Genomic DNA, 103,799 nt, shown 5'->3' with positions numbered 1-103,799 from the left:
CCTTGGTCCCATTACAGCAAAAAATGTTCAAACTACAATTGTCACTGGGGCCAAAATTTTTTTTGTCTGGATCTACAATTATAAAATATACAGTTTCAATGTTTTCGAACTTAAGAACAAACCTCCGGACCCTATCTTGTACTTAACCCGGGTACTGCCTGTATACACTATTAAAAATTGGGGGGGGGGGGGGGGGGGGGATAGGACTGGGGAAATGTAATAAAGATTCTGTATGAAATGTTTCCTATTTTTTATAATTATATTAACATTTTAAGGCTGTAGCACTTTTCCGTGTTTTACTCCCCATATTCCGTATTTTTCCATCTGCAGGATAAAATATATTTCCTGGTATTTGTATTTATTATATAGGACTAGCTGACATTTTGGAAATGTACATACTTTTGACCAATCTGAATTCAATTGTTTACGGGTGCCAAAGTGTCAAAATAGCAGGAATTCCGACATTTCATTTTTTGTTGCAGCATTTACTGCATTGGGAAATTATTCTTTGTATTATATATTTATTATTATATCATAGATTGGACATTTTGTGACTCACGGATACCTCACATGTTTATGATATTATGTATTTAAGCATTACAGGGAAAAGAGGTTGTTTTGAGGATTTATTTATGTTTTTAGGCCCCCTGGGTTACTTGAACCCTAGGGGGTCTGATTGCTCATCCAATATACTGCAATACAATTGTTGCTGATATAGAGATCATTAAGGTTGAGTTCAAATTGACCGAATATAGATGAAAATTGGTCAACTAATTTGCACATCTGAATGGTTATACAGACGTGTACAGAAAAAGGCCTCCTGCACAAAACCATGTGCTCACCTGGAGGCCAGAACCTGGGCATAGCACATGGCCCCGGTGCAAAAGGGAGGGGGGGGGGAAATACACCTCACCCCTCCACTCTCCATAGAAAGCAGAGCAACTGTGCCGCACAAAGGTCCAAATATAGGACCTGCTCTATATTTTGCGGTGCAGCCACCCAGCTCTTTCACAATGTGGTGAGAAACTGCGAAAACCTCTATGGGGGCCATGATCTGGGTGCATTTTGAATGGCCAGATCACAGCCCCCATTACAGTTATGTACATGGGCCCTAAGTGTGTGAAGGAGGCCACCATATGTCTAGTATGGGACAATACACATCTGCTCAACCAGACTGAGGGATCAAAGGGAGGTGAGGAAACCTGGTCTACCCCCTAACACCTCATTGTTTATTCAGCAAACAAGATGTAGGGAGACCTGGTGGGTGCTTTTAGAAATCTGACCCTAGGGCTCAGGATTCTTGCACACAATGGAATAATTTTTATGGTTCAGCACCAGACCGGTCCAAGAGGAAAATGGGGAAAGAAAAACTCCATGCTAAGATAGAACATGTGCGGCTGTGTCTAGGAGGAGGGCAAAATCAGCGACAATAGAGTATTGGATGAAAATTTCTATATGTTCCCATAGCAAGCCACACAACTGGGATATCAATAATACAAGTCACCTTATGTATGATCAACAGAAGTCCAACAACATGGACCCCCACCTATCACGAGGCTGGGGGGGGGGGGGGGGGGGTCTTGTGCCTCTATGGCAGAGCAGTTTGAATAGATCCATTGGACTCAATTTTTATGGAATTTTGTACAAAGCAAATAAAAAGGTGCATAGAAATTTCACACTTTCATAGTGTTAACACTGACATATCTAAAAGGTGAAAGTATTTAACAAATTAAGCTCACAAGATAGCAAAAAGTAAAATACACCAAAAATATTGATGTTAGAGTCCCAATGTCTATCGGATTGATGGAGATGGTTGTGCACTGCACTTCTATAGGTTGGAGCTTATGTGATGTAAACAGTCCATAGGTCTCCCTCCTAGGGTCACCCTATGTGCGTGCTGGGAAATCTGTACGTGCACTGGGTTATCAGCTCTGACCTCTGTAGGTGGAGGCTGCAGGTTGTTTATCCGAGGTGAAGAATGTGTCGGGGTGGGAATTATGTGCAATTTTCAACCTCAGTTGAAGGTGACTGCTCGACTGAAAATAGATGAAAGGGGTTTTATGATTCTAGGAAAAAACGTATAAGGCAGCCGGATTAGATAGAAATAGAAAATGAAAAACTTACCTCTCTGGGGGATGCTCACAGCTTCAGCGGTGGGTTCATTCTGCATGTGACTACAGAACCCATTGCTGGACTCATGAGCATTGAGGCCAGTGATTGGCTCAGCGTCCACATGCACAATTTATGTGCATCTGAAAGGGACCTTAAAACCCAGAATCGGAACTCCACCAATGTAATATCGATAACCTATCAATATCTCAAACATGGAAAACCTATATAAAGGGATCCTGTCACCAGATTCTACCCCCATTACACTACCACCCCCCTCAGGTTGGATATGGAATGTCCTTTCTAGAATTTCATCTTCAATATGAAATCTCACCCTTAGTTCTATAAACAATCTCCTCTAAAATAGTTTGCAAATGTGCCGAGAAAGGTTACATTTTGCCTGAGATGAGTCAAATTTAGAGGCTACAGGTGGAGTCACTTCAGAAGCCCCTATCTTTGGTTCTTTAGTACCTACTAACATGCTTTAGACATCTTCTCTCAATCACAGCGATCAGTCAGGCGTCAGAAGAATCAGTGGCGTCGATCACTGGCCAAGCTACATGATAAAATGGTTTGCCTTCAGCAACCAATCACAGCGCGGCTTTCATTTTACGAAGCAGTTTGAAAATTGGGTGCATTGAATAATGACTAAGGCTGAAACTTTTACGATGTTCAGAAACTCCAAAAAAATTCTGAAAATGTTCAACTTTTATTAAACGCTTTACACAATTCTTGGTCGTGTGGGATTCGGTCACCACAACCCGCAAAAATTAAAAGAACCAGTTATTAGATAACATCCAGAATAAAACACAATAAACTTCACATTCAAGCAGAAAAATAAAACATCAGCTCAAGGCCAAGGAGTCAGATTTACAGGCCTCAGAGGCGATAAGGCCTCGTCACCATAGCAACCACCCAGAGGCCATGGTTATTTTAAGAGCCTCCAGACCAAATAAGCAAAATTTTGGCGTCTACGGGTGACAGGGCCAATTTTTGTTCCCTCAGGAGCTGTAATTTCTTTCCATCCAACTGCAATACAATCTAATCTACCCCCCTGTTACGTATCTGCCTTGTACAAAGAAAACTTTATTAGATAAACAAGTATAGACATTTACTGCCAGAGATTGAGGAGTGTTCCAGTTCCATTATTTGTGTATTGAAACGTCTAATATTCTTTATGTATCAGTCACAGAATAGTTTACAGTTTACTTCCATGGGGGATCTAGTAGGATTTTGGACATTTTTTTGGTATTTGTACAGTCTGCATTTACCCGAACAAGAGCAGTTTTGTATCACAAGGAAGATCTTGAAAACCATAACCATAACTTATAGTGAGACTATATTAGTAATTGTACGATTCCCAGCATGCTGGAAGATGTAAGAAGCCAAAAAACTATCAACCATGACCCTAACATTCCCTACCTGCTGGGAGTTATAGTCCTACAGCCACCAGGTAGCGGTCACATCTTCACCGTCATCAAATTAGTGATATTAATTATGACTCTGTAAAATTATAACGTCTTATTAGCAGCTCATTAGTATGACCATTAACCTCCCACTTTGCATATAATAAATACTCTTTGTACATAGCTAAAGCTGTGCACAATCTCTTTGGGATTTTCCATTTATTACTTTTTCCCCTTAAAGGGGTTTACTACTTCGTGTGTAATTTGTTGAATTGCCAGGAAGGATGAATATATAAAATTGACAAATTTTAACCTTTTAGAAACTTTGCGCTGTTTTCTGTGTTTTTTTTTTGATCAAATAAAGTTTTTATGCCGTTTTCGGTTTTATTGAAGCCACGCCTCCCGATCACAAGACACGCCCTATCGGCCCTATCTTTGTAATGCACGACTCCTTTTCTTCCCTAGGTCACTTAGCCATACAAAAAAAGCATGATAAAATGATCCAGGTCCAGGAACCAGCATAGGTGTGCTACTCATTAAAAATAGATTGTGGGGAGATCAGCACAGACGACGTGGCGTAGTAATAAGGGCGTGGCTTTACCAACTGAGTAAATTTTGCAGAACGTGGACATATTTATCTTTCCCACCAAGATGATAAGACATGTAGTAGTTGTAAACATTGATTGTTCTTACTGCAGTTAGTTATTGGTGTAAACAAGGAGGTCGGGGGGCAGCAGTAAAGGGGTGTAAGAAGTTGGGTTTTTATCCCTTATCCTGTGGTATAATCTGATTTGTGGGGGTCTGCACAAAATCACACCAATCACAAACACCTGGGTTCCGTTCTCACTAATAGAGCAGCAGGATGAGCATGCTTACTGTCACACCATGCTGAGCACAGCGCCTGGGTATCTCTGGCACTCTCATAGACAGTGAAAGGGAGCGCTGGGGATACAGACTGCTGTGTTCAGCAATTTCTGGCACTTCCATGGTACTGAACGAAGCAGCAGTATGCATACTCAACCAGCTGCGCCACCAACAAGTAAAAACTGGACCTTGTTCTTGTGCAGTCGATTGTTATAAGAATCAAACTTGCTACAACCCCTTTAACATGTGAAAAAAAATTTGCGACCACTTCTAATGGTTATAACACGATAACCACTGGAACTCAAAATCAGACATGAGAAGAAGAGGGAGAGTTAGTAATCCGATATTTGGTCATGAAGAGTAAGGTCAACAGGACGCGTCCAATCATAGGAAGTTCTTAGGGCTCATTCACATTCGAGGTATATAGTGTGCCAGGAGGATTTACTGATGTATATACCTCTATCAAGAGCCTACTATGTGTTGTTGAATAGAAGTCTATTGCCATATCCCTCAGTTTACTGACCTGTAATATCCAGTCGGACAGCAGAGGTCAAGGATAAATATGTCTAAGGTAAACACCATGAGTTCCCCGAATAGTAAATGTACCCTAAATGTGGTTTAGCAGAACAGCATAAAAGCCATCTTCTTATCATTACCAGATTGGTGGGGGTCTTAAACCCAGGAATCCCCCCACAGCGGTAGTGGACAGTACACAGAGTAGCACAGCCCCAATACACCGAGGCCATGACTATGACACATAATTTGCACTAGTCTATACACAGTCTGCCCATTGTGCTCCGTATCACACTAGACCTTATGATGGGGAGAACTCTCAGTATTTTATAACTTATCTTTGGAATATTTTACATAAAATATAACTACATCCTGATTTGTATATCTTCCTACAGGAGGATTCAATCCTATAAATAAATATACATGAATATATTTATCTGTTTCCTATTCACATTCCTCCTGTATATTGGGGGCAGTATAGATGTATCACATGATCATTGACTCGACATGCTCTCCAGGAAGTCAGCTTCCACGTTTTCCTCCAGATCCCTCAGGACCCTCGTAGTGTCTTCTACTGGATATTCCACGGAGATGTCCAGGTTAGGAGAAGGGACCGATCCTTTTCCCTTTGCTTTGAATACGAAGCTCAGTGTCCGGAAGAACGGCATGAGCTGCGTGATTTTCGATATAGAACGGAGATTGAGAAGTGGGAATTCACTCCGCTTCAGACTTGAGTTTTCTGTTGCGATTTCCTAAAAAAAAAAAAATTTAAGTATTAAAAACTTTTCCTTAGTGAATGATGACGAGGTTTGCTATTGAATTGAATCTGCCCCAAGGGTGCACACATCCAAAAACGGAACCTGTCATCGGGTTTTCAAAATTAAACCTAATGACATTTACTAGCAGAAGTGTACATACTTCACAGGGGGCATGCTTTCTCTTCACTCAGCTCAGCTCCCTCATTCCCCCCTCCCTCAGAAATGAGACATTGGCTGTGTGTGACTGAAGAGAAATCAGCTCCCTCAGGAATATGAAGTTGGCTGCGTGTTACTGGCTATCGAGAAATCAGCTCCCTCGATCCAATGAGAGTCATTGGTTGTGTGTGATTAATTTAAGAGAAATCAGTTCCCTCATTCTCCCTCCCTCAGGAATGAGAGAGACATTGGCTGTGTGTGACTGGCTGAAGAGAAATAAGCTCCCTCATTCCCTCTCCCTCAGGAATGATAGTGACATTGTTTGGGTGTGGCTCGCTGAAAATAAATCAGCTACCTCATTCCCCCCTCAATCAAGAATGAGAGAGACATTGCCTGTGTGTGATTTGCTAAAGAGAAATCAGCTACCTCATTCCCCCTTCCTTAGGAATGAAAGACACATTAGCTGTGTGTGACTGGCTGAAGAGAAATCAGCTCCCTTATTGCCTCTCCCTCAGGAATGAGAATGACATTGGTTGGGTGTGACCCGCTGAAAATAAATCAGCTCCCTCATTCCCCCCTCACTCAGAAATGAGAAATTGGCTGTGTGTCACTGGCTGAAGAGATATCAGCTCCCTCATTCCCGCTCCCTCAGGAATATGAAGTTGGCTGTGTGTTACTGGCTATAGAGAAATCAGCTCCCTCGATCCCTCAGGAATGAGTGTGACATTGGTTGGGTGCGACTCACTGAAAAGAAATCAGCTCCATCATATCCCCCTCCCTCAGGAATGAGAGAGACCTTGGCTGTGTGTGATTTGCTGAAGAGAATTCAGCTCCCTCATCCCCCCTCCCTCACATGGCTGTGGAGGAGACTTATGAATATGCAGTGAGGAAGATGCAGATCTGACTCACTGAGGGTGATTTAACTTGGGGAACAAAAGGTTAAAGTTAATTGGTATAAGTATAAGTTTAATGACAGGTTCCCTTTAAAGGGGTTTTCTGGGGTAAAACTATTGATGACACATCCATAGAATAGCTCCTCAATATCAGATTGACGGGGGTCCTACACTCAGCACCCCCACAGCTGATACGCAGAGAATGGAACAGGAGAAAGACAGCACCGTTCTTAGTGTAGTGGTCAGACCAGGTTACTGCAGATCAGATTGTCAATCATTTGGATAGGAAAGCTTACATAATAGAAACTAAAATACATACCCCAAACCTCAACCTCATAAGTTCTAGGATACGGACAACATGTGGTTTACATTGATGATGATTTTCTACCATATCTGCTGCCGGGACAGCACAGGACTCCGTGTCCACTTCTGGAACAAAAGCCCATCTGTACCTGAAATAGGAGAAGAGGAGAAACCAGGGTGAACCCGGACAGACTGCTGACCTATAATCATAGTCAGGAGTAGATATAGACGTATCAGACATTGCAAAATTGATGACTTTTCCTCTGAATGGCATCTATGGGATAGGGGATGAGTATCCTATAACATCCTGCACTTCTTTGATTCCTATAGAACTTCTTCGGCCGCTTTTCCATCCCGGAAATCCCCGTCTGTATAGGGCGGCTCAGCTGGACTTGTGGTCCGAAGTTCTAGCAAACTGAAGGCAGTAACTAGCAAGTACCTAAAAGTAAGACAAGACATTTGGGGACCTACATCTGAAACAGAGGCATCTTATCAGGAGGGAATGACAGCGCTGTGTCCAGGAACTTAGAAGCGGATAAGTACAGGTCCAGGCTGTTCTGTTGGATCTCCACATACACCGGGCCGTTACTCTCAGCCGCTGCCGCCTTCTGCTTACTGGCTTTACTATTCCTGCAAGACACAATGTGATGACAATGTATCTGCTGCAAAATGTTAGGAATGGCTGCTGGGCACTGTTCACATTACTACTGGAGGAGGACCAGAGATATATACAGTCACCTTATTATATTATACAGTGATAGCAATCAGATCTTACTTTGCCGTGGTCTCTTCTTCCATCAGATCATCTTGTAGTTGGACAAAGGTGTGTATCTGGAGACAGAGAGACAGAAAGTAGAATAAGGCTGACTATGTCATGTGAATAGAAGACATTGGGGCACATTTACTTACCCATCCCGTCGCGATCCCCGAGGTGCGTTGTCTGACGAGGATTCGGAGCTTCCGCGATTCACTAAGATTGTGCGTCCAATATCCTGCATGTGACGCTTCCCCGCTCAGGTCCGCCGAAGTTCACCTTCTTCTTCATGGTGCATGTTAGTGCATGGCATGCGACACAATTTTGAATGTTAAATGACTGTGGTCAGTATGAATCAGTTGGGTTCTCCGACGGCCATGCCACCCGATTTGTGTCGTATGAAAGTCGGCACCAAAATCCGGATCGCGTGAGACAAAAAACCCCAGTTAAATGCGGCGCAAAACGGAAAAAGTCGGGAAACCCGACGAAAATGCGGTCCACGGACCCTTCGTAAATGTGCCCCATTGCTTGCTTTTGTCTACCCCCAAGAGGTTCCTGCTGTGACAGGGGGTGAAATGACCTGCTCCTGGTCCTGATGTATTAACCTGTCAGCAGGAATGTAATTTTTAGCTGGTGATAGGTACCAATAGCCTGTACTATGCCAATTTTAAAAATGCCTTTGTTACCATTCTGATTACTGCCACTACTTAATAAAACTTTTTTTCACATTACCTGGCTCCCTGCCTGCAGTATGTAGTGAGTCCCTAATGGAGGAGACACATGCACACAGAGGCTGCAGCTGCGTCAAATATCAACACGGTGCTAAAGCAGTTATCATCCTGTGAAATAACTAAAGACATGAGTGTGAATAAGGCCTCATGATAAATCCTGAATACCTTCTTCTCAGGTCACAAAGGGAATGAGTCAGACATCTCTTCATAGCAGAGACATCCTTGGGGGAACATAAATGTGTAATGCATCGATACATCGCCCTGAAATACAAATCCCTCCATGTGGGGCATGTGAATGCTCTAGGGTAATGTCCATGGTATTCTGGTTATGGCTACAGATTGTACAGCACCGGGTATACTGATGAATCTTCTATAGATGATGTCTGTACATCAGTTCTACTCACCAGCTCGGTCACCATGATCGGCCACAATGAGGTAAGATGTTGCGGGGAAATCCTCAGTAACAAGACGCGGAAAAACAAGAACATCTGTGCCGCCATTATAGGTGTCTGTCCTACACGGATATTTTCTGTCAGGCGCTCTGCAAAATAAGCCAAGTAAATCTTATCTGCAAATCTGCAACCTCAAAGTATATACCCATAGGGGTCCTATAGTGGGAGAGGACCACTATAGGTGGGGGGGGGGGGGGGGGGGGTTCATGATGTGAGTGTGCACAGGGCTCCTTCAATTCAAATCCAGCACAATGGGGACCAATAAGAGAAAGGAACGGAGCACTTGAGAGTGAGATATTGCCTTAACAGCCAATCACTACTTCTAATAAAGGAAACCTACCATTTGCAGTGATGCAGTATGAATCAAACATACCCTGAGAATGCTGTAGCTACACTGATGCAGGATCATATCTTGGTTAATCCCTGAGCTGAGAGGTTTTGATGATAAAACAGATATAACATTATGATAATTAAGTTCTGTCGCTTCTAAGGCTCCTTCAGTGCTTCTCCTAGCAGGTGAGTTTTTCCTCTGGAGGAGAGGATGATGTAATCCCTGGGTTGTGCCTGAAGGCAGAATAATCAATTGCTGCACCATCCCCCAGCTGCTGTGTATGAGTGATCCAGCTCAGGTTGATTAGTCATGTCTTGACTAACCTCTATTTGTAATTCCAAGCTTCCGAGTGTAATGTGTTTATGTCAGCCAGGCTGACCCAGCTTTCCCAAGGTCCTCAATGTTATAATTGTATTTTCAACAAAACCACTCAGCTCAGGGATTAAATAAGATATGAACCATGCATCAGTGTAGCCACAGCATTCTCAAGGTATGTTTGCTTCATAATGCATCAAATCACATGGTAGGTTTCCTTTAAAGGGATATTTCAGCATAAGGATAGGTGAGTGATATCAGTTCGTGAAGGTCCGGCACCCAGGGACGTCACAAATCATCTCCTTGACGTGGCCAGTGATGTCACATTCATCCATCACGTGGTCTGTTTGCAGCTCAGTCTTATTCAGACCAATGGGGCTGAGCTGCAATACCGAGAACGGCCACTAAACAATGTACAGAGCTGTACAAGGCCACAGTGTCACAGTTACATGGCAGAGAACATTCACTGCTTAAGAATATCAGTACAGAAACAAATCTGGAACAGACATTAGGGTGTTAGACAATTGGTTTTCTATAGTGACCTTGTATCAGGGGCAGGTACAGATGGTACTGATCCAGTTCTCCGCTGAAGACGGCAAAGCCCTGGCGCTTTAATAACATGGCCTTCTGCTCGCTGCTGGGGTACAGCTTCAGGGAACTGCTCGGCATGTCTGACAGAGGAAGGAGAACACAGAGAATGGATGTGATGCTGATTGCAATAACATAACATCATTTTTTGTGTGATGGAGGATTACAAAGAATGTCAAACTTTTTCTTTATTTTTTTTGTTGTTGTACGGGATCGATCCCATTATAGTTTTGGGTTGGTACGGGACTGATCCTATTATAGTTTTGGGTTGGTACGGGACTGATCCCATTATAGTTTTGGGTTGGTACGGGACCAATCCCATTATGGTTTTGGGTTGGTACGGGACCAATCCCATTATGGTCTTTGGTTGGTACAGGACTGATCCCATTATAGTTTTGGGTTGGTACGGGACTGATCCTATTATAGTTTTGGGTTGGTACGGGACTGATCCTATTATAGTTTTGGGTTGGTACGGGACTGATCCCATTATAGTTTTGGGTTGGTACGGGACCAATCCCATTATGGTTTTGGGTTGGTACGGGACCAATCCCATTATGGTCTTTGGTTGGTACAGGACTGATCCCATTATGGTTTTGGGTTGGTAAGGGACTATTCCCATTATGGCTTTGGGTTGATACGGGACTAATCCCATTATAGTTTTGGGTTTGTACGGGACTAATCCCATTATAGTTTTGGGTTGGTACGGGACTAATCCCATTATAGTTTTGGGTTTGTACGGGACTAATCCCATTATAGTTTTGGGTTGGTACGGGACTAATCCCATTATAGTTTTGGGTTGGTACGGGACTAATCCCATTATAGTTTTGGGTTTGTACGGGACTAATCCCATTATAGTTTTGGGTTGATACGGGACTAATCCCATTATGGTCTTTGGTTGGTACGGGACTGATCCCATTATGGTTTTTGGTTGGTACGGGACTGATCCCATTATGGTTTTGGGTTGGCACGGGATCGATTCCATTATGGTTTTGGGTTGGCACGGGATCGATCACATTATGGTTTTGGGTTGGTACAGGACTAATCCCATTATAGTTTTGGGTTTGTACGGGACTACTCCTATCATGGTTTTGGGTTGGCACGGGACCAATCCCATTATAGTTTTGGGTTGGTACGGGATCGATCCCATTATGGTTTTGGGTTGGTACGGGACTAATCCTATCATAGTTTTGGGTTGGCACGGGAGTGAGTGATTTTACCCACCTCTTTATTTGAGAGAGTTCGGACCCCTTCCCACATAAAGAAGTTCAGGGTCTTACATGAAATTGACTTACTCATGAGATCTTTGAACATGGTCTTCTCATGGGTTAACAGGTGATCGACAATGGATTTCCAGCTGTGTAACAAGAGCAAAGAGAGGGAATACGATTAGTAGGAAAAGCGGATTCTCTGTCCTGCCAATCTGCAGTAAATTCCAATTCCCTGACAACAAGCAGAGAGGGAATTAAACACAACCTATACAATGAGACAGAAAGCAATCACAGATATCTCCTCCATTCACTGACATACAGCACTGGTAAGGATGGACTAAACACAACACTGACAGCAGGTTCTTACTGAATGCAGGAGGTGTCCATCTGAAAGAACCCGGGATCCATGTACAAGTCCAAAACCTCTTTCTTCCAGGCTCGCTTGGTGTAGGCGTACCCGCTGAGACTGCCGAGGAGCTGGGCCCCGGCACGAAAACTCGGAGCATTATATGTGCTGCAAATGGAGGGGAACATGAGGTGTGAGGCATCTCCATGTACACTGATACTAATGGATTACACATTTTGGGACTACTGTAAATGGTGGATACTGGTGTCATCCTATCCGGGCTGATAACGACATCACTGCTGAAAAGTGATCTCTATAGAGCAGGAGGCAATGCAGGATTTCAAGATTTACAAGGATCATCTTTGAAATCACAGACAATGCAGGAAAATTTTGTGACACTTTGCAGATATACAAGACAGAGAAATATACTGCAAACACTTTCCTATGATATTGTCGTTATTTTGCAGTCTCATGTATACTACAACTTTATTAGAGCTTTTCCAAGGTGGACATACTTGTGATTTCGCAGATATGGGAAGACGAAGTAGAGGAGCCTGGATATTAAAGGGATGGCTTTCTCCTTCTCGTCACTTCTATAGACCATGTCCAAGAGGGTGGCCAGGACCTTAAAATAATGAAAAGTGGTAACACCCATGATACATTGTATTAGAAAAGACAAATACTATGACAGTAAGGAATATTGGAACTGCACAAAGATGTCTTCAAGGTCACATAATCATTGTAGACCTGCTGCCATAACAAAGGAGCAAGTGCCAAAGTTATTGATATGAAGAAATCTCAGCAGTAATAATTATGGTAACACTCACCTCTGCAAGTAATGACAAGGCATGGACGCTGTAGACTGATGGGGCGGATGAGGAGACCATAGACGACTGAGCGGCTGCATTATCATCTGTACAAAGAACACCATAATATGACACATTACAGAGCGGTTTTGTATCAGTGCTAGAATTTACATCTAACTCTGAAAATGTGTCTCAATATTAGAATAGTACATGGTAAGTAATGTCATGGATGTACACATTGACTGCACCACCAGAAGAATAGTGAGTGGATAAGTAATGTCATGTATGTATACATTGACTGCACCAGCAGCAGAATAGTGAGAGCAGCTCTAGGGTATAATACAGGATGTAACTCAGGATCAGTACAGGGTAAGTAATGTCATGTATGTACACAGTGACTGCACCAGCAGCAGAATAGTGAGTGCAGCTCTGGTGTATAATACAGGGTGTAACTCAGGATCAGTACAGGATAAGTAATGTCATGTATGTACACAGTGACTGCACCAGCAGCAGAATAGTGAGTGCAGCTCTGGTGTATAATACAGGATGTAACTCAGGATCAGTACAGGATAAGTAATGTCATGTATGTAAACAGTGACTGCACCAGCAACAGAATAGTGAGTGCAGCTCTGGAGTATAATACAGGATGTAACTCAGGATCAGTACAGGATGAGTAATGTCATGTATGTACACAGTGACTGCACCAGCAGAATAGTGAGTGCTGCTCTGGGGTATAATACAGGGTGTAACTCAGGATCAGTACAGGATAAGTAATGTCATGTATGTACACAGTGACTGCACCAGCTTGCAGAATAGTGAGTGCAGCTCTGGTGTATAATACAGGATGTAACTCAGGATCAGTACAGGATAAGTAATGTCATGTATGTACACAGTGACTGCACCAGCAGCAGAATAGTGAGTACAGCTCTGGTGTATAATACAGGATGTAACTCAGGATCAGTACAGGATAAGTAATGTCATGTATGTACACAGTGACTGCACCAGCAGCAGAATAGTGAGTGCAGCTCTGGAGTATAAAACAGCCCAATTCTTACCATACATCTCCCCATCAGCATCTTCTTCATCAAGAGACACCTGTGGTTGCGCCTTCACCTCTAGGTTTCTGCTCAGCCAGCTAGTCTGCTCCAGAGACGATCCTGCCACATTGCCCACGGCCTCCAGGATCTTCTGAGCCACTTCCTGTAATGTAAGTAGACGGTTATTTGGGAGAAGTCTTGCTTAATTTGGCTGTAGACACACATCAATTTTTATTATTTACTCTATGCCTATAAAGTAATATAAGAGAGGTGCACATATACATATATCTGATCTATGCTTAGACAAGGTCAGCCTTTTTAAAAGATAGATGACCCCTTTAAATCCCCCCAAAGGTCATAGGGGTTCAAAGTTGCCGACTAAACACTTTGGATAGTGACTGCTCCATACACATGCACACTTGGCTAAGTGCATGGGAAAAGGGCATGACTTATGGCAAAGGGCATGGGGGTCTAGCCTGGGGGTCCTCAGACACATAAGCCCCACCTTATACTGTTATTACATATTAGATTAGATTAGGAAGGTGACATTTACCTGCAGATCTCTTTGTTCTTTCTTGTTCTCCAAGTTTGGCGTCCTGGTCACAAAGTCATTGAGTATACTGCCAGGAATCAGGGACATAGCAATGCTTTATTATACGGAATATAAAACAATACATAACTAGAGGTAGGAGATCATCATGTCTGTCCTTAAAGGGGTGCATCCAGAGGATCTGCCAGGAAAGTGGTGGAGCCCTGCCTATTGGGAGAACTGTCTTCGCATAAAACATTGGGGCACATTTACTTACCCGGTGCAGTCGCGATCCAGCGGCGGGTTCTCTGACGCTGATTCGGGTCCGGACGGGATTCACTAAGGTCCGTGCGCCGATATCCTCTAGGTGTCACTGCTGCGCCGAGGTCCGCTGGAGTTTACCGGAGTTCACCTTCTATTTCTTAGTGCAGGTAAGTGCGTGTCAAGCGACACATATTTATTTTTTTAAATACAGAGGTTTTTCCGAATCAGTCGGGTTTTTCGGCGGCCAGGCCCTTGATTTCTGACGCATGCAACCCGGCGCGACTGCGCCGCAAAATCCGATCGCAATTCAGGGAAAAACAGCGCAAATCGGAAATATACGGGAAACCCAACGAAAATGCGCGAATTGGACCCTTCGTAAATGACCCCCATTGTCTGTGGTCTCCATAGAAGTCAATAGGAGTCAGCAGAAGGGACAGAGTAAAAAACGTTTTCCATAAATCCACAGACTTCAGCCGCCATCTTTCAATGGTGATGCTGATTGGTTTACTACATACTGCAGTACCAGTCACTGCCACTATCCAGTGTATGGCGCTATGCCTTCCCATCTCTGTTCTGCAGTGCAGATGTGGGGATGTCACTACCCACTATTCTGATATGAATGACCCGTTCTAAGGAAAGGCTATAAATAAATGTTAATTACAATTTCCAAGATACTTTCCCAGCTCCGGTATGGGATTGCGCCTATAGATGCTCCAATATTGTTATATATATATTCTTGATATATATATTTTTTTATGCTGACATAAGCAACTTCTGACCCAAGGGCAAGCATCTTTGCTTAAAGGAAACCTGTCATACCTAAGTTAACTAAACATATCTATGAAATCTGCCATAATAAGCAGTACAACTATCCTTATATTGTTCCTCCCCCATGCCTTAAAAGTCCATTTGTAAAGGCGATTCGCCATTTATGCAAATTTCACCATGTGAGATCAATTATCGTCATTTCTCAGAGCTGTATCCAGTATATTTATGTTGATCCTGTTCAGCCGTACCTACCCCATCATACTCACTAAAGAGAATTCTTGAGGGAGAGGTGAGCTGATTTCTCTTCAGCCAATCATACAACCAGTGTCTCTTTTAACCCCCTCATTCACCTCTCCTCCAGGAATTCTCTCAGCAGTCACACAGCCAGCATGGGAATGATGTAGCAGAGGGGAGTTTACTCGGCTGAAGAGAAAGCCTGCCACTTGTCAATCAGGAAGCTGGAGGCGTGGCTGTGCTAGAAGAACATGAATATGCATAGATAGGGAGTCAACTTTACAAATGAACTTTTCAGGCATGGGGAGGAACAATATAAGGATAGTTATGCTACTGTATAATAGCAGTTTTCAAAGATATATTTAGTAAGTGTGGGTTAGTTTATCTGACAGGTTCCATTTAAAGGAAACCTACCATATAAATCCATCATGATAAACCAGAGACATTACTCACAGATCCAGGCTCAGTGACTGTGGGAATCTTCTTATATTTGTTATCCATGGCCTCCACCTTTGAAAATTATGCTAATCAGTCTGAAGAGCTCCTGGGGTTGTTACCAGTGCCTCTCTGCTGTGCTGTAGCTTTACAGGTTGCTACACTGTCTCCCCCTTCGCTCCCTCAGCACTTACCTCCCTTCCCCTGCCTGATGTAAGCTCACTTCAGCAGAGGAAGTTTCAGCAAACAGTGGGAGGGGACAAGTGCCCGCACAGTGTAACAGCCCGTGCATCTACAGGGCTATGGTTTCACCCCCAGGAACCCTCCAGACTCATTAGCATAATTATAGTAGTAGATTTTAGAAGTTAGGAGGCCATGGATAACAAATATAAGAAGATTACCGCAGTCACGGTGCAATGTATGGGATAGGCTTGCTTGCTCTATATCCATTGGAGCCACATGAGAAATTGGAATGGTTTTAGAGGGCCGGACTACTTATTCTATACTTAAATACTGTATTCAGTATATTTCATATCCCTACATAAAAAAAGATAAATAAAACATTACAATGATTCAATGAAAATATGGAGGACCTCGTTACATCATTATTTAAAGGGGTTTTCCCACAAAGAAAAGTTAGGCCCTATCCACGGGATAACTTGCTGATCAGTGGGGGACTCAGTGCTGACACCCCCCACAGATTGTGAAAACGAGGGATCCGTTGGACCCCGCAGTGCTCGGCAGTTTCCGTCAGATCCATAAAGATTAATGGAGTAGAGCGGTCATGCACAGTCATCTGCTCCATTAGTCTGAAGGAGTGATGAGGGGTCCGATGGAGATACATGGGACCCCATCCAACTCATGGGATAGGGCCTAACTTTTCTTCGTGGGAAAACCCCTTTAATGATGGGGAGGGGAGCTCAAAGTTTTCAATGATCTCGCGTGGGCCGTACAACGCCCAGGTCTGCTCCATCTCATCTAGATCTTATTACTCACAATCCCCTGGGAATATCTGCACAGGAAAAGTCGGAGCAGATGTAAACTCCAGTAGAGAATTCGCTGTGAACCCACAAGTCAGACATGCAGATTCAGTGTGGATTTGGCAGTGGATATCCACTCAGCAGGGTTCACCATGACAGGGAGGCGACACATTAGCGTCAAAATCACGCACCATAGGACGCCCGTAGGGTGGAGGGGAATAAGGCGGCATGTGGGCGCCATACCTCTGGCCGTCGTTCTCTGTATAACTTAGCGTCATGAATTTATTTAGGAAATAAGGGTTACTCCAATGTCAGGCATTCATGGCACACCCTTAGGATATGTACTTACCTCAACAGTAAGAAGAAGCCGGGAGGAGCCAGATTTAAAGGGACAGACTCCTTCAGAAGGGTCAGCAATGGCTGGAAGTTTTCTTGCATTTCGGATGGGGAGAGTCTGCAAAATAAATCACAAGACATAGTATGGGTCAGTTCTTGTTATGTTTGAGCCTTATTGTTGGCAAATAATAATGCAAAAATTTTGGCAAATAATGTAAACAAAAATGATCTGATCCATTCACTCCATGGTTTTCAATTGGGCTCCATCCTACTGTAACATTACAGATGGCTATAGGTGAGTGTAATCCTACGAGTCAGGGTCCCGCAGTGTGTGCACATGGACCGAACCTCAGAGGATCCAGAATCTATAAATCCGCTCCCCTTTAAAACACAGCATCTGCGTCACATATAATGGTGCTATGGACCTACCTTTGTATAAAAGCGAAGCTGAACTGCAGCATCGGGATGTCGACGAGTGACGCCTTCTAGAGAAATCAGAGGAAAATCAATGATTGGAAATGATGGGAGTCGTCATACAAGTACCGGGAGCAGCGATGTCCATCCAATACCTCGTCTCCTTTTATCTGAGGAGGCTTCTTCACCACCTCCTTCACCAGATGCAATATGGTGTCAGTCTTCAGTGTCTTCAGGGCGCACATTAGGTCTACCAGGGTCAGCTGAGCCTCGCTGGGCACCGGTACAATCTACGGGAGGAACCAGGAGACAATCTCAATGCATCTGCTAGTCTGGGTGCCAGTAATGGACGTGCCCTATTGCATCTTGGCTCCCAGTTAAATTACAGGGGTCTTCCAGATATCAGAGTAAACCCCCCCAGGGGGGACAGACAGGTGGTCCATGGTTCTTCACCACAAGTGTCGTCACCAGTCCCGTAACCCCAGCACTTCCAGTACACCCCAAAGATCCCAAGACCACCGTGACGCTGGAACCAGGAGACTGAGAAGGGACCAGACCAGGGTTCAATTTTCCAGGATTTTTGGAGAATCCCTATAAACTGTCTAAGGAACATTCTAGTTATGGCTCCAGGAATACAGCTATAGCCAATATAGCCAAAAATCCAGGGGGTGTCAGTTGGGAGACCCCAAGTGATATAATATTCATAACTTAATCTACTGAAAAACTTGAAAAGTTACTTTAATATTTTTTAGGTAGGATTCCATCTTTTAAGTGAGGGGAAAAAATATAAAAGAACTCCCCAAAAAGTCAAGCAAATATGACTCTTATCAAGTCATTTTCACATGAGACGAGTCAAGTTTATTGGTTGCAGAGGTAATGTCACTTCAGAAGTCCCAATCTTTGCTTCTATAGCACCTAAAATTCTTATCCTGTTCTTGTATTAAGGATAAGAATCTTATCTTTCTGATTGCATCAGGCTTATGGTTCTATGGGCTACAGAACTGGACATACAGGCAGTTAAAAAGTGGTGGGAACTGGATCTTTATCTGCAGTTGCATTTCCAACTAGGTCTCAAGCTTCTTGCATCTGAAGCTCACAAAGCCTGATGTGATCTAAAAGATCACATCTGTAATATAACACTAAAATCATGTTTCCCTGTACTATAGAACAGAAGACGGGCGCTTCTCAAGTGACACTATCCCTGGATCTTCTAAAAGTGACCCATCTCTGGTGAAATCATTTTTGCCTGACTTTGGAGGAAGTAAACAGGTTTATAGGTAAACGGGTGGGATGTCACATACAAGAGGGAATTTTAGAAAGGAGTTCTCATACTCCTAGTTTGGGGAGGTAAAACTTTGTGACAGGTTCTCTTCATCTCCTATGCTCTAGTGTTTTCATCACGTCCCGTTACGCGGGGCCTCACCTTGGCTTTACTCTGAGCCTTGTTGAATCTCTTCCTCTTCCATACGGCGGCCACGGCCGCGGTCAGCTGCACCCCCAGAGGTGCTGTCAGTGGGTTGAGAAATTCTAAGATTTTTTGCTTCAGCGTCTGTAACACAGATCAAGATAAAGCTTCTTAGTTCATATTCACACCGGGCGGCAGTGACATTATGGGGCAGATTTACTTACATGGCCCATTCGCGATCCAGCGGCGCGTTCTCTGAACAGGATTCGGGTCCGGAAGGGATTTATGAAGGCAGTTCCTCCGCCGTCCACCAGGTGGCGCTGCTGTGCTGAAAATCATCTGAACGCGGTGGAATACACCGAGCTGGACCAGGTGAAGGTAAGAGCTTCCCAAGCGACACATTTTCGGTTTTTAAATGCGGCGGTTTTTCCGAATACGTCGGGTTTTCGTTCGGCCACGCCCCCCGATTTCCGTCGCGTGCATGCCAGCGCCGATGCGCCACAATCCGATCGCGTGCGCCAAAATCCCGGGGCAATTCAGGTACAATCGGCGCAAATCGGAAATATTCGGGTAACACGTCGGGAAAACGCGAATCGGGTCCTTAGTAAATGACCCCCTATATGTACAATTGTACAATGATGTCACATGACCCTCGGGACTCCCCGGTCCTTCTCAGAATCACCCTTGTTCCTTACCTTTGTGCTTTTGAAATAGACTGAAGATGAGCCCTTTATTGTCCCCAGGAGGTCGGAGGGTCTCCGCTCCCTCTCTTGCCTGGTGATGACGCTCCACAGTAGGGTCAGGCTGTTGACGATGCGCGGTAATTCTTCCAGAAGAGCGTTGCGAGCGTTCTTAAGATTGGCCGGATCTGATGAAGATGACTGAGCGGGGGGAAAAAAAAAAAAATAATCAAAGGAAGCCGATCACTTGGATTGTACATTATATCTATCAGGGGCGAGGGTGTAGGATAAAAAGACATCGCCGGGAGATGAGCGAGCTTTGGGTCGGTACGATTAAGGGGAATACAATATTTGTATAGGTTTTATAATGTTCTTCATACATTTACAAAAATTAAAACCTCCTGTACCTCCTTTTTTAATGTATCCTCCATTTTCTGGCGCTAATAACTTTTTCATACTTCGGTGTACGGAGCTTTGGGAGGTGTCTTTTTTTTGCAACTTTTGATCAACTTTTCAATGCTACCATTTTCAGGGCTGTCCGACCTTCTGATCACTTTTCATAAATTTTTTTATATTTTTCCAAATGGCAAAAAGTGCGATTTTCGTCTTTGGGCACTATTTTCCGTTATGGGGTTAAACGGCGTGAAAAAAAAGTTATTATATGTTGATAGATCGGGCATTTTCGGAAGCAGCGATACTTAATGTGTTTATGATTTTTACTGTTTATTTATATCAGTTCTAGGAAAAGGGGGCGTGTTTCGCATTTTTGGGGGTTTTTATTATTATTTTTTTTAATTTTTTTTTACTTTTACTATTTTTCAGACCCCCTAAGGTACTTTAACCCTTGGTTGTCTGATTGATCCTACCATATACTGCCATGCTACAGTACGGCAGTATATGGGGATTTTCATTCTCATACATTACAATGTGCAATTAGCGCATAGTAATGAATGGGTTAAATCCAACCCAAGGCTGTCATGACAACTGATCGCCGCTTCCCGATGACGTCACGGAGAGCGACAATCTCCACCAAGATTGGGCCATCGCCCATGCGCCACCATCTTTTTGATGCTGCGGGTTGACACCCCAATCGTGGGTGTTACCGATAAGCCTTTGCTGCGATATACAGCAAAGACTTACAGGCTATGGAGAGGGCTCAGCCCGTGAACCCTCTCCATGCACCCGCAGCCGACCTGTGATGTGCTCTTACATCACGGGTCATTAAATGGTTAAGCCAGGGCAGAACAACACATGTTGTCATACAGCTCAACTTTAAGGGTCCACCAGTAACCAGCACCTCTGATACAGGATTTTAAATGCGATGAATGTGACTGCACTTTATGTACATGCTCAGTAGTGAAGCTCCTCTGCTACAGATAAGAGGAAGAAGCAGCTGGAAAGCAATGACTGCATTTATCTCAGCGCTGCTAGATGGACCAGGAAATCAATACTGTTGAAATTGATGAATGGTTTATTCACTCCACATCGCTGGGAGGCAGTGACCTGTACATTATCCTAGAGAGGACAGAAGCAAGATTATCAGGTGACAAAGTGATGGCGGTAACATGGAACAGGCAGATTCCTTCAGTAACAGAGGGTCAATGGCGTCACAGGCATCTATAGGCAAAGATCTGAGACTTTCCAGCAAAACAACATAAAGTTTGTCTGAAACGACGAGACATGCGATGATAGAAAATACCTTCTTTGACTGAGTGGGATGATCCAAGAGGCAAAAATGACCGATCGTGGTGAGTCCCTCCAGGAGGGTGAGCGGGTAATCCGGGGAGACGTTCTCTCTTTTGGAAGCCGAGCTGCTGGAAGAAATACAGGGTAAGATTCTCATTCTCAAAAATGTGTGTATATATATATATATAATGTAACAGCAGGTTTATTAGATCACGTTAGTCTGTCTGCTTTACTTTGTGTACTTCTATAAACCGAGCATGTGCATAGGTGTCACCTAATCCCCCATCTATTCATCATTCACCCATCTAGGCACGTCTTTCACACACTTAAGTCCATACATCCACTTACTCATCCATCAAAATACGCCATTCACACACTCACTGGGCTATCTGCAGGGAAGATCCTGGGAATCTGCAGGGAAGATGTTCCACGACTTCCCGATTATACCGGAAAAGCTATTCTGTAGATACTATGGGGCAGATTTACTTACCCGGTCCATTCGCGATCCAGCGGCGCGTTCTCTGCGCTGGATCCGGGTCCGGCCGGGATTTATGATGGTAGTTCCTCCGCCGTCCACCAGGTGGCGCTGCTGCGCTGAAGTGCGCTGGAATGCCTCCAAATACACCGGCCTATCGTGGATGAAGACGAGTGAAATTTTCGCGACAATTTTTTTTTAAATGCGGCGGTTTTTCCGAATCCGTCGGGTTTTCGTTCGGCCACGCCCCTCTGATTTCTGTCGGGTCAGAATCCGATCGCGTGCGTCAAAATCCCGGGGCAATTCAGGTACAATTGGCGCAAATCGGAAATATTCGCGTCGGGAAAACGTGAATCGGGCCCTTAGTAAATAACCCCCTATGTCTCCCCTATTGCCTCTATACAAAGTTCGAGAACACCTAATCAATGTGGGGGCCTGGGTCAGGCCCAAATGATCTTAAATTAATCAACTTTTCTGAAGATAGATCAGTGATAAAGTCTAAGATGGAGAGGGAAAGTCAACAAATCTGTGAATATCTTGGACTTCTTCTACATCCACTCACCAACCATGACTCCAACTGCACATGCGTCCATCCACTCACCCGACTATCTATTGCGTTTCTCCAAAAATAAGATCTACCCTAAAAATAAGCCCTAGTTATAAACAGCTATATCATCTGTACAATGACATCTAGAAACCAGTTCTGGGGTCATTTAAAAAGAGGAGAATCTTTTACTTAATTTGTGTTTCTAGGTGCCAAACAACCAGAGAGATCCTTTGTTAAAGTTACAGTCCAAAATGTGATTTTCATATACAGACCCCACTCTGGACTGTAAGATTAACAGTAGGTATCTCCATATCGGTGGCAATTAGAAACACAATCCTGGTGCAATATTAAAAGGGAGATTATCCTCTTTAAAATGACACCAGAACATGGTACAGAAGATATGGTTGTCATATATATTGTGATTTTTATATACAGACCGCACTCTGGACTGTAAGATTAACAGTGGGTATCTCCATATCGGTGGCAATTAGAAACACAATCCTGGTGCAATATTAAAGGGGAGATTATACTCTTTAAAATGACACCAGAACACGGAACAGAAGATTATAAGAATTCTGTCCTCTTCCGGCCTGTAAGTTAGAAGCACCTTGGAGAAGGAGGAGGAAAGAGCTGCAGGGAAGAGGGAGCTGACAGGTGCAATGTACAAGCAGCTTCAGGGACAAAAAGGGGCTCATTTAAGGAAAGTGCAATTACTAAACATGAGAAATTGGGGCCAATGATTCTAAAGGCAAAAGAATCACAAGAAATCCACAATGGAATTCAGGAGAGTATTGGAGGGTAATGATGAAGTTCCAAAAAATGAAGACATCCCTCGAAAATGAGCCTTTATGCATTTTTTGGATCAAAAAAATAAAATTAATTAATTTCAGAGACACTGGGTATCAGGCTTCTTCTTGTCTGTGAAGAGTCAAATCACATTATACCAGGGCCTAATTTCTTATTCATCTCACCTTATTTTAACCGTTTCATTTTCATACTGCTTCACCAGCTCATCCAAATTCTTACATATCTGCGCAACGAAAGGTGCTACAGTCAATCCCAAAGATTTGCCGAAAAACGGCAGCGATGATGTCACCAGAGCCACCCACGGAGGGTGCATCCCATATCCATACTCGGGACGTAACGCCCTCACAACGGCGGACACAAACAACCCCTGTGAGGTTATGGCGTGTGACTGCACATACTGCATAGCGTTAATGGACTGCTGAAAGTTCAATCCCCGGAGCCATTCCTTGGAGAGGTCTACTGGAGAATCCTGGTCTTCTTGCAGTTGCCTCAAGTGATGCTCCAGGACAATCAAAACCTGAAGAAGCTTCAAAAGCTCGATCTGAAGGGGATGTTCACTCCAGATCTGGTCTTGACCAAAATTGATGACGCTCTCTTCAAACAAGCCTTCGTCTGCCATGTCCTTGTTGCCACCATGAGACACCAGCTCGTACTTCTTCTGACTGGTGTACATGGAAGCGGACAAGGAGAGAAGAACAAATTCTTGAACTTTGCATCTTTCCAGTAAGTTATGGATAAAGTCGACGTTCTTTCCTTCCGAGTTCTTGGCAACGGTGGCCAACTGGGACATGACCCTGATGAGAACTTCTACGCTCTTCACTTGGACGTCTCGATTGCCGAGCACGTCTTTATGACTCACCTTCAGGTAGCACGGGTAGTAGGAACGTAAAAAGCCAAGGCAAAGGTAAGTAAGAAGTTCTATCAAAAGAGAATGAGGACACATGGAAGGAGACTGAGTCTGGAGCTTCCCATAGAAACTTTGTCCAACCAAAGCTTCTTGGTGACGTGCAAGAAGGTTGTATATCAAGTTGAGGTGGGCGGTGGAGCTGGTGTCCATACTGGTGCTGGCTACGGCTTCGATGAACTCTTTAGGGTTGGTTTTTAGGACGGCCTCCAATACTGAGAACGCGTATAACACCCTCTTGGAGTCGTAAGGTTGTAAGTATAAGAGGATGTGCTTGAAAAGGGCTTCAATTAGTTCCTCCTTCTCCTTCTGCTGCTTAAGAAGCTTGGTGGTCCTGATGGCCTGAAGCTCCAGTTCTGCTTCGTCGTCACTGGAAAGAGACTCCGAGGTCTGTGTGACATCGGACTCGGTCCGTACCAAATTCAGTAAGGCGCTAGGCCTGGGCACGTCCATGCAGGACATATTCGGCTGGCAAAAAGGCCTAGAAGACCCCTGGCCATCGATGTTGTCCCCATTACTCCAACGATGCTCAGTGCTGGAGTCTACAGAACTGGGATTAAAGGAAGACGTGTTTTCGCTGGCGCTTTGCCCGACGCTCGTGTCGGCGGATTCTGTGTGCTCGCTGTCCTCCTCCTGGCCCTCATCTTCATAGGATGGAGGTTCGGAGCTCTCCGAAATATGGTGATCGGTCATCTCGTTTTTCATCTTTTCGGGATCCTTCTCCACCTCTGCCCAGATGGCCTCCCTGTCCACTGTGGTGAACTGAGGGAGAATCTCCTCCGAATTACTCTCTGGATATTCGTGGCCTCCTCCTGGGTCTTTTAGGGAAGATCTTTTCCGTCTGCACCAGTAGCTGATTTCTTCTACATGGAAAATAAGAAAGGATAGATTGGATATCATGCAAATGACCCTGTATATAAAGTGAGGAACCGCTGGAAATTATATAATATATTCAGGATTGTAGCTCCCCCAGGTTCAGGTGTGAGATGCCCTCACACTGCTGTGCTCTCCGCTCTCTGTAACTTCTGATTTAATACGAAAGTCACTCAGGGCAGACCAAAGGGTCTGTAGGTGAGAGCTAAGAGAAAACAGCAGTGTCAGGAAAAGAGAAGAATAAATCCTGGATTATTATGGATCTTATTTTTCACAGTCCTGCTGCTACTAACGACATACACAAATGTATGATGGATAGTCTATAGTTCTGCAACGTCAAACCTTCAGACAAATTCCCTAATGACCTCTGGGACTGCCATGACCTGCAAACGAAAGGGTCATAACACTAATTTAGTTCTGCACCCCCTTCCAAGTTCTTTTTGAGTAAGGAAATCACTTTATAAAATGAGAACAGAACCTGGCAGCAGCATTTACCCCAGTAAACTAGCAGCACCCCCCTCAGGTTGAGAATGAAATGTCCTTTTAAGAATTCCCTTTTTTTTATGTGACATCTCACCCTACGGAGAAGAGTCATATTGTTCCTATGATGAGTCAAGTTTAGAGGCTGATGCTGAAGAGTCATTGTAGACCCCATTATCTTCAGTTCTACAATATCTAGTAACATACAAATTCATATTAAAGACAAGAATCTCATCAGTTTTGATCTAAAAAACTGGACATACAGATACATATTAGATCTTCATCTGCTTGAATTTCCAACTATGTCTTTAACGCCCTGCATCTCTGGTTCTGTAGAACCATAAGCCTGATGGGGTCTAAAAGATGGAATTCTTATCTTTAATAAGACAGAAAAAAAATGTATGTTTCTAGTTGCTACAGAACTGAAGATAAGAGTATCTGAAGTGACACTGCCCCTACAGCCTCTAAACTTGACCCATCTCGGGTACAATCTGACTCTTTTCTGCACATGACTTGAAGAAGATTTTTTTTAGATTTCACATAAAACAGAGAATCCTATTATGGACATTCCATGCCCTAAGGGGGCTACTAGTTTAGTGTGGTAACTCTTGATGACAGGTTCCCTTTAAGATCACAATGAAGCTCAGTCTGTGATACCTGAGGAATTCTTCTGCTTAATGCACTGAATGGACGTCCTCTGGGTCTTAGGGTGTAACAGGAGTAACAGGACAGGCTCCAAGATTCGGGCGACGTCATTTAAAGACAGAGCCCGCACCAGCCAGCCCTGAGCAGCGGCGCTGATGGCCCCGTCCGTACAGTTCAGACTGTCCAGAACCACGAAGAGAGATCTGAAAAGACCCAGAGATCAGTAATGCGGCAGAACCAGCAGAAGACAACGCGATCCGGAAGAATTCTATCACCTGTCAAAGGATCTGTTATGTGACGTCACCCGGCTGCCTTGTATCTCCCTGGTCAGATGCCAGATCACAGAGAACCGGAACAGCGCCTCCAATCTGATCACCTGCAATGAGAGAAAATACGTGTCTCTATGGTAACAGACAACAAATGAAGTCGGTGTAGTCTGATCCGCCTCATATTTTCATTTACTGTATTATGAGTTTTAACAAGAAAAAAAAAAAAAAATCACACTCAACAGTGGCTGCATCTTATAGCTCGGAGGTCAGGAGGATCCAGCACTGCCAGACTCTCCTGCCCGCTATCCTGGAGATCAGGGGAAGCGCTAACAAAGCACTTCACTTCATCTTTGAGAGAGAATCGCCTCGGCACCGCTCTCTCCCTCTGCTTGCTCGTCCTGACAGTAGTATTACTGCAGGACCTAGAGTGATGTCAGGAGCATGTGACTGCAAGGACCCAATGCAGTAATATGAAAGGCCTGAGCCAGGGCTTAGGACCTGAGAGCTGTGCGTGTGGGTATGGATGTAGCAGTGCTGAGTGTGTTTATGTCAGTGATTGTATGTAGCAAAGCTGTACTTGAGTGTAGCAGAGTTGTGTGTATGTGAGGAAATTGATGTAGCAGAGCAGTTTGTATGTGAAAGCTGTACTTGAGTGTATGGATTTAGCACAGCTGTGTGAGTTAGTGAGTGGATGTAGCATGCTTTGTGTTAGCACAGCTACCTCCACCCACTACCAACATCCACTTACTAACACACTCAGCCATGCTAAATCCATACACTGTAATAGAGCTCTGCTACATCCATCCATCCTTCCCCCACACCCCTGCTACATTCATTCACTCACCCTGCACAACATACACTCAAACACAGCTCTGGTACATCCATACATTCAGATATAGCTTTGCTGCATCCATTCCCTCACACATAGCACTGCTACATCCACTTACCATGGGTGAGGGAATGGATGTAGCAGAGATGTACTTGAGGGTATGGTTGGAGCAGAGCTGTACTTGAGGGTATTGATGTAGCAAAGTTATGTTTGACTGTAAGGCTTTAATAGAGCTGTGTGTTTTAGTGAATGGATGTAGCAGTGCTGTGCGTTAGCACTGCTACATCCACTCACTAACACACAACACACAGCTATGCCAAATCCATACACTCAGGTACAGCCCTACTACATCCATTACCTCACACATAGCAATTCTATAACCACTCACTGTGTGAGGGAATGGATGTAGTAAAGCTGTACTTCTGTGTATGGATGTTTGAGTCTATGTTAGATGGATGGATGTAGCAGGGCTGTACTTGATTGTATGGATTTAGCAGTGTTGTGTAGTCAGTAGATGTAGCAGTATTGTGTGTGTTAGTGAGTGGATGCAGCAGTACTGTGTGTGTTAGTGAGTGGATGTAGCAGTACTGTGTGTGTTAGTGAGTGCATGTAGCAGTACTGTGTGTGTTAGTGAGTGCATGTAGCAGTTGTGTGCTTGTATGTGACCACCACAGAATTTTTAATTGGTATCAAATATATTTTTCCTTTTTGTGGATGACAATCTTATAGTAAGGTGCATCTTAGTACCAAAAATATGGTATACATCCTGTAAGTAGGGGTCCATTCGATGGAAGGACTACTTAGACTACACAGAATTTGTTTGTTGTCTGTTACCATAGAGACGCATAATCCTGCAAGGAGCTGTGAAGGCAGGACCACGGGTCTTCCTTACCTTATCGTGGTCCAGCAGGGTCTGGCAGATGATCTCTTCGCAGATATTAGCAGAAGGCGCCAAGCAGTGCAGTCTATAGAAGAGCTCCACGCAGGTGATATGATGCTCTCTGGTCTCCATGTTCAGCTGGTTCCACAGCACGTGAGCCACTCTCTACCGAAAAAGAGGAGTCATTACCACCCCCTACCAACAGACCCCATGTGTAGTGTCACCCGCAGCCACGTGTCACCAACTTCTATCTATCTGCAGTTCAGAAAGCAGGGACAACACACGACTGCAAGATCAGACTACGCAGGGTTCGTTTGTAGTCTGTTGCCGAGGAAACACACAAAAACTTTAGCCAACTCAATGAATAGGTGTGAAATGAATGACGTTGCTGATCCAATAATACGAGTAGATGATATTACTAAGAACACTTACTGGGTAGAAGTCTGTCTTTTCGGCGATGACTTTGAGGACTCCGGGAGAGACTGGTGGGACGGTGACCATCTGCAGCTTCCCGAAGACTGCGCTGTAGCCGGCCATTTTTGAGCGCTTCATTCTGTCTTCCATGACCAGCGAGAGGGACTGTGAATGGTTAACCACTTCCAGGAGAGTGGAGATGGCCACGTTCTGTATGTAACAATCCTTCACGCAGCAGCACACCGTCATCAGGGACTTAAACCACAGAGGGAACCCCGCGTCACCAGACCCTGGAGGGAGATACAGGGTTAACCAAAAATCGCCCAGTAACACGAGGAGAACGCTGGAAAATATCCGTGGTGCGAAGGCAGAGGCTTTTTCATGTTTTTTTAAATGCAAATATGGATGCAGCCATATGGGTGGCCATTATGTTTAGATCTAAAGGGAACCTGTCAGCAAAGTTTACCCCATTAAAAGTTAAGTGAGAAAAGTCATATTTACCTGAAACAAAGAATCAAATTTTGCAGTATGCACCACAAGTATATGACCCAATAAAGCTATTTCAGTGACACTGTGATCTCACTTGAATTGTATATTTAATTAAACATTGCACAGTATTAGAAGATACACATTTACTAAGGGTCCGCACACCGCATTTCCGTGGGGTTTCCCGACTATTTCCGATTTGCGCAGCATTTTACATGGGTTTTTGGCGCACACGACAATGCACGAACATGCACCGGGAAGAAGAAGGTGAACTCCAGCGAACCTGAGCGGGGAAGCGACACATGCTGGATATCGGGTGCAAGATCTTAGTGATTTGCACCGGACTTCATCCTCGTCGGACAACGCACCTCGGGGATCGCGACAGGACTGGGTAAGTAAATGTGCCCCACAGAACTTCAAATGTGGAAACAAAAGAATAACGATGTTACAATGTAACGATATGTTTTAGATGTTACAATAGTAGATAGTGCTGGGCCCATTCCTTTAGAATCCTAGCATTCCTAAAATACATTCTTTAGAGCATCAACAACATATTAAAAAAAACATAAGAAGCATACAAAAAAGGATGCTCTAAAGAATGTTTTTTTAATATCTTTTTATGCTTTTTTGATATGTTGTTGATGCTCTAAAGAATGTATTTTAGGAATTCTAGAATTCTAAAGGAATGGGCCCAGCACTATATACTATTGTAACATTTAAAGGAAACCTACCATTTCAAATGGTAGGTTTAAGCTGTAAACACCGAGCACCAGCTCAGGGTGAGCTGGTGCCGGTGCTTAGTTTCATTAGTGTTAAAACCGCGGTATCGCGGTTTTAACACTTTTTAAACTTTATAGCAGAAACTGCTTCGGCGCTGCGTGCGCACGATCGTGCACGCGCCTACATAGGAAATGCCGCAGGCGTTCCGCGCGCAGCGCCGAAGCGGCTTCTGCTATAAAGTTTAAAAAGTGTTAAAACCGCGATACCGCGGTTTTAACACTAACGAAACTAAGCACCGGCACCAGCTCACCCTGAGCTGGTGCTCGGTGTTTACAGCTTAAACCTACCATTTGAAATGGTAGGTTTCCTTTAAAACATTTCGTTACATTAACGTTAACTTGTTATTCTTTTGTTTCCACATTTTAAATACTGTGTACACAGCACCGATCATGGCTGTTACTGCTGCACTATGCAGCAAACACCCTGACAGTATAAGAAGGGCTCAAGCCCAGTGAGCCCTCCTCATACAGCCTCAGTGGCCATGTGACCTATCTGTATGTCACATGTCAGTAAGATGTTAACATGACATCATCTGTTGCTATTTCATATGAAGATCTGTGTTTTAAAGGAATATTTATTTTCATTTATGGAAATAAAGATTGCTAAAAAAATGACACCAGCAGCATCTTTCTAGGTGCCATAGAACAGAAGATAAAATATGACTCATCTTAGGTAAAATATGACACTTCTCAGCTCATTATCATCTGACTTTGGAATAGTTTTTTTTTTAAAATAGGTAAATTTATAGGGAACTCTCAGAAAGGACATTTCATACCCTACATAAGGGGGTGGTAGTTTAAAGGAAACCTACCATTTCAGATCGTTGGTGTAAGCTGTAAACACCGAGCACCAGCTCAAGGTGAGCTGGTGCCGGTGCTTAGTTTCGTTAGTGTTAAAACCGCGGTATCGCGGTTTTAACACTTTTTAAACTTTATAGCAGAAACTGCTTCGGCGCTGCGTGCGTGCGCGCGCCTACATAGGAAATGCCGCAGGCGCTAGCGGCTTCTGCTATAAAGATTAAAAAGTGTTAAAACCGCGATACCGCGGTTTATAACACTAACGAAACTAAGCACTGGCACCAGCTCACCCTGAGCTGGTGCTCGGTGTTTACAGCTTACACCGACGATCTGAAATGGTAGGTTTCCTTTAATGGAGTAAAATATGGTCATAGGTTCCCTTTTAAGGCTGAGTGGGAGCTGCGAAGAGTTGGTGCACCGTACATTGTAGCCACACCCATGGTGCACCGTACATTGTAGCCACACCCATGGTGCACCGTATATTGTAGCCACACCCATGGTGCACCGTACATTGTAGCCACGCCCATGGTGCACCTAAAAGCTTATTTTGCTTATAAATTAAAATGAAGATTTCTCTGCGCTCCGGTGACAGATCTTCTGTCCTTATGATCCCGGACACTTCCCCTACGTGTGACCTTTATACGCTGTCCCTTTCCCCCCTCTCACCTGGCACTTGGAATAGAGCGGAGTGTAGCTGTTCCATCTCCTCCTCTGACAGATAGACTGGGAATGTGGCACAGTCCAGCAGGAAGTGACAGGCCGCGGCAAACGCCTCCCTGCAGTCCTCGGACATCTGCCCCATGTTCTGGATGTAGCGGTCGATGTCCCACTCCTCATCCGACCCCTTGTTCCCCTTTTTACTCGCGCTGCGGGACGGAGAATGTTCAATCCTATTGTTTTTCTGTTTCGCCATCGGAGGCCGCTGAGTAAAGAAATCGCTCAGCATCTGCTTGAACTGGGGCACGGTGATGGTTTTGGGCTCCCAGTGCCCCTTTCTCTTTACCGGCTCATCGCTGCCCCCATCGCTCTGTGGCTGAAGCTGCAAACCAAACAGGTGCTTGCTGGCAAAATTGGCCACCAGGTCCTGTATACAGAGCAGCGTCTTCTGGACGCTGCCGCCCTTCTTCCAGACGTCTCCCTTTTCTGGGCACACTTTGGGAATACGCAGGTATCCGGACAGCTCCGGGGTGGAAGCGCTCAAGCCGATTCCGCTGTCTTCCGATTTTAATGGAGGGTATAAGGCATCTTCTCCCACTTCCACTTCAGTTTCGCTGCCGCTTTGTACCTTAAGAGACTCCTTTGAAGGGCTCTGCAATGAAATAGGAATTGTTTTAGGAATTTTACCCCATTAAACTCCCAGCCCCATCAGTTCGGAGATGAAAAGTCCCTTCTAGAATTCCCTCTTTAATGTGAAATCTTATCCGTTTGTCTATAAAAAAAAATCTCCCCCAAATTCATGTGACAATGAGCAGAGAAGAGGCAGATTCTACCTTCAGAGGGCTCCATCTTCTGTTTTAACCGACATAGAAACCAGATTCTGGTGTCATTTTAGCATCAGGCTTGTGGTTCTGGGATTTCCAGAACCGGAGATACGGACAATTAAAGACACACTTGAAAATGTGAGCTGCAGGTAAAGATCTAATTCCCTCCTTTTTTTCTGTCTGTATCTCTGGTTCTGTAGGTCACAGAAACACAATCCTGGTGTGTTCAGAAAGATAAGAGTCTTATCTTTTATATGACACCAGCAGCACGATTTTATGTACTATAGAACCGAAAATAGGGGCGCAAGTATGACTGTTCTCTTCAAGTTTTCACATGAATTTGGAAGCCGTGTCCAGGGGAGGAGGAAAAGAGCCTGATACGGGGTGAAAGAAACAATTTTCTCTCATAGAATGTATTCCAAAGTTTCTTATTTTAGCTTGTACTACTGATGCATGCGGTTTGTTGAAAGGTTGAGGGCCCCCATGTTGACTACTTACACTGTCGGGGCTCCCAGATTCCAGGTCAAGGTAGGCCGGAGGCATCTGCACTTTACTGAGGACTTTGAAACAAGTCTTCAGCGCCTGGGTCAGCTCCGGCAGGCTGAGAGAGTCCATGTTCTCAGACAGAGACTGGGCCATGTAGCTGAGCATCTGAGGTAGGTACTGAGTCTGCACTTCAGAGTAAAGCTCCTGACGGGGGCACAGAAATAAAAAAATAATATATAAAAAATATTTAACCATGACCTATTGTAAGGCACTGTTATGCTTTTGATTCCATAAAATCTTGTTGAAACTAAAAAATATGTAGAAAATTGTTAGGTTAATAATAATAAGAGAAGTAATAAATGAATAATATAAAAAATAATAAGATACATAATAAAAAGATAAGTAATACATAAATAATGTTAAAAAAATTTGATGAATACCAATAAGAAATAATATTAAAAAAATTAATGACATGTAAATGGAAAAACAATAAGATAAATAAGATAAGTTATATATAAGTAATATATAAAAAAAATAATAAAAAGTAGGATAAGCAATAAATAAATAATGTTAAAAATTAGATGAATAATTGTAACAATATAAAAAAGACAAATATTATATAAGTAATATAAATAGATAATAAGATAAATAATATATAAATAATACAAATAATAAGATAAATCGTTTATATATACATTTTTTTGCATTTTATTCCAATCTCAGGTAGCCGGGTTTTTACCTATAAAGTAAGATGATACTACGGTGATTTCAAGCTACCTTTTGGTGGGGGTCTGATTGCAGGGACCACCACTGATCACAATAATGGGGGTCCCTTGATTCCACAAATGAATGGAGCAGTTATACAATACAAGAGACCCCCATTCTGGTTATCAGCCGTGATAAACCCACCATTAAGTAAGTTACCCGGAGGAATAAGGATAACTTACTTTGTGGTTGGCCCCTGCTCAATCTTGCACTGTCCAATCAGAGCAAGGGATAAGGTAACACCCACTTGTCGGTTTATTCATACATTTTCCAGAAGGAATAACAGAAGAACGTAGCAATCAAGGGCTATGAGAAGAGATGTCAGGAGAGGCCCTCAAAATACTCTATTTACCCATGGCCCTTACCAGAGGAATGACATCAAGAAGGAAGACCAGGAGAGTGCAGACCTCAGACACACAAGGAGCTCGTCCCACGTACTTGGGGTCACTGCCGTCCCCACTTTTTCTGCAAAAAAATGAAGAGACATCTGCTCCATTTCACAGCCTCCTCCATATGATATAATGGTGGTACTACAAGTCCCAGCAGGAATGTTTGGGTTACAGAGGCAAATACCTGAAGCTGTGCTCGAAGCACAAGGTCATGTAATCCCACAGGAAGTCCGAGCTGAGGGACGTGATGAGGAGATTCACCGTTTTCACGATTTCTGAGGCATTTTTGTTTTCTTTAATTGCACTGGAAAGCAGGAGACGAGAGTGAGATCATCTGCAGCTTGTACTATAGTGCGGGGTATGACATAGGACAAGGGGGAGATCATCTGCAGCTTGTACTATAGTGCAGGGTATGACATAGGACAAGGAGGAGATCATCTGCAGCTTGTACTATAGTGCAGGGTATGACATAGGACAAGGAGGAGATCATCTGCAGCTTGTACTATAGTGCGGGGTATGACAGGACAAGGAGGAGATCATCTGCAGCTTGTACTATAGTGCAGGGTATGACATAGGACAAGGAGGAGATCATCTGCAGCTTGTACTATAGTGCGGGGTATGACAGGACAAGGGGGAGATCATCTGCAGCTTGTACTATAGTGCAGGGTATGACATAGGACAAGGAGGAGATCATCTGCAGCTTGTACTATAGTGCGGGGTATGACATAGGACAAGGAGGAGATCATCTGCAGCTTGTACTATAGTGCGGGGTATGACATAGGACAAGGAGGAGATCATCTGCAGCTTGTACTATAGTGCAGGGTATGACATAGGACAAGGAGGAGATCATCTGCAGCTTGTACTATAGTGCAGGGTATAACATAGGACAAGGGGGAGATCATCTGCAGCTTGTACTATAGTGCAGGGTATGACAGGACAATGGGGAGATCATCTGCAGCTTGTACTATAGTGCAGGGTGTGACATAGGACAAGGGGGAGATCATCTGCAGCTTGTACTATAGTGCAGGGTATGACATAGGACAAGGGGGAGATCATCTGCAGCTTGTACTATAGTGCGGGGTATAACATAGGACAAGGAGGAGATCATCTGCAGCTTGTACTATAGTGCGGGGTATGACATAGGACAAGAAGGAGATCATCTGCAGCTTGTACTATAGTGCGGGGTATGACATAGGACAAGGAGGAGATCATCTGCAGCTTGTACTATAGTGCAGGGTATAACATAGGACAAGGAGGAGATCATCTGCAGCTTGTACTATAATGCAGGGTATGACATAGGACAAGGAGGAGATCATCTGCAGCTTGTACTATAGTGCGGGGTATGACATAGGACAAGGAGGAGATCATCTGCAGCTTGTACTATAGTGCAGGGTATGACATAGGACAAGGGGGAGATCATCTGCAGCTTGTACTATAGTGCGGGGTATGACATAGGACAAGAAGGAGATCATCTGCAGCTTGTACTATAGTGCAGGGTATGACATAGGACAAGGAGGAGATCATCTGCAGCTAGTACTATAGTGCAGGGTATGACATAGGACAAGGGGGAGATCATCTGCAGCTTGTACTATAGTGCAGGGTATGACATAGGACAAGGGGGAGATCATCTGCAGCTTGTACTATAGTGTGGGGTATGACATAGGACAAGGGGGAGATCATCTGCAGCTTGTACTATAGTGCGGGGTATGACATAGGACAAGGTGGAGATCATCTGCAGCTTGTACTATAGTGCGGGGTGTGACATAGGACAAGGAGGAGATCATCTGCAGCTTGTACTATAGTGCAGGGTATGACATAGGACAATGGGGAGATCATCTGCAGCTTGTACTATAGTGCAGGGTATGACATAGGACAAGGAGGAGATCATCTGCAGCTTGTACTATAGTGCAGGGTATGACATAGGACAAGGAGGAGATCATCTGCAGCTTGTACTATAGTGCGGGGTATGACATAGGACAAGGAGGAGATCATCTGCAGCTTGTACTATAGTGCAGGGTATGGCATAGGACAAGGGGGAGATCATCTGCAGCTTGTACTATAGTGCAGGGTATGACATAGGACAAGGAGGAGATCATCTGCAGCTTGTACTATAGTGCGGGGTGTGACATAGGACAAGGAGGAGATCATCTGCAGCTTGTACTATAGTGCAGGGTATGACATAGGACAAGGAGGAGATCATCTGCAGCTTGTACTATAGTGCAGGGTATGACATAGGACAAGGAAGAGATCATCTGCAGCTTGTACTATAGTGCAGGGTATGACATAGGACAAGGAGGAGATCATCTGCAGCTTGTACTATAGTGCGGGGTATGACATAGGACAAGGAGGAGATCATCTGCAGCTTGTACTATAGTGCGGGGTATGACATAGGACAAGGAGGAGATCATCTGCAGCTTGTACTATAGTGCGGGGTGTGACATAGGACAAGGAGGAGATCATCTGCAGCTTGTACTATAGTGCAGGGTATGACATAGGACAAGGAGTGAGATCATCTGCAGCTTGTACTATAGTGCGGGGTATGACATAGGACAAGGAGGAGATCATCTGCAGCTTGTACTATAGTGCAGGGTATGACATAGGACAATGGGGAGATCATCTGCAGCTTGTACTATAGTGCAGGGTATGACATAGGACATGGGGGAGATCATCTGCAGCTTGTACTATAGTGCGGGGTATGACATAGGACAAGGGGGAGATCATCTGCAGCTTGTACTATAATGCAGGGTATGACATAGGACAAGGAGGAGATCATCTGCAGCTTGTACTATAGTGCAGGGTATGACATAGGACAAGGAGGAGATCATCTGCAGCTTGTACTATAGTGCGGGGCATGACATAGGACAAGGGGGAGATCATCTGCAGCTTGTACTATAGTGCAGGGTATGACATAGGACAAGGAGGAGATCATCTGCAGCTTGTACTATAGTGCAGGGTATGACATAGGACAAGGAGTGAGATCATCTGCAGCTTGTACTATAGTGCAGGGTATGACATAGGACATGGGGGAGATCATCTGCAGCTTGTACTATAGTGCGGGGTATGACATAGGACAAGGAGGAGATCATCTGCAGCTTGTACTATAGTGCAGGGTATGACATAGGACAAGGGGGAGATCATCTGCAGCTTGTACTATAGTGCAGGGTATGACATAGGACAAGGAGGAGATCATCTGCAGCTTGTACTATAGTGCAGGGTATGACATAGGACAAGGAGGAGATCATCTGCAGCTTGTACTATAGTGCAGGGTATGACATAGGACAAGGGGGAGATCATCTGCAGCTTGTACTATAGTGCAGGGTATGACATAGGACAAGGAGGAGATCATCTGCAGCTTGTACTATAGTGCAGGGTATGACATAGGACAAGGGGGAGATCATCTGCAGCTTGTACTATAGTGCAGGGTATGACATAGGACAAGGAGGAGATCATCTGCAGCTTGTACTATAGTGCAGGGTATGACATAGGACAAGGAGGAGATCATCTGCAGCTTGTACTATAGTGCAGGGTATGACATAGGACAAGGAGGAGATCATCTGCAGCTTGTACTATAGTGCAGGGTATAACATAGGACAAGCAGGAGATCATCTGCAGCTTGTACTATAGTGCGGGGTATGACATAGGACAAGGAGGAGATCATCTGCAGCTTGTACTATAGTGCGGGGCATGACATAGGACAAGGAGGAGATCATCTGCAGCTTGTACTATAGTGCAGGGTATGACATAGGACAAGGAAGAGATCATCTGCAGCTTGTACTATAGTGCGGGGTATGACATAGGACAAGAAGGAGATCATCTGCAGCTTGTACTATAGTGCGGGGCATGACATAGGACAAGAAGGAGATCATCTGCAGCTTGTACTATAGTGCAGGGTATGACATAGGACAAGGAGGAGATCATCTGCAGCTTGTACTATAGTGCGGGGTATGACATAGGACAAGGGGGAGATCATCTGCAGCTTGTACTATAGTGCAGGGTATGACATAGGACAAGGAGGAGATCATCTGCAGCTTGTACTATAGTGCGGGGTATAACATAGGACATGGGGGAGATCATCTGCAGCTTGTACTATAGTGCGGGGTATAACATAGGACAAGGAGGAGATCATCTGCAGCTTGTACTATAGTGCGGGGTATGACATAGGACAAGAAGGAGATCATCTGCAGCTTGTACTATAGTGCGGGGTATAACATAGGACATGGGGGAGATCATCTGCAGCTTGTACTATAGTGCGGGGTATGACATAGGACAAGGAGGAGATCATCTGCAGCTTGTACTATAGTGCGGGGTATAACATAGGACATGGGGGAGATCATCTGCAGCTTGTACTATAGTGCGGGGTATAACATAGGACAAGGAGGAGATCATCTGCAGCTTGTACTATAGTGTGGGGTATGACATAGGACAAGGGGGAGATCATCTGCAGCTTGTACTATAGTGCAGGGTATGACATAGGACATGGGGGAGATCATCTGCAGCTTGTACTATAGTGCAGGGTATGACATAGGACAAGGAGGAGATCATCTGCAGCTTGTACTATAGTGCAGGGTATGACATAGGACAAGGAGGAGATCATCTGCAGCTTGTACTATAGTGCGGGGTATAACATAGGACAAGGAGGAGATCATCTGCAGCTTGTACTATAGTGCAGGGTATGACATAGGACAAGGAGGAGATCATCTGCAGCTTGTACTATAGTGCAGGGTATGACATAGGACAAGGGGGAGATCATCTGCAGCTTGTACTATAGTGCGGGGTATGACATAGGACAAGGGGGAGATCATCTGCAGCTTGTACTATAGTGCAGGGTATGACATAGGACAAGGAGGAGATCATCTGCAGCTTGTACTATAGTGCAGGGTATGACATAAGACAAGGGGGAGATCATCTGCAGCTTGTACTATAGTGCAGGGTATGACATAGGACAAGGAGGAGATCATCTGCAGCTTGTACTATAGTGCGGGGTATGACATAGGACAAGGGGGAGATCATCTGCAGCTTGTACTATAGTGCGGGGTATGACATAGGACAAGGAGGAGATCATCTGCAGCTTGTACTATAGTGCGGGGTATGACATAGGACAAGGAGGAGATCATCTGCAGCTTGTACTATAGTGCGGGGTATGACATAGGACAAGGAGGAGATCATCTGCAGCTTGTACTATAGTGCGGGGTATGACATAGGACAAGGGGGAGATCATCTGCAGCTTGTACTATAGTGCGGGGTATAACATAGGACAAGGAGGAGATCATCTGCAGCTTGTACTATAGTGTGGGGTATGACATAGGACAAGGGGGAGATCATCTGCAGCTTGTACTATAGTGCAGGGTATGACATAGGACATGGGGGAGATCATCTGCAGCTTGTACTATAGTGCAGGGTATGACATAGGACAAGGAGGAGATCATCTGCAGCTTGTACTATAGTGCAGGGTATGACATAGGACAAGGAGGAGATCATCTGCAGCTTGTACTATAGTGCGGGGTATAACATAGGACAAGGAGGAGATCATCTGCAGCTTGTACTATAGTGCAGGGTATGACATAGGACAAGGAGGAGATCATCTGCAGCTTGTACTATAGTGCAGGGTATGACATAGGACAAGGGGGAGATCATCTGCAGCTTGTACTATAGTGCGGGGTATGACATAGGACAAGGGGGAGATCATCTGCAGCTTGTACTATAGTGCAGGGTATGACATAGGACAAGGAGGAGATCATCTGCAGCTTGTACTATAGTGCAGGGTATGACATAGGACAAGGAGGAGATCATCTGCAGCTTGTACTATAGTGCGGGGTATGACATAGGACAAGGATGGAAGAAAAAACATAGCACTCATCTGTTGCTTTTTTTTTAATAGGACAAGGAGGGATCACACACATTTACTGCCACCTCCAAATTTCATGCACCCTATAACAGACGCTGCGTCATCGATTCCGACGCAGTTGGAATTTTTTCTCTAGCCCCCTCTGTTCCCGAGCAACCAGCGTTTTGCCATACAATATGCTGATGGACCTCTCAACTGTCGGGTGGGAGGTGCCTGACTCTCTGCTCTAAACAAGTCCCGCCCACCAGCACTAGAGCACCTAATTAGTACTCTGGGTGCTAAAATTTCTAACACTGATGGCTCGGGAGCGGCGGGGGCTAGAGGAAAAATTCCAACTGTGCCGGAATCAGTGGAGCGACGCCTATACAATGCAATTGTCGGTAGAAAGGGGAAAAAAAACCTTTAAAAAAAGTGTTATAATCTAAAAATAGTTACAATCTTATCTATATTCTGATTCAGAGAATCACTGCAATCAGTCATTTTGGTATAACATATGTGTGATGTTCATGGTGTTGGTTTGGATGGGTGTCGGCCCTTTTATTTTTTAAATGTATTTTACTTAGTAGTTTTTTTTTTTATTACAAACTATCTATCCCGCAAAGACATATGAGACAGTTACATGTTATAATGTGTTTATTAAGCCTCAGTTACAGGAAAACACCGTCCCCTGTGATGTCACAGCTATAATAATAGGGGTAATAGCCCATTATATAGGTCTTCTATCTTGTCATCGGGGTCCCTGGCTTTCTCTAGTTAGCAGAAGTTGATTGTGATTGGCTTATAGAGACTGACATAGGGGTAACGAGTGGGAATATAGCGGCTCTGAGGTCACACAATACACAGATCTCTGCATGGCTGTGAATACCTTATGAGCCGGCTGCCGCTCTGGCCATAGCTCAGCTTTATATCTGTCCCCAGGGCATCTCTGCAGTAGGCATAAAAAGCTCGGATCACTTCCAGGAACAAATCTCCCACCAGCGGAGGACCTGCGGGGATACAACACATCACTCCATCATACATTATGTGCTGACATCAACAACCACAGGCAACAAAGACACCAGGACGGGACTTTTTTCTCGCAAAAAGCTTCTTTTTTAATACATGGTTTTCCCATTTTATGGGAATAAATCTTAAAGGGGTCCCTACTAAATTGAAGGGGTCCATACACCGATTACTAATGGACTTCTGTTTGGACCCCCAGTAATTAGACAAAATCTTTAAGATAAAGGGGGTCATTTACTAAGGGCCTGAATTTACGGCGATTTACCCAAATTTTTCAGCTTTGCGCCGATTTTCCCTGAATTGCCCCGGGTTTTTGTGGCCATAGGCGCAGGCATGCACGTTACGGAAATCGGGGGGCGTGGCCGTACGAAAACCGACGGATTCAGAAAAACCGCCGCATCTAAAAAAAAAAAAAAGTGTCGCTGAACACACGCTTACCTGCACCCGGCCTGGCTCGGTGAACTTCAGTGCTTTCGGATGAACTTCAGCGCAACTGCGCCACCTGGTGGACGTCGGAGGAACTGCCTTAGTGAATCCCGGCAGAACCCGAATCCTCCGCAGAGAACGCGCCGCTGGATCGCGAATGGACTGGGTAAGTAAATGTGCCCCAAAGTTTATAGTAAGTGCACAATGTCCCTGCACTCCCCCCGCAGGAGACAGTAGGTATTACACAGTGCTCCTTAAAATCAGTACAGGACAGGTCCTCCAGAGCAGGCGACGCTCTTTGTAAACACTTCAGACTAAAAATCCTGCAAACAAGACTCCATCCACCGACTCTGGACACGATGGGATTCATTTCTCTTAATTAAACACCTCCATTAACTAATATACAACTAGTTAATTCAAATTCATAAATATTTTTTATATATATCCCTGATTGCATCGGGGGACTGGATACAAGTATAATCCATACCTAATACCTCACACAATAAGGGGTTGTCCAGGATTAATAATTATTCTTCTATTTTTTTTATTTAATCCTGGACAATCCCTTTAAATACAGAAGCTCCCTCCAGTAATGAAAGGCTTCCTTGTGGTTTTATTAAAGGGCTATTGCAATATTTAAGAAAATTAATGACATAGAAATTAGAAGTGGAAGAAGAGATAAAAAGGGGATAGGAGGGTGTAATATTGGGAAACAGCGCCCCCCGCAGGAATGTTATTATACAGCCCTATATATTACCGATCTCTGGCTTGTCCAGAAGACTGACGAGGATCCGGAAAGGCTTCAGATAGACCAGCAGACCTTGTTCTGTGTCGGAATAGAGGATATTCTGGTGTAAAATTTGCATGAGGGCCTGCGGAGAAAGATGAGCAGCAATGATATGTGGTTGTTGGGACATGGCCTGATAGGTTCTGTTCAATTTCCCTGCGGTGCCTCCACAGGAGATGCTGGGTATTACCATATTTTTTGGACTATAAGGCGCACCGGATTATAAGGCGCACCATCAATAAATGCCTGCTTAAATGTCCGAGTTCATATATAAGGCGCACCGGATTATAAGGCGCACCTGATTATAAGGATGAATGACCAGCAGGTGGCAGACCTGTGCACAGTTCAAAGCAGCTGTTGTCTGTAAATACGGTTCATACACAAGGCACACTGGACTATAAGGCGCACCTTAATATTTTGTGCACCTTATAGTACGAAAAATACGGTACACCATTCACCTTTCTATGTAATACATATTTGCATTGGGTCCTCCAGAGCGAGACGCTTTGTAGACAGATTGGGGCTCAGCCAATACAGCAGAGACCTCCCAATGGCATGACTGGCACATATCAGCATTCCCACACATGGAGGGCACAATGGGAAGCACCTACCTGGACTAATAAATCTTTGGAGTATTTTGCAAAAAAGCAGGAGCCGTAATCTTCTTCACCCGATGTGGATTTCAGCTCCGGAGCAACAACGCCGCCTTTTATATCAGACCCTGCACAAGATAAAATAAAGTTTAAGGTTCTGTTCCTAATATAAGGGGGTTATGCAGTCTCTCTCCCCTCTTTATAAGTTTAACTCTTTTAGCTCCCCCTAGTGGTAGCATCAGGTAGACACATTTTTGCAATTTGTTAGTGCTGACTATTCAATCTCTGTAACCCATCAATGTCTGGGTGTGTTGAGCTATAGTCACCTCTGCACTGCAGTGCCTATAACTTTTTGGTCTTATGCACACAACCACATGGGGGCCCGTGATACGGCCGCACAATATGCCCTATAGCGGTCCATGGCATCTGGCCACTGTGCTGGTGTCACTGCATTGTCACCCAGACAAGCAGCTGCACCAGAAAATATAGGAGTTGACATATATACATCGATATATGTTTTTATTTATTTTTTTATTTATTTAATTATTTAATGCACACTTCGGTAGAGGCATGAGGAGGAGAGAACTGCCTGTGGAGCTCAGAGACAAAAAAAAAGAAGAGAACTGCATGAAGAGTTCAAAGGCATGAACAGAAAAGAACTGCCCATAGATAACAATGGAATAAGAAGGGAAGAACTGCCTGTAGAGCTCAGAGACAGGGGCGTAACTTGAGGGGGTGCAGAGGTTGTGATCGCACCCGGGCCCAAGAGGTTTAGGGGGCCCTTATGGTGTCACTTTCCCATATGAGAAGACTATTACTATAAACCATACATTATAGTCGGGGGGCCTGGGACAAACTTTGCACTGGGGCCCATCAGCTTCTAGTTACGCCACTGCTCAGAGACATGATGAGGAGAGAACTGCCTGTAGAGCTCAGAGACATGAGAAAGAGGGAACTGCCTGTAAAGAACAGAGACACGGGGGGAGAGAACTGTCTGTAGAGCCCAGAAACATGAGGGGGAGAGAACTGTCTGTAGAGCACTAACACACAAGGAGTAGAGAACTGCCTGTGGAGCACTAAGACACGGGGAGGAGAGAATTACTTGTAGAGCACAGAGACATGAAGAGGAAAGAACTGCCAGTGAAGCTCAGAGACATGAGGAGAGAACTGCCTGTAGAGCACAAAGAGACGGGAAGGAAATAACTGCATGTAGAGCTCATAGACATAAGGAAAGAACTGCATGTAGAGCACAGAGACATAAGGAGAGAACTGCATGTAGAGCACAGAGACATAAGGAGAGAACTGCATGTAGAGCACAGAGACTTAAGGAGAGAACTGCATGTAGAGCACTGAGACAAGAGGAGAAAAGAACTTTCAAGCTTTGTCTGGTATTGCAGCTGTCAGCTCACCACATCGCAGTACCAGAAAGAGTCTATGGACCCTTTATAAATAATCAGATGCCGGGTTAATAGAATTCCACATTATATGTTGTCACATAAACCTATTATCAGCCTGTGAGTGTTATCAGTGCGGCCGCCTCTCTATATACTTTCCTTTACTTTGGAGGGGTGGGGCAGGCTTGGGTCAGGACGTTTGGGGGTTGGGATGTTTGTATTCAGGGAGGGGGAAGTAAATTTCCAGTTCACCAAGTGAAGTAAAAGCTTTGGCAGAAACGGAATTGTATTAAACAGCCAAACCCTGTAATGGTGACCTCACTAATAGTGCAGACTACTGACCTGTATAGATGTCACACTCCGTGCCGCTACATCATCACTAAGTGTCACTATGTATCTGCATCTTACCCAAACTCACCCAGCAGCCAGGCAAATAACCTTCTATTCAGGGACATGTCGCGTCTCAGCACCGTCTGGATGGCGCAGGAGAGGATGTGAGTGACATCCCTTCTATTCAGAGACATCGGGCAATCACCAGAATCCTGCACAGACACAGCACAAAGCTCAATGTAATAACACAAACACCAAGTAACAGTGTACAGCCTGTATTATACTGCAGAGCTGCACTCACTATTCTGCTGCTGGTGCAGTCACTGTGTACATACATGACATTACTTATCCTGTACTTATCCTGAGTTACATCCTGTATTATACTCCAGAGCTGCACTCACTATTCTGCTGCTGGTGCAGTCACTGTGTACATACATGACATTACTTATCCTGTACTGATCCTGAGTTACATCCTGTATTATACTCCAGAGCTGCACTCACTATTCTGCTGCTTGTGCAGTCACTGTGTACATACATGACATTACTTATCCTGAGTTACATCCTGTATTGTACACCAGAGCTGTGCTCACTATTCTGCTGGTGCAGTCACTGTGTACATACATGACATTACTTATCCTGTACTGATCCTGAGTTACATCCTGTATTATACCCCAGAGCTGTTCTCACTATTCTGCTGGTGCAGTCACTGTGTACATACATGACATTACTTATCCTGTACTGATCCTGAGTTACATCCTGTATTATACCCCAGAGCTGCACTCACTATTCTGCTGCTGGTGCAGTCACTGTGTACATACATGACATTACTTATCCTGTACTTATCCTGAGTTACATCCTGTATTATACTCCAGAGCTGCACTCACTATTCTGCTGCTGGTGCAGTCACTGTGTACATACATGACATTACTTATCCTGTACTGATCCTGAGTTACATCCTGTATTATACCCCAGAGCTGCACTCACTATTCTGCTGCTGGTGCAGTCACTGTGTACATACATGACATTACTTATCCTGTACTGATCCTGAGTTACATCCTGTATTATACCCCAGAGCTGCACTCACTATTCTGCTGCTGGTGCAGTCACTGTGTACATACTTGACATTACTTATCCTGTGCTGATCCTGAGTTACATCCTGTATTATACCCCAGAGCTGCACTCACTATTCTGCTGGTGCAGTCACTGTGTACATACATGACATTACTTATCCTGTACTGATCCTGAGTTACATCCTGTATTATACCCCAGAGCTGTTCTCACTATTCTGCTGGTGCAGTCACTGTGTACATACATGACATTACTTATCCTGTACTGATCCTGAGTTACATCCTGTATTATACCCCAGAGCTGCACTCACTATTCTGCTGCTGGTGCAGTCACTGTGTACATACATGACATTACTTATCCTGTACTTATCCTGAGTTACATCCTGTATTATACTCCAGAGCTGCACTCACTATTCTGCTGCTGGTAAGTCACTGTGTACATACATGACATTACTTATCCTGTACTGATCCTGAGTTACATCCTGTATTATACCCCAGAGCTGCACTCACTATTCTGCTGGTGCAGTCACTGTGTACATACATGACATTACTTATCCTGTGCTGATCCTGAGTTACATCCTGTATTATAGCCCAGAGCTGCACTCACTATTCTGCTGCTGGAGCAGTCACTGTGTACATACTTGACATTACTTATCTTGTACTGATCCTGAGTTACATCCTGTATTATACTCCAGAGCTGCACTCACTATTCTGCTGCTGGTGCAGTCACTGTGTACATACATGACATTACTTATCCTGTACTGATCCTGAGTTACATCCTGTATTATACCCCAGAGCTGTATTCACTATTCTGCTGCTGGTGCTGTCACTGTGTACATGCATGACGTTACTTATCCTGTACTGATCCTGAGTTACATCCTGTATTATACTCCAGAGCTGCACTCACTATTCTGCTGCTGGTGCAGTCACTGTGTACATACATGACATTACTTATCCTGTATTGTTTCTCGCTAGCTATTTAGAACCATATTATGCGGTAGTATTACACTTTTAGATTATTTATATTGTTTCATTAGAATTTATTGACTCTCTTTTTACCGCATCCTTTACCACTAGAAACATCTTACCAAACAAGTGTGGAAGGGGAAGAAGAAAACCAGAATCTCCAGTGTGTTCCTCTGAACCAGAACATTAGAATCCATCACCGAGACGCAGAGAGATTTTATCTGTAGGGAACAGAAAACGCCACGTGATGCAGTCAGTGAATACTGGTGGCAGCGAGGTCACAAGAATCCAATGACGGCTTACTGACTTTCACACACGCTGTCACCAGCACATTTAAAGGGGTTGTCTAAGATTAGAAAAAACATAGCTCCTTTCTTTCAAAATAGCGCCACCTCTGTCCACAGGTCATCTGTGGAACTGCAACTGAGCCCCGTATTGTTCTTTAGCACAGATATACTTGCAGTTCTTTGTAGAACTCATAAGTAGTAACAATATCATGTAACGATCTGCAACCTTTGGCATCATGTCACAGGTGACATCATTCATACTCACAGCCAGCTGCCTGTCGTTCCCCAGCATGTAGCTCTGAGCATTAGCGGAAAGGTCTCGGTTGATGTGATTGACTACAAACAGAGATGCTGGGAGTCGGATGGAGCTGCTGACCAGGACGCTGCCCCATAGAGAGCTGTAAAAGACTTCCGGCCCGATCACCACTGACAACTTCTGAAGTAAAACATCCGTCCTGTGGAGAAAAAAAAAAAAAGAATAATTACAATAATTCAAGCACTTATTACCTTTCCCATGGATTAAAAATTAAACAAAATAGAAACATTTTACTACCATCAGAATCCATCCTGATAAATCAGGGACATTACTCATAGATCCAGGCACCAGGACTGTGGGATCTTCTTATATGTGTTATCCATGATCTCCTTCCTTCTCAAATCAACTTTTATAATTATGCTAATGAGCCCAGTGGGCTCTAGTGGGTGTATCCAGAGCCCCTCAGTGTTGCAGCATCACAGACTGTTACTCTGTCCAGAACATGCTTCTATTTGCTTGTGTAATCTAGAAGCAGCAGTAAGTGCAGGGGTAGGGGAGATCTGCTCTGCTAAGTGTAACAGCAAGTGAGAAGACCTCACTGAGCCCCTAAGGCTCATTAGCATAATTTTTAAAGTTGATTTTAGAAGGATTGATTACAACAGTCACAGTGCCTGGATCTATGAGTGGCCCTGGCTTATCAAGATGGATTTTCACAGTAGATTTTCTTAAAGTGGCGCCTGTTGGAAGGATGCACTTCTATGAGTCAACGCCCGACCCTTTAAAGGGGCCTTTCAACCTCCAGTAGATGACGCATAAACAATATGCAGCCAACGGTTTCACACTTATTACATCTTCTTTGTAACATTTGCTGGCGGTACTGTTGGGCTTATAAGACTCCTTACACCTTCACTAAAGTGAATGACTACCCCCCTCTTACCTGTCGTAAATCTCAGAGCCTTCCTCTAGGCCCGGCAGTAGTCCGGTGATGAACGCCTGGAGACTGGGCAGCAGCGACCTCTGAAGAGGGAGGAAGTAGGTCTCGTACAGGCCTAGGAGGAGAGGCTTCACAGACATGGCCGCATGCGACAACAGCGGAAACAGACCCGAGCTGTACAGACAAGAGCATACACGTAATGTATATAGAGAGATCACTAGTAGATGACAAGTCCCATTGTACAATAGCAAGCAATTCCATATTCCATATTTACATATAGAACCATATAATAATAATTCTTTATTTATATAGCGCACACAGATTATGCAGCGCTGTACAGAACTTGCCAAATTGGACCCTGTCCCTATGTGACTCACAATCTAATCAACTTACCAGTATGTTTTGGAGTGTGGGAGGAAACCGGAGGACCCGGAGGAAATCCACACAAACACGGAGAGAACATACAAACTCTTTGCAAATGTTGACCTGGGTTGGACTTGAACCCAGGACTCCAGCGCTGCAAGGCAGAAGTGCTAACCACTCAGCCACTGTGTTGCCCAATTACCCTACGGGTATATAATGGGTATGGATATCCCTAATGGACCGGTAAATAAGGGGTGCACCAGCCATGAGGCGAGTTGAGCCTCTTGCCTCAGAAGTTGTCGGCAGATATAGAACAAGGGATCATGACCACCGACACATCACGGGGTCCTGCTGAGGCCACTGATTTGCCACTAGAGGACCCCTTTAAGAAACTTTTAAAAATGGGTGTGGCGTCGCTGGAAGTGGGCATGGGTAAAATTTTGCGCAGCAACTTAGATCACACCCATTTCTGATATGCCACACCCCGTATTCTTTACAAATCATGAAAGTCTCTAAAACACTTGCAAAAAACGTGGCAAAAAGAAGGGTTACACTTTTTTGGGCACAAACTACACCATAATAGAGCATTTTGCTTAATCTGTCCCATTTTGCCTAATTTAAAGGGGTGGGTGTAATGACATCCTGCTTCCTGTTTCAGGAGGGATCATGCTGGTCCGTAGCACAGCGGTGAAGTTCTGGTGTTCTTACTCCATATAACAGAAGGGATTTAGGCTACAGAGGCTACAGAGAAGGGATTGCATGACCTGTATCCCAACCAGAGGAAGCCCTTGTGGCCTAAAAACACAGGTGCTGCACAGAACTTCGCAAATTAGTAAAAAATAAAGACAATCGGGCTCATTTACTAAGGGCTCCGCGGCTGCATTTCCGTCGGGTTACCCGAATTTTTCCGCTTTGCGCCAAATTCCGCTCCGCGCCGGCTTTCATGCGACATAAAATGGGGGGCAGAGCCATCGGAACAACCCGACAGATTCGAAAAAAACGCAGAATTTAAATAACAAAATGTGTTGCAAGATCAGCACTTACATGCACGCGGAAGAAGAAGGTGAACTCCGGTGGACCTCGGCCCAGCAGCGTCACCTACTGGATATAGTAAGTCTCGGCAGAACCCGAGTCCTCGTTGGAGAACGCGCCGGGGGATCGCGACTGGACCAGGTAAGTAAATAAGCCCCAATGAAATTCTGGTCCATTCACAAAAAAAACTAAAAATTCACCTGTACAAGAAGAGGTCTCTGGACAGCCATTTTGTTCCAATGATCTTGAATATGATTTCGTAGGTCTCGAGAGCCTTCAGGTGCACCCCGCTGGGCAGCGCTGGGTGCAGGCACTGTGCTAATCGCTTGCTGATGATCAGTCTCCTCGGTAATAGGCAGTACTTCAGATTACTCTGCAGGGCCTGAAATAATAATGAATATACAGATGAAGAACGCTGACTCATCATCTACCACATGTCCTGGTTATAGACATGACTATTTTACATGGATATAAAACTCCAAAGAATTGGATTTAAAAGGGCACCACCCCAATAAATCTCCTTTATACTAGGCCTAATCATGGCTGATATTACAATTACAATGACTCTGACGATTTGAGGCAACTTTTGCTTTTTTTTCTTCTAAAAACAGCGCCACCCCACTGCACAGGTTGCTTGTGGTACTGCAGCGCAGCTCCATTCACTGGCACACTCCACAGAGAGGTTTGTTGGGCATGTTTTTCTATTCTTCGTACTCGATAAGCCCAGGACTATCTCTAGAAGAGCAATAACTTTTATATCTAACTCCATGATAATCCAGAATCCCACAATCTTATCTCCTGGGCTTAGACGTTGTGTATTCTGGGCATAGTTTTCTGCGGTCACATTAATCGCTGATTCATGACACGGGAGGCATGGCGTAACTTCCCCAAACATCTGTGACATTTGTGGCATCTCCTATCTCTGCCTTTCGTCATCTAATTAACCCTTATCTTACATTGCAAAACCCTGCGGGAGGTAAATACCGGTAAGTCGTCTTATAGAAAATGTGATGCGTCTGATTTTATGTGTCATCGATTTTTATTGAAAAAAAATAAAAAACATTACAAATCTAATGATATAAAACTAAAACAATATATTGATCCGGAGTCATGATCTGTGGCGGGCATCACTCATGGGGAGAAAGACATCAACGAGACGCAGAACAGGTAAGTAGCCGATTCTAACACTGATTTCCCTATGTACACCCCTGTCTGTCTAGGTTCCCCCTCTTTATCTATATGCACCCAATTTTATCTAACCTCTTCTTAGATGTCTCTCTGCGCCAATCCATCTTTGTTGCCCCCACTTATCTTTTTATGCCCTTCTTTCTACACCCCATCCGTTTCCCCCAGCTTATCCCTATTCTTTAATTTGTTGCCCCCACTTATATTTTTATGGCTTCTACTTATTCCTCTATAACCACTTCCTCAGTTGACCCCCATTACTCTCTATGCTCCATCTCACTTGGTTGCCCCCCAATGCTATCTATACTACCCCAATCACTATGTAGCCCCCCTACTTATTCCTCTATAACCACTTCCTCAGTTGACCCCCCTTCTCTCTATGCTCCATCTCACTTGGTTGCTCCCCATTGCTCCACATAGTACCCCAATCACTATGTACCCCCCCTACTTATTCCTCTATAACCACTTCCTCAGTTGACCCCCATTACTCTCTATGCTCCATCTCACTTGGTTGCCCCCCATTGCTCTACATACTATCCCAATCAATATGTACCCCCCTACTTATTCCTCTATAACCACTTCCTCAGTTGACCCCCATTACTCTCTATGCTCCATCTCACTTGGTTGCCCCCCAATGCTATCTATACTACCCCAATCACTATGTACCCCCCCTACTTATTCCTCTATAACCACTTCCTCAGTTGACCCCCATTACTCTCTATGCTCCATCTCACTTGGTTGCCCCCCCAATTCTCTTCATACTATCCCAATCACTATGTACCCCCCTACTTATTCCTCTATAACCACTTCCTCAGTTGACCCCCACTACTCTCTATGCTCCATCTCACTTGGTTGCCCCTCAATGCTATCTATACTACCCCAATCACTATGTACCCCCCCCTACTTATTCCTCTATAACCACTTCCTCAGTTGACCCCCCACTTTTCTCTATGCTCCATCTCACTTGGTTGCCCCCCATTGCTCTCCATACTACCCCAATCACTATGTCAACCCCTACTTACCCCTCTATAACCACTTCCCTCCATTTTAAGGACACATCAGGACTACGCCTCACAGTGGAGGAGAACAAGGTGATATGAACCCGTCTTATTATGAATGTGGACATTACCAGGTAAGTGAGGAGGGGGTGCTACCGGACAATGGCGGGCAGGGGGGCTGCAGCGTTCACCTCCGTCATACAAAAACATGAGCGGGGAGGCCAGCGTGTCAGTGTCATGTAAGAAAACACCCCACATGTGAGGGTCAGATCCCGTGTCTCCCGTATAGTGATGTAGAAATCAGAAATGGGGCCATCACCCATAGCAACCACCCACGTCACTGCTTTCACTTTCAGGCCTAGAACCTGACAGGATTTTGCAAGGCCCCGGGTGCCCGGCTGTATCCGTGGTTACCCAGGCAGATATGATATACACAGAGATCACATCATGTATTCCCACATAGAGACGGATCCATGGTACAGTCACAGTTTTGATAGACGAGGATCCCCTGGTGATCCTTGTGGATGCGGTTATATCTCACAGGATCATAGAGACACATAGTAAAGGAATCTCCACAATGGGGATGTGACAATAGAGGGTAAAACCGGCTAAACAACCCCCTTATCTATACACTATATAAACACACAGAGGGATGTAAAACTAACACAAAAAATCCATACACATTCCTCATGAAGCCTCAAAATAACACAAAGGTGCGACACATCCCCAGCCCGCTCCAGCCACACATGTCCTAGGAGAGAGGCCTACTCCATCTTGTACTTATAGCCCATGTGGTGGTACCGGGCCCAGGAACCAGAAGCACTTACCTTAAACGCAACCTGTCACAGGGTTTCACCCCACTAAACTACTAACCCCCTCAGGTAGGCCATATAATTTCCTCTAAATTTACCAGTTTACCTGGTAATCTCCTCCAAAGTCAGACATATATGACTCTTCTCACCTTATTTTCACATGAGATGAGTCAAGTTTAGTGGTTGCAGGTGGAGTGTCACTTCAGAATTGCTCATCTCTGGTTCTATAGCACCTAGAAACAAGCTTTTTGTGTCATATCAAAGATATGAATCTCATCTTTCACATCCTATCACGCTTTCGGTTAAAGGACATCTACCACCAGGATGGAGGATTGTAGACCAAGCGCACTAACCTACTGGTGTGTGCCCCTCTGACAGGATCTGCTCTTCTTTTGCCCTTGTTTTTAAGAAAAATAAGAAAATAAACAGTTATGCAAATGAGTGTGAGGGGCTCCAGGCTCCTTCGACACCTATGGAGCTTGAAGCCCCTCAGACTCATTTGCATAATTTTAAAAAGCCATTTTTTTGTAAAAACAAGGTCCTAAGAAGCTAAAAGAAGAGCAGATCCTGCGAGAAGGGAACACACACCAACATGTAAGCACGCTTGGTGCAAAACTGGATCTTTATCGCTCACATTTCCAAACATGCCTTTAGCTACCTGTATCTTCGGTTCGGTAGCTCACAAAGCCATACGCTGTGACCTGAAAGATGAGATTCTTATCTTTGATATGACATAAAAAGATATGTTTCTAGGTCCTATACAACAGAAGACAGAGGCTTCTGAAGTGACACTTCCCCTGCAACCACCAAACTTGACTCATCTCATGTGAAAATGAGTCGAGACGAGTCATATTTTGACTTTGGGGAGTTTTTTTTATAAGTAAACAGGGGAGATTTCATATAAAAGAGGGAATTCTAGAAGGGACATTTCTTCCCCTGCCCTAGGGCGCTGCCAGTTCAGTGGGGCAAAACCTCAGTAAGGGAAATTTTTGGAGAAAACGAGCCTCTTCTTGCCTGGCTGATGTCAGCTGAGCAGATGCAGGGCCGAGGCGGGATACTACACTGATAAGAGAATGGAGAGGTGCCAGGGACATGCGCTGGAGGGGTAGGATCCCCTTGAGGGATGGTTTACATGAGTATTCATCTCCAGAACTGATAAGAACAAGGATTTCAGTTTCTAGTATTTCCGCACAAATGGAATAAAATGCAGGTTAGAGAAAAGTGAAATATAATAGTGTAAATCTGGGAAATCTCTCCAAGATGGAGACTGGTCGGCCCGGTTTACACAGTCACAGTCCATGTACTGACAGCATTACACACATATAACCCAAACTCACAACATGTGGAGAATGGGTTTGTTTTCCATGTCTGGAGCTTCTCCGAGTGCACTGGAGACATGTCCTCACACTGCTGTGCTCTGTGCTCTCTGAACGGAACGGCTCCACAGCCCCTCTGCTCTGTAGTAATCAACCAGAAGCCTGCTATAGCTCTAACTCTGGGTAGGAGAGAGGAGCTGTGGATCAGATTAATGCAGAGAGCTAAGAGCACAGCAGTGTGAGTACACCAAGTCCATTTTACCACAGTGCTGCTGCTACTAAACAACGGCACCTCAACCCAGTGGGGCACATTTACTTACCCATCCCGTCGCGATCCCCGCTGTGCGTTGTCCGACGAAGATTATGGTCTGCCGCGATTCACTAAGATCGTGCATCCGCGCCGGAGTTCACCTTCTTCTTCCCGGTGTATGTGAGTGCTGATCTTGTGACACAATTTCGTTTTTAAATTCTGCGGTTTGTCCGAATCAGTCGGGTTGTCTGACGTCCACGCCCCCTGATTTGTGTCCTATTATCCTCTCCAGCAATACCACATTCAAATAGGTTTTCCTAATTAATTTTTTTCTTAAATTTACAACAGAAAAAAAAACATTTTTAGGTCTTTGCTACAGAATATTCAAATTTTTTTTTTTTATTTCTTTCAATAAACAATAGCGTTTTGGGTGTCTTGTAACTACACTGGCATCCAGCAATTTATGGTCTTCCATTACCTCCATAACCCCTTAGATGCTGGAATCACTATGGACCAAAGCATCAAAGTGGTTAAATGCCCACTATAAGATCTCCTCAAGACTGTGACAACGTGACAAACTTTATTGAGATCGCTGATACAGAGAGTCACAGTGATCTGTCATACGGGGGGACCATATTATGCTGCTCCGCGAGTCTGACTGTCTACATAGAGGGATCATGGCGCTTTGGGCCCCGAAGGAGTACAATATTCCAGTTCTTGCAGAATTTGGTCAAGAAGTGGTTATATAACGCACATCCACAAGTTACCTAAAAAAACTGCAGCATAAACTGACGAAGTGAACGGATACCCCGCAGCATTGATTGGCATACCCCAGGATAACCGTTCGCCTTGTCAGTTTATGATGATATGATGCAATGGGGAAAAACAATTTTCCTTACGACATCCTTCAGGCGTTGTCCTTCCAGTAACTATCTCCGCACCCACTTCCAAACTGTTCCCCTTTTTTTTTTTAAAAATTAAAAGTTCTCAGAACTTTAATTTCAATATACAACGAATGTTTAAGCGGAAGTTTCCTGACTTCTATATAGAAGTCACGTCGCTGTAATCTGCTGCTTTATAATATTATTTCAGCTCCAGAGCATTGCTATTTTTATGATCACTGCTTGCTGTCAGTGAATAAAAACCTACATTCTTCATCATGTTTCATTGTCTCTGTTGCAGAGCTTGTCCTACATATTTGAGATCATGAGATTAGGGGTTGTTTTGTTGCCAATTGGTCATGTATTGTATCTTGGCATCTCCAGGGGTCCTGAAGAACTAGACAAGGGAGAGGGGGAAGAAGTGAGTCACAGCAGCTAGGTCTCCCCCTACAACAACAGGACTGCAGACTAAAAATACAGACTGCAGAGATAAGATAAAAGAACTGAATACAGCGGCAGCTCGCATGTGTGACCATATACAACAAGGGGGACGTGTGGGACCGGGGGCGTAACTACAGCGGTAGCAGCCATTGCAGTCAATACTTGCAGTATACAGTTGATATTAGAAGATTGTATATACCCCACACAAGCTCCATAACATGGCCAGGATAAATTTTTTAATCCATTGCAAGTGAACACTAAAAGTTTCAATTAACTGACAGCAAGCAGGGTTCTTGAAACTCATATATAATGAAAACAAAGTATATAATCTAATGTTTCGCCACAATGTTCGGAGCGACAGCTGCTGCGTTATTACCAGATCCTTCCACATCCTGTTGAACATTGTTTACTCTCTCGGGTCCGGACACACCCCGCGAGCACGTGTACAACCTGCAGCCAAAATCCAGACAATCGGGAGATTCCTGCGTCCTACACAGCACGGGACTGAGAAGCACAGGTGACCCACATAAGATCAGCACCATTAAATGTCCAGAAAGCACTCGTTCATCCAACAGCTATTCCTTCTGACTGATGGATGGATACATGCATGCTAGGCTGAGAGTGCAGTCTGGGGCAACTATTGTGAGAGAAAGGATCAGTCATGTCTACATCCACTTGCCTGATCTTTCTCTACCCTCCGCCCTCTAGACACAATAGGGTCTTTCCATACGGAGAAGAAAGTTGCCATTGGAAGGATTCACACAACTACCAATATATTTAAAAAAACACATCAAATCCTTTCCGTCCTTTAATAGGTGTCACTTCGCTGATTCCGGAGCAGTTGGAATTTTTTCTCTAGCCCTCACCAATCCAAAGAAATCACCAATACAGAAACCAGGCTCTCAACTGTGAGGTGGGTGGGGCCAGGATGCCCATTCCAGCCCAGGACCGCCCACCTGTCTGTATAGAAGCTCTTCAGCATACTAGGCAAAGAAACTAACAGCACCAATCGCTCGGGAACGGTGGAAGCTACAGAAAAAATTCCAACTCTTCCGGAATCATTGAAGCTGTAACTATTAAAGGGTCCAAAGAGTTCAAGAAGCTAAAGGCGGTGAATGGTCCCCTTTAAGAGAATGACATTGATTTCACCACTACAGCCAATCAGTGGTGGCACTAGTCACGACCCACTTCGGAGTCAGGGGAGTGACTCATGATCCCAATAATAAAACCAAAGTTAAACCAGGGCCAGGAGGACCAATGGAGAAGCTGGATTCAATGGGAATACCGGCAGGCAAGTTTTTATACGTTGTATGATAGCTAACTTCCAATTTAAAAACTGAACAATCCCTTTAAATCCCCAGCACATCTAAGAATTACCGACACGTGAGACACAAAGGTCATAGGAAGAGTTTTGCAAAGGTTGAAAAATCACAATTATGTAATAAACTTCTTAGGGCAATTATCATTAAAGGGGAATTCCAATCACAGACAGACGAGGTTCACAAAGGCGTAAGAGTGCACAAAGAAAACTGTGTCCTCACACTGCTGTGCTCTGTTCTCTCGGCAGCCAGTGTTAGGTATGTCCCTGGAGATCTGAGTAATCTTACCTTTGTGTGTGTTGTTAGTAGCAGCAGGACTGTAAAATATGAATGCATATTCCAGGATTGTAGCACTAGGGTGCATGTCCTCACACTGCTGTGCACTATGCTCTCGGCAGCCAGTGTTAGGTATGTCCCTGGAGATCTGAGTAATCTTACCTTTGTGTGTGTTGTTAGTAGCAGCAGGACTGTAAAATATGAATGCATATTCCAGGATTGTAGCACTGGGGTACATGTCCTCACACTGCTGTACTCTGTACTCTCGGCAGCCAGTGTTAGATATTGTCCCTGTATATCCGAGTAATCTTACCTTTGTGTGTGTTGTTAGTAGCAGCAGGACTGTAAAATATGAATGCAAATTCCAGGATTGTAGCACTACGGTACATGTCCTCACACTGCTGTGCTCTATGCTCTCGGTATCCAGTGATAGGTATGTCCCTGGTGATCTGATTAATCTTACCTTTGTGTGTGTTGTCAGTAGCAGCAGGACTGTAAAATATGAATGCATATTCCAGGATTGTAGCACTAGGGTACATGTCCTCACACTGCTGTGCTCTGAGTCCTGTCCACTGATCTCCTTCACTTTGACTTACTATAGCAGGCTTGTAATTGGACTATACAGCAGTCACTGCCACTATCTTCACGTCTATGGATTACTACACAGCAGATAATTACACCATCACCATCTTCTTCAGCAGCCCAAACGAAACTCAGTGCATTCTGGGGGATGTGGGACTGGAAGTTGGAAACACTAAATATTTAACCCTATGATTTAAGGAATCAGAAAATTAAAAAAAAAATTAAATAAATCAATAGTGCAAGGAAGTTCAGAGGAAATAGATTCCTTCTCCTCTTACTTTAGCTTTTATCATCCTCCCTCCTTCTCTGCCAATCTGTTTTCATCTCTGCTGAATTTCATCCTGCTAGTGAGACAGACAGAAGCTCACATAAAATAATCTATGGAGAGGGGAGGGGGGAGAAGCGAGTCACAGCAGCTAGGTCTAACCCCTAACAAAGAGAGGACTGCAGGAAAACAATCTTCCACTTCTAATCTCTAGAACATCTGCCCATTGTGACTGCACCTTTAAGAGTTGGTAGAGGACTCCAACGTTCTCATGGTGAGACCCGATTATGAGAGGAGGGCACCCAGTCACCCATGCACTGAATTTTAATCAATATCTATGACTAAGGGCCACCGGGCTTTTCCTCAACACTCAAACATCTTCTGTAGATACTGATCATTATTATAATGGATGAATGTGATAAAAAATTCATGATCTTATATTATTAGGACAATGCGGAATCTCAAGAGCTGCCTGATAGAAGAAGCTCAAACATCAAGAACTTATACAACCGCACATCATGTGATTCAGATACTCGGGAATTTACACCATCATCATTGACCCAAAATGAACCTTACAGGTCGCATCCTGTATTATACCCCAGAGCTGCACTCACTATTCTGCTGCTGGTGCAGTCACTGTGTACATACATGACATTACTTATCCTGTACTGATCCTGAGTTACATCCTGTATTATACCCCAGAGCTGCACTCACTATTCTGCAGCTGGTGCAGTCACTGTGTACATACATGACATTACTCATCCTGTACTGATCCTGAGTTACATCCTGTATTATACCCCAGAGCTGCACTCACTATTCTGCAGCTGGTGCAGTCACTGTGTACATACATGACATTACTTATCCTGTACTGATCCTGAGTTACATCCTGTATTATACTCCAGAGCTGCACTCACTATTCTGCTGCTGGTGCAGTCTCTGTGTACATACATGACATTACTTATCCTGTACTGATCCTGAGTTACATCCTGTATTATACCCCAGACCTGCACTCACTATTCTGCTGCTGGTGCAGTCACTGTGTACATACATGACATTACTCATCCTGTACTGATCCTGAGTTACATCCTGTATTATACTCCAGAGCTGCACTCACTATTCTGCTGCTGGTGCAGTCTCTGTGTACATACATGACATTACTTATCCTGTACTGATCCTGAGTTACATCCTGTATTATACCCAGAGCTGCACTCACTATTCTGCTGCTGGTGCAGTCACTGTGTACATACATGACATTACTTATCCTGTACTGATCCTGAGTTACATCCTGTATTATACCCCAGAGCTGCACTCACTATTCTGCAGCTGGTGCAGTCACTGTGTACATACATGACATTACTTATCCTGTACTGATCCTGAGTTACATCCTGTATTATACCCAGAGCTGCACTCACTATTCTGCTGCTGGTGCAGTCACTGTGTACATACATGACATTACTTATCCTGTACTGATCCTGAGTTACATCCTGTATTATACTCCAGAGCTGCACTCACTATTCTGCTGCTGGTGCAGTCACTGTGTACATACATGACATTACTTATCCTGTACTGATCCTGAGTTACATCCTGTATTATACTCCAGAGCTGCACTCACTATTCTGCTACTGGTGCAGTCACTGTGTACATACATGACATTACTTATCCTGTACTGATCCTGAGTTACATCCTTTATCTTAGGAGTTTGCTGTGAGGTCTGATTTGTTGTATAGTGAACATCACAAGGAGGAATCCCATTTTAGGTGTCATGTACCAGTTCACACACCACTACAGGCTGACACATCCTTGATGCAGCGGGTATCACTCACCCGTGTAGTGGGAGCTGGCACAGGTAGCATGAGCCTCTCCCTGCCCGCTCACTGATGCGTTCATGCAGAGCCGGCAGCATCAATCTCTTTCTAGAAGCCGGGACAAATGAGCAGTGAATCGGCCTGTGAAAAAGTCCTTGAGGCCACGTCTAGTCACGGCTGTCACTGGATCTGATCAAATATGACTGCGATTTTAAAAGTTGCATGCCGGTGCCATGTGTGGTCCACGTATAGTGGGTCCAAAGGAATCTTACTATCTGAGCAGTGCAAAGTGGGTCAAGCCCAGAACCAAGAATACACAGGAGTTTCAATTTAATTTGTATTAATTTTTCCAAGTTCATCTTTCCAACAAATATGTTGAAGTTGCAGTATGGCGCATCATCATTGAGCCCAATGATCAGAGCAGATCCTGAGGGAATACATCTGACGTCATAGAGACTGACACAAAGTAATGCCCTGAATTCTATAAATATTAATAAAATCTGTAAACCAAAAGGTCCCCACAGCAGTGACTTGTTATATAATACGTCCCCATGATAGAGGTTACATGACAGGAGCCACAGAGAGGTATGTATGACAACCGTGTGAACTCAGCCCTACACCAGCAAGGCCTCCATGGCTACTCTGCCCAAGGCACAGACCTGATGAACAACTTCTCTACATCAAAGAGTAATAATTGGTCAAAACCATTAAAAGAGAAGTGAAAAATCAACCTCTGAACAAGATTTCCGAGAATTTGAACAAAGTATTTATCTACAGCACGTGAAACTTTCCAAGTACATTCTAATTATATGTTGTACTCCAGAGCTGCACTCACTATTCTGCTGCTGGTGCAGTCACTGGGTACATACATGACATTACTTATCCTGTACTGATGCTGAGTTACATCCTGTATTATACTCCAGAGCTGCACTCACTATTCTGCTGCTGGTGCAGTCACTGTGTACATACATTACATTACTTATCCTGTACTGATCCTGAGTTACATTCTGTATTATACCCCAGAGCTGCACTCGCTATTCTGCTGGTGCAGTCACTGTGTACATACATGGCATTACTTATCCTGTACTGATCCTGAGTTACATCCTGTATTGTACCCCAGAGCTGCACTCACTATTCTGCTGCTGGTGCAGTCACTGTGTACATACATTACATTACTTATCCTGTACTGATCCTGAGTTACATTCTGTATTATACCCCAGAGCTGCACTCACTATTCTGCTGCTGGAGCAGTCACTGTGTACATACATGACGTTACTTATCCTGTACTGATCCTGAGTTACATCCTGTATTATACCCCAGAGCTGCACTCACTATTCTGCTGCTGGTGCAGTCACTGTGTACATACATGACATTACTTATCCTGTACTGATCCTGAGTTACATCCTGGATTATACTCCAGAGCTGCACTCACTATTCTGCTGCTGGTGCAGTCTCTGTGTACATACATGACATTACTTATCCTGTACTGACCCTGAGTTACATCCTGTATTATACTCCAGAGCTGCACTCACTATTCTGCTGCTAGTGCAGTCACTGTGTACATACATGACATTACTTATCCTGTACTGATCCTGAGTTGCATCCTGTATTATACCCCAGAGCTGCACTCACTATTCTGCTGCTGGTGCAGTCACTGTGTACATACATGACATTACTTATCCTGTACTGATCCTGAGTTGCATCCTGTATTATACCCCAGAGCTGCACTCACTATTCTGCTGCTGGTGCAGTCACTGTGTACATACATGACATTACTTATCCTGTACTGATCCTGACTTACATCCTGTATTATACTCCAGAGCTGCACTCACTATTCTGCTGCTGGTGCAGTCACTGTGTACATACATGACATTACTTAATGAGGGAACCTCAGGCCACACAAGGATTAGTTTACAAATTAGCCAATACACATGTCACTCTCTGTACAAACACTTGATGCTTTGTGTTGCTGTAACATTGGATATTGGGGATAATTTCAGGGGTGTGGATACTTTTGCACCCCCTTGTTGGTCTGTACTCCTGGCTCTGTGCGCTTTACTGATCCATTCCTCCTCTCTGGTCCTATAAACCAGTCTGTCTGGAAATGCTGGAGGGTCGGCGGCTTCTCCAGATAAAGACTCCTGGGGGGAGGAAGACGCAGAACAAGAGGCTGGAAACACAAACAGGGAGAAGCAGGAAGTGTCAGCGGACAAACAGGATCCGGCTCTTAGTGATGTCTCATGGTCGCTGCACAGGACTTGTACTTCTATCTCTTGTGTATCCTAAGGGTATTCTGCAAATTACTAACACATTTGGTGTTCAAATTCCAATCTACTTGCAATACCCCGGCTTGCTGTCAGTGAATGGGAACAATCCTGAGGACACTTGATCAGTCTCACGGCTCAGGTTTTGCTACAATTGTATCAAGTTTATACAATGCGGAGATCTGAAAGCTCCTCCTAGAGTAAATCCACCATCGCATATTGTACCGTGCATCTGCCTGACCCCAATCTGACGCATTTCTAAAAATGCAATTGTAGCAGCAGGACTGTGAAAAATGGATTTATTTTCCAGGATTACAGCTTCCCTGAGTGTTGTGTGTAGCCATTGTTATCTATTGTCCCTGCAAAGATGTGTAATCAGACCTATGTGTATGTTGTTAGTAGCAGCAGGACTGTGATTCATGGATTTATATTTCTGGATTGTAGCTTCTCTAAGTGCACAAGGAGTGTTTCCTTACGATGCTGTGCCCTGTGCAGTCAGTGTTTGGTACTGACCCTGGAGTGATTTGTAATCAGACCTTTGTGTTTGTTGTTAGTAGCAGCAGGACTGTGAAAAATAGATTTATATTCCAGGATTACAGCTTCCCTGAGAGCTCTTTGCAGCCATTGTTATCAATTGTCCCTGTGTAATCAGACGTTTGTGTAGGTTGTTTGTAGCAGCAGGACTGTGATTTATGGATTTATATTTCTGGATTGTAGCTTCTCTAGGAGTGTTTCCTTACAATGCTGTGCCCTGCGCAGTCAGTGTTTGGTATTGACCCTGGAGTGATTTGTAATCAGACCTTTGTGTTTGTTGTTAGTAGCAGCAGGACTGTGAAATATAGAATCATATTCCAGGATTGTTAATACTACAAGTGCGCTGAGGGGCGTCCTCGGTTCTGAACAATTAACTACTCCAAAATTCTGAGTGACTACTACAAGTCCCAACCCGAATGCTCCCTATAAATTGAGAGCTGGTTCACACGTCCATTGATCCACTTCATTGAATTCTATAGGACTTCTGGACGCCCCATCACTCTGGGACCCCTATTGTTGTAAGACCAGAGGGTCTGATTGGTAGGATACTGATGGACTTAAAGGGGTTGTCCATAGGGGTTAACTTGCAAATAGGTGATGGGACTCACATAAATCCCAAAATTGGGGGGTCTATTGAACCCGAAATGAATGGAGCAGGAGGTGATATGCACGCTGCCGCACCATTCATCAGGATTAAAACGCAAGCACTATAGACCCCCGCTCTCATTATCCCTGGTGGTCCCATCTGTAAGACCCCCACAATCAGCAAATGGTAAGTGGTCGGTGATGGTTGAGGGTCTCCGGGGTCGGCTCTCCCGAGGTCAACCCCCCCCCCCTTCCTCCTACCTTATTGAGCTTCCCCAGCGAGGAGATCAGATCAGCCCATTCTGTGGACGATTCGAAGTTCCTCAAGGCCTTCTCAATGACGGAGGAGTAGTTGCGGTATCTGTAGTCCCCCAGCAGCTCCTGCTCCTCGGGATCCATATTTCATCCTTTCTAGAGGACGCCCTGCAAAACAGAGGCAAGATGAGGGCGGGGTGCAGCAATATGGAGGCTTCCTCTGTAGCGTTCACCTCCCATAGCAGGTAGGTCAGGCCCACATAAGCGGGAGGTTTAATGGACATTCATGCAGATTTACTGCAAGACCTTTTGCAGTTTTGAGCAAATTACACCTCTGTGTAGTAGGAGCAGGGCTGTGGAAAATGGACTCACTTACTACAGTGCACAGAGGCTGTGAAGCTAATAGCACCGATGGATACTGGATGACTACTGGTGGCAGGCGCCAGGACCACTGGGGGGGCCAGGGCCAGCACCACTGGGGGGGCCAGGGCCAGCACCACTGGGGGGGCCAGGCGCTGTGACTACAGGGGGGGGGGCAGGCGCTGTGACTACAGGGGGGGGGGCAGGCGCTGTGACTACAGGGGGGGGGGGCAGGCGCTGTGACTACAGGGAGGGCAGGCACTGTGACTACAGGGGGGGGCAGGCACTGTGACTACAGGGGGGGGGCAGGCACTGTGACTACAGGGGGGGGCAGGCACTGTGACTACAGGGGGGGGGCAGGCACTGTGACTACAGGGGGGGGGGCAGGCACTGTGACTACAGAGGGGGGGGCAGGCACTGTGACTACAGAGGGGGGGGGGCAGGCACTGTGACTACAGAGGGGGGGGGCAGGCACTGTGACTACAGGGGGGGGGGCAGGCACTGTGACTACAGGGGGGGGGGGCAGGCACTGTGACTACAGAGGGGGGGGCAGGCACTGTGACTACAGAGGGGGGGGCAGGCACTGTGACTACAGAGGGGGGGGGCAGGCACTGTGACTACAGAGGGGGGGGGCAGGCACTGTGACTACAGAGGGGGGGGGCAGGCACTGTGACTACAGAGGGGGGGGGCAGGCACTGTGACTACAGAGGGGGGGGCAGGCACTGTGACTACAGAGGGGGGGGGCAGGCACTGTGACTACAGAGGGGGGGGGCAGGCACTGTGACTACAGAGGGGGGGGGCAGGCACTGTGACTACAGAGGGGGGGGGGCAGGCACTGTGACTACAGAGGGGGGGGCAGGCACTGTGACTACAGAGGGGGGGGGCAGGCACTGTGACTACAGGGGGGGCAGGCACTGTGACTACAGGGGGGGCAGGCACTGTGACTACAGGGGGGGCAGGCACTGTGACTACAGGGGGGCAGGCACTGTGACTACAGGGGGGGCAGGCACTGTGACTACAGGGGGGGCAGGCACTGTGACTACAGGGGGGGCAGGCACTGTGACTACAGGGGGGGCAGGCACTGTGACTACAGGGGGGGCAGGCACTGTGACTACAGGGGGGGCAGGCACTGTGACTACAGGGGGGGCAGGCACTGTGACTACAGGGGGGGCAGGCACTGTGACTACAGGGGGGGGCAGGCACTGTGACTACAGGGGGGGGCAGGCACTGTGACTACAGGGGGGGGCAGGCACTGTGACTACAGGGGGGGGCAGGCACTGTGACTACAGGGGGGGGCAGGCACTGTGACTACAGGGGGGGGCAGGCACTGTGACTACAGGGGGGGGCAGGCACTGTGACTACAGGGGGGGGCAGGCACTGTGACTACAGGGGGGGGCAGGCACTGTGACTACAGGGGGGGGCAGGCACTGTGACTACAGGGGGGGGCAGGCACTGTGACTACAGGAAGGGGCAGGCACTGTGACTACAGGAAGGGGCAGGCACTGTGACTACAGGAAGGGGCAGGCACTGTGACTACAGGGGGGGGCAGGCACTGTGACTACAGGGGGGGGCAGGCACTGTGACTACAGGGGGGGGCAGGCACTGTGACTACAGGGGGGGGCAGGCACTGTGACTACAGGGGGGGGCAGGCACTGTGACTACAGGGGGGGGCAGGCACTGTGACTACAGGGGGGGGCAGGCACTGTGACTACAGGGGGGGGCAGGCACTGTGACTACAGGGGGGGGCAGGCACTGTGACTACAGGGGGGGGCAGGCACTGTGACTACAGGGGGGGGCAGGCACTGTGACTACAGGGGGGGGCAGGCACTGTGACTACAGGGGGGGGCAGGCACTGTGACTACAGGGGGGGGCAGGCACTGTGACTACAGGGGGGGGCAGGCACTGTGACTACAGGGGGGGCAGGCACTGTGACTACAGGGGGGGGCAGGCACTGTGACTACAGGGGGGGGCAGGCACTGTGACTACAGGGGGGGGCAGGCACTGTGACTACAGGGGGGGGCAGGCACTGTGACTACAGGGGGGGGCAGGCACTGTGACTACAGGGGGGGGCAGGCACTGTGACTACAGGGGGGGACAGGCACTGTGACTACAGGGGGGGGCAGGCACTGTGACTACAGGGGGGGGCAGGCACTGTGACTACAGGGGGGGCAGGCACTGTGACTACAGGGGGGGGCAGGCACTGTGACTACAGGGGGGGGCAGGCACTGTGACTACAGGGGGGGGCAGGCACTGTGACTACAGGGGGGGCAGGCACTGTGACTACAGGGGGGGGCAGGCACTGTGACTACAGGGGGGGGCAGGCACTGTGACTACAGGGGGGGGCAGGCACTGTGACTACAGGGGGGGGCAGGCACTGTGACTACAGGGGGGGGCAGGCACTGTGACTACAGGGGGGGCAGGCACTGTGACTACAGGGGGGGGCAGGCACTGTGACTACAGGGGGGGGCAGGCACTGTGACTACAGGGGGGGGCAGGCACTGTGACTACAGGGGGGGGCAGGCACTGTGACTACAGGGGGGGGCAGGCACTGTGACTACAGGGGGGGGCAGGCACTGTGACTACAGGGGGGGGCAGGCACTGTGACTACAGGGGGGGGCAGGCACTGTGACTACAGGGGGGGGCAGGCACTGTGACTACAGGGGGGGGGGCAGGCACTGTGACTACAGGGGGGGGGCAGGCACTGTGACTACAGGGGGGGGGCAGGCACTGTGACTACAGGGGGGGGCAGGCACTGTGACTACAGGGGGGGGCAGGCACTGTGACTACAGGGGGGGGCAGGCACTGTGACTACAGGGGGGGGCAGGCACTGTGACTACAGGGGGGGGCAGGCACTGTGACTACAGGGGGGGCAGGCACTGTGACTACAGGGGGGGGCAGGCACTGTGACTACAGGGGGGGCAGGCACTGTGACTACAGGGGGGGCAGGCACTGTGACTACAGGGGGGGCAGGCACTGTGACTACAGGGGGGGCAGGCACTGTGACTACAGGGGGGGCAGGCACTGTGACTACAGGGGGGGCAGGCACTGTGACTACAGGGGGGGCAGGCACTGTGACTACAGGGGGGGCAGGCACTGTGACTACAGGGGGGGCAGGCACTGTGACTACAGGGGGGGGCAGGCACCGTGACTACAGGGGGGGGCAGGCACCGTGACTACAGGGGGGGGCAGGCACCGTGACTACAGGGGGGGGCAGGCACTGTGACTACAGGGGGGGGCAGGCACTGTGACTACAGGGGGGGGCAGGCACCGTGACTACAGGGGGGGGCAGGCACCGTGACTACAGGGGGGGGCAGGCACTGTGACTACAGGGGGGGGCAGGCACTGTGACTACAGGGGGGGGCAGGCACTGTGACTACAGGGGGGGGGGGCAGGCACTGTGACCACAGGGGGGGGGGCAGGCACTGTGACCACAGGGGGGGGGCAGGCACTGTGACTACAGGGGGGGGGGCAGGCACTGTGACTAACATTAAGACATTGTATAGACGGCACCATTCTCTTTATAGTGGTCAAAATGAGTCACTGCAGCTTAGATCCAATAGAAATGAATGTTCTCCGACTCCTGCAGTGAGATCGGCAGAGCCCGGAAAGCCCCTTTCCCTTCCCGAGTTCTCCGTATGGAGTGATGGCTGCTGGGAGTAGATTTCCACATCCCTCAGGTGATACAACATGGCAGCTCAAACACAGGAGGAACCAGACTCAAATATTTACAGACTTCACATCCGATGACTGCAAACTCTAAAACTGAGACACAGAAGCGAAACTGCAGCTCTTCTAGGACTGGTGATAATGGGGACTGCGGATGTGGGTGCACAATACACACAGTTCATCATCAGGAAGCAGTAAAGATCGATTATACAGGAGGAATTCCAACATAGACAATAGCGCAGTGTCCTCCCTGTTCCAGGACAAACATGGCCGCCATAACAGAGCTCACCCAGCTTTCCCAGACTTCTGCTGATGCATCATGCACCCCCCAAGGAATCTGTCAGCAGGTAGTAGGTATTGTCCCTGGAGAGATGTGTAATAAGAACTTGTGTATGTTGTTAGTAGCAGCAGGACTGTGACATTTGGATTTTGTTTCAGGATTGTAGCTTGTCCTCACACTGCTGTGCACTTGGCTCTCAGCAGTGATCTGCTGCACAGCCTCTCACCTCTATTCTAGCTGATGTCTGCTGTATAAGACAGCAATCACTCAGGAGGGGATGTGCAAATAAATGCAGAGAGCTAAGAGCACAGCAGTGAGAGGACAAGGTGATAGTGCAGGGGGTGTATTGGTCACTATAGAGGGTGATAGTGCAGGGGGTGTAGTGGTCACTATAGAGGGTGATAGTCCAGGGGGTGTAGTGGTCACTATAGAGGAGGTGATAGTGCAGGGGGTGTAGTGGTCACTATAGAGGGTGATAGTCCTGGGGGTGTAGTGGTCACTATAGAGGGTGATAGTCCAGGGGGTGCAGTGGTCACTATAGAGGGTGATAGTGCAGGGGGTGTAGTGGTCACTATAGAGGGTGATAGTCCAGGAAGTGCAGTGGTCACTATAGAGGGTGATAGTCCAGGGGGTGTAGTGGTCACTATAGAGGAGGTGATAGTCCAGGGGGTGTAGTGGTCACTATAGAGAAGGTGATAGTCCAGGGGGTGTAGTGGTCACTATAGAGGGTGATAGTCCAGGACTTGTAGTGGTCACTATAGAGAATTATAGTCCAGGGGGTGTAGTGGTCACTATAGAGGGTGATAGTCCAGGGGATGTAGTAGTCACTATAGAGGGTGATAGTCCAGGGGGTGTAGTGGTCACTATAGAGGAAGGTGATAGCCCAGGGGGTGTAGTGGTCACTATAGAGGGTGATAGTCCAGGGGGTGTAGTGGTCACTATAGAGGAAGGTGATAGCCCAGGGGGTGTAGTGGTCACTATAGAGGGTGATAGTCCAGGGGGTGTAGTGGTCACTATAGAGGGTGATGGTCCAGGGGGTGCAATGGTCACTATAGAGGGTGATAGTCCAGGGGGTGTAGTGGTCACTATAGAGGGTGATAGTCCAGGGGGTGTAGTGGTCACTATAGAGGGTGATAGCCCAGGGGGTGTAGTGGTCACTATAGAGGGTGATAGTGCAGGGGGTGTAGTGGTCACTATAGAGGGTGATAGTCCAGGGGGTGTAGTGGTCACTATAGAGGAGGTGATAGTCCAGGGGGTGTAGTGGTCACTATAGAGGGTGATAGTCCAGGGGGTGTAGTGATCACTATAGAGGGTGATAGTGCAGGGGGTGTAGTGGTCACTATAGAGGAGGTGATAGTCCAGGGGGTGTAGTGGTCACTATAGAGGGTGATAGTCCAGGGGGTGTAGTGGTCACTATAGAGGGTGATAGCCCAGGGGGTGTAGTGGTCACTATAGAGGGTGATAGTGCAGGGGGTGTAGTGGTCACTATAGAGGGTGATAGTCCAGGGGGTGTAGTGGTCACTATAGAGGGTGATAGTCCAGGGGGTGTAGTGGTCACTATAGAGGGTGATAGTCCAGGGGGTGTAGTGGTCCCTATAGAGGGTGATAGCCCAGGGGGTGTAGTGGTCACTATAGAGGGTGATAGTCCAGGGGGTGTAGTGGTCACTATAGAGGGTGATAGCCCAGGGGGTGTAGTGGTCACTATAGAGGGTGATGGTCCAGGGGGTGTAGTGGTCACTATAGAGGGTGATGGTCCAGGGGGTGTAGTGGTCACTATAGAGGGTGATAGTCCAGGGGGTGTAGTGGTCACTATAGAGGGTGATGGTCCAGGGGGTGTAGTGGTCACTATAGAGGGTGATAGCCCAGGGGGTGTAGTGGTCACTATAGATGGTGATAGTCCAGGGGGTGTAGTAGTCACTATAGAGGGTGATAGTCCAGGGGGTGTAGTGGTCACTATAGAGGGTGATAGTCCAGGGGGTGTAGTGATCACTATAGAGGGTGATAGTCCAGGGGGTGTAGTGGTCACTATAGAGGGGGTGATAGTCCAGGGGGTGTAGTGGTCACTATAGAGGGTGATAGTCCTGGGGGTATAGTGGTCACTATAGAGGGTGATAGTCCAGGGGGTGTAGTGGTCACTATAGAGAGTGATAGTCCAGGGGGTGTAGTGGTCCCTATAGAGGGTGATAGTCCTGGGGGTATAGTGGTCACTATAGAGGGTGATAGTCCAGGGGGTGTAGTGATCACTATAGAGGGTGATAGTCCAGGGGGTGTAGTGGTCACTATAGAGGAGGTGATAGTCCAGGGGGTGTAGTGGTCACTATAGAGGGTGATAGTCCTGGGGGTATAGTGGTCACTATAGAGGGTGATAGTCCAGGGAGTGTAGTGGTCACTATAGAGAGTGATAGTCCAGGGGGTGTAGTGGTCCCTATAGAGGGTGATAGTCCTGGGGGTATAGTGGTCACTATAGAGGGTGATAGTCCAGGGGGTGTAGTGGTCCCTATAGAGAGTGATAGTCCAGGGGGTGTAGTGGTCACTATAGAGGAGGTGATAGTCCAGGCGGTGTAGTGGTCACTATAGAGGGTGATAGCCCAGGGGGTGTAGTGATCACTATAGAGGGTGATAGTCCAGGCCAGGGGGTATAGTGGTCACTATAGAGGAGGTGATAGTCCAGGCGGTGTAGTGGTCACTATAGAGGGTGATAGCCCAGGGGGTGTAGTGATCACTATAGAGGGTGATAGTCCAGGGGGTGTAGTGGTCACTATAGAGGAGGTGATAGTCCAGGGGGTGTAGTGGTCACTATAGAGGGTGATAGTCCTGGGGGTATAGTGGTCACTATAGAGGGTGATAGTCCAGGGGGTGTAGTGGTCACTATAGAGGGTGATAGTCCAGGGGGTGTAGTGGTCACTATAGAGGGTGATAGTCCAGGGGGTGTAGTGGTCACTATAGAGGGTGATAGTCCAGGGGGTGTAGTGGTCACTATAGAGGGTGATAGTCCAGGGGGTGTAGTGGTCACTATAGAGAGTGATAGCCCAGGGGGTGTAGTGGTCACTATAGAGGGTGATAGTCCAGGGGGTGTAGTGGTCACTATAGAGGGTGTAGTGGTCCCTATAGAGGGTGATAGTCCAGGGGGTGTAGTGGTCACTATAGAGGGTGATAGTCCAGGGGGTGTAGTGGTCCCTATAGAGGGTGATAGTCCAGGGGGTGTAGTGGTCCCTATAGAGGGTGATAGTCCAGGGGGGTGTAGTGGTCCCTATAGAGGGTGATAGTCCAGGGGGTGCAGTGGTCACTATAGAGGGTGATAGTCCAGGGGGTGTAGTGGTCCCTATAGTCCAGCAGGGCCAGTGGTCAGTTATCACACTGGTACGTACCATGTTGTCAGTGCAGGTGGGTCCCTGCAGTGATTTGAGGGGGCAGCAGTGTATGACATATGGGGCACCCCCGGGTACACCCCCATCATGTGTCCGCCGTGTCTGCACCCACCTGGCGGCTCGGCCGTGTCCCGCGCTCCGCCCTGCCCGGCATCCACCTCCCGTCTCGGGTACAAGGTGCTGGCGATGTGGACACCACTGGTCTGACAGACAGTACAGGACTGCCAGCCAACGGAGCCAACCATTACTGGAATAGGGGGAGCTCTTTCCTACAAACATCTCTCGCTATTCGATGTCACGTCATTGTAGGACAATTGTTTTAATTAATATAAATAAACAATGTAACAAAGCAAATGATAATGTCCTACACGACTGAACACATGATTTATTGTAGGCAGGTTCACAGAATCCCCCTTTGAAGTGCTTGGTAGCGTCCCGCAGTCTATTTCGTTCTGCAGGATCTGTCGTTGATGGTGACGTCAGCCGGGCTAGATTAACTCCTTCATTGCTGGCGCAGTCTAGATGACTGCTGTATGTCACTTCACTACAGTCCTGCGTGTAATGACAGGATGACGTCACATATGACATCATTTATCTGCGAGACTACAAATACACTGGAGACAATCAAGACTGGAATAGCCATACTGCCCCCTAGTGTACAATAGTTACAGTGCCCCCTAGTGTTCAATAGTCACACTGCCCCCTAGTGTACAGTAGTCACAGTGCCCCTAGTGTACAGTAGTCACAGTGCCCCTAGTGTACAATAGTCACACTGCCCCCTAGTGTACAATCTTCCTACATTCCTACATTAACTGTAAATCAAGAAATGTAATCTATGCACTAATCTGCCCCTGTGAGAAGATTTATGTGGGCCAAACGACCCAGGAGCTCAGGAGGAGGATCCAGCAACATTTGTCTACCATCACCCATGCTGAATCCAGTTTTTCACAAGGCAAGACCCTATCCACCGTTGCTATGCATTTTCGCCTACATCATGCAGGTAGGACACGCGGCCTGAGAGTTGTTGCTCTCGACATGATCCGTCCATCGATACGGGGTGGCAACATCACACTTGAGCTTCTACGCAAGGAAGCTTGGTGGATTTACAAGCTTGGTACTTTGGCACCCAATGGCATTCCAAGCCCGCAGGCTGTTTAAGCTTGGGGGTGGCAGGACTGGCAGTGTTCGCTTCCTTTCTTCACTTGTTTTAATTTTCACTCCCTCTCCTTTCCTCTTTTTTCTGTTTTTTCCTTTCTTTCCTCCTCTTCCCCTTTTTCTTCCCTCCCCCCTTTTCACTTGCTTTTTGTTGGTTACACTTCTTCACTCTTTCTTGTTCTGACACGCTCAGGGATCACTCATCCCCTTAGGCTACATTCACACTGCCGTTGCCCGCCCGTACCGTACCGTAGCGGGCAACGGCAGTGTACGGGGAGAGGAGGAGGAGGTGAGCGCAGCTCACCCCCGCCCCTCTCCATAGCAACCTATGGCGCACGGCGCCGTATTACGGGGAAAGATAGGACAGGTCCTATCTTTCTCCCGGGTACGGAACGGTACGGTGCCGCACGTGTGCTGCACCGTACCGCTCCCGTAGGGTGCCGTGCGCCCATAGGAGTGTATGGGGGACGTATATCGGCCGTATATACGTCGGCCGTATATACGTCCCCCATACGTTCGTGTGAATGTAGCCTTATAGTCAGGTATTTAGATATACCCTTAATCACGTCACGGTATGTGGGGGTTCACATCTCTCAAACACACCCAGTTTGCCTATTGTAGTCTGATAAGCACCATTTGTTTTTCGTTTTCACCAGGTCACTTTAACAATCTTTCATTCACTATCCTCGGATTTCTCTAAGATCATGTTGAGAACAAACCAATTACAATCAAAAAACCTTCTTCGAAACTCTGATACTTACCTGCGATGTCTCAATACATTTGAGACGCGGACCTCTCCTCAATGTCTAATTGTGTTTTATTGTTGTCCGGTGGCCTGCCTGTTTCCATTTCACATGGGGACTGACTGACACTCTGTTAGACCAATCGTCTCTGATATACTAAATGATTTATACATTCATTAATTGTATGTGATATTAATATTTAGCACTTGCTTTTGATACCTACTTTCTGACCAGATATTTCTTTATCTAAAGGAATTTTTTGGCATCTGTGTTTATGTGTGAGGGTCCCCCCCCCCACAACCCTACTTATAAGACTACACTAGGGGTCGTTTTAGTCGTACCGTAATTTCTGGTGCCTCTTGTGGATGTCGCAAGCTGCGCCCCATAGCTACTGCTCGACATATCTCTTTTTCAATACCCCCGTTGGGTTTTGCTCTTGTGGTCGCCGAACATGTATCTTTGTCTGTTACGCCTGTTCCTCTATATGGTACTATTCTCATAGTTCGACATTGTCTGGGGCTATATGTTTTATGCACGCTGTGGGTTCTAATAAAACGCGTTTCATATATTTATCTATTTATTCATTACACTTATCTTACTATATGTATTAGGTTTCATGCCACCACGCTTTGGCACTTTGGAATTTATGTAAGGCGCCGTTAATTCACGGATACTCTATAACTATTTATCTTGATCCTGTATATTTTTGTATTTCTCTTAATAGGTGAGGCACTACTTTAGTGTATCTCACAACTTGATTTTCTGATCAATTACGTTGCACTGATTATTTTATTCTGTGGCGCTTATACCTTACTCTTGTACATAATGCACAAAGCCACTACCCAGCAGTTACTTTTGTGCAACTAAAATTGAGCGCATGCGCAGTAGATACTCCGTGCGACAGATTTGGCGCGCATGCGCCATAATAACCTCTCGCGGTCTGACTTGTGCGCACGCGCACTCCTAGCCTGAGTCATCCACAAGCGCCGCCATGGCACTACCGCCGATCTGACCGCAATTATGCACAGGTGAGGATCACCGCTCTGGTAGGTGGGGGGACCCCTCGATATACACATAAAAGGATGCCATGTGAACTCTGGGCTTCATTCCCCTGATGAAGTCACCTTGAGTGACGGAACGCGTGGGGTGGTAATGCCTATACCCTGGTTTGCTCTGTAGTGAGCTCTTGTTTAGTAGCCATGACTGTTTTCTGACTTTGATGTTTGTACTTTTATAGTGTCTATCTTATCCTGGTTACTTTGATTTATACTGCATTGTCTTTTGATATGTATTAACTGCACATATATTGTCTACTGGTTTTATATGTTATAACCATTGTTGAGCTCGCACTGCCTTGATTTGTGCAATCAGAGGTTGAGTGTTGGTGACTTTATCTTACTCACCACACCGAGTCTTGAGTGTCATAGCACACTTTTTTAAGTGATTTTATATTGTGTGTCTGGTCTTTTTGTAATTAATAAAGGTTATTTTCAATTTACCGTTGGGTTATTATGGCACATCTTTTCTGGGAATTGTTCATGAGTTGTTAACAGTGTCCATATACCCACTTTTTTGATATCTCGCTGTGCAGGATCCCTCATTTGCTCAGATACCCTAGTGTACAATAGTCACAGTGCCCCTAGTGTACAATAGTAACACTGCCCCCTAGTGTACAATAGTAACACTGCCCCCTAGTGTACAATAGTCACAGTGCCCCCTAGTGTAGAATAGTCACAGTGCCCCCTAGTGTACAATAGTCACAGTGCCCCCTAGTGTACAATAGTCACAGTGCCCCTAGTGTACAATAGTCACAGTGCCCCCTAGTGTACAATAGTAACACTGCCCCTAGTGTACAATAGTCACAGTGCCCCCTAGTGTACAATAGTCACACTGCCCCCTAGTGTACAATAGTCACAGTGCCCCCTAGTGTAGAATAGTCACAGTGCCCCCTAGTGTACAATAGTCACAGTGCCCCCTAGTGTACAATAGTCACAGTGCCCCCTAGTGTACAATAGTCACAGTGCCCCCTAGTGTACAATAGTCACAGTGCCCCCTAGTGTACAATAGTCACAGTGCCCCCTAGTGTACAATAGTAACACTGCCCCCTAGTGTACAATAGTCACAGTGCCCCCTAGTGTACAATAGTCACAGTGCCCCCTAGTGTACAATAGTCACAGTGCCCCCTAGTGTACAATAGCCACAGTGCCCCCTAGTGTACAATAGCCACAGTGCCCCCTAGTGTACAATAGTCACAGTGCCCCCTAGTGTAGAATAGTCACAGTGCCCCCTAGTGTACAATAGTCACAATGCCCCCTAGTGTACAATAGTCACACTGCCCCCTAGTGTACAATAGACACAATGCCCCCTAGTGTACAATAGTCACAGTGCCCCCTAATGTACAATAGCCACAATGCCCCCTAGTGTACAATAGTCACAGTGCCCCCTAGTGTTCAATAGTCACAGTTCCCCCCATATGGTCCCGAAATGTTCAATAGTCACAGTGCCCGCTGGTATCCAATAGTTCTACCACCCCCTAGTGTTTAATAGACATACTGCCCCCTAGTGTTCAATAGTTACAGTGCTTCTAGTGTACAATAGTCAAAATGCCCCCTAGTGTTCAATAGTCGAACTGCCCCGAGTTTACAATAGTCACAGAGTCCCCTAGCGTCAAATAGTAACAGTGCCCCCTAGTGTACAATAGTCACATTGCCCCCCAGTGTCCAATAGTCACAGTGCCCCCTAGTGTTCAATAGTCACAGTGTCCCCTAGTGTACAATAGTCACAGTGCCCCCTAGTGTACAATAGTCACAGTGTCCCCCTAGTGTTCAGTAGTCACAGTGGTCACTAGTGTACAATAGTCACAGTGCCCCCTAGTGTTCAATAGTCACAGTTCCCCCTAGTGTTAGATAGTCATATGGTCCCGAAATGTTCAATAGTCACAGTGCCCCCTAGTATCCAATAGTTATACCATCCCCTAGTGTTTAATATACATACTGCCTCCTAGTGTTCAATAGTTACAGGGCCCCCTGGTGTTCATAAGGCACAGTGTCCCCTAGTGTTCAATAGTCACAGTGCCCCCTAGTGTACAATAGTCACAATGCCCCCTAGTGTACAATAGTCACACTGCCCCCTAGTGTACAATAGACACAATGCCCCCTAGTGTACAATAGTCACAGTGTCCCCTAATGTACAATAGCCACAATGCCCCCTAGTGTACAATAGTCACAGTGCCCCCTAGTGTTCAATAGTCACAGTTCCCCCCATATGGTCCCGAAATGTTCAATAGTCACAGTGCCCGCTGGTATCCAATAGTTCTACCACCCCCTAGTGTTTAATAGACATACTGCCCCCTAGTGTTCAATAGTTACAGTGCTTCTAGTGTACAATAGTCAAAATGCCCCCTAGTGTTCAATAGTAGAACTGCCCCGAGTTTACAATAGTCACAGTGTCCCCTAGCGTCAAATAGTCACAGTGCCCCCTAGTGTACAATAGTCACAGTGCCCCCCAGTGTACAATAGTCACAGTGTCCCCCTAGTGTTCAGTAGTCACAGTGGTCACTAGTGTACAATAGTCACAGTGCCCCCTAGTGTTCAATAGTCACAGTTCCCCCTAGTGTTAGATAGTCATATGGTCCCGAAATGTTCAATAGTCACAGTGCCCCCTAGTATCCAATAGTTATACCATCCCCTAGTGTTTAATATACATACTGCCTCCTAGTGTTCAATAGTTACAGGGCCCCCTGGTGTTCATAAGGCACAGTGTCCCCTAGTGTTCAATAGTCACAGTGCCCCCTAGTGTACAATAGTCACAATGCCCCCTAGTGTACAATAGTCACACTGCCCCCTAGTGTACAATAGACACAATGCCCCCTAGTGTACAATAGTCACAGTGTCCCCTAATGTACAATAGCCACAATGCCCCCTAGTGTACAATAGTCACAGTGCCCCCTAGTGTTCAATAGTCACAGTTCCCCCCATATGGTCCCGAAATGTTCAATAGTCACAGTGCCCGCTGGTATCCAATAGTTCTACCACCCCCTAGTGTTTAATAGACATACTGCCCCCTAGTGTTCAATAGTTACAGTGCTTCTAGTGTACAATAGTCAAAATGCCCCCTAGTGTTCAATAGTAGAACTGCCCCGAGTTTACAATAGTCACAGTGTCCCCTAGCGTCAAATAGTCACAGTGCCCCCTAGTGTACAATAGTCACAGTGCCCCCCAGTGTCCAATAGTCACAGTGTCCCCTAGTGTACAATAGTCACAGTGCCCCCTAGTGTACAATAGTCACAGTGCCCCCTAGTGTACAATAGTCACGGTGTCCCCCTAGTGTTCAGTAGTCACAGTGGTCACTAGTGTACAATAGTCACGGTGTCCCCCTAGTGTTCAGTAGTCACAGTGGTCACTAGTGTACAATAGTCACAGTGCCCCTAGTGTACAATAGTCACAGTGTACCCTAGAGTCAAATAGTCACAATGCCCCCTAGTGTACAATAGTCACACTGCCCCCTAGTGTACAATAGTCACAATGCCCCCTAGTGTACAATAGTCACAGTGCCCCCTAGTGTTCAATAGTCACAGTTCCCCCTAGTGTTAGATAGTCATATGGTCCCAAAATGTTCAATAGTCACAGTGCCCCCTAGTATCCAATAGTTATACCATCCCCTAGTGTTTAATAGACATACTGCCCCCTAGTGTTCAATAGTTACAGGCCCCCCTGGTGTTCATAAGGCACAGTGTCCCCTAGTGTTCAATTGTCACAGTGCCCCCTAGTGTACAATAGTCACAATGCCCCCTAGTATACAATAGTCACACTGCCCCCTAGTGTACAATATACACAATGCCCCCTAGTGTACAATAGTCACAGTGCCCCCTAATGTACAATAGCCACAATGCCCCCTAGTGTACAATAGTCACAGTGCCCGCTGGTATCCAATAGTTATACCACCCCCTAGTGTTTAATAGACGTACTGCCCCCTATTGTTCAATAGTTACAGGCCCCCCTGGTGTTCATAAGGCACAGTACCCCCTAGTGTTTAATAGTCATAATGTCCCTTAGTACCCAATAATCACTCTGCCCCCTTAATGTTCAATTAGCACAGTGCCTCCAGTATCGAATAGTCACAGTGCCATCTAGTGTTAAATATTCACAACTGTATATAAAAAAGCAACTTATGGGACCCTTTTTCACTAAAAGGACTGGAACAGCTCACTATTGTTCGAGGCAACAGTTGCCATGTTAAAGGGGTTTGCCACCAAGGATAGGGCCAAACTTGCTGATAAGCATCAATAAGCAGTTTAGACGGCCGTATATGTCCGTTCTGCTTCATTCATTTCTATGGAGATGACGGAGCTTGCTAAGCTCATTAACCTACTGAAGAGTTCATGAAAGTTCTTCCTTATAAGAGTCGTTTATCCAACAAAGGATAGGATGAAAAAGGTGCCTACAAGGCTGAAGAAGGAATCTCCAGAACTACTGTCAGGGATAGATCCCTTTTGCACAGCCTAATTATAGTCCATTTATCTACCCTATCAATATTTTAATAAATGCTTCCCTCATATATGTATGGGACATAAAAGGGTTATGGAGGAGGCCGCTTTTTTATAGGTGAGCTTTAATCAATATGCTTATAATTTATGTAAACTAATTATTAGGCCCTGTGGTATATGTTCGGACCTTTTTTCTACCACCTTAATGCGTTTTGGTTCCACCTTTGATATTCCTACAGTGATGTTGGAATGACTAATTAGTCTTTGTAGCCAGGCTCCATTTACTATCAGTTCAAATACACACATATAATACCTTATTTTACCTTATTTTACCATGTATACAGTTTTAACACAACATATACTACCACTTACAAACAGTATATAAACACACAGACATAAAGAATATATACACTTTAGGCTATATTCACACGAACGTATGGGGGACGTACACTCACCGGCCACTTTGTTAGGTACACTATGCTAGTAATGGGTTGGACCCCCTTTTGCCTTCAGAACTGCCTCAATTCTTCGTGGCATAGATACAACAAGGTGCTGGAAGCTCCTCAGAGATTTTGGTCCATATTGACATGATGGCATCACACAGTTGCCGCAGATTTGTCGGCTGCACATCCATGATGCGAATCTCCCGTTCCACCACATCCCAAAGATGCTCTATTGGATTGAGATCTGGTGACTGTGGAGGCCATTTGAGTCCAGTGACCTCATTGTCATGTTCAAGAAACCAGTCTGAGATGATTCCAGCTTTATGACATGGCGCATTATCCTGCTGAAAGTAGCCATCAGATGTTACAGGGTACATTGTGCTCATAAAGGGATGGACATGGTCAGCAACAATACTCAGGTAGGCTGTGGCGTTGTACCAAGGGGCCCAAAGACACCATGACACCACCACCACCAGCCTGAACCGATGATACAAGGCAGGATGGATCCATGCTTTCATGTTGTTGACGCCAAATTCTGACCCTACCATCCGAATGTCGCAGCAGAAATCAGACCAGGCAACGTTTTTCCAATCTTCTACTGTCCAATTTCGATGAGCTTGTGCAAATTGTAGCCTCAGTTTCCTGTTCTCAGCTGAAAGGAGTGGCACCTTCTGCTGCTGTAGCCCATCTGCCTCAAAGTTCGACGTACTGTGCGTTCAGAGATGCTCTTCTGCCTACCTTGGTTGTAACGGGTGGCGATTTGAGTCACTGTTGCCTTTCTATCAGCTCGAACCAGTCTGCCCATTCTCCTCTGACCTCTGGCATCAACAAGGCATTTCCGCCCACAGAACTGCCGCTCACTGGATGTTTTTTCTTTTTCGGACCATTCTCTGTAAACCCTAGAGATGGTTGTGCGTGAGAATCCCAGTAGATCAGCAGTTTCTGAAATACTCAGACCAGCCCTTCTGGCACCAACAACCATGCCACGTTCAAAGGCCTCAAATCACCTTTCTTCCCCATACTGATGCTCGGTTTGAACCTCAGGAGATTGAACCTCAGGAGATTGTCTTGACCATGTCTACATGCCTAAATGCACTGAGTTGCCACCATGTGATTGGCTGATTAGAAATTAAGTGTTAACGAGCAGTTGGACAGGTGTACCTATTAAAGTGGCCGGTGAGTGTATATACGGCCGATATAGGTCCCCCATACATCTCAATGGACTCACCGTGCCCAACGAGAGCGGTATGGTGCTGCACATGTGCGGCACAATACTGCTCCGTACCCAGTAGAAAGCTAGGACATGTCCTATCTTTCTCCGGTATATGGTGCCGTGCACCATATATTCCTATGGAAAGGGGCGGGGGTGAGCAGCGCTCTCCCCCTCCTCCTCTCCCCCGGCATTGCCGTGTGCCCGCTGTGCTATGGTAACAGCAGTGTGAATATAGCCTTAGGCTGCATTCACACGAACGTGTGATTTCTCCAGTCCCAAATTTCCGTGCTGTATGAACCCCAATATATGTGACATTTTTCATCCGTATGCAGCCCATGTATCCTGTATTTTATACGTCCCCATAGACTTCAAGGGCATATACGTAACTGAAATATGGGAGAAAATAGGACACATTCTATATTTTTTAAAGAAACTGTAGTTCAGGCCCAATACAGGACCTTTGTATTTATGTAAAACTATTGATTTAGTAAGTTAGATTCTCCCTATTATTAGAATTTACACAGGGACACTCTATATTGCCCTGATTTACTACCTAAATTCTATGCAATTGATTAGAGAACTTTTCTACATAAAATGGTAGAGTATTCAACTATATTGGTGATGGTTAGGACAGCTGAAGGGGTTATGGAGGAGGCTGTTTTTTTTTAGCTGAACTTTAATCATTACACTTATAATTTACATAAACTGTCTCTTTGGCCCGGTAGTATATATATATTCAGATTTATATAATTATTTTACAACCTCCATGCCATGACATTGTTGTTTTGGTTCCACTTTGATATCTTATTGTGATTTTGGACTGACTAACTGGTCTTTATAGCTTTGTGCTATTATCTGCAGCTGGTCGCTCCATCTACCATCAGCTACCTGGGGAAAGCAATTTCTCCTAAACTTCCTGTAGGGTTACAGGAGGCGGGTTCTCCCTCATCGTAGTGGTTTCTCCACTATAGGCAGGGCAAGTTTTTTGTCACTTGCTTATTCTTGTAGAACCAAGACTAGTTATCAGCGCTCTAACACATCACTTTGGGCTGTCATGTATTAGAAGAAAGAGCAGGTCAGACCCAATAAAGGTCACGTGTATTCATGGAAACATGTTTAGAAATTATGTTAGATTCACCCTATTTGTAGGGTTTATGTAATGGCCTTGTATTGTGAATCTGGTCATGATATGGTAATGTTATCTTTTTTTTTTTTAAATCAGATAAATTTTTATTTGATTTTATAAACATAAACAAACGATAGGTCATACGTTACAACACTATGTCCAAGGTATGTTACAAGCAGGAAAAAATTTCCGTATTATACTGTTTTACTCACAACCGTAAGCCATTTTCCAATAAAGACAGTATATAAAAAAAAGGGATCTGACAGTGTTTGGATCAATGTTTTACAAGGAGTCATGTTGACCAAACTCCCCCCCCCCCCCTTCCCACCCCAGAGTCAGCTCCCGAGGACTGAGCCAAGTTGCCCAGAAGCACTTCATTCCAAGTTCCCCTTTATGTGGCTAAAGACAGTTGGTACTGCAGACTCGCTCTGAGTTGGAGCAAGGACCGTGATGGCAGTCCTGGTACATCCATCCATTTCCCCCATATTTTTTCAAATTTGGCTATAGAATTCCTCTTCAGATATGTTCCATATTCCAGCCTAATAATGTTATTGACCCTATCAATATATTCCCTTATTGCCGGAGGCCTTGGTTTTATCCAATGAGCAGCAATTAGCTTTCTGACCTGGTATAAGGCCCGTTGGATCCCTATAGTATTAGAGGACGAGACATTATTTATATCAAGGATTCCTAGTAAGCAAGCGAGGGGAGTTGCTGGTATGACAACTGACCACACTTTACCAAGGAGTTCTAGCACCTCCTTCCATAGTTCTTCTAATTCCCCGCACTCCCAGATCATGTGTAGAATACCCGCCTCTTCAATCCCACACCTGGGGCAGGATGAGTCTCCACGGATACCTATTTTACATAACAGTTGTGGCGACCTATAAGCTCTATGTAGCATGAGCAAGTGTGACATTCTGTAAGGCTCACTTGGAGACAAAGTTGGTACAATCTCCAGGCAGTCAGACCATTGTTCATCTAGAATTGGACCAATATCCCTCTCCCACTTAGCCCGGCATTTCAACGGTATACTTTCCAGTTTTTTGTTTAATAATACTGTGTTATAGAAGGAAATTAACCCTTTAGTAGAAGTAGACAACAAAGCCCTATTCAGAGCACCACAGGGTCCAACCGTAATTGGCGTCAATCTGTGTTGAGTGTCATAAGCATGTCTCAGTTGCAAATATTGAAAGAACCAGGAACGGGGGAGCTCATAGGTGGTACTAAGATCTTCAAATGTTTTGCACACCCCCTCGGTACACAAATCCTCCAAAGTAAGTATCCCCTTCTCCTTCCCAGGGCGAAAAGCCTAAAAATTTCTGGCAAAGCCGGGTTTCTCCATAAAGGACTATAAGGAGTGAACCTGGCTATTCCCAACATGTCCTTCACCTTACACCATACCTTCCACATAAGCAACATCGTTGGTTTCCTACTAAGTGGCCCCCCTCCAAATTCAGCTTCCAGGGCATGTACCGGGGTTGGAAACCCCGTCCATCCTTTAATTAGACTACCTGCGGCATTGACCTCCTCTTTTTTACCCCACCTCACAAAATGTTGTATCTGAGAAGCCAAAAAATATAACCAGGGATCAGGGATCGCTAGGCCCCCATCCATTTTACCTCTTTGTAGCGTTTCCAAACTGATACGTGCCTGTTGACTCTTCCATATCAGCTTACGGAACATCCCTTGCATCCTCTGAAAGTAGGTCTGTGCTATCCATACTGGAGCGTTATGCAGGATATACAAGAGCTGTGGCATCAGAACCATCTTAGTGAGGTTCCCCCTTCCTACCGGTGACAGAGGGAGCTTACACCATGTATTAATCCTGGTCAGTGAGCGAGAAAGTAAGGGCTCAAAATTATCTTTTATGTAGTCCTTCGGTTGGCTTGTTACCACTACTCCCAGATACTTGATTTTTGATGCTACCTGTATAGGGCCTATAGTTTGGGGGTCCCCCTGAATAGGATCCAGGGGTAGTAACACTGACTTGTCCCAATTGATGTGGAACCCTGAGTATTGCCCAAAATTCCCGAGGATACTCATTACCCCATTTAGGGAACTGTCCGTGTCGCCCAAATATATTAATAGGTCGTCGGCGTAAAGAGAGACCCTCTCCTCCCTTTCTCCCCCCTTGAATCCCTGTAAGCCTGGAGCAGATCTAAGCATAGCCGCAAGCGGCTCTATTGCTATCGCAAATAAGAAGGGGGAGAGGGGACAACCCTGCCGTGTCCCCCTCTCCAATTGGAATGCATCCGAAACCAGTCCATTCACCTTTATTCTTGCTCTTGGAGAGGTGTAAAGCAGTTTGACCCATTCTATATACTGTGGCCCAAACCCTAGTTTTTGCAGCACGGCCCATAAAAATTCCCATTCAACGCTGTCGAAGGCTTTGGCAGCGTCAAGTGAGAGAACCGCCCTGCCCGTCCTGTCTCCCCCCTCCGCCTGGATATTCAAGTACAGTCGTCTGATATTGATTGCCGTGGATCTATCCGGCATGAACCCGGATTGGTCCATATGAATGAGTGAGGTGATAACCCCTAAAAGGCGATTGGCTAAGGCTTTAGCCAATATCTTAATATCTACTGGCAGCATTGAAATCGGGCGGTATGAGTCCAGGTTGCGAGGGTCCTTACCAGGTTTTGGTACCATAGCAATTATCGCCTCCCGCATTGACGGCGGGAGGGTAGTATGCAATTTGGACTCCTCTAACGCCTCTAATAACTTGGGCAGAAGAGTTTCCTGATGTTTTTTGAAAAATTCCCCCGGTAGACCATCCAACCCCGGGGCCTTATCATTGGAGAGGGATGTCAATGCTACCTCCAACTCCTCTATTGTCAAAGGGGAGTCCAAACTCTCTGCTTGTTCCCGAGTCAGTCTGGGCATTTCTATGTCCTCCAAGTATCCTAATATGTCATTTGTGTCACACCTGAGCTGGGACCTATAAAACTCCTTATAAAAGGTGTGGAAAATCCCCAATATCTCTTTTTCCCCTGTGACCACCGATCCGTCTGCAGACCAAATCTCTCTAATCTGTGTGTGTCCTTTCTGGTTATTAATCATGCAAGCTAATAAATGGCCTACCGCTTCCCCCTGAACAAAATATTTTTGCTTTAGAAAAAATTTCTTATTCTCCGCCACTGTTAAAGTGTGCTCCCTTAAGAGAGTTTGAGCCTCCTTCCAATTGGTCTCAGTTCCAACCGAGGGATTCCGTACAAAGTCCTGTTCTGTAGTAAGGACTCTATGCTGTAAGTGATCAGTCAACTCTCTGGACCTAGTTTTATGCCTATTGATCTGTTGCCTATATATTCCCCTAATGTACATTTTCATGGCATCCCATACTAAACTGGTTGTGGTGGAGTTTTCGTTTCTTTGAAAAAATGACTCTATTTCATGACGAAACAAATCCCCTTTATCCACTATCTGTATCCAAAAGGGGTTTATTGACCAACTACCAACTTGTCGAGGGACCCCAGCCGGTATAGCCATCTTAATCAGCACTGGTGAATGATCTGACACACTACGTGGCATGTAATCTACATCCAAAATATACTTATGCATTTGTGGTGAAATGATAGCAAGATCTATTCTTGATAATGTATTATGAGAGCTTGAGTAGCAGGAGTACCGTCGGGCATCAGTATGGGTAACCCTCCAGTAGTCATACCAACCAAGCTGATCCAAGATTCTGGCCAGGGCCGTGGGGGCGTCAGTGCCCACGGGCACCCCTCCCCCCCCAAACCTATCCTTATAGGGTGAAAGGACCATATTATAGTCTCCCACCATTAACACCGGTAGTTGTGGTAATCCATTCACAAATGTCAATATTTTCCTTAGGACCTCACAAGTAAACGGTGGGGGGATATATAATGCTATCAGAATTTGGGGGATCTTAAATATAGAGCAGTGCAAGCACACAAACCGTCCTTCCGCATCTATCAGAGAGGAAAAACATTCAAATGGGATTGTAGCAGGGACCAACACACTAACTCCCCTTGCATGCGTTGAGAATACAGAATGATAACTGTGGGATGCCCACCTTTTCTGTAGGTAATGTGTATTTTCCTTTGTCAAGTGTGTTTCACACAGACACAATATTGCCGGAGAACACTGCTGCAGTGTGGAAAATACAGCCATACGTTTAGTAGCATCCCCCAAACCTCTTGTATTCCATGAAATAATATTAAATTGCCTAGCCATCACCTCACGTGGCCTCCAATAAGAGCAAGGGTACTTATAAAGCCCCCCTCGCTAATGACCCCCAGGAGCTGACTCTTCCCTCCCCCCAAACCCTTCCCAACCATCCACCCTGCCCAGATAACAAAACCCCAACCAAAGACACTCTCCCAATTGTGGAAGACAGGGGCAATATATCTACTGTCCCGCGTCTGCCTGATATACTGAGACAACATAGCCGTACAGTACAAGAGTAGCATTATAACTATATAAGCTATGACGGGGCTCCTTCCCGCCTAAGAACATTTAACAAACATATTAGCTTATTATAACTTAAGGTCTGCCTAAAGAGGTCGCCATCTCTCACCCTTTTCCCCCACATCCAATAAGGCACAAACAATAACATAAAGAGATAGCCATTCACTGAGCTTCCCGGGCCTGCTCTTGAAGTCGTCTTTCATTAGCGTCTAGCCATTTTGCAGCTTCTGATGCCAGGTCGAAGAAATGAGTAGTCCCGAATGCCACTACACGCAACCTGGCCGGATAAAGCATGGAATACGGGACTTGTAGAGCTCTCAAGCGACGTTTTATCTCCACAAATTTCACCCGCCTCTTTTGAACTTCAGCGGAGAAGTCCGGGTAGAATGATATTTTATTTCCGTTAATGGTTAAATCTGGATGGTCCCTTGCAGCTCTCAAGATTGAATCTCGATCTTTGTAGTGTAAAACCCGCAAAATAAATGATCTCGGCGCCGCCCCTGGCGGCAAGGGTCGGGATGGAACCCTGTGGGCTCTTTCCACCGCAAATAAAGGGGATAACACCTCTGGGCCCATTTTCTCCTTTATCCAGGTTTCAATAAATTCCACTGGATCTTTGCCTTCTGCCTTTTCAGGAATGCCAATGACTCGCAAATTATTACGGCGAAGTCTGTTCTCCAAGTCGTCAGATTTAGAGATGAGCAGAGAAACATTATGAGACAATCGTTTTAACTCCTTGTGAATGGGAGGCATTTGATCCTCAATATCACTGACTCTGTCCTCCACCGCGTGGACTCTCTCATTTGCTTTCCTTAGGTCCTGTCGGACCAGGTTAACATCCTCCTTCAAGCCTCCAATGTGATTATTCATGGTCAGTAGTGCTGAACCGCAGTGTACAACCGCAAGGAATACATCTTTAAGAGTAGGTTCTTCAGGTACCTGAAGGGAGGCCTCAAGTTCTGCTGCAGGGCCCGGTGGTAATGGACCCTTAGAGCCCTTCTTTTGGCCCTGGGATAAAGGAGCCTCCCCAACATCTTCCATTTCAGCATCGGAGTTAGCCTCCTCCTGTCTCACAGTCCCGGTTGCCTTAACCGATTTTACTGTAGGGGGTCCTGCCCCCTCCCGCGCAAACCGCTCCAGCCTTGCTGCGACATCCTGAAATCGAGCCGTAGAGGTGTCTTTAGGCTGCTTAGCGGGTGTGTTAGGGCCTCCCTCCTTCCCTTCCTTTCTACGCGCTCCAGACCGCGACATATTTATGAGGGGGCCGAGTGGGGGTTAATGTACCCAAGCTGGTGCAGTAGGTGTATCCAATAAATCAAGCCGGCACCTTTGTTGTGCCTGTCCCAGGGTTCCACTGAGTGCAGAGAGTGTTAAATATAAACAGGCCCCTGTAAAAGCTGGAATTGCAGGAGATACAGAGAGACAGGGATCAGAGCAAAGGGTATCTGCCTTTTCAATCTGCACAGGATTAGCGCAGGGAGAAGTGACGATGCCTCCGCTTTGCAGATACGGGGGTCCGGTAGCTGTGTCCGGCGGCTATGTGAAGTTCGCTGCTGCTAATATAGGCCACCACGTGGCGAGCAAAGATGGCCGACCGCAGCAGAGAACGGAGCGATCCGCCCGCCTCCTCTTCTGTTTGCCGGGGCCGTCGGGCACTTTCTGCTGTGCAATCCCCGCTCCTACCCTGGTCTTTAGCACTCCGATCCGTTTCCGGTCCTCGCAGCAGCTATCGTGGCACCTCTCCACCTCGTGCTGACAAGATGGCGCCCTCAGCGTTCCGCGGACCTGCACCCGATACCGACCAGGACTGTCTGCAGACCTCTCAAAGCCGGTTAGTAGGTACACCTAGTGCAGGGTGTAACGCTCCCACCTTTCCCGGGAGTTAGGGTGATTTTTCGCCAATATGCAGGATGATAAGCAGGATGTTAGGAAGGAGCTCCGCAGCATGCGTCCTTCTACATCGCCAGTCAGGACACGCCTCAATGTTATCTAATATAGTTTGGCGGTTTTATTATCCTCAGATAACTATAGGATGGCTGAGTGGGTAGCACTACAGCCTTGCGGCGCTGGGGTCCTTTGTGCAGCGCTGCTTAATCTGTAGGCGCTATATAAATAAAGAATTATTATAGGGGTTAGTGGTGGTCTTTGGAAAGAATCTGTATTATTGCCTATCCCTCCAGCTGCCACCAGGGGGCGCTCACTACATAGGATTTTGTATCAGAGGATACCTACAGTAAGGCACCTTCTTTCTTTGTAAATAATGTAGCTGCTAAGCGGTTACCATGACATGTTCACTCTCATGGGTCCAGTTGAAAATTTGGGCATCAATCAGGGTCCGTTTACTTATGTGGGAAAGCAGCTTTTAGTTCCCATCATGCCCCGGGACTTAGTGCCTCCTCTGCTCAATTTCTGAAAGACAATTTGGTGGCTCATGACAACGACACTGTCAGGCTTCTAGTGCAGTGGACTCACTGGACCACCGCGGACGATGACGCAAGCCGACGACTGGGACCGTAATCTAAGTGGCACCCGGTTTTCACCAGAGCGGTTTGGACTTGCTGTGGCATGGTACCACCAGGTGCGACTTTGTCCTTGGTGGCAGCCATGGCGAGGTGCAGAGTCAGAAGGCACGTTCATGGTCGGGGACAGGCAGGGGGTCAAGATGGGCGGCAAAGGTTCAGGGTCGGAGGCAGAGTAGAAGGTCAGGGCTGGCAGTGGAGGAGCATAAACGGGAACAGGTCCAGGGTCACAATTGGAGGTCAATATACAGGAATATCGCAAGGGTAATATCTTATAGCACGAAGAACCGGTGAGGAATGCTGGGAGAGGCCGGCTTTTATCTAATTCCGGGAAGTGGCCAGCGCCAATCAGCAGTGCACTGGCATCTTTAAATTTATGAGCACTTGAGTGCGCGCCCTAGGAGACGAAGACGTCCGCTGGGAAACCGGGATGGAAGTAGGAGCGTGGAGAGGTAAGTGATGCCGGGGGGAGTGGGCGCCACGGAGAGGGGCACGGATGCGCCTGTGGCCCGGGATGTGGGTCGCAGGAGCACCCGTGACAGGCACAAAGCAATCACATGAGCTGTAAATTTCTCTAATGGGGTAACGGAGGTGTAGAAGACTTCTAGTAGTGAGAGATGGATGTGAACTCTGTATCCATACGAGACCAGAGACTAGAGAAAACACCAACACCAAGTATTATTATGGTATAATATTATACAATTTTAATTAAACAATACAAGTTTTGCCAACATTTTTTTTATTCCTCTGTAGATATGAAAGCAAAAACTTTTTAAAGCAACTTATCAAACATCCCCAATGTCTACATAACCAATCACATCAATTTGTATTCCCAAAAAATCAGTTACCAAATCACAACTTTCTTATCACTGACTAACTCCCCGTAGGGTGAATCCACTCCAGTTGGGAGAAGAGCCAAATATACCGGGGTCACAGCACCTTCATCTGGGGACTTGGTGGCTTCTGGGCCCGTCATACCAGTCCTCACCCACCCCGGGCAGCAGGAATTGACAATAATGCCCTCCCCCTTCCTGGTCTCCTTTAGTTGACGAGCTTGAATTCTTGACAACACCGTCACCCCAATTTTGGACACCCCATAAGCAAAGGTGGGCCAACCATTGTCTTGGTGGACTCCATTCTTGGCATCTTCCACAAACTTCTCCATCAGCTTCACCAGCTCGTCTTCTGTGATGGTGTCACTGCGGAATCTCTCCTGAAGTTCAGGGCTACATTTCGGAAGGGTCGTATGACTGAAAATACTGGACACGTTCACCACTCTTCCTATAGAGAAAGAAGTGACTGATTGGTAGAACTGACAGTAGATCCTACACATACGAATACACTCTGGTCTCGACTACTGTAACTCCCTACTAATTGGTCTTCCAAATAAATTTCGAACTTCGTTACAATCCATTGTTATTGCTGCAGCCAGATGCTACACAGTCTGTGCCAGTCACTGCACTGGTTACCCATCTCCTTCCGAATACAGTTTAAAATAATCACCCTCATCCACAAAGCTCTGCACAATGCTGCACCTCCCTACCTCTCCTCTGTCATCACCCAACCAGTGCCCTTAGATCTGCCAGTGATCTTAGATTATGCTCTTCTTTAAGCCAAACCATCCACTGACTTCTCCAGGACTTCTCCTGAGCTTCACCAATATTCTGGAATGCAATTCCCTGCCCTAACTATTCATACCAATACCTGAGCTCTGGAAAACCATCTCTTCTCACCTTCTCTAACTCTTCCCCACACTCATTTCACTAACCTCCAATGTTTACTGCTCGCATCTATGTAATCCCTCAGCACTTGATTATACAGGTTACTAGGATTCTGTGAATATACATGGACGCCTTTAATCACCTTCGGCTCCATGATTCCCTGGGTGACAGCCCCTCAGTAGGCCCCTGGGTGACAGCCCCTCAGTAGGCCCCTGGGTGACAGCTCCTCAGTAGGCCCCTGAGTGACAGCTCCTTAGTAGGCCCCTGGGTGACAGCTCCTCAGTAGGCCCCTGGGTGACAGCTTCTTAGTAGGCCCCTGGGTGACAGAGCCTCAGTAGGCCCCTGGGTGACAGAGCCTCAGTAGGCCCCTGGGTGACAGCTTCTTAGTAGGCCCCTGGGTGACAGCTCCTTAGTAGGCCCCTGGGTGACAGCTCCTCAGTAGGCCCCTGGGTGACAGAGCCTCAGTAGGCCCCTGGGTGACAGCTTCTTAGTAGGCCCCTGGGTGACAGAGCCTCAGTAGGCCCCTGAGTGACAGCTCCTTAGTAGGCCCCTGGGTGACAGCCCCTCAGTAGGCCCCTGGGTGACAGAGCCTCAGTAGGCCCCTGGGTGACAGAGCCTCAGTAGGCCCCTGGGTGACAGCTTCTTAGTAGGCCCCTGGGTGACGGCCCCTCAGTAGGCCCCTGAGTGACAGCTCCTTAGTAGGCCCCTGGGTGACAGCTCCTCAGTAGGCCCCTGAGTGACAGCTCCTTAGTAGGCCCCTGGGTGACAGCTCCTCAGTAGGCCCCTGGGTGACAGAGCCTCAGTAGGCCCCTGGGTGACAGCTTCTTAGTAGGCCCCTGGGTGACAGCTCCTCAGTAGGCCCCTGGGTGACAGAGCCTCAGTAGGCCCCTGGGTGACAGCTTCTTAGTAGGCCCCTGGGTGACAGCTCCTCAGTAGGCCCCTGGGTGACAGCTCCTCAGTAGGCCCCTGGGTGACAGAGCCTCAGTAGGCCCCTGGGTGACAGCTTCTTAGTAGGCCCCTGGGTGACAGAGCCTCAGTAGGCCCCTGAGTGACAGCTCCTTAGTAGGCCCCTGGGTGACAGCCCCTCAGTAGGCCCCTGGGTGACAGAGCCTCAGTAGGCCCCTGGGTGACAGCTTCTTAGTAGGCCCCTGGGTGACAGCCCCTCAGTAGGCCCCTGGGTGACAGCCCCTCAGTAGGCCCCTGGGTGACAGCTTCTTAGTAGGCCCCTGGGTGACAGCTTCTTAGTAGGCCCCTGGGTGACAGCCCCTCAGTAGGCCCCTGAGTGACAGCTCCTTAGTAGGCCCCTGAGTGACAGCTCCTTAGTAGGCCCCTGGGTGACAGCCCCTCAGTAGGCACCTGGGTGACAGAGCCTCAGTAGGCCTCTGGGTGACAGAGCCTCTGTGGGCCCCTTTGCAGTGAACTCACATGGCGACATTAAAAATTCTGAAAATAAAACAGTCTCCTGTTCTCTAAAATATTCCCTAGTTTATCATCCCAAACAGCCCCCTCATGGTTATTTTATATATAACCCCTCTTCACCCACATAGATTCCTTATGTACAGCCTGATGTGGCCCTCCCTAGCAGCTCTGGGCCCCGGCACTTGATGTTTGTCCAGTGCTGGAGCCAGCCCTGACTGTAACGGATCATGCACTGTCACCTCCTGTATCTCACCTTCCCTGTTTGGCATCTTTACCTGCTTGTGTTGTCACTAGTCCTCTAAAATATTTAGGACCTAATTCATACTATGTACTCCTCTCCCCTATGGACCCCCCCCCCCAAATGCCGAATTAAATGCATAAAGGTCATATATTTCCAGATTCCATCTCATAGTGTCGGATAATACAGAATACACCATAGGGAATGTAAGGTACTATGTATGTAAGGTATGAAATACCAGACTGGAGGAAACAATATATGTCCCATGTTTGCGTGGGTTTCCTCTGGGTCCTCTGGTTTCCTCCCACACTACAAAACATACTGGTAGGGTGATTAGATTGTGAGCCCCATTGGGGACAGGGAACAATTTGGCAAACTCTGTGCAGCGCTGCGTAATCTGTGTGCACTATATAAATAAAGAAATTATTATTAGTAGTAATTATAGCCTTACACTTACCATTCGGCCTTATGAGGGGCAGTAATTCATTGCACACGTCCCTCGTAGCAAAAAAGTTGGTTTTGAGAATGATTTCCGCTTGTGTTCCAAATGGAGTTGTATCGGCGGCTGATGGTAGTAGAAACAGAAACGTGTTACAAGATTGTAGTATAATAACAGTACCATATTTTTCGGACTATAAGGCGCACAAAAAATCCTTAGATTTTCTCAGAAATCAAAGGTGCGCCTTATAGTCCAGTGCGCCTTATATATGAACCGTACATACAGCTGCCTTGTACTGTACACAGGTCTGCCACCTGCTAGTCATTCATCCTTATAATCTGTGCGCCTTATATATGAACCTAGACGTTTTAGCAGGCATTTATTGATAGTGTGTCTTATAATCTAGTCCAAAAAATATGGTATGTACTGGGTATAACGAAGATGAAGCTCAGAGAAGAGGATGACATAAATCATTGTGTAGGTACAGGGGCTCACCCTTGTGAAGTGTTGTAGATGTTTTGGTGAGCCTTTTAGTGGACAACCCCTTTAAGAATGCTCATCATAATGCACTAACCATAACAGCAGTGCTGCTCTCACAAGCTTTGTGTCCAAGCCATTGTAGACCTTTAGGACCAGGCCTGATTTTTTTTAATACCTTTGTAACGCTTTAACATATCATGGGGATTTTGAGATTGTTTTCTCGTCACACATTGTACTTCAAAGTATTAAAAAAAGATTTGGATGATATCTTTTGTGTTTAGTTATTAAAAAAATGGTAATCTGTCAAATTTTTTTAAAAAATTCTTCATTTTCAAAGCTCAAAATTTTCTGCTTTTCCAGCAGATAGTCGCAGCACCCAAGTAACTTTATACCTAACATTTCCCGAACGTCTGCTTTATACCAGCACAGGGTCTTATGCATCCTCTCTCTTTTCTAGGTTGTTAGGAGGTTCAGAATTAAGGTAGATACCGTGGTAGGTGAATCTAATGTATGTAAGGACGGCCATTTTTAGGGCTTTACTCCCCTCTATCTTTTCTAATCTTTAATCTTAGCCGGAGCTGAGGCTACACGGCTCTGGCTACTCCACGCCCCAGTAGCCTCTTTAGAAAATTTGCATGTTACCCTGATTAAAGTTTAGAAAAGATAGAGAAGAGTAAAGGATTAGCCCTAAAAAGGGCTATCCTTACATACGTTAGATGCACCTACCACCGGATTTACCGTAATAGGTAGATCCGTAGTGGTAGGTTTCCTTTAACCATATGCCAAGGTGCAGAAACTACCCACATCCTATGACAGTGGTGGCGGACCTATGGCACGGGTGCCAGAGGTGGCACTCGGAGCCCTTTCTGTGGGCACTCAGGCCATTGCCCCAATTTCACCAAACAGGACCACATCCACCAAATCTTCCTGCAGTCCCAAGCAACTTAAGGGATGCTGCTCTCAGTGCTATTTTAAAGCGACATTTCATTGGCTGTTTGAAACTGCAGGAAAAGTGAGAAGTTGCTGACTGAACTGCATTGTCTTTGGAGTTCATCCTGCTGGACCCACCATTCTTCCAGGAGAGAAGCTACAATGATGATCTGAATTTGCCCACATTCTTTCAACTGTATTGGTGGCCTTAGGAGAGCAAATACATTGAATGTTGTTGAAGAACAGGCAGCAATAAGTTACTACTTGAAATGCCATGTCGGCACTTCATGGAAAATAAGTGGATTTTGGTTGTAGTTTGGGCGCTCAGTCTCTAAAAGGTTCGCCATCACTGTCCTGTGACGTAGCCTTACGTCAGGGTGGGGGAAGGGGTTACATGCCTCCTCAACCATCTAATGGCCTGGATCCACACGCTAAGCTTCTGTGCCACGCTCAGTGACACCTTCATGACTACCGTATCTGCGCTGGTGTCAGTGTCTAACAACAAATGTGGAGCCTACAAGTCACATCACATATAAGGGAAACACAAACAGTGTAAAAGCAGGTAGCGTAAAGTTGACATATCTCTGCTGTCCTTTAGGGTCATATTGGGTTTGGGTCTGTAGGTATGATAGATATACAACCTACCTCTAAAAGCAATTCCGGCATTATTAACTAGCACATCCAGCCCACCGTACTTTTCCTTTATGAAATCCCGCAGAGTCCGGATACCGGTCAAGTCGGTGATGTCCAGCTGATGGAAGAGCGGGGACAACCCCTCATTATTCAGGGTCTTCACAGCTTCTTCTCCCAGTTTGGGGTTCCTGGCTGTCAGATACACGTCCCCCTGGAACTGCTTGCACAGGGCCCTGACTATAGCCAGTCCGAGCCCCTTATTACCCCCTGTGACCACCGCCACCCGCACTCCGGCCATGCTGACTATATAATCTTACAGGACCTGGATATATTCTCAGAATGTGGTAACGTTAAAGCCTTCAGGTATTTAGAACTATCGCTCCACCCATAGAGGATAATGTTACAGACACCCTGGTACACGGAAGGCTAATGATTGACTTAATGTTATGACCCGAAGAGTCTATTGACATCTAACGCATATTATGGGAAGTGCACAAAATCTCCATTTAAAGTTTTAGTTTTTACAAATTCATATATTGGCTTCAGCCCCAATTTTAGAATAATAATTGTAATAATTGTTTTATAATTTTATATCTCACATAGTCCCTTTATGTTTATTGCCATAGAGGGGGGCAGTATCGGGTACAACTGCTATCAAATGTATGGTATTGTAATGGGGATGTGATAAATGCTAAGGAGGATGTGGTACTCACCCGAGTACTCAATGATATTGAACTGAGTCGGACCCCCCCACTGATCCGGTACTGATGTCTTATTTTAAGGGTTTCCTCTTTTTTCTTTAAAGGAAACCTACCACTTAAAAGTGGTAGGTTTTTTACACACATACATGGCACCAGCTCAAGGTGAGCTGGTGCCGGAGCATATTTTTGTTAGGAGAACAAAGCCCCTATGGCAGATTTATAAGTTATATTAACTTATAACTCGGCGCCCGGCACTTGGGCACGGTGCACCATGCGCGCGCCCGTGCATGCGCCGGATTCTGAAGTGCTGGAGAGCCGGTGAAGAAGCAGGCCGTGCTATGTTGCGCAGACACGCGTGTCCCGGAGAGCTTGGTGAAGTCACCGGCTCTCCAGCCCTTCAGAATCTGGTGCACAGGCGCGCGCATGATTAGGTACCTAATTAGGTACTAATTTGATTTGGTACCTGGTGCCCAAAGTAGTTCATCCACAACAAACAGATATTACTCCTCTTATCACATTGGGGGTCATTTACTAAGGGCCCGAATCACGTTTTTGTGACGGTTTTACCCGAATATTTCCGCTTTGCGCCGATTTTCCCTGTATTGCCCCGGGATTTCGGCGCACGCGATCGGATTGTGGCGCATCGGTGCCGGCATGCACGCGACGGAAATCGGGGGGCGTGGCCGTAAAAAAACCAGACGGATTCGGAAAAAAAGCCGAATTTAAAAAAAGAAAGTGTCGCTGGACTCGCGCTTACCTTCACCCACGATGGCTCGGTGAACTTCAGTGCGTTCCGATGCTCTTCAGCGCAGCAGCGACACCTGGTGGACGTCAGAGGAACTACCTTAGTGAATCACCGGAAGACCCGAATCCACCGCGAGGGGACCGGGTAAGTAAATCTGCCCCATTGAGTTTAGTCTCCCGGAGCCTTCCATACAAATTACAGGCTGTGTATAACTTGTGTAATATCTAGTGGTGAGTGGACCCGAACCGCAAAGCCATGTGACTGAAGTATAAGAGCAGGATCACATGTCCAGGCGCCATCTCACAGAGCAAGAGAGGTTGTTCATAGGGCCAGTCAGATAGCCAGGAACTTCTCAAATGCCAACAATTGTCCTTTTTGGGCACTTAGGTAGAGAGAGAAGGCTGCTGTGATTTGGGAGAGGTGGAGATCTCAAACATTTGACCTTTGCACGGTGAAGAACTGCATTGAGCATTTACACCGTAAGGGCACAATCTCAGCATAGTTTGCAGTTGCATAAAAATCTGAAAGGCGCTGGTGCTGTATAGTTTGCAGTGTTTAGTTACAATACCAATCTTAGACCTATTTTCGTCAGTATTACTTCATACTTCACAGTTTTATAAGTATTCGTGTCACCCTTAGACCTATTTGTGTCGTATAGTGCTACATCACAGTTCTGGTGTTATTATTTCAACTATATCCTCAAATGGTACAACAGGTTTTTGCTGGTGGGGATGATGGAGCTGATTCTGCAGTTAGAAATTGTGTTTTTTATCCGCCTGCTCCAAGCAGACGCCATGGTGTGCTGCGTGTACTGGTAGGAGCTTATAGGACACACAAAGTTGAGGCTCTCGCTGGTGCACCCGTGCTCCCCCTTGTGGCGCGGTCACCCCACAGCCCGCACTTACCTCTCCGGGCTCCAGGCTGTGGTCTTCGGCCAGGCCGCACGCCTGTCTCATCCTGTGGCGGTCCTGTGTTCCTGTGGCGGTCCTTTAATGCTGTGGCGGTCTTGTGTTCCTGTGGTGGTCTTGTGTTCCTGTGGCGGTCCTGTATCCCAGTGGCCATCCTGAGGTCCTGCCGAGGTCCTGCTGAGGTCATGCCTATCCGAGGTCCTGCCGTGGTCCTGCCTATCCGAGGTCCTGCCGTGGTCCTGCCTACCCGAGGTCCAGCTGAGGTCCTGCCTACCCGAGGTCCTGTCTACTCGTGGTCCTGCCAAGGTCCTGCCTACCCGAGGTCCTGCCTACCCGTGGTCCTGCCTACCCGTGGTCCTGCCTACCCGTGGTCCGTTCCAGCTCCACAGGTCCCTGTAGTACCTGTTTCATCCTTCTCTACCTTGGCTGCCACCACGGCCCTACTCCCACCTGTGGAATGACCTGGTGGCTGCCCGCCGCAGCAAGACCATCCTGCTTTGCGGCGGGCTCTCGCGAAGACCAGGGGGCCACTTAGACACCGGTCCCGGGTTGTGGCTGGTATCATCATCCCCCACGGTGGTCCAGGGAGTCCACAGACTTTAGCCTCAAGAGACTCTCCCACACCCCTTCCAAGACCTTGCATTGGTGGTTGAGGGTGTGGACAGCAGACCGTCAGAGGAGATCTACAATGATGATGAAACCTAACTGCCAACTCCTGTGGTGGAGAAGGCGGGCAGTAGTGAGGGCTCGGTGATAGAAGCTAGCCGTGATGGTGAGGTCCTCAGGTGGAAGGCAGGGATGGTTTCGAAATAAAGAGGTGGTGGTCAGAAAGCCCCAGCAGAACTGGCAAAAGGGTACCAACGCGCAGTGGTCAGCCCATAGCCACGATATTCACTGCCCAGCACGCCAAGGGACCCAGCAAACAAAATCGATCTCATAGGGTGTCTGCGGTGTGAAATTTTTTTTCTCCCAGAGTGCGCGCTGTACCAACAGTCCATAAAGCGCAGCCAAATTCTTAACAATCTACGCACTTCTTGTATGACCAGACACCTGCAAATCAAACATGAGCTGCAGTGAATGAGACAAAAAAGCTTAGAAACACCTAAGGCTCTCTCTGCTGCTTTGGGTGGCCCAGCCGATACCATCACCCGCTGAGGGACCAAGCCTCCGAACTCCCCGCAAAGGAAGGATGTGACACCACCATCACCACTAGTAGCACTAACATAATCAACATCATCACTTCAGCTTTCAATCCCCCATGAAAAATTGGTTTTATTAATTTTTTTATATTTATGCTATTATTGTAAGTACTTTCCTTAAACCGTTGTGGGAAGGGCAACTGCCCTCTTATTCCCAACAATTTGAGGGCTCAAGTCCTTACTACACTCATTCTTCAGACTTCAATAGGGTTCAGGTTTGGGTTAAGGCTCACACCACAGTCTAGGTTACAAACCACAATTTTTCCCATTATTCAGACGAACCCCTCGAACCCGAATTTCGACCAACCTGCTCATAACTACCGCAGACTACTATGGTAGTCCACAAGGCTCCTACATGTTCTGAGAAAGTTAACATGTGAATTTGTCTTGGGGCTCCAACAACAAATAAAATGCTCCAAATCCCCAGCCACATTTGATGGACAAAGAAGACCTAAGGAATAGAAAAGTGGTGTTGCCATAATCTGCTCTATGATCAGCACAACCATACAAGATCACACAAGACCGACCAGGATCAATGTAGTAAGTCATACATTTTGGGTTATGTTATCATTTATTGTGTATAAAAAAAACTACATTGTAAAGGATAACCCATCATTATAACAAAATGTGTCTTTTTTAACCAACAAGTGATATAAGGGCATCAAAATTTTATTTGACTTTACAGTTATCTTACATCTACCAGGGGATAACTTTCTTGTCACTAACAAGCTGCCCATATGGTGAATCCACTCCGGTTGGGAGAAGAGCCAAATATACCGGGGTCACAGCACCTTCATCTGGGGACTTTTCGGCATTTGGACCTGCCATATCCGTCCTCACTATCCCCGGGCAGCAGGCATTGAGAATAATTCCCTCTCCCTTCCTGGTCTCCTTCAGTTGTCGAGCTTGAATTCTGGACATCACAGTAACCCCAATTTTCGACACCCCATAAGCAGAGTGTGGCCAGCCACTTTTCTGATGGACACCTTCCTTAGCATCTTCCACAAACTTCTCCATCAGCTTCACCAGTTCATCTTCTGTGATGGTGTCACTACGTAGTATCTCCTGAAGTTCAGGGCTACATCTCAGAAGGTTAATGTGGCTGTAGATACTTGACACGTTAACCACTCTTCCTATAAGGAAAGGATATGGAGATATTAGTAAGCAGTTGGCAGAACTCTACACCCTCATTTTTTTTTTTTTTATAATTCCGTTTATTAATAACAGACAGCAAACATGTCATTACATAGGATGGCAACATTGTACATGTCAATAAAGAAGACCAATACATGAAAGTCACGTAAGCTTAACAATAAATTTTACAAACACAACCAATCCGTGTGTCTGTCATTTTGTTTAGAAAGTTAAAACAGGCTGGCCCAGATGGTCGCTGGGAGAGCAGCAACAGTGTGTAAGAAAAATAGGGGGCAAACTAGGGGAGTGTTGGGGCCTTTAAGCGGGATATAAGGATTAGAGGAAAAGAAGAAAGGGAGTGGGAGGATGAGGGAGAGAATCGAGGGGGGAGAGATGGGGGCATGTCTCGTCCAGGAGGGGTACGCTACCTTCAAGATTTCACAGTAGCTCCCTATATTCAGGAGACTGTTGGAATTGGATCCAAGGCAGCCATGTCTTATGGAACCTTTCATATGTACCGTGGACAGAAGAGGTCAGGTTTTCCATGTACATAAGGTCGTTAACTTTGGTCACCCACGTAGCCATTGTCGGTGGTGTCGTCTGTTTCCATAGTATTGGAATGCAAGCCCTCGCAGCAATGATGAGGAATCGGACAAGGGACTTTTTAATATCGGTGTGTAGACATCTCGCAGTGATGGAAAAGGAAGAGAGAGGGCTCTAAGACCATCGTCTCTCCGCATAGCGTATTCATTACTCGCCCCAAATCTCTCCAGAACGGGGAGAGTTTTCTGCAGGACCAGAAGGTATGAAGGAAAGAGCCCTCTTCTTCGCCACATCTCCAACACGTATCAGGGACCTGTGGGAAAATTGTGTGTAATCTGGTAGGAACTCTATACCACAGTGTTAGTAGTTTGTAGCCCGCTTCTTGATATCGAGAGCTGATAGTCGCGTGATGGCAGAGCTCAAAAATCCTGTCCTTTTTTTCCAGAGTCAATGAGATGTTTAAATCTTCCTCCCATTGTCTGAGGTACAAAGGACCTGGATCATTTGGGATTGATAAGAGGCAAGAGTAAGTTAGCGAAAAAAGTGTGCCTCAGTCCGTTCACGTTACCACACAGACATTCAAAAGTAGTTTTCGTTGTTGCATACTGCTCACTAGGGGGAAGTGAAGTCAGATAGTGCCTTAATTGACCAATTCTCCAGGTTCCCAAAGGACAAGGCTCGGTCAGGGCTGTCATGTCTTGAGTCCTTATCCATGTCGTATCTTTAAGGAAATGTTCCGCCCTGAACTTCCCAGCCTCCCTCCACTGCTTGAAAATCAAATCCTCAGTGCCCGGGGCAAAGTCGGGATTTCCGAGGATCGGAGTAAGAGGGGACTTTAGCGGTATTAGTCTGTCACGTACTAGCTTAGATTGACAAAACGCCAGTGTGGGGCCAATTGTAGGATGACGTTTCAGAGGTGTCGTTTTGGAGGGTTCCAACCATGGCAAGACTTGCAATGGGACCTGTGTGAAGGATTGCTCAAGATAGATCCATGGCTTGGCGCTTTTGTTGCAACACCAATCTAGGACCCTTGCCATGTGTGCAGCGTTGTGGTAATTTCGTAAGTCAGGGAGTCCCAGTCCACCCGACCTTTTAGGTCTGTATAAGGTGGAGCGACCGATTCTTGCTGGTTTGCCCGCCCACACGAATCTGTGTTGTATGGTGTTTAAGGAGCGGAAAAAGGCCACAGGAATATGTATAGGGACAGCCTGAAATAGATATAACAATCGTGGAAGGATGTTCATTTTGAAGATGGCACATTTCCCAGACCACGAAAAGAAGCCCTTAGACCATCTCAAGCAATCCTTTTGAATATTTTGAAGGACAGGTGGGAATTTCAACGCCTACAATTTAGATAGCTCCGTTGGGAGGTTAATTCCAAGGTACTTTATGCTGTCTGTAGCCCATTTAAAACCAAAAGAAGCACGTAAAGTTGTCTCTAGCGGGGCGGGTATGGTCACGTTTAGAGCTTCAGATTTCGACCAATTGACACAAAAATTGGATAGCGAGGAGAAGAGGCGTATCTCCTGCAGAAGATTGGGTAGGGAAATCTGCGGGTTTGAGACGAAAAAGAGCAGGTCATCGGCATAGGCTGCGTTCTATAGACAGAACAAACAATAAAGGGGAGAGTGGACAGCCCTGTCGCGTACCATTTTGAATTTGGAAGATATCCGATAGTAAACCGTTCACGCGGACAGACGCGGAGGGGGTGGAGTACAGGGACAACACACAGGAGAGCATTCGGCTACGAAGACCAAAGTGTCTTAGTACTTCGGACATGAAAGACCAATTGACCCTGTCAAATGCCTTCTCTGCATCTGTAGAGAAGCATGAGAGGGAGTTGTTCCTGGTGTGCCTGGTGTATCAGGTTTATTGCCTTGGTGGTGTTGTCCCTGGCCTCTCTACCTAAAATAAATCCGGCCTGATCCGGGTGAATAGTCTGTTTTAGATAAGGGGCCAGACGTGTCGCTAAAACTTTTGAAAATAGTTTGAGATCCTGGTTCAGTAGCGAGATTGGTCGGTAACTGGAACATAAAGTCGCTTCTTTGCCTGGTTTGGCTATTACAGTAATTGTGGCATGCAGAGCCTCTTTTGGAAGGCCCTCAAAGAACAAACCAACAGAAAGAACGGCCCTCAAAAATCTTACGGACAATCCCGATATAGTCATTAGAAACGCAGATAAGGGCGGGGGAATAGTCCTACAAGATAGGGATACGTATCTGTCAGAGGCCTTGAGAATCCTCTCTGATAAGGAATTCTACCCACAAACCCCATCGCCAGTTACACAATGGAACTGAAAACATTACTGAATAAAGCTACCACTTCTGGTGTTATAAATAAGAAAGAAAGAAACTACATCTGGCTAGACACTCCAATTACCCCAACGTTTTATCACCTTCCGAAAGTCCACAAGTGCACAAAAAACCCACCCGGTAGACCCATCATCTCGGGAATTTCTTCACTTACCTGCAATCTCTCACATTATGTAGATGTCCTATTGCAGAAACACGTCACCCAATTGACCTCCTACTTACGAGACTCCACTAGTGTTCTACTAGCACTAGAGGAAATTGAATGGAAATCTACCTACATGTGGTTATCCTTGGATGTCACGGCCTTATATTCCAACATTCCCCACAAAAAGGGCCTTGAAGCTGTGCAATATTACTTAGACCAAGATCCCACAATGCCTACCCAACAGAGCACTTTTGTCATTGAAGCGATTAACTACATACTAACCCATAACTATTTTTCCTTCCAGAACACCATCTACAGACAAATTAAAGGCACAGCTATGGGGACACGTTTTGCCCCTAGCTTTGCCAACTTATACATGGGTAAATTTGAGGAAGATCTAATTTACAATAACAACACCTGGCAACCCAACATTGTATTGTACAAACGTTATATTGATGATCTACTCATTATCTGGAACGGCTCCGCCACCTCCATTAACCAATTCATTAATCATCTCAACAATAACAACTTAGGTTTATCCTTCACTGCTACCTTCTCCCCAACCGAACTTGAATTCCTGGACCTACACCTGTCCATCAAAAACGACCAGATCATCACGAGCACTCATTTCAAAACGGTAGACACAAACAGTTACCTAGACTACGGTAGTGCACACCATAATAAATGGAAAAGCAACATTCCGTTTAGTCAATTTAGGAGAATCCGAAGAAACTGTACAGAAACCAACACTTATAAAAAACTGAGTCTAATCCTAAAGAGGAGATTCAAAGAGAAGAGTTTCCCGAAACCCCTTGTCGAAGCAGCCTTTGATAGAGCCCTTAATCTCACACAAGCTGAATGTCTACAACCATCTAAGTCAAGCTAAGAACCTACCCAGAAATCACCACCCAACAACTGTCCAGTTTTCATCACTACCTACAATAATAACCATCTAACCCTCGCAAACATCCTTAAAAAACATTGGCCTATACTACAAAATGACCCCTTTCTAAACAAAAACTTACCCAGACAGCCAAAAATAATTTATAGGCGGTCTCAGACAATAAAAGGCATACTAGCCCCAACAAAACTACGGGGTAAGAAAAACACAACCAAAACGACTTCCCTCTTTCCACAAACTACGGGCAGTTTTAAATGTGGCCGAATAAACTGTAAATGCTGCCTGAACATTCAACATCGGAAGAACTCCTTCACCAGCAATCAAACCGGAGAAACCTTTAAAATCCACCAGTTTCTCAATTGTTCATCTACCTATGTCATATACCTAATGGAATGCACATGCGGTCTACAGTATGTAGGCCGCACCTGCCTAACCCTACGCATTAGAATGAACGGACACAGAAGCAAAATTACAAATGGCTATACTAAACATAGTGTCTCTAAACATGCCTTAGCCTGTCATGATAAAGACTTCTCAGCATTCACAGTCACACCCATTGAATCCGTAACCGTCGATGGTAGTGATCGCTTCCAAAAATTACGAAAACGCGAAATGTACTGGATTTTTAAATTAAACAGCTTACACCCAGCAGGACTAAACGAAATGTTTGAAGAGAATTTCTAACAACATCAACCCTCCCCCGCCGACCACCCTCCCCTCCCCCCCCTACCCCGCCCTTTCTGATAAATTATTGTTGAACCTGGCACACCCAAACGTAATCTAACTCCGCTTCATCTAGTAAATATCCATTTCTACATAATTTTAATACAGATTATGCGACCATTGTCATTATCCACACTTCAATGCACCCTAACTCATTGTTATCCATATATTTATTCATTCACCTTTTTATTTTTATTTTAAGCAAGTGACCTGTTTTACATAATCCTTTCCCTCCATTAATCACAATTCCACACTGCCTTTTACATAAAGACTAGCAATTAACTTTCCACCACATAGGATCAAGGCCTAATACACCATTGTGTTACACACACAATACATGACGCCATACCCTGGGACGCCATGTTTTTGGTCTCCTCGTCAACAATGCGCTTGCGCACAACCCGCGTGCACCTTCCAGCACGCGGGACGCGACACTTCAGCGACCGCGCATGCGCAATAACCTGTCACCACCCGCCTCCAACAGAGACACCGCGGGCTATTTAATCAACATGCATTCTGGCGCGCGCACACACTGGAGCGCCCACGATTATCACTCCAGCGATTGGTAAGCCCGTCATCACACTTGGTTGGGGAAATAGAAATGAGCATCGGTATATAGCATATATATTTTTTATACCATGTACTTATTAATTAATTGAATTATTATTATTATTATTGAACCCATACCTTGTATTTATCAAATAATTATTTAATTATCCATTTATTCATCAATTTGTTATATATTTTTTATACATATTATTATTATATTTATTATAAATTTTTTAACTAAGAGATTAATTGAAGTTCTGTATATATCCCTATGCTACATCACAATTTTATGTATTATGAATACTCTTAACCAGAAGGTTAACCATCATCCCTCACCATAAATATTTATGATTAAATTTACATCAATACTGGATTTTATCAACTGTTTTTACCAATTATACTAAAAAACGTGATATATATTTTTTTGTATACATGTCATGTCGTATGTGTATATATATATATATATATATATATATATATATATATGTCGTATATATTTAAGAATTCTGTTATCTAATAGGTGCTTGTTCTAATATTTATGCATCTATGGATTTTCTTCTTGTGTATTTTTCCATATTTACTAAACCCTCATTCTTTGTATTTAAATGTTTGTATAAATTTTATATATG

At 46.0% G+C, this 103,799-nt stretch overlaps 3 protein-coding genes across 4 annotated transcripts in view; all 3 read right to left on the bottom strand.

Moving 5' to 3' along the window:
- Positions 1–2,799: 2,799 nt before the first annotated feature.
- Positions 2,800–70,582, bottom strand: DOP1B (DOP1 leucine zipper like protein B). Of its 2 annotated transcripts, none has more exons than XM_072138736.1 (37): positions 70,445–70,582; positions 62,665–62,826; positions 49,091–49,272; positions 47,499–47,669; positions 46,571–46,760; positions 46,141–46,239; positions 44,074–44,197; positions 42,280–42,389; positions 41,639–41,753; positions 40,319–40,439; positions 33,793–33,912; positions 33,585–33,684; positions 32,467–32,658; positions 31,154–31,796; positions 28,443–28,714; positions 28,023–28,175; positions 26,308–26,408; positions 26,045–26,235; positions 23,295–24,897; positions 21,315–21,429; positions 19,631–19,816; positions 18,954–19,079; positions 17,686–17,820; positions 17,546–17,601; positions 17,130–17,234; positions 14,124–14,190; positions 13,589–13,733; positions 12,555–12,640; positions 12,243–12,352; positions 11,749–11,895; positions 11,466–11,527; positions 10,128–10,256; positions 8,892–9,028; positions 7,778–7,833; positions 7,474–7,632; positions 7,019–7,151; positions 2,800–5,644 (listed from the first exon to the last, which is right to left on the bottom strand). In XM_072138736.1, the coding sequence occupies exons 2-37, from the start codon at positions 62,800–62,802 to the stop codon at positions 5,387–5,389; spliced, it is 6,837 nt and encodes a 2,278-aa protein (XP_071994837.1). In that variant the 5' UTR covers positions 62,803–62,826; positions 70,445–70,582; the 3' UTR covers positions 2,800–5,386. The 2 variants fall into 2 exon arrangements, with proteins under 2 accessions (XP_071994837.1, XP_071994838.1); XM_072138737.1 differs by having other exon boundaries at positions 21,315–21,426.
- Positions 70,583–88,167: 17,585 nt separating this feature from the next.
- On the bottom strand, positions 88,168–93,722 carry LOC140119565 (carbonyl reductase [NADPH] 1-like). Its single transcript, XM_072138734.1, has 3 exons — positions 93,323–93,722; positions 91,286–91,393; positions 88,168–88,731 (listed from the first exon to the last, which is right to left on the bottom strand). The coding sequence occupies exons 1-3, from the start codon at positions 93,606–93,608 to the stop codon at positions 88,295–88,297; spliced, it is 831 nt and encodes a 276-aa protein (XP_071994835.1). The 5' UTR covers positions 93,609–93,722; the 3' UTR covers positions 88,168–88,294.
- Positions 93,723–97,516: 3,794 nt separating this feature from the next.
- LOC140119561 (carbonyl reductase [NADPH] 1-like) overlaps positions 97,517–103,799 on the bottom strand; it is a 9,418-nt gene continuing 3,135 nt past the window's right edge. The window contains exon 3 of the mRNA XM_072138731.1: positions 97,517–97,996. Coding sequence (XP_071994832.1) covers positions 97,560–97,996 — 437 coding nt within the window. The 3' untranslated portion in view covers positions 97,517–97,559. The remainder of the gene's footprint in view (positions 97,997–103,799) is intronic.

The sequence above is a fragment of the Engystomops pustulosus genome, chromosome 2, assembly GCF_040894005.1.
Source record: "Engystomops pustulosus chromosome 2, aEngPut4.maternal, whole genome shotgun sequence".
Taxonomy (NCBI): domain Eukaryota; kingdom Metazoa; phylum Chordata; class Amphibia; order Anura; family Leptodactylidae; genus Engystomops; species Engystomops pustulosus.
Note: the sequence above shows the minus strand (reverse complement) of the source record. Positions and strands in the feature narration are given on the sequence as shown.

Bases quoted from the DNA above. Each gene is read 5' to 3' on its own strand.
- DOP1B (XM_072138736.1), bottom strand. From the start codon at position 62,802: ATGGATCCCGAGGAGCAGGAGCTGCTGGGGGACTACAGATACCGCAAC. The intron at 26,409-28,022 runs GTAAGGAAGACC...CTCTCATTGCAG, and splicing joins CCCTGCTGGACCACGATAAG to GTGATCAGATTGGAGGCGCT. The intron at 24,898-26,044 runs GTATCACAGACT...TTTTCCATGTAG, and splicing joins TAAGCAGAAGAATTCCTCAG to AAGAAATCAGCTACTGGTGC.
- LOC140119565 (XM_072138734.1), bottom strand. From the start codon at position 93,608: ATGGCCGGAGTGCGGGTGGCGGTGGTCACAGGGGGTAATAAGGGGCTC. The intron at 91,394-93,322 runs GTAGGTTGTATA...TACTACCATCAG, and splicing joins TGCCGGAATTGCTTTTAGAG to CCGCCGATACAACTCCATTT. The intron at 88,732-91,285 runs GTAAGTGTAAGG...CTTTCTCTATAG, and splicing joins GCCCCTCATAAGGCCGAATG to GAAGAGTGGTGAACGTGTCC.